Here is a 141,997-nt window from a genome sequence, read left to right as displayed (position 1 = left end):
GACAGTGGCAATGGCTGCTATTTCCATCACACCATTTTCCGTGATGTAGCTGATAGTCTTCAGCACTCTTCTTCTTGTGGCCAGTTTCACCTCTTTTAAATAAACCCACAAGTTTTGTGTTAGTAGCACCATAAACTTTTCACACCAGAAACATATCACCTAGTGCTATCGGGGGAATATTTGTATTATGACGTTTGTCAAATGCTCTCTTCATCCCTCCCTTGTGCTTCTTTTGCTGTTCAGACATTTTCTTTGTTTCCTTCAAGTCAAGCTTCTCTGATATGCCAAGTATGCCGTCTGCAGGTAAACAAGCAGGCTTGCCGAAGGCGGCGTATTGAAGGCTGCACTCAAGGGTGGTTGTATGTGGCCTGTTGTGGTGTGACACAGCTGTTTGGAGGCAACACTTCCACCCTCCTGGAAATCATGGGTGATTATTGATTGTTTTACCTCTCAGATGACAAACTCTGCTAGTCTGTTACCTGATGGTTGATAAGGGGCTGTAAACTTCAGGGTAATGTTTCTTTCTTTTGCCCACTTTGCAAATGCCTGGTTCTTGAGTGCGGGTACATTGTCGGACACAACACACTTCAGCCCTTTAAAAATATCTCTGCTCAATAGAGATATGGCAGCAGCATATTTTTTTTCCTGGCAGCTAGCATTCTCAAGCATTCATCAATGCACACAAAAAAGCATTGCGTTTCCTGCACTCCTTCACTTTTCTCTTTCAATTCAGCAAAATCAACATGTACGGTTTTAAACAAGACATTTGAATTATGTGGAAATATCATGCTGTCTGTGTTTTGCTCATATTTTGCTTTGTTCAGTTGACATTTTGCAGAAGAGCCAATGTAACTGTTAATATATTTCTTCATGCCTGGCCACACAAATCTTCTTATTTTATAGTATGTTTGCCAGAAGCAATCATGCCCTCCTGACTCTGGACTGTTGTGATAAAGGTCAAAAAGTCATTTTCTCAGAGTATCTGGTACATGAAGCTTTCCGTCTACGTGCATCAGCTTCTCAGTGCCTTCCCTTATTGAAGTGAGTTCACCCTCTCATCGCCCGTGCAGTTACTGACAATGTGAAGTCTAGAAAAGGCATCAGCGTCTAACAAATATTGTCCGCTTCTATGTGCCATCTCAAAATCGAACTGTTGAATTTCACTTATTCATCTACGAACTCAGCCTTTCAATTGAGAACCATTTAGCAAATAGGTAAGCGGTTGATGGACAGTGAACAGATTGAATTTCATACCTATGTACAGCTGGGTACGATTGAAATTACTTACTCCCTAGCACAACAGCCTTTTCACTCGTGCTGTAATTTTATTCTGATTTTGTGAAAGTATGGAAGTAATATCCTACCATTTGTGTTCCTTTTTCACTTCCACTTGTGCCTCACCATTGGTACAGTACAGCACTGGCACCGTAGTTCAATGCACTCATTGTAAGTTCTGATCGAACAGTGAAGTGCGGTAGTGTGAGTACTGGGTCTGATGATACGAATAATACAAAATCTTTGTACGCCCCAGTAATGTTACGTGCTACGTCGAAGGATTCCCATTCAAAGCCATGAAAATTCCGTATTTCAGGGATTTTTCCCAGCAAACGTTCATGAAATTCCCAGCATATTTCACTGCACAACAGTACTGATTTCTGCTCCCTTCTATGCACACACATACTATAATAACACGTGTCTCATGTAGTGGTGACTTTTGAAATAATGACTAGCCCCTCCACTACCACACAACAAAAGCATGACTTTCAAATCAAATCAAATCAAAACAAGTTTATTAGGTCATGTATACAAAAGGTGCATACATAATAGTTGGACCAATAAATACGTGGTTAGTAGCTGTTGCAATACAAAAAATACATAGAAGTTAGCAATGCACATGATTGGTCATGAATATGATTGATTTTGCAAATTTCAACAATGTACAATTTGCGTATAAGAGGTGATTACAATTCACTAGACAAGAAAAAGCGTTTGCAAGGAAGGTTGAAGTTATGCATAGTTCTTAATTCTAGAGGCACAGTGTTCCAGGTTTGAGCTACAAAGAATTCTAACAGTCATTCACCATAAACATTGTTGTAGTGAGGAAGATTTAAATTTAACTGACTTGTTTGCCTGGTGTTTGCACGCAGAAAGTTGAATATGGTGTTGGGTAGTGGAAAGTTTGTGTACAGTATTTTGTGAACAAAGTAAACTACCTTATAATTTCTCAGCGTCGTAAATGAGAGAATATGAAGATCATTGAATAGGATGCTACTGGGGTAATGAACTGGAGAGTATGTTATTATTCTTAAAGCACATTTTTGTAACCGCAGCATAGGTCCTAAATAGGTTTTGTATGTTAGGCCCCAAGCCTCACAGCAATAGCCGAGGTGTGAATGAAACAGGGAAAAATATATGCAACGAAGTAAAGAACGAGGAATTAATTCATATACTGTTAGTACACTGCACATTATTGGCTTCAAGTCTAACACCACAAGTGAACTAGAAATCACTCCGCTTAAATATCAGAAACAAATCTCAAAGGCCATGCTTGCGTGGTGCATGCGTCAGAACAGATTACAGCAGATGAAGGCGCACTGTGACAGCTAATTATCGGTCGTCAAAAGACAGTTTAACCATTCCTAAAACTCCCTGCAAAATCAGGAAGATTCTCTTTTCCCATTTGGCTCGATGTGGCAGGCAAAAATTCCCCGAAACAAGGAAAATTTTCTGCACGAACATCACTGGTACGCCCTCTCACATTCTTCAGTCCAGATGACACCTGTGTCTTTTGGAGCAAGTTTTTCAGTGGCTTCACTCGTGCTGCAAAATCTTTTATGTAACTTCTAAAATGTTCCTCGAGGCTAAGAAACACTTTGACTGCGTGTACATTGTCTGGCTTCATCAGTCATACAAGTTCTATGGACTCCTCTTTCATGCTCTTTGTGAATCCGTCCCAAATGCGTCCAAGAAATATTATCCTGTGTTTAAAAAATTCACTTTTCTCAAAGTTCACTTTCTGTTTGGCATCACATAATGCCATCAAAACAGATGTCAAATGTTCTGCGGGTGTAGTTTCATCCTTGAAATAGGCTATGATGTCGTCCACATATACAGTGCAGAATAATTCAGCGAATCGCTTGAGTACACTATTCATCATCTTTTAGAACCATGGTGCACTGTTTTTCCATCCACACTGTTTCCGTCTAATTATTCTGCTTCTTCGTCTTCCACCCGTTCCCGCCAAATCTGTCCTTCATTGTATCAGCCCCTAAATGTATTGTTTCATCCAGGTGGCACGCTCAATGGACTAGGCTGCTTGAAGTAAGAGTGAAGTTAGATGTTGCCTCGTGAATGTAATCTGATGCTGTTATCTTTATGTTGACAGCTGGCTGTATATGTTCACATGCAGTTAATCTGGAATGGCCACAGTGAGCAGATGTTGGTTTAGTCTGCTATTAATTCTACGTAAATAAGAATGTCTTTAAAATTGCTGCTGCTTTTGCAGGCAAACTTTTGAACTTCAGCATAAAATGTTTTTGTTTGTAGTGATAATGAGGTATTACCTTTACGTTTTTAGTGCTAGTATTAAAAATTTGGTAGTTAGAGCAGGCATCATAGCTATTGCATCTTTAGGGCTTGATTTGAGTGGCTCAGTACAGTCAATTTTTAATGCATTTTTATAGGCTTTATGAAGCAACCTGTTAGGATGGCTTCTGTTTGATTGTAGTATTTCTTTTATGTTAGCAAGTCTGCTTATGTAATCACCATTGTTAGTGCTTATATATGGCATGGACTTGCTGCTTGAATGTTAAAGGTGCTTAATTTGCATTGTTTCGGGTCAAACAAAGGCAAAGAAAGGCAGACAAGAGAAACAACATCAAACAAAGGCAGCCAGCAGCTCTCAAGAGAGTAGGCACAGACTTCTGTATGAAAGAGCTGGCCTGAGAAAATCGCAACCTCGTGTTGCAGTTTTAAAGTTTTCTTGTCACATGCAGCTGCAAGATTTGACTGAGCTTTTCGTAGCAGTGTTCACGTTCCGCAGGATATGTTTACTCAGCAAGCCCAAGGGGTGGTTCACGACTACTTTAATGTGCCATTCATTTTCAACTATATTTAGTTAATTTTATTTCAATTAGTCAGTTACAAATTATAGGGTTCTGTATACTGATCACACCTGTAAGGTAAGAGGGCAGGGTTGGCAAAATATAGTTGTACCCCGATAGTTTTTGTGCTCCTTCAAAGACTTGGATGCGACTCTTATTGTTGGATAAAATGGGTTTGAGATCTTATTGTAATGAGTTAAAGAATGCAATAAATTTAGCTAGATTGTCCCAACTAGGTCTCTACATTATAATTATATGATCTATGTATGTATTTCTGGCACGTGTAGGGTCTGTCTAAACAAACAGAAGAAATTAGTTGCAGAATTACAATGAACATACAAGCATATATAGGTTTGCACAAAAAGGGTACCTGTAATTGTCCTTGTTCTTCAAGGTAGTAATTTTCTCCGAATTCGAAGTAGTTTTGCTAGAGTACACTTGAGAACATATAAATATACTTCGATGGAATGTTGTACATTTTATTGGGATAGAGTCACCTTAATTGAAGATAAACAAGCTTTCAGGCACTGGAATGTTCATATGAAGCAATATATGTGTAGTGTGGCGAGAATGGCATTATATGGTAGTGTGCTGCTGTTGTTTATGTCTTTTATTATTCTTAGTGAGTTATATTGGACAAATGATGGGAATGTTTTTGGCATGTCACCAAGAAAGTGGTTGAGGAATGTAGAGATATGAACTGCAACACTTATTGTGGGTGAGCCAGTTGGTTCATACTAGTGTTGCGGAATGGGCACCTCCATTCCATTCCAATTACATTCCAGGAAATTATGATTTGCAGCAATTCTATTCCTTCTTAATTCCTTGGAATGAAAAAAATTGGCCCATTGCCACTCGAGGAATGGCGGGGCCGTTCAATTCCATTACTTCAATTCTTCAATGTAAGAAATGCATCATGATAGTTTTATTTAAGAATGAACGACACCATAAACATAGTGTCAAGAAATGCATTAAGGACTGCAAAAGTACGTAAAGCACGCTACCAAAGGTTGAGGGTTAGTAGCTTGGTGGCATATTACGTGCAGTAAAACCACCGTATACTAATTCTCATAGGAGCACTTCTTCCGCTACATATAGTATTTGCATGGTCAGCATGCTTTAACGAATTGTGATATTTTAATTGTTTAAGCTTAAATTTGCTAATGCTAAACTGATGACATAGCATATTTTCATGTTGACAAAAGTAGTGTTCAAGAAGACTAAGCAGTTTTGCCCTGCATCTCGAGCGGTCGTGGATATGAAGAAAACTAAAATTTGGATAATGGGTTACAAAATGCTCAAGATGTGCTGGTATTAGATGGAACAGTGCACCAGCGCTTGGGCACCTTGTGCCTTTGCATCCAATATGGAATACAGGGCCGCACTTCTCGCTATAGCACTCACACTTGTCAAGTGCGCCTCGCAAGCATGGATGGGGTGAGGAGAACTTTTGTTTGCTTGTGCGCAGGGGTATGCAATGTCTTTCTTGTTGCAAACATTATTTACGAGTGTCAGATACTAAACTGCTCGTGAGATATAGATCAGGCCATGGGTAAAGTATTCGTCCCTTTCATGCGGGCCATCAATGAGAACCAACGTGCGAGGATAATTTGATTCTCTCTTCAGTATCTGTTGGGATAATGCATTTGTTTGTACGCCAACTTATGCTGCAATTTCTCTTTTACAGATTGTTCAAAATTGAACATCACGCCTAACCTTGGCTTTAGCTAACTAAAAATGGACCTAGAGAAAGCGTTGTGGCCTTTGACTTCTATAGAACATGTAATCAGGCCTACAGGACTGATTTGGGCATGATATTATTAACGAAGTAGCGAAATATGCCCCCCCCCCCCCCCTCTAATGCCCTCAATTGCCTGGCGATGCAAACACGGATATGTTCCGAGTCGTAGAAACCAAGCGAAGTTTCAAAAAGTAAAAAAGGATAATGATAATGATAATAATGAAATGATTTCACCCCAGAGCAGTGGGAGTGCGGGATGACCAGCTCTCAGCTCGAGACTCAAGAACGGCTGATCTCCTGGCCTTGTACTTCCGAACGCCCGGTCTTCTGAGCACAATCAGTCACTAGTTCTTTGGTCACTAGGTTGACGTCTTAAAAAGTGCTTAAGGGTCCTTGAGATTTTTAAATGCTGCAATCAAGGTCGCAAGCACTACAAGGTGCAAAATAGTAACTTTATTTTGATTTTATTAACGAAAATTTTGCATCGAAACATTATGAGCGATTCGCCGTTTAGTTTTAAAACTCGAATTGTTACTGAACGGCTCCTTGAGAGGTTGGTTCTAAAAAAAAAAAAGTGAGATAAGACACTTGACATCTACCTATTCTCAAACATGAGCTGCTCAAGCATGAACCGCTGAGCGCAGCAGCCTGTGCGGTAGTGCATTATAGTAGTGCTTCTGTAGCTGCCAATAAGCGAGGTGGCAGCGGCGCCCCCACCCAATCCTCCCCTTCCCCTAAAACAGAGGGAATGTGGCTTTTATTCGGTGCGAGGGTTTCTTCGGAAAATCGGGGAGGCGCTATCGTGGCTGTGGTTACCTGGGCTTTCCTGCTTCAGGCAGCTTCTAGGACCAATGCTTTCTAAAGTTTATTTTCTCTCTCTGTCTGTATACAGAGAGCGAGTGTACACAGTTTATCGTGTACGACTGAGTGCTGTGCTGAAAGACCTGCGACGACAGAGTTTTGGGTGAAGGTGCTCATGTGTCTAGACAGTAGGGCAAAACGGGGGGGGGGGGGGGGCATGAGGGGAGATTGCAGCAAACAAAAGTATTGTGTCAGTGTTAATATGCAGTTCAAAACTTATAGACACGTTTTTTTCGAACATACGTGAGTCGGCCAACGGTGACAGAAGCTAGCACAGAGACGTGAAGGCTATAAAAACAGTAGACGGCTGGGGACTGTACCTGGGGTGCCCCAGGAGGCAAAAAAAAAAAAAAAATCTCAAGGTATAAAAGAGGGGGAGGGGAGATGCTGCTGCCGTAGTTCTGCTCGACCACGGTCACGTGAAAGATAGATCAGCTTCAGAGGAGCTACTGCCATAGTATTTTTACAATAAGATTAAAAAAAAAAGATTGTTACACCATACATGGTGAGGTGTTTTAAGAGTGTTACGACACCACATAAATTTCAGTGCATGAAAGGTTCACACTTCCTTAAATGTGGTTTGGCCGAAAAAATGGCAATTGCGTAGAATAAATCTTAAGATTATGTCATAGTTTTCGTGTACTTCACCTTGCATTTGTGATTGCTCGCTTATTTAGCATCAAGAAAAACATGCAATTTATCAAGTTGTTTCTTCAAACTTCCCAACCTCTCCGAGTTTCACTGTTCAACCTTGGATACTGCTTCACATCGTCAAGCTATTGATTAGCATATATCGTGATGTCTATAACAAAAAACGTACCTTTCACACTACTGTAGTGTGGAGTGAATGACTGTGATAAAAAAACTATTGCAATCTAAGATCTTTTGATGGTGTCTTGGTTCTCCAAAAAGTCACCAGTCTGAATGCGCTTCCACTTCATATCATGTTTACATTTGCATTGAGTAGCACTTTTCTACCTGGAAAACAAGAAGTAGTGCAGCCACTTTTAGTTGCCCATGCATCATGTGATCAGCATACAAATAAAATTATGCATCATTTGGTCGTTCGCTCTCTTGTAGCAACATAACATCAACTGCAGTTAACTCGGGCTAATTTTTTGTCCAGATTTCTTATGGCCTTGGCAATGCTTCCAATTTATATCTCACCTTACTGTGCAACCTAGGTGTTAAAAGAGTACTGACCCAAATTATTGAGGTGTGCTAGCTTACGGAATAGTTTTGTATGGACACACGTGCATTGACTACAAAATATCAACTGCTAATATGTGTGGCCTCAAATAAAATTTTTAACTATGTGCCGTGCAACTGCATGCAAAGCACACCACCTTAAAACAGCGATAACAAATTAGTTCTAATGCAAACAACCACCAACCACGTGCTCTATGAGTTTTTGTTAGCTGCCATGCTCCTTGCGAGCACCCTCTCATAGGCAGGCCTGGGCAGTGTGGGAGATACATGTATGTTAGATACTACCCAGATAACAGTCTACATCTTATGCTCGTCCACAAAAGGTACAAACGTCCTCGTCCACTTGGCAGCATCCTGATAATGTTCTCTAAACATCGTTTGCAGGATTATCTTCAAAATGTTTTCTTGCGGATGGGTTTAGGACAGCAACTAGCTTGGCTGTTCATCAAGGAAATTACAAGATTTGTGCAATGAATGCCATTTGACTGCAGATTTATTATAAAGAACGTTACCGATGCACACATTTTGCCTTATTTCGAATTAATACATATGTTAATCGTCGACATAACTATGGTACACAATGCTTATAGGGTTAATAAATGATGATTTGTGAGGTGCTTGTACTATGGGGAGTGTGCAGCCACAAAGGTGTTCATTAGTCAGCATTATTGAGTTCAATCTGGTGTGGACTCTTGAAGAGTTCTGGCTTGCCTCCACTTACACCAGAGGTCACTTTTCGTGGACATAATTGGCGACTTCCTTTAATGTTGAAAATTATTAGCTTGGCTGAATTGGTGGTTATTGCTATTTGATAACAATCGTGCCTCTTGCGTTGCATCATCTTTCAACTTATCTCCCCGTACAGGGGGTAATTGCAGTTTACGAAGTGCGCACCTTTGTGTTTGGCCTCTTTTCCTCTTTACATCAACTTCGCCATACACTGTAGCCTCAGCAACTGCTGTAGCTGAGGCTAGAGTGGCATGAGCTGAAAAAAATTTATCTTTCACATATTTCTAATATGAATTCAAAATAAAAGTTTAATAACTGAACGTAATTTACCAAGCCGAATGTTAAAGCGATAAGTTTTGCAAAAACTGACATTTTTCGAGTAGCATCTCCTCTTAGTGATGTAGCATATAGGTTTTAACTGCAGTGCTTGTAATGATGACATAAAGTAAAGGAACGATATTTGATCAAAAATCAACTCGCTGCTGGTAAGGGCCAAAGCTAGAATCATGGGATAATGCATTCAATATTTGCCAACTCATATATATATGAATCATAACATATATCCGGGTCAAAAGAGCAAGTTAAGAAGATATGAAATCTGAAAAAAAAAAAGAGTTGCCTTAATCTGTAGCTCAGGTCAATAGAATTTTAGTTGTATATATATACTTTTATGCTGATTTGAAATATATTATCAGTTTTATAGTAAGTTAAGTGGCCTTAATCTGTAGCCTAGGTCAATACTAAAACTTTAGTTGTACACACGCTTTTATGCTGATTTAAAATATATAATCGGTTTCATAGTAAGTGGCACAGTTTTCATTTTATGCCATGACGATGTGTAAAGTATAACTCTTGTTGTACAAACTCGTTCTGCCACTAAGCTTTTATGGTTTTGAGCCGTTAATGACTCGTATTGCACTAGATTAAGTATATAATGCAAATAATTATGAAAAAAAAGTCGGTATAACACATATTAATAGACAAAAACAGAAATAATGCAAAAAAATTTTTAAGCCTCAGCCCATACTAACAGCTTACTTTAGGTTTGTAACAATTGTACAGGTGACATAAAGTTCTAAAGTTGATTCCTTTCATCATGAAAGAGTCTTTTAAGATGATTTTAGAGTGTAGAGTTTTCAAGATGATTCCTTCCATTATGACAGCTTGGCAATCGGGGTTATTTTGAGCACATGGCTTTAGTGAACTCCTCATATGAAATGCAATGGCAAGCAGCCAGGTGACTATTTTCGCGGAGATCCAATAAATGAGCTTTTCTTTATTTTACAGTAGCCAGCTTGTGCTTTTTAAAAGCAATGTTTACCTACTTTGAGTTCAATTACAATTTTTCGTGCTTTGTCGAAAAAAAAGAGTATTGTTTCTTGTTTTAACAAGAAAATTGGTTTACATATAAAGCAAAGGAATATGCAAAAGCTGTTCACACCTCAATTACTTTACTGCAATTTTACTGCCTTATTTATATGTCTTGAATAATCACTGGAACGTTCTGTTAGCATTCTCTTTTGCAGTATTACACTCTTTATAAATATCAGAGTAATAATTACTTCACAAAAGGTATATTTTATATTAAAAAGCACTGAAATGTTTATATTTTACAAGAAAAATTATTCAAAAAAAGCATTTTGGTCCTAATTGAGACTCGTTTTGCACAGCGTGGTGCTCCAATTAAAAATCAGTGTTAACCTCAATTGAAATCAAATACAGTTCTTATAATGCAGGTTTTATCGTTACATTTTTTAAGAGATAAAATAATTCTGGAGTTCTTCATTCAAGGCAATAGGTAACTTCAATGAGGAAGCTACCAAATGGGAAAATGGCAGTTAGTGGTGCAAAACCAGTTCTTCCAATTAATGAACAAGCACTTGAATATTATGCATTCCAATGCTGTACTTCAAGTATTCTTTACATTGATGACCTTTAAAATTAATCACAGATTTAGTGAAAAGTCTGTAAATACTCTGCTGCAATTTTTCAAGACAGCAGTACTCACAAATAAAGGTGACATCACCCCGTGAGGTTTTCATACTTGAACTGACGAAGTAGATGGACTGCAATGGTCGCACTTGAGATTTTCCATTACATCATATTGGAGAGCAGAAATGTTCTAACTAAAGAAAAGGCCCAGCAAGATGTTCAGAATAAAGATTTCAGATAGAAACAATTAGTATTTGCTTAGCCCATGAATATAAAGCCCTTTATTGAGGTTTATTAAGGCTCGGTTGTAGCTTCTCCATAAGCCTTCGAGCAAGGGTGTGCACATCACTTGCCCCTGGTGCTGGTGGGGCACTCTGGTCTTCTGTACTGCCGAAGGGTGGTTGGTCAAGGCCCACGCAGCCCCCAAATTACCAGTTGGGTAGATGACCTCAACGCCACAGGGATGGCCGACCCGAGCCTTGTCCCAGGTGCCATGATGCTCGCATCTCACGACCTACTAATGAGAGTGAGGATCAATATTGCATGCTGGGCTCAACACAGCTCGCTTTACCTCATTGTTAGCTGGGAAAAGACAGCTAAAAACAGGTTAAGGACACAGAAACATATACACATATGAGTGCTGAATGTGTACTGTTTCTCTGTGTTCTCGTGCTTTTTGGGATGTTTTTTTTCCCAGCTAACAATGTACCAACTCGCTCGAATCAAAGTCCCGCTTACCTCAGCTTGGACAGCCAGCAGAGGCTTCTTCTGATAATCAATGAGGGGCTGGGAGGCCTGCGAAGCAGATGGTTCGCCAGCTTTGGTGCTCCTTGGACAGCCGCTATGGTCAAGGAAAACCTGGCCGGCACAGCTCTGGCTAGCCTGGTTGGACTGCTCACAAGCGGCCAGAGCCTGGGCACCAGAGGGTTGGCTGGCTTTGGCAGCCTGTGGGGCAACCAACAGGCTCTTGTAGGCCAGAGTCTCCTGGACACTGCAGGGATGGCTCTGGGCTTGAGGGGCCTGTTGGCTGTGATATGCTGCTCTATCTGGATAGGATGGAAGTCTGGTTGCCATACTGCCTTAGATTTGCGAGCCTGATCTCAGCAATGTTCCTCTTCACCACAGTTCGCCTTTCCAAGGCCATGCATAGCTCTAGGGGGCTGCAGGCACAGTTGGCGGCTGCGGGTACCTGCCAGGAACGAACACCACCGGGAAACCGTTGGCACTCAATGACTGGTAATACCTTTTATATTACTTTATGGTAATACCACCACTGCTCGGCAGGTTTGAGGCCAGTGACTGCACGGAATATGATCGAGTGGTACAGCCGGTTTGACTTGGCAGAAAGGTTGTGTACCTCTTGGCGCTGGGATCTCGTATGGAGGGTCGTCCCCATGTTCTCCGTGCCCAGCAACTTTGTTGTTCTGTCTGGGCAGGTAGCCAGGTGCTGGCGATATCCATCAGGTTCAGCGGGAGCGTCATGGTCATGAGGGTTGAAGGGGCATGACTTAGTCGGCGCCGGCGACCGTCTCGTCGACACTTTGATATGTGTATACACGGCCACTTCACCTTGTGGTGCTGGCTTTACGGACAGTTTACCAGATAACCAGGTCGTCCTCCAGACTGTCGTCATTGTTGAGCATACGGGCTAGATATATAGAGGTTGTCTAAGCCACGATTATGGCCAATGGCGGCTGAGGCCACATCTGCTGACTCAGCTGAGCCCAGCGCTTTGCCTAATAAGGTCACAAACCGCAATCGTCCAATCAAAGAGAAACTCCACGCATCCAATGAAATGCAGCCGCGACAGAGCAACATAGCGCATGCATGTTGATGCTGATGCTGATGTCCTGAGATGAATGGCGCTCACCCACAGAGGGTGATGGGCCAAGAACCGGGTGGCAGCAATCTTAAATGAAACTAAAATGAAATTAAAGCCAATCTTAAAAATCAGTTTAGAGATAATGCTACCAATAAGCAAAAATGTTTGCTGAGTAAGCAGTCAAACCATCTCTTGTTTTTGCCAGACATCGCTACGAATTATAAACTATAGATCTGAAAAGATTAGGATTCACTAGCACGGCATGCTCAACAACGCCGGCTCAGGACCTCCTCACTCACCAATGTGATCTCTGAATAAATAAAAAAAAATCTCCGCACCTGCACGAAATGAAATATGGTGGCTAGAATTAGAAGGCGGCTAAGCTATGTCCAAAGGTTCACTTGTCTACGTTAAAGTGGCCTACTAGTATGAAGAGTTTGTGCTTATACGTACATACTTCGTCACAATTGTTGTTCGTCTGGTGTAAACTTTTTTTATTTTATTCATATACAACATATGTTTCGACTATAGCGTCTGTTTTAACGCGATATAGCGTTAAAGAGCTAGTTCGCAGAAATTCCGCAGTTGGCGTCCGTATCGGCGTCATTGGTTGTGAGCGAAAAATTGTCAACTTTGCGGGACCGGAAAATTGAGAAAGATGCAAATAAAATAAATAAGAGAAGCCCAGGTCAGAAGGCGTATTGAGCACGGGTGTTTGCGGGGCAAGCGGGTGTTCTACCCACAGCCACGTACGCCTCTGCTTAATTGTGAATACAGCTAAAATAACGGCCTCTATAAATGTATTTGCAGTGAAAGTAACTTTCTTGCTTTACAAACACACGCATCCTATCTAAATGCTTCACAATACAACATAACATATTGCCGTAAAAATGCGTCGGTAGTCACAACAATGGATTATCATAAGCCAGTCATCACCGGAGTTGGCCTTTAAGGCCACGTAATGGGTGCATAGCAAGTTCGAAAGGATTGCATCAAGTGTTTGAAGCACGCGAGTACTAGGAACAGAATATCGCTAAAGGGGACCGAAGCTTGAGCATCCCTCAATTTTTCAATACATCATGCATGACAGCGGACAGTGGGTGTCGACAACAAGCCCCATAATGTACCGTACGTTGATCGAAGTCACCGATTAGCATTAAGGGGTGATTTGTGCTTTTAGGTGTTTTATATTGTTCTGTCACAATTATGAATAGCATTTGTCTGTTGTTAAGCCTTTTTTGGTGTCTCACATCTACGCACTTCCACGTGACAGTCCGCGGACGTGAACGGACAAGTATGGACGTGTTCGTTCGTTAACAAAGCCCAAGGAGTAGACGTTTGCAGCCCAACAGACTCGAGGGCGGCGATGGTGGCCTTGTATTAGAATAATACTTATTTTGAGAAAGGAAATTATAACCGCCTCGGTCCTGCAAGAGCGAGTCCAATACGAGAGGCACCACAATAAAGGTACTCAGCTGCTGACCCGCAGGTCGCGGGTTCGAAACCCGGCTGCGGTGGCTGCATTTCCGATGAAGATGGAAATGTTGTAGGCCCCTCTGCTCAGATTTGGGTGCACGTTAAAGAACCTGGTCAAAATTTCCAGAGCCCTCCACTACAGCGTCTCTCATAATCATATGGTGGTTTTGGGACGTCGAACCCCACATATCAATACAATTTTAACGTCCCAAAACCACCATATGATTATAAGAGACGCTGTAGTGGAGGGCTCCGGAAATTATATATATATATATATATATATATATATATATAATTTAAATACTCTCTATGCCATTTGCGGCGTTACATAGAGGAGTGGTCTCTTGGGAGTGGTGTTACAAGTCAGAAATTGCAGTCTTGAATGATGCATGATGAGGGTTGCTGGCGATATAGGCAGGAAGGTGGTTCCATTCAGATGAAGTCTAGGGCACATAGGAGTGGATGTAGATGTTGGTATGGCAGAATGGTACATCAACGTTGAAGTTGTGGTCGATGCGAGATGAAACGTAAGAAGGTGGTGAGAACAATTTGTGTTTTATTTCAGGATTCATGAAAAAAAAAATTGTGGAAGAGGCATAGGCAGGCCTGCTTCTTTCTAGAGAGAAGTTTTTATTGAAGAGATACTAGCAGTGCAAGAGTAATTGGCGACAATAAAACGAGTTGAACGATTCTGAATGGGCGTTCACAAGTGTACAAGAATGAGGATCCCAGATTGATGAGGTGTACTCGAGTTGAGATCTAACTAGTGTTTTATAAAGAAGTTTTAATGAAACAGCCGCTAATGAAAAGTTACGGCGTAAGAAGCCGAGAGTGCGATTTGCATTCTTAATCACATAAGTAGTGACAGATATTTGTTAGTAGTGACTAGATATATGTAAGTAATGACAGATGATAACTGAAAATTAGTGATTGAATAAACCCGGCTAATGTAGTCAGTACTTCCTCGAGAGATACTCATCATTTTACACTTGATAGTATCCAGTTTCATGGACCAGAGTGAACACCAGGAGGTAATGCTGTCAAGATCGGATTGAAGTTGTGATGAATCATGCGGGTTAGTTATTATGCGATAGATGACACAATCATCGGCAATTGAACAGCCTGATTGTCTATGTAATGCAGGATGAAAGATCATTTGTAAAAGTTAGAAAGAGCAAGGATCCAAGGACAGAACCTTGTGGCACACCAAATGTTACGGAACAAGTGAGTGAGTTATGACCTTTAGCTGTTACATGTTGAGTTCTGTTAGGCAAGAAGCATTCAATCCACCACAATACGTTTGAGTCAATATTTAGCATGCTTACTTTTAGTAGGAGTAAAAGGTGAGAAACTGTGTCAAAAGCTTTGTGAAAATCAAGAAAAATGCAGTCGATAATGCAGTCAGTGGCAGATGCTGAAAATAAGTCACTGGTGAAGATAAGTAGCTGGATTTCGCATGCATCAGCAGTGTTTCCTAAGACCATGCTGACTGTTGTGAACGAAGTTATTTTCTTCAAGAAATACAATTAGGTTAGAATAGATTATATGTTCTAGAAACTTACATGCAATACTAGTCAAAGTGATGGGCCTGTAATTAGAAGGATCAGATGAGTCACCTGGTTTAGGCACAGGAACCACCTTCCCGGCCTTCCAGTCACTGGGCAATGGGGCATGTTGCAATGACTGTGAAAAGAGCTGTGAAAAAATGACTGAACAATAAATGGCCGTCTGATAGAGAAATTGGAGAGCGATTCCACCTATGCCAGGTGCTCATGCTTTCATTTTAAGGATGAGGTGAAAAAGACCTAATTGATCAATTATTATTGGTTTCATTTGGTGATATCCTGGATCAGCTTGAATTGGTAAATGATTAAAGTTGTCAGCAGAAAATGCATTTTTAAATACATCTTGCAGAGATTCACAGCTCCTGCCACTGCAATAGCCAAACCCAATTCGTTAGAAAGGTCGATGTTCTTATTTTTCGGACCATTTGCAATACACCAAAACTTAGGAGTGTTAAACTGTACAAGATAAACATGTATATCGCTAAAAAACTATGTTTAGCAATTCCATAAGCTTTTTTTTATATTATATTGTTGCACTGTGATAAGCCGCCAATCTCTCCGTGGTATCAGATGATGAAACGCTGAGGTAAAGTCGTTTTTTTTTTATTTCGTAAGCGGAGAAGGGCTAAGGTGAACCATATTGGAAAGCGGAATGCCACTCGAACACTTCGCAAAAGAACATAGCAATCTATAAGTGAATTAAACTTATTTTTAAACGATACCCAGTTCTCTACAGTGTTATCAGCAGCAGATGCAATGTATTTTTCAGTGAAAATTTCTAACTCGGTACATATGCATGCATAATCAGCTTTTGCATAATCTTTTGTAACTTTATTACATACATAGGACGCTGTGGTTGAATCAAAGCGCAGGTGAAGTGTACAACGCGATGGTCACTAAGTTCAGGCAAGCAATGAATCAATGAAATGACCGAAGGATTAGTTGCGAAAACCAAGTGAAGTATTTTTGGAAGAAAATGCTGTTCTGCGCGTACGTGGGTTCAAGGATTACTTCGGAAAAATTGAAATCTTTGCATATATTTAAAAAGCGATTACATTCCGCTGAAAGACAGCTAGCCGTCTCATCCTCACTGCTCATAGTAATTTCTGGTAAATGAAAATTAAGCCATGACAAATATTTGTGAATTTGGGTATCTGACAGAAATAGGGAGCAAACAGTCGTGGAAGTTATTGCGAAAATTGGAGGAGCAGTTAGGCGGACGGTAGCAAGCTCACAAAATCACTTCTTGATACGCAAAGCGAACGCATGCGCATACTAGTTCAAGTGGCGAACATGTAGGATTAATACGAGAGGAAAATTGATCTGATATCGCGATGAACACCACCTCCTGTCCTTCTTATTCGATATCTGTAAAAATTGGAGGCGCTCTTGCAATGTTGCTGACCAAGTTTTTGTTAGCACTACTATGTCTGCAGGACAGTCATCAATTAAAGAGGATAACTTTTTAGCGCGCGTGAGAACTCAAAATTTCGAGGAGGAGGTTTTATATGACCTTCTTGATCTCTTTGCTTCAATATACATCATTTTTTGTTCATTACGTCGTTAATTATTGAAGAGGCCAAGAAATTAACTATTTTCCTCACCTTGGTAAACCACTCTTTCACGATACCAAAAGCACAACTCTTACTGTAACAAGACGCTTTGTAAGCGAGAAAACATGCCAGAAGAAAATACTTGTGGTAAAGCCAATCACCATGACGTCATAGATTTGGGCGGCGTCCACTGAGGCCTACGTGATTCTCAGTGCGTAAGAATGAAAGAGATCGTTTTCTAAAGGGGCCATGGATTTCGTATGTTAAGTTCTTGGAAATTTGTTTGAGCCCATGTAGCCAAAATACGAAATACAAATCATTGGCATCACGTACGAAGACTTCGGCTCCGGCGCGCGAAACTTTAACATTGTCGTACGAAGACTTCGGCTCCGGCGCGCGAAACTTTAACATTGTCTTTATCCTCCATTAATCAACCTATGCTGGTAAAATTAATGCCATTAAGTTCCCAGAGTACACGTTATTGATCTACACTAATTTGTAGCACAAAGCGCGTAGGAAATCCATAAAGATTTTGTGGAAAGAAACACGTCCCAGTAGAGAAGTTCACCCAAGAAAAGACAAGCACATACCCACATAGGCCAAGAGACATACGGTAGCTTTTTGCTTTATTTCTTCCCATGAGCTATAAGATCTTGCCCACTATCAAGTCTGAGAAATCGCTGTAGTGGTATACCTTGTCTAAGGAAATCAGGAAAGACACTTTAATTTCTACAAACCGTAACAAAGTGCCGCTAATCGTCATTGGGGGGTACGGGAAAAGAAGTGACAAAAATTCTATTCCCGTTGTTTAAAATGCCCTATAGTAAGGGGGAAAATAACCCTCGCAAAGTTAAAATTCACCGTCATATTATAAAATTCCTCAGATTTCTGACTGCTGAAACGCAAACGCTCCATGAAAACGCGCATTTCATGAAGCGGCTTTGGCTGAAAACACTGCGACTCAAGTGGTCGAAAAAAGAAGTGTCCTTCTGGTGGCTTTAGCAATCTCCACCAGTGGTGCTCAGTTGCCACTCCAGAATCTGAATTAATCTGGAATGATTTTAGATTGTCGCGACCCCGAAAAGGAGTGGGAATGGAATGGCAACAAAGCTTGGCAGAATGGAATGGGAATGAAATTAAGCGCATTTTCCACGGAATGGATTGGGAATGGAATTACATCTTTTTCCGAAAACAGAGCGCATTTTCGTTGACGTGCTGTTTTTCAAACTTCAAACATTAGTTAAGTCCGACCTCGAATTTAATAATAAAGCAGCGACTTGAAAAGGCTGGCTTGATTACAAGTAGATGAGACATTTTAAGCAACACACCTACTATAATTTTGTCCTGACCGTGTTGCTCCAAAGATTCTCTCTATTCTTCGCGTAACCACGGCTCTACGCCATGGTATCCGTCTTGCGGAACTACACGGTGGCAGCACGTCCCCCTTACACCCTACATGTGATGTTTTCCCTCTCCGTGTCTGCCCAGCCGCGTGCTCTATCCCCATCTTCTCCACTTTGTTTTTGCTTCTGCCACCATCGGGTACTTGCATGCATATTCAAAAAAGTGCTTCTCCAAGTTGAGATGCGTATTGACGCCGATGCGATGCCTGTGTTTACTGCAAGCTTTCGTATACCAGCTTGCGCGCAGTGTCGCCACATAGTACCCCCCCCCCCCTTTTTTTTTCAATACTCTTCCCCCCTGCCTACACACCTTTGCCTGAAACTCTATCGCAAAGGTCTGTAGGTCAGCGCAGCACGCATTTGTACACGATGAACTGTCTGCTGCGTCAACTGTGTGCGATGAACTCTTGTACAAGATGAACCAACAGAGAGAGATACAATAGACTGTTGAAAGCATTGGTTTGGGTAGCCAGCCAAAATATAGCGATACCACGTAACCAAGGCGGTGCCTCCCCGAATCTCTACGCGGCAATTCGACAAGTCATTTTAGCATTAACGCATTTAAGCTTAAATAATATTAAAACGTCATTTGTTTAAACATGCTCTCTTCAAAACAAAAAAAGGCCTCCTTATTCACTAACTAAATACTAAGCATTTACTTGTCACAAAAACACTAACCTCCTAGTTAGCGAAGGTATAGTAAAATGCTTATTAGTGAAACTAGCTAGTTTGCAAGTGGCTCGTGAATAATGCTGTTTTTAATAATTAATACTTTACTGAGTTCTTGGTTAACTGGCATTAATATGTGCATGTACAGTGCCACACGAAGATAATTCAATTACAAAGTGTATATAGGATAGATAATAAGCGAAGTGCAATGGTCCACGTAGAATGATTGGTGGCGACAAATTACTTGCAATTACCATGACAAGTATGCATCACAGCAGCATAGAGGCATGAACAAATAACAGACGAGGAGATACACGCAAACGCGCACATATAATATCAAGACATAACCGGCATCGTATACTGTACCCGTTTGAAGGCTATTTGTGCTCCTTCTTTGTAATAGCGCACTGTGTACTAAATAGTAGCCATAGAATTCAGAAATATAATGGATGTTTTGTACATGTTATTGTCTGCCCTTCTATATATGTGTGTCCTCACTTTGCACGAAATTTTTCACTCCAAAGTAATAGACAAAATTAATATTGGTCTAAATGTTTCTTAAGAGTGTCACAATTACTTCAAGATATACATACGGTAGTGTTTACGAAAGATCTGGCTACGTAAGTGGCTTAGTTACCTAGTTAAAACGACCAAGAAAGCATTCCTGGTTAGCAACGGCAAAAGTATCAAGCTTCACTAGCTGATGGCTATAGTAAAAAAATGCCGTGGAGGTAGTAAAATACACTAAAAACAAGTAAATGCATGCGTTGCCGACTATTTACTAACTTTTTTAGTGATTGTGCTGACCATTAAAATATCACAAGTAGCGGGAGAACTGGCCCTACGGGGACTAGCTGTGTAGTTGTAATGTACGAGATAAGTCACCCAGCTACTATCCCCCGACTGTGGTAACAAGTCTGGCGTATAAAAGAGTTGCTTGTTGGGCAGTTTGGTACATACTTAGTAACCTACAAAAGTCAAAAAATGTCGAAATAGGAAGAAGAATTTTCTCTGTATCTGTTTCTACTGATCTGCTTTTGTTGATTTCGACGTTTTGTGGCTTCTGTAGTTTACAGAGTTAGGCATAGTTTTGCCGTTCTTATGCATCTGATGACATCAGGTTCATGTTGTACATTTACGTGGCTTATTGACGCCATCGTCTTTCTTTCACTACACTAAAATGATTATTGGCTCAATAAAGCTATCAGGATATACGTTACTTTCTTACGTTGAGGAATTGTAGGAATGGAACCGACCTGTCTGACCATTCCTGAAGTGGGAATGGGCTAAGTTTTTTTTAATTTCGAGGAATTGAAAATAATGGAATTACGGCTAGTCGCGATTCCCCGGAATGGAATTGGAATGGAATGAAGGTGCCCATATCGCAACACTGGTTTCCACGCTCTTTTTTCTGCTTCGTTTCTGCACTTCGATGGCGGCATGCGGAGCGGCTGCCCGTGTGATGGCGCATCCAGGCATGGACATTGGTGAGTTCCGTCCAGTTGTTGTTTTGTGTATTCGTGACGACAGAAAGCGACGAATGACTATTTTGGTGCGAGCGAAAATGCCGCGTCAATGTGCGTACGTGTTCAGCTTGTGTGTGTAAACAAATAACGACCTCGTAGAGCCGGCGTGTAGCGCTCAAAGTCTGACCGAGTCAGAGTGTACTAGAATCATCGTGCACACTGACGCACGAGCGGGTTTGTCACGTGTACTCTTTTTGTAATTCGCGGGCATTCGTAATTAGGAGAATTGATTTGATTTGATTAATATGTGGGGTTTAACGTCCCAAAACCACCCTATATGATTAGGAGAGACGCCGTAGTGGAGGGCTCCGGAAATTTCGACCACATGGGGTTCTTTAACGTGCACCCAAATCTAAGCACACGGGCCTACAACATTTCCGCCTCCATCGGAAATGCAGCCGCCGCAGCCGGGATTCGATCCCGCGACCTGCGGGTCAGCAGCCGAGTACCTTAGCAACTTAACCATCGCGGCGGGGCTGTAATTAGGAGAAAACCACTAATACTTAAGACAGATATAAAATTCTAACCTATCTATTTTGACGTTTTGCAAACCAATCTACAACTTTCTCATTGAAAATTTTCATCCATCTTCGTTCTTTTAAAATTTAATTAATTAAACAGATCTAATTAAACAATATTTGTGAACACAAAAAATAGTCTAACTCCAGGCAACGGTGAGCAACATGCATTTGGTCGCGTCGTAATTACGTGTTCTGGCATATTTTTAAACTCTGGCTAAAGTTACGTGGGACACCTTTTATATGTCACCTAACTTCACACAAGGACGTACACTATCATTACGGTGGAAGGATATAAGGTAGGAAGCATCCTCGTTTGGTCAATGTACTAGTACAAGCTACCTAGCACAAGGCTTACAGACAGCAATCCTGAGCACTACTACAAACCAGGCAAACAATTCACTCGTGCAATACACCCTAAAAATTGCCATTTGACTAAAATTCTCCTAATAGAATCTTCATCAATCACTGAATAATACACTACCTATGTTTTAGGGCACCCAAGAGTATAAAACAATACAGCTGCAACTTAGTCTGAAAACCTGCTCATAACCCTCAGTATGAACTAGTATACGGGGCTGCCACTCTGGAATCGGAATGATTCTGGAATTTTCGCGACCCCGGAATCGAATGGGAACGAAATGGGGACAGTGCTTGGAGGATTCGAATAGGAATGGAATGAAGCACGTGCCTCTTGCTAGGAATAGAATGGGAATATAATTACCTCTTTTACCAAAAATAGAGCGACTATGTGCTGTTTTCCAAACTTCCAAACATTAGTAAATGAGTCTCGAATTTAACAATAAATCAAAGCAGCATTTTTAAATTGGCTTGGCTGATTACAAGCACAACAGATTTATAAGCAACGCCCTACTACGACTTTGTCCTTATATTGACTGCGCTCACTGTCCTTGACTGGTTGCTATCCTCGTGGATAATTATGCAAAGTATGTCAATCTAGCTGGTATTAGCTGTGCAACAGCTCCAGTAGGCCGATCGTTATGTTGCTTGCCACATGTTGCAGTATAACAGCTGAACCCACTGTAGCTGGTGATGTGCATGTGACATGGGTAGCGATAATTTGCTCAGGTGAACGTATTGTGGGCAAGAACTGCGACACATCATAGGGTGAAGTGACCATCTGCAACAGATACATCCCACGTTCTCTTTCTTCAATTCACCACAAACTGCCGTTCAGTATTTATATACAATTACATTAGGTGCCTTGCACTCTAATGTACTAAAGAAAGGCAAAATGGACCGGTAACATTATTCATTGACTCAAATACGACTACATTGACTCAAGTATACTCTGACATACTTGCTGTTCTGACTGACTGTAAAGATGTGCACACATCACAATGCCTTCAATTTCACATTACCCCTGTTCCTGAACCAAGAACTTGTCCGGATACATGAATGATACATTTCCTTGCGGCATTCGTGAGCCAAATTCCAGGCCTTTGATGTTGCTGCATATGAAAGTTCAGAGAAGTCTTGAACCAGGGCTGGCCAGCGACGATACTCAGAAAAGCAGTCTGAAATACAGAAATTAAAATACACGCGCTAGACAGAGAGAGATTTGGTATGAAGAAAGGCAGGGAAGTTAACCAGAAAGCAAGTATCTTGTTTGCTACCCTGCACAGGGGAAGAGGGAATGGGAAACAGGAAAGTAAGGAAAATGAAATGAGAAAGAGAGCGGGAGGGAAGTGGAAACACACACTAGAATGCCACAATTGTTCAACGAGGCAGGTCGATCGCAGAAACTCCAGTAAGGCATTCGTTGCTTTTCATATTGAAGCTTGATCTTTTTGTCATTATACACGTGCTAGATGCCTAAAATAAAGATACCGAGATACATTTGTCCTTCATAAATTGTTAGTTCTAATTTTTTATTGTCTCTAATAAATCAAGAAAAATTAACCCTTGAAAAAATTCCCCTTCATTTGTCTTTGGTGTAACAGTATATTTCAGAGATACTTTTGGAAAAAAAAAAGTGTACCCCAGAATACATATGCAATAATACAATAACTCAGATACTTCTTTAGTTTTGGGGATGCTGATGCTTTGCAAAGGAATTTTCAGCGTAATATTGTGAATAATGTTGCAACACGTTACTTGCAAGTCAAGCCCGTTACTCAACTCACTAAAAAACACCACTGAATTAAGATAAAGTATACCTTTTACAAATACAATCTATTTTGCCAAGACATTATTTTGTTAATTGAACTTAAGCAACAGTAGCTTCTTACCATTAGGCTCTTTTACAAAGAGCCTGTTCAATCTAAACACAACACTTGTAAACTAGCATGACGACTGGCCGGCTGAAAAAAAATTAGATGGAGTGCTGAACTGGCCTTGAGAGACAGTAACTTTCAGTGGCAGAAGCTGACAATACTGCCCCCATAATTCTGCCGTAAGCAGCATTGTATGCTTTAAAACATAGACCATTCTGTGCATGGGGGGAACACTTTGCCGTCTTCCCGTTCAACCAGCCGGCAAAGCGGAAAAGATGGCAAAGCGCAATTAACACATCAACCATCTCAGCAAAGTAGACCACATTTGTATAATAAATGTATACGTTTTCTTAATTAGTTGTGCTTGGAGTGATTTGGGTAATATGCTTGACATGCAAGTAATGTGCACAAATAATGTGAAACATTTGCTTGGCTTTAAACAAAAGATCTTCCTTTTCCCCTTGAATACACACCAGCTCATTTTAGAAATAAAAAAAAAAGGCAACAAGATATTTATGCTTTGCACAGTATTTCAACATAATTGATAAATTGCAAAAATGTTGGCACTATCAAGATACAAATATATTTTCCAAATGCATCTAAATTCATAAATACAGATACCCAAAAGTATCTCTAAGGTATTGCAATAATCTTGTATCGTGATACTGCCCAGCCCTGTCTTGGACTAAACATAAGACAGAGGTCTCAAACATGCAGCCCAGCAACCCTTCGCTAGCTACCTGCGGCTCCCACATGACACTCTTCATCCCTTCTTTTTTTAAAAATTACTTTGGAACTGTTTGAGACAATGCTAAACGATGCTTGCATTTTTTTCGCCTATCATAACTAATGACACTTTGTTGGCCTATGATGCACAGACGTGATTGGTCTTTAGCATTTTTTTTTTAAAGCACCCTATGCGGACACTTTGTATTGAAACAGTACCATGAAACAAAAACTCAAATAGCCCAGAATCGGCATCCAAATTTTAGTCATTTCGGAGATTAGCATCAATATGTTTCTAGAATCCTGTCACCAAATCCCTTCCTAAAACGAGTCGTATATGAGAAATGGGAAAGGCCTTCTTTGAAATGGCAATGTTAGCAGACATGTTGTTTGAACCACCACCAAACTACATCCTCCCCTCTATCCACTTCTCTCTTCTTCACTGTCCCGGCCCTTTGCGGGACTAAATTTAGTGACTGTGGCCCAATAGCTGATGAAAGTTTGAGACCCCGGATATCAAAGGACACTAGGGTCTCTGATGTTGTTCTGCTCCATGTTGTGCAATCAAATCGTAAGACTACATTTCTTTACCACACCTAGTTATACTTACATTACAGCCAGATTGTGCTTTATAAAATGGTTACAGTAGAGCTGGTCAGCTGATCAACAATGATGCATAACAAACATTTACAAAATAACGCATGTCCTACTGTAGTTATCTTCGATAAGTCAAAACTGCAGTGGACTGTGTGATTGTAGATCAAGGTGAATTAAAAAAAAATCTGGCAACAAATTTATACAATAATAAGAGTGTTCTTATTTTAAGCACTTTGGTTACAATAGAACTGGTCAGCTGATCAACAATGATGCATAACAAACATTTACAAAATAACGCATGTCCTACTGTAGTTATCTTCGATAAGTCAAAACTGCAGTGGACTGTGTGGTTGTAGATCAAGGTGAATTAAAAAAAAATCTGGCATCACATTTATACAATATTAAGAGTGTTCTTAATTTGTGCACCAGCATTATTTTCTATATTCTTTCAAATATAACACCCTATAAAGATAAACGACTTCATTTGCACATGGATTCACCATCATGGTTGAATGTGCCGATAGACAAATGAAATACATATCTACCAATGCCTGTGGTAAACATCCAGTGAATTTACCTAAGCAATCCTGCAAGATTAGAACAACAATATATACGAGTGTGGGCAGCAGGACACAAACAAGGAACCTGTACCCCTACCTACTTACCTCTTTCAAGCCACACCAGCGCTCACTGCTCTCCTTGGCATGATCCAGTACAAGTTTGCAACCCCCCCCCCCCCCCCCCTCAAAAAAGCCAAACTCCTGGCAATGTCGAGGTATAGTGGTGCAATGATTTGGTCAGTGTGGAGAAAGAATTCAAGAATAACCAACCTGTATTGCAACAAGATTTTATTAGAAACTCAACAGGCAACTGCATAAAATACTTCTTGCTATTTAATAAAGGCACATGGTTAGAAAAAAAGCCTGCAGTATGCTGTCATTGTCACCTGTACCAAGATGGCAGTATGCTGCATCAAACAAAGAAGCAGTACAGAGAGTATATAATAAATGAAGGTGCATATAATCCTACAAGAAAAGATATTTTCTTCCAGCACATCGTCAGCTACTGCAAGACAGACATTTTGCTCTATGCACTGCTTACTATAGTATTAAACTCTAAAATGGCCAACACTAATACCGGTAGTTCGATGCCGTTTGATTTCTTGCTGAACATGTAAATGCAGCCTTGTACTATGGTTCCTGAAAGACATGAACCTATGCTAAAGGCTATAACATTCACTAAGACTGTTTATAAACAAGATCGTGTAATTCAGGCAAAACTTGATCACTGCTCTTTTTGACAATTCTCTGCCAATATTAATTTCTGATACAAGGGTACATATATATCTATACATATATACACATATAAAAATATGCATAGAACCTCTGAAGATGCAACAAACAATACACATAATTGTGCCAAAAGGTTTTGCATACTGATGTGCAGCCTGTAGCCGCATATGTTTAAGGGTCAGAGAAAAGCAAATGCAATAACCAGAAGAGTTAAATGTGCACGACGGCATTTTAATCTGCAACTCTGCATCTTAATCTGCAACTAGTCGATCCCACGGACCAGAAGTGCATGCATAACATGTCTACAAGAACAACTAGGTGGAAGACATGAATGTACAGGCCCAGCTTCGTTCTTTTACCATCAGTGAGCTTATTAACTGCAATTTGGGTACAAATGCAATTATCCTAACCCACACATCAACACCTTAAAGTGGACTCATTATTGCTGTTGTGCCACTGTCTGTCTTTCCTGGACTTTGAAGCTGGATGCTGTAGAACACTTAACAAATACAGAGCACTGCTTCTTAGCTTTAACAGTGCGCACACGCTGCGGTCAACAGCAGTGTTCGACTATATTTCCACTTTGACTAGATTTTGGTGGGCATACTACCTAATGACACATTTGAACAAGAAATAGACAACACAACATGATGGTCTCACAAGTCCACAATACCACCACTTCCGAGGCAAGACAGCTTACAGCAAGACCTCCTTTTTTTTTCTCTGCTACTAACTAGCCACACCAAAATTAACGCTTCTGGCACAGTCGTAATGAGTGCCTCGAGGGACATGGGGCAGATGCAAAGTCCCCAGTATTCTCCAGCATTTAACTAATAAAAATAACAATGTTACTGCTACAAACAAGGAAGCTAATTCAACAATCTAGGTATGATGTGAACTTCTGCCAGCACCAAAGAATTATTGTGAAGCTGGTGAAGAAAAGCAAAGCTGCTGAGTGAAGAACATGTTGCCAGGCACGCTTATTCAGATGGCTCACGCACCACACGATCATTCAGAGCCTGTGGAGGTCGAAAGTTCTTGAGGATTGGGCCATCAGTGGGCACCTGGGGCCCTCCTCCTTCTTTGTAAGACAACAGCTGGCGGAATGCTTCAAACTAGATGGAAAGGAAGAAGAAAGATACGTGAGAGGAAGAGAAGACTGGAAAGTTCAGAGACGGCTTGGACTTAGCATATGCAAGCCACAAGCAAGAAAAATATGTCTTTCTTTAAAACAGGGTTAGGCAACATTTTCGGTCAGAGGACCAAGTTGGATGAATATAAAACACTGAGGGGGAGGGCAGATGGTGAGTTGGGGGGGGGGGGGGAGATTTGAAGACAAAGCTTAACAGTTAAAAAAAAAATCGATAATAATTTGCAGAACTGGATTAGAAATTCTGTTCATTTTTAGCATGCAAAGTTGCAGTCAAATTAGTCATTTACAAGTGATATCCCTATTCTTGGCCAAAACTGCCATGCTTGCCTTCGAATCGGGTGGGAAGTAACAAGAGAGGGTGGAGTGAAGTGTCGTACCGAGGGCAGCAAGCGGCCCTCGGGCCACAGGCTGCCGACCCCTGGTTCAAAACATCAGAAGCTACGTAAAAAAAAACGCTTACATAGCTCTTGCACTGCATGAACACACAGGAAAAAAACAAGGAGAAACAGGATACAGTTCAGTCTCTTTTTGCTTCTTTGGTTAATATGTATTCCAACAAAGTAGGTAAAAAAAATTATGTAGAGCTCGTTCAGCACCAACATTATTTCAAGCAATAAAGGCTTTGCAGTCCTCGCACACAAATATGTTCAAACATGTAACTCAGAAGCAATATCACAGCATATGAAAAAGATCATTTACAGAGATGCTATCGAGGTCTTCCGATTTGGAGCACCTGGGAGGAGCAAAATTTTTCATTTTGGAGCACTTTGGAGCAGCGAAATTTCGCATTTGGGAGCACTCTGGAGTAGCTAACTTCACACCCTGGATTGAAAACACTATAGAAGCAAGTTGCACTTACAATCAAGGATGTGAATTACTTTCAAGCTCTTGTGAAGAGCTTGAAATATTTAGATTTATTGGAAATCTTATTGAGCCAATCATCATAGGAGCACTCCCTACTTCAATAGATGATGCAAAAATAATGACGTCATACTGGAACAACCTGTCCACCAATTATTTTCGTAGCAAATAAACAAACTACTGGTTCAATAAAATTGTACTTCATAAAATAACATTCTCATACACCTATGTGGTTATCAGCAGACATGGTAGACAAATGCAGTGATGAACAACGCTAGAGAGACACTGTCCCAACTGCATTTCCCTAAGCTGACTCCAAGAAGAAAGAGGTTCTTTTTCTTCGTGATCGATTATATTGCTTGGTAAAAGATGGCATCACTTAGCTATAAAGCCGACCTCCTCAGGCACTAACATCTCTCCGAGGCTTCTCTGTGCTGGGACTACATGATTTAACAAACTTCGTTTTCATTTTGCAGTAAAGTTTTATACAGCTAGAGCGTTCTGTCTGTACACCCAAAAACACCTAGTGTCCTCAACAAAGCTGCAAAAGAAAAAAAAACACCTCACAAGGTACCTCATGCATACGCCTAAGATGACTCAAAGGCAAAAGCCATTGTGTTTTTATTGCGATAGCAATTATATGGACATTCGCGACTGGTTTTTGCCATTGCCGTCATGTTGTGTGTAACGTCCAAATCGACAACACCATACCCCTTGCATCATGTTTTATACGTGGGTAAAAGCCCATGAGCGGGGGCAACAAGTACGGCTCAAGCAGACATAAAAAAAGCCAACCTATCTTCATTGCAAAGAGGGCACATGCGATAACATCACCCCGCATGTTAGGCCTGCCATTCAAGGAATGGGGGAGGCTGGCCCTAGAGCAGCAGCTGTAAACTTAAAGGGGGCACGATCAGTGGTGCGCACACTATTTCGGCAGACATGATTGATTGATTTGTGGGGTTTAACGTCCCAAAACCACCATATGATTATGAGAGACGCCGTAGTGGAGGGCTCCGGAAATTTCGACCACCTGGGGTTCTTTAACGTGCACCCAAATCTGAGCACACGGGCCTACAACATTTCCGCCTCCATCGGAAATGCAGCCGCCGCAGCCGGGATTCGAACCCGCGACTTGCTATTTCGGCAGACATCACGGACTGCTTGTATACCCTTTCACATATTGTATTCTCAATGTGAACAGCCTGTATGAAAAGTGCTTTGTTTTCTAGAGCAGCCATATATATAGGGGGTATGCACTGACCCTTGATTGCAAGGCAGCCACGCCATCATGCCAGCATTTTGGAGGTCCTTTCACACGTGCCGTTTGTGCGGTGCATGCATCTACGTGCAACAGGTGTTCCGGGGGTCTCTAGTCATTCAAGTTGCCGTGCGGATCTCGAGCACAGTGCAAACAGCAAGCCTTTCGCGCATGCCAAAGACTTGCTGCATGCGCTGCATTTTGAAGGTCCGAGTGTACGGACCTTCAAAATGGCAACCCAGCCACTAGTGCTCCTCGAAGATAACGCCAAGCCTTACTTAGTATAACATAAAACTTGTTGGTATTGCATACACTGCTAATGGCTTATGTGAAACTAACAAATTGTGTCTTTTAGATAATGTGTAACTCAACAGAAAGCCGGTTACAGAATTTATGACCACTTCAGGTGCTAAACCGGTTTTCGTGCTGTCAGTTATCTCAACGTGAAGCACGCATTAATAGCACAGAACGTTTCTGAACAGTCTAATGATGCCTCGAGATAGCACGTGCCAGCGACTATGCCCTTGGAGGGACACAGCTGCCCCCCCCCCCCCCCAAACAAACAAAGCAATGAACACTATACTGTGTTTTTTTTTTTTAATCACCAGACGTGTTTCAAATTAATTAATCGCCAGACGTGTTTCAAATCGCCAGACAGCAGTTTCAAATTGGGTGTTCCGACATGGCAGGGTTGTCAGCGATGGGCCCCCTATTAAAAGATGCATGTATTGAAACCGAATTGCAGCTGCTCCGACCAAGAGACATGCTTTTAGCAACGAGATGACTTAAAAAGCACGCGAAAATTTTGAATTCGGACACTAGCACTCACGAGCTCGAAAGGGTACGGTCTTTTAGGGGCATCTACTGCAACAGCGATTACAAACGCAGATGTGTGGTGGAAGGAATTAAGGAAAAGCTCTTCTGCATGAAGACCTATTATGGATAAAGTATATTTGAGAAAAAGTGTCAACGCGTTCTCACCGTTCACATGTTATTTTGTGGATGTGAAGCACAAAAAGTTGGATCGCGATGTCCACAAGTAGATGCTACAGACATCCCTGCGGCACGTGTTCAGTTATTAGTGAAAATTACTTTAAATTGCATGCAGTGCACCTCTCCAAGCGAGCTATCAGCAGTGCACCTAAAATGGACAATCTCGGCCAATGAATTGCTGCCACAGTTACACACTACCAATTGGAATAAATGTCACGAGCCCCTAGCTGTGGAGAGCTGGTTTTACCGTTGAGCTGACTTGCGCAACAGAAGTTGCGTCTGGACCAAGCCTATAGCAGCGTGGATTACTTGGGACGCAAGCGTGACCGCACTTTAGTTAGAGGAGCAATTCTAGGTCCATGGTTGTGACGTCTTGGTTGTGACATTAGTGGCCCCAAGAACAAGTTGCACATGTTTCAACGCGCTGGCGTGGCTATTGCCAGTGATAGACTCTTCAAAATCCGACTATGGCGCAGTTTGGTGTAATTTGCATTGATATTGTCAGGATGGTGCAGTAAATCCGATTTGGCACACTTTGGTGCAGTTGGTGCTAGAATGGAACCACTGCATTCATGAAGAAGCTTGAATCTAACCTCGGCACATTTTTGAATACTTTCTATGATCATGCGAAAGCAACTGCTTGTATTCTAGTAAATGATATAAAAATAATATCACTATAATTAATGGTATGCACTGCAGCAGTGTGTTTTCTTAATTCCTGAATTCTTTCTTCATGAAAAAAGTTAACATAAATTATGTACTTCCATCATTCAGAATTTGTGTTCAGGCAATGTTGTCATATGCTGGCAAGCCATTGGTAAAAACAATTTCGTGCGTTGCTACTACGAAACATTGAAATTTATTGATACTATATTAACTTACAATACATATTTATAAATCAATGGCTAAAAGTTTTCTAGTGTAGTATTAAATTATATAACAATTCAATCTATATTGATTTGAGCACCTGTTTAAATAGCTGTCGACATGCAGTACTGTTTGCAAACTAGATTTTTTTATGCATGTTTGTTAGTAGAAAATGCACAATTAGCACTGCTTGAAAAGTATTTAACGAATGCCTCACCAATGGCCATCAGCACTGCTTGCAAAGGTCATCATTTGATGCCAGCTATGAGGATTGATAATTAAACTTGGTAGGCTTTGAAGTTCTATACCTTTTCTAGGTGCACTATTCAATTGCAATGTTGGTCATTTATTTTACTTTCAGTTACAAAACAAACCAAAATCACAAAACCACCAGTTTTTTTTTTTTCTCTCTTTTACATGCAAGCTAGACTTTTTGGTTTCTAGAGCTCTGTAAATGGTAAGCTATGTGTACATCACGGTACAGGGACCCTGCTTGACATTACTAGTGTCGGCACATTAGTGAAAAATTGCTTTTTTTTGTTGTTTTTTTCGCATACACACATAGGACCCTAAAATTTCCTTCCATTAGTTAGGAACACAGCACTGATTCTGAAATTTCTTCAGAAAAAAAATCTTGTACCTGAATACACAAACCTTAAAACTTGCTCAGTAGGGTTGAGAGCTGGGCTAGTTGGTGAGATATCATTGGTGCTACTACACCATATGTTAAAATGTTAAACCTTGCTGTTTTCAAAAGGAATATCGGTAACTTACTGAAGCAGTGAAAGAAGTTTCAGTAAACTCAGAAATGAGCCTCAATTTTTTTCCATTGCGGCAGGCCCACTTTGCAGGCTTTCTAATTTCAGCCTGAAGAGAAAGTGTTGGCATAAGAAACTTGCCTGCTCCCGTGATACTTCAATGGGTTCCTTGAAGACAATCCAAGTGACACTTTCATAACAAGGTGGTGTAGTCAAGGAGCCTTCATACGTCCAGTATGAGCTGTTGGCTGTAAACAAAGTTGATTAAATTCAGATGGATTCAAATGAGAAATCAAATTTTTTAGTATAACGATTGTTATTCCCAACTGCTTGAGCAAACCACGTCATGTTACGACAAATTTGGTCTCTAAAGATAATGGTCGCTCTGGTCTACGTGCTTGAAACAAAATTACACCAACATTAACTGAACTAGATTTTCACCATTAACTGAATGGTGGAAATGAAAGTATGCATGCTAGTTAGCTCTAAGTTACTCAGTTTCAATCCATGAATACTGCACACAAACAACACACTAGTATACTGTTATGGCCATGATGAGCAAGCTGTAGCTATAAGTACTAGTTTGTGCATTTTTACTCAGAACTCAACAATAACTGAAGTAATGCTACAATTTTAAAATTCATGCTTTGCCTTGCACAATATGTCACAAGAACGAAATTTGTGCTCACATTCAAGTGTTGCACCTGACGTAATAAGAAAAATAAAGCACAAACAGCTCCTTCACTTTTTACAATATTTAGATTCCTTCATGATTGATTGATTGATATGTGGGGTTTAACATCCCAAAACCACCATATGACTATGAGAGACGCCGTAGTGGAGGGCTCCGGAAATTTTGACCGCCTGGGGTTCTTTAACGTGCGGCCAAATCTGAGCACACGGGCCTGGAATGAAATGTAGCAATGCTGCCAGTGATGCTGGCCCCATTGTGCTTTTAGTTGTTTTGTTGCCTGTGTACATGCCCGGTACGAAAGTTCTTATGCTTCCTTGCCTCGTGAGCGCACATTTTGTGTTCTTCAGCCATGAGTGACAGGGCGGACGATGTGAGAACATGGTACGATATTGCGCTGGTAATGACGTTGATCGGCTGGCGCTGGCCGGCCCGACTCGCGAGGCACGGTGTGTATGGAGGGCATCGATGTTGAGAGTAAGTGAACTCTAGCGGGCGTAAATATATGTAAACAAACACGTGTTATGAATTCGTACTACAAGGAAAGAACGTTTAATATTGCCAGAATGTATAATTCTTTCACTGCGGCCACTTAGTGCTCGAAATTTTTCTCTGACCTCTAGACTGCTGGGGACGAGAGTACCTCGTTTCGCTGCAAAGGGAGATTGTTGAACGTCGTTTGCGAAATGCTCCGTTTACCTTCGTTTGCGTAAGGGTGGCCGTGCGACACGGACCACATCTTCATTGTCGTAAGGACGAGGGAGTTAAACAGTCTTCAGGGGTGCCCGTGTGACAAGGGTATTAGCCACTAGACTACCGATTAGAGTAGACTCTCGGTAAACAGAACATGAAGGAACTAGAAAAATGTGTTCTATTTAACAGGAGTTACGTTTATTAAGAGGTGAACATAGGTGCATAATACAAGCCCAAAACCAAGCATTGCAGAGGCCATAGTTCCGTTTAACAGATTTCCATTTACTGAGAGTTTACTGTAGATTCCTTCATGCTTACATCGTACAAGCCCCAAGTATGCATAATCGTGTGATAGCTGTATAAGGGAACATCACCAGTTTAAACCAAGCATGAAAAGTAGTGCAATAACCTGGCCCAGCGCCTTTTCCATTTTTCAGTGCCCGGGCGAACGCTCTCTTCAGGCCGTCGAGCGCGTGCTCCGCCTCCGCTCGCTACTACCGCATGATGGCGCTGCGCAAGTAGACTACGGGATGCTGGCGCTGAACGAACGCGTGTATTAGGAAGCTTGCAAATTCCCGTTTTCATGCGAGTTAATTTGCAGTCATGCTTCTTGACGGCTTTCACGGATGCAGGGAGGATGAAAAGTAACACAAACATAGCGGCGCGCTGTTTTCCCCTGTCTCTGTCAGGCCGTGCTACCCGTTCGATATATGCATTCCGAGTTTTATAGCATTCGCCTTTTATTTTATTTTTCAAGCTTTTGCAACCTTATTATTTGCATGCCTCAGTATATAATACTGCTGTGTACCACTCAGCATAACTGACAGGAAAAAATCAGATTTTCTTTTTTTAACTTCTCGTAAGTCAAAAAAAAAAAAACAAAAAAAAAAAACTTGCTAGTCCCCTTATCAACTCACCCGAGACGACTTAAAGGCAAAAACTATCCTTGTTTTCTTCCGATTCAATGCACTGAATGTTTCCTACTTTCCTCTGGGATATTTCTACACGCAACATGGTTTTCTTACTGCCTCAAGGATTGGTGACAAAGCTAGCTTTCTGCCCCTCGGCTGGTTATGCACTGCCTTCATGATCGGCCAATATCAACCAAGCGAAGATGTTATATGATGCTGTCAAGTTATGTGACCTGCCGATACATCACAAACATTTATATTATGTGACATCGTATGATGAAGTTTTCAGGTAATGATGATTTCTTGCATCACTCGTGTTCATGCCACCGACTCGAAAAGAGGCCGAACGCCACCGGCGATTAGTTTTCACTTTTGATGAGGTATTTAAATCTATTGCCTTAACACACTGCACTGCTGTATATGAGTGAAATTTTAGCTTCCGCCGTTGTTCGGGGAGAGCGTGCTTGCAGTAATCGGGCACAACGATTGGTCTCCAAATAAATATTCATACCACACTCTACATTTAGCTGCCATTTACAACCAAAGTATTTAATAGCTTACGAGTAGTGGTGGCTGAAGACTACCTTTCACGTTTGGCAACACGGCAATTGGTATCACTAAACGGGAGTGCGCTGCATCTGAACAGTCAACAATTTAGTCTATCAGTAACAACACTGCCTCGCGATCACTGCCGTGTGCAACGCTAACATTACGCCCGAAGCTGAATGGGAGCCCATGGGCACCACACAGGCATTCGGCTCTATTCTTCTCGCTGCCAAATTAGGAGGCCAGAGATAAAAAGAAAGAAACAAAGCTGAGCAGCCGGATATTAAGGCCACGACAGTCCATCCACAAATACACAGACAAGCTCAAGCAACTGACCACAGGCCGCATTTTTCAAGCCTGTCACTTTGGCTCAAGTTGAGAGTCTGCATTATAATTCAGACTTAAAAAGCGCTTGTTCAAAACATAGGCAATGATCTCATAAATCGTGCTGCATATGGAGCTGTTCTAGTTTATTTCACGATACTACATTGTTTAAGCTCTAAAATGATAAAATCACCTATAATATAGTTCCTCGTTTTCTGACACTTGCTTTTTCTCGATGGCAACACATGTAATGCTTTGCGAAGGGAACGGATGACGACCCATATCCCTGGAAGCAGTCTAATGGCATTTTGTGCTATTTAACGCATGAACTCCAGGCTTGCGCATAATGTGCTTTGCCACTAGAGAGTAGCAAGCAAAAATAGAGGAGGCGCTGCCTGGCCTAATCATTGTCTTCTACCTGAACTACTGTCAGTCATCAAACATAGCCATATTCTATTCCATATCTGTGTAAACTTGCATCTATTCCTTGTTTTCAAATATTTGACAACTCAAAAATCATGTTCTTGGAAAATGTTCGCTAAATTTTGTACACAATGTTTTGTTCCAGAATTGTATTGCAACTTTTTTTAGAACTATCCAAATGACGTTCCCTTATATAGTGTTCAATTATGTTTTCTTTTCTGACAAGCTGTTCTTTTAATTTTGTACATTTTAATTTTTTTAGCTTATGGGCAGTGTGATCTGTTAACAAGGGGTTGCACTCAAACCTTATTATATACTGTATTTACTTGCGTAATGATCGCACTCGCGTAATGATCGCACGCCTAAATTTTGTCGTCTAAATTCAACTTTTTTTTTTCCCCACGTAATGATCGCACCCTGAACTTGCCGCATCGACACGTCATGTGCCAGGTCTAGCTGAACGCGCCTATCATTGTTTCTGTGATCTAACAACTTTGTATGAGCCTCATGCTTTTCATACACATATATACGATTTCGGTACAAGCCCTGTAGCAAAATTAGCGATTGCAAGTTGACATTTTATTGCATTCAATTATATTAGAATTAAGCAGTTACTTTACGAAGCCAAGAAACTGAAAATACTAAAAGAAGTGCTTACCAACCACAATAATTAAAGCACCATTTGGTCTTTTATACTTCAGCACTTGATCTGGTGTTCAAATTATCAGGATATTCTTAAATCCCTACACAAGTAACTAACACGATATGTTTAGCTACATATGAAACGCGCATTAGAAACTGGTGGTTGTTTCATACAACTTATGTTATCTCAATGGATAAACTGAATAATTCTAGACTTGAACTTGATACTACTACTGTTATACTGCTTTTCTGCACTTAAACCTTATATATTTTATTCACCTTGAAGACAAGCATCGTTGATGCTATATACAGTATAGGCTTGTTAATTAAATTTTTGGGGGGTTTGGAAGAAATGTCCAAATTAATCAAATACCAAAATATCAACACTATCCAGAAAACAAACGAATGTCTGTTAAATCAAGAAGCTTTCATTTTCTCAATGAATACATAAGCCCTGTACCTTTTTTGCATAAAAGCAGTGTAAAAGCCGTAATTTTCATCATCCTGTGACTGTGTTTTCAACGGCCATGGCACCAGACTGCCCGAAACGTTCTCTGCACCCCTCCCTTATTACATACTCTCATGCGCACGTGGTGATAGTTCTTTCGAAGGTAAAGGGACTGCCAACTGCTGCTAATGAATTTTATGCCAGCCTAGCGGCCGCAGCTGAAAGTTCTTCAATAGATTCCGCTGCGTTTGAGTTTTGTGAGATTACTCATGCGTTGCATCACGTTCAAATCAAGCTGCACAGTGCTGGATTTTCATGTGGACAACATCATGGTCACTAACTGATTAAGATAGAAATGCCAACAGAACCACATTCTTGCGGTTCTCTGTGAATGCTGTTTTCGCTCTTTTGTGTACCTTCGTGTTCAGCGCACTGCAAGAATTGTCCGAATTAACAGGGTTATGGCCAAATGAGACCTAAATATTGTGTGTTTGATGTCATCAAACAATGCATATGGTGGCTGGAATTAAGGAGTACACTTGAATTAACCAATTTCCTGAATTAAAAGAAGTCAAATTAACTAGCTTTTACTGTAGTAGTAAGTTGTCACTGCATGCAATATTTTCTTACCAGGAATCAATGAGTTGATATCAATATCTTGTTCCAGTGGGCACTTCATCCCCTTGTAAATTACTTTTGACATACAATCAGTGAGCTTTTTCAACTCCTCATGTGGCTTTCCTTCCTGCAAAGAGTTAGCAAACAATTACAGTAATAATTATGCATGTATATACTGTCACAAAAAAATTGCAGTTCAAATGCACTTGACCATAGGCTGTAGGGAAATATAATAAACATCATAGCAGCAGAGCTATCCATGCCAAGTATATATACACCTAGCTATTTTATAGCGAGAGCTACATTGGCCATATTCTCCCCGTTTCACTGTGGCTGGTGGCCGCACCGCTCAGCGCGTCATCTGACATGACGTCGGAGAAGGTGCCAGAGGAACCTCTACAACTAACTAACCATTCCCAGTGCATTCTATTTTCCTCTCTTTGACTATGTACAACTTTTGCCAGCCCTATGCAGTGCAGCAAAAGGTACTAGACAATTGAATGGAAGCTTCATGTGGTGCATAATGAGTGAGCACTGAGTCATTTTTGAAACACATTTGGCTCATCGTATTGGCACTGTCATCCTTGTAGACCAACCATTGGCCGCTTTTGCACTTGCGATTTCGCCTGGAGCACCTTGCTGACATCATGATGTCCAAAAAATCACCGAGAAAATGAGAACAGCACACATTCGCTTTTTTATTTGAGGTGCCTTCGCAGCGTGTGTTGAGCCAGCGACATTGATTGATATGTGGGGTTTAACATCCCAAAATCACCATACGCTTACAAGAGACACCATAGTAGAGGGCTCCAGAAATTCAGACCGCCTGGGGTTCTTTAACATGCACCCAAATACGAGCACACAAGCCTACAGCATTTTCTCCTCCATTGAAAACACAGCCGCCGCAGCTGGAATTCGATCCCGTGACCTACGGGTCAGCAGCCGAGTACCTTAGCCACTAGACCACCGTGGTGGGGCGAGCCAATGACATTTGACAAAGTGAATGCTTCAGCATTTTGTACACATTGAATGTGTTTAGAAGTGATATGTGCAAAACAATGTGAAAGGTGGTGTAAGAGATTGTAGCAAAGAAAGCTTGCTGTCAATTTAAATTCATAGCTCAACCACTGCCAAAATGAAAGGAAAAGTATGCCTGAAGAACAGACCATACCATCTTCGACCACCCCGAGCCCATCAACACAACCAAAGCAAAGCTCAACACTCCTAACACTCTCGCCATGAAGGTCCATCTTTCCCTGTCTTCCTCACATTGACTGCGAAAGAACTTATACCTTGCACCTCGACATCACTGTTTCTGCTTGCCCTAAAGAAGGAATTGAGTTGGCTCTGAAATGCCAGGATGCAAACTCATTACGCAAACTTTACATTCTGTATGCAATATGTTGTAATGATTGAGCTAGCTGGTGATTTTTTTGGTGACCCCCCCCCCCCCCCCAAAAAAAAAAGATAAGGAAAAGGAGATAGAGATCTATTTATTTGTGAGCATGTAAGAGTGCACAATATCCCCAATGCTATTTACCGCGTGCTTACAGGTTTTCAGAAGCCTAGAATGGGAATAACTAGGGATAAGAGTTAATGGAGAGTACCTTAGTAACCTGTGCTTCACCGATGACATTGCATTGCTGAGTAACTCAGGGGACGAATTGCAACTCATGATTATGGAGTTAGACAAGGAGAGCAGAAGGGTGGGTCTTAAAATTAATCTGCAGAAAACGAAAGTAATGTACAACAACCTCGGAAAAGAGCAGCGATTCGAGATAGGTAATAGTGAACTTCAAGTTGTCAAAGACTATGTTTACTTAGGGCAGGTAATAACCGCGGAGCCGAACCACGAGATTGAAGTAACTAGAAGAATTAGAATGGGGTGGAGCACATTTGGCAAGCACTCTCAAATTATGACAGGAAGATTGCCACTATCCCTCAAAAGGAAGGTATATAACAGCTGTATCTTGCCGGTACTTAGCTACGAAGCAGAAACCTGGAGACTTACAAAGAGGGTTCAGCTTAAATTGAGGACGACGCAGCGAGGAATGGAAAGAAAAATGGTAGGTGTAACCTTAAGAGACAAGAAGAGAGCAGAGTGGATTAGGGAACAAACTAGGGTTAAGGATATCATAGTTGAAATAAAGAGAAAATGGACATGGGCCGGGCATGTAGCACGTAGACAGGATAACTGCTGGTCATTAAGGGTAACTAACTGGATTCCCAGAGAAGGCAAGCGGGTTAGGGGGAGACAAAAAGTTAGGTGGCAGATGAGATTAAGAAGTTTGAGGGTATAAATTGGCAGCAGAAAGCACAGGACCGGGTTAATTGGCGGAACATGGGAGAGGCCTTTGTCCTGCAGTGGACGTAGTCGGGCTGATGATGATGATGAAGAGTGCATACACTAAATCTGGCCTTGGAGTTATAAGCCCGGGTCACTTGTGGCTGTGGGAACAGATATGGCATAGCCTTTCTAATCAACATCACCATATAGTGCAAAGAGGTTTGTAACAGACAGCTGGCCAATAAACTCTCACATGCGACATTAAAGCACCTCCACCATGCATAGAATAAGGAGAACAAAGTAGCTAAAGATTTTGTTCATGACAGCCATATGACACCAACAGGCACTAAAATACTAAAAATAATAAAAAATTGGGGGATTCTTAAGCTTCACCTTCAAGAGTTGAACACAATAGCGATATCCCACAAAAAACTTGCATTGCACCCACTAGTAGTCTTGGCCTTAAGGAAATAGGCGCAGTAACGCCTTTTGTAATGGGTGACTGGCTTTGAACCATAATGTCATTATGATCCCATGATCTGATGCCCAATGACAATGTACGCTTGTACTATGCATTATTACAGCAATATTTCATGTTGCATTGCAAAACATCTATACAGGACATGTGTGTTTATAAAGCATATAAAAGTTACTTTCACAGCATTTACAAGCAGAGGAAGTTATTTTCACTGTATTCACAAGCAGATGTGTGGCTGTGCAGTATAACACGCGCAATTGTCACGAAAACATCCCGGGTTCGATCTCCACTTGGAATCGGAGTTTTTTTATCATTTATTTTATTTGTTTCTTTCTGCATTTTCTATCACGCAAAAAAATGATTTTTCGCCCACAACCAACAACGCTGACACTGACGCCGGAATTTCTGCGAAACAAGCTCTTTAATGCTATTGCGTTAATATGTGGAATTTCACGTGCCAAATCCACGATATGTAAATGAGGTACACCGTAATGAAGGCCTCCAGAAATTTCAACCACCTGGTGTTTTCTAACGCTCACAGTACAAGAGCCTCCGGAATTTCGCCTGTATCAAAATGTAAGCGCAGTGGCCAGGATTGAACCCGTGACCTCCAAGTCACCAGCCGAGCACTACACCATGGCAGCTGAAGCAATTTGTAGGAGAGATAGGTGGCGTTGAATTATACATAAAAATATTAGGCAAAAAGAAAAAAAAAGAAAGTTAATAAAAAATATTATTGAGGTAGGTTGGACACTTGTGTGGTAGCCAGCTACCGAACTCGCAAAAAACAATTTCAAGACTATGATTAGTGCATGACCATGGTATCCAGTTTTCATACTTATAAAATGAAATGAAGTGGCACTCAGCACCAAAATATTCTCATTGAGTCTACAAAAATAGGACAACTACAAAGATAGCTCCTCTCATCTAAACGTCGGCCAGCTTGTCTGAGGCACTTTCACTGTTCACCCCGATTATCTCCCTACACGTTTCTATCTGTCGGCTCCCATTTTGATTTTGGAGTCTCACCGAGTCCCGTTTTTCACCAGGGAACCTTTTTCAAATTTGTTGTGAACAACATAACTTGATTTCTATTTTTAAGAGCAAACATCTGTCAAAATGCTTACCTTGAAGAAAACAGCCAACACACTTAACCCCTTGTCAGAGCAGGCAGCTTCTGATGCTCTGCTGTACATGTCCACATTGTAGTGCACCAAATGCAGCTGTGCAGAAAAACAAAACAAAAAAACAAAGGGCCATACAGTAAGAAACATTTTGCCTATAGGTGCTTATGCTATACAACTGGAAATATATTTCACTGATAAAACTTAGTGTTTAGAGTGTCCCTTTGCTCAAGGGAGGCATTATCAGCCCATCTACACTGGACTTTCAGTAAATGAAAAAAAAATTTTTTTTTACGGAACCTTAACTCTTTCGTTACCATGCCTATTCAAATCAATCACCAATGATCAACACTTCCAATTGTCGATTTTGACATGTCAAATTTGTTTCTCGTGCACCCAGCACTTTGTAGTAGTTAGCCTAGCCACTCAACTTTCAGAATCAATTTTAATTTGCCCATTTTGGCAACATAGTACTTTTGGGCGAACCAATGTGTGTGCATTGTCAGAAAAGTGCGCTAGGCTGGCAAACTTGACCAAGGTGCATGCCCCTCATGATTATGCTACAGTAACATTATTGTTCTGTAATAAAAAAAAACCTTTGCAAGCCAAATATCAAATATAGGTGTCTGCTTTGCAATTTGACTATCTTGAGCAGTAATGATTGTCAGAAGTTTACGCCAGATATTCAATAAAGAGCTGTTGCTAGAAGTCAGGGAAAACTTATTCCACAAAAATATTTCCGAAGGTCTGCCGTATGTTCAAAGTATCGAGGTGGCCTTCTCAGCCCTGTTTCCAGCAGCTTTGATTTTCCTTGTACCGTTATATCAGACACAGGGTCGCATCTAGTGTCACTAGTCGCGACCTTATGACGGCGGCGTCACGTGCGCATGGGTGAGCACCAGCACTGCAAAACATGTGCGATGCTCCAAACTGCCTAGCAATCGCACCTGACTTGAGGGAGGACGACCTTAGAGTTTCAGAATGACAGCACCTCAGCTTCAAGTTTTATGCCGACGATGTTTTGCGTCAGCCTGAGACATCCGCAGCTGTTTATGGGTTTGTTTTGTTAATGGCCTCAAGTTATCTTTTTCGTTGCAATTGGGCAGCTACTCACCTTTTTGCAGACTCTTATAGCTACTCTGGTTACGTGCGAAGTCCACACGTCACAGGGGCGCGGTGGGCTAGCATTGACTGCGGAGCTTCTCTTCATAAGAAGGCCACAAGAGCACATCTTGGCACTGACTACGGAGCAGCGCAAAATGGTTTAGAACTGCGCGCAATATTTTTTTTTCGATGTGCAGAATGCTAGAAAATATGCTTGGATGCATATATTGGAATGCCAACCTAAACGGAGTAAGCTAGGTGGCTCATGGAAAGAGGCGACGGTAGACGAAGTAGCGAAGTTCATTGGACATCTTATTTATAGAGGGATCATTCACATCATGGGCATTCATCTATATTGCAACACCTGCAGGCTCTTATCACAAGAAAACGAAAATTTGCTGAGAAAGGAAAGTGTACGAGTTCACTTGTGTCTCACGAAAAATCAGGCAGTGCTTCACCGCATTGGACGAGCTATCAAGCAGCACCTCGGTTCCGATTCTCTTTGTCTATGTAGATATAAACATATTGTACAGGATCTATTTTTTATACTGTTCCTGGGCCATTTATCTTTAAATTTACATTTTGAATTTTTTGTTTTGAATATTTCAGGGGCCAAGCTCCTTAAGCCATGGGTCATGCGTCCTCGATGTATGTACTAGTAGTAGTAGGTAGCCACCGCTCTTTTAGTCCTTGGAATGTCTGTTGGATGACGGTACTTGTATATGATGAATATATGATGAAAAGATGCGAGATGGCGGTACTTAGAGTGTTCACTAGATAGATGGACAGCTGGACAGACAGACAGACAGACACAGTCAGGGAACGGACGATTCACAGTTTACCAATAAAACCCTCTGAAGCTTCACCCCACTCGTCATTCACTCTGTGGATATGCTGTGATTTATTTGCACATATGGTGTTTTTTATTGCACTGTTTACCAGCTGGCAACCAAAAATTTCACACTTTTCACAGTTTTATTCATTCCTAAATATTGTTGTAGCTCTAGAACATATATATTTTGGAAAGAGCATTTCATTGTACAAAATTTGGTATGCTGCGCATGCTGGAGTACTTTTCAAACTGGCAAAAACGATTTTCTCGAGACATATGAAAAACAACCATTTTCGTGCGGTAACAAAAGAGTTAAAAGGAAGAACTGCCTGAAGTATGGTTGCTTTTATACTATGAAATTCTGCACCTCTCTTCACCCGCCAGTAAAAAGTACACCTGTTAAATGGAACATATTTACCTGCTTCCTCCAGGTTCTGTTTAACGAGAGTGTTCTGCACATCATGGGTGCCTTGCTTACTTATGTATTGGGGAAGGCTGCACACATACTGTTGATCACCAGGCAAGGGGGTGACCACCATCCTCCCTTAGTTTTTGTAAAGGGCCCTAGCACATCCCTGCTCCTCTCTGAGCCTCTTCATGTATTGGGGAAGGCTGCACACATACTGTTGATCACCAGGCAAGGGGGTGACCACCATCCCCCTTAGTTTTTGTGGAGGGCCCTAGCACATCCCTGCTCCTCTCTGAGCCTCTTCCCGAGAGCCCTGAAATACTCTTCTCCCTTAATTTGTCAAGAAAATCTGGTGAGAAAACATCCTGACAATTTACTACATTGAAACTTTTCAGTATTGAAATTGGAGTGAGGACTACAACTGAGGGCATTGCATTTCTTTTAGCCACAAGAGATCTAGTGCAATATAATAGAGTAAAATATTTAAAAAAATAGATATTGGATGTCGATTTGCTGCAAATGATCACAGCCAAACGCTCACCTCGCCTGCATAGTGTTCTCCATCAATGGTGTGCTCACTGCCAGTCTCGCTGCAGGTGCCCCAGTGACTGTGGAACTGCACCATCTGATAGTTGTGATGAAGAGGTCCTCCACGGATGTCTGAAATTTAAAGCTTTAGTATAAGAAATGGAAGACATTTTACAGGCTTACACATAAAATATCTTCAAAGAAAAGCACACCAATACATACTAACAAAGTAGACTGAATTGAAAGACTGCTCTTTGGGCAGAAGCTACACAACAAAAGCATTAACAAAAACAAGACCTTGCATGTACTTAGTAAACTAACTGGTTTATGATTTCCTGAAGTAAAAATATTCAGTGTATGAAAGAGATGCAGTTAGGTGTGTGTTGATCAGAATTGCATGAAATGTGTTGTACTGCTGCAATAAGGACACCTGTCAGCAGCATTATATTTTCTATGTTTAGGTGATGCTTACACTAGTAAAGGATGAAAATTTCCATCATATTCATATATGCATATATAAATCTTCAGCACAACATTACAACTGAAAAATCCAAAGAATCTACATTTCCCAAAGGCATGGGATGCAGCCTTGCATTGGTAGACAAGTTGAGGTCTTCAAACAGTACTGAAAGCACCTGACCAAGTCTTATTAAAAATTATTTTGATGAAATGGAAGTTATAAAGTGTACCAAGTGAGTGATTTAACGTGGGAGATTGTCAAGCAGATGTGCTAATAGCAGAGAATGAGAGAAATGACACAATGAGAACCACTGGCATGCGATTGCATGATCTTTATCAAAAAGGAATCTTGTCGAAGAAATCATAGCAACTCATCTTTCTTTACTTTCTCCCACAGAGGGTCGAAAAGCTCATATCATTTAAATACCTTAAAGGGAAACTAAAGAGGTTAAAAATTTTTCACGTATTAGTAAAGTACGGTTTTGCGATCCACAAAACACCACTCTTACTATGATGCAATGCATAGGAAAATAGAAAAGGCGCGGAAAGAAAATACAGGTGGAGATGCCACCTTAAGGTTCCCACAGAGAAAACCCGATTTCAAAAATTTTGAAGGAATCTACCGAGTCTTACCTAGCTTCTAATCAATAAAAAGGAAGTACACTGTCACCTGTGGGTGCCACAGACCTAGCATACGAAGTTTCAAAAAATTTCTATAATAATAATATTAGTAATTATTAGGGTTTAACATCCCAAAACTATCATATCGATATGAGACACCGTAGTTGAAGACTGGAAATTTCGACCACCTGGAATTCTTTTATCGTGCATTTAATTCCAAGCACACAGGCCTCGAAGCATTTTTGCCTCCATTGAAAATGCGGCCGCCACGGCCGGGATTTGATTCCGTGACTTGTGGGTCAGAAGCCGAGTGCCTTAGCCACTAGATCACCGTGATGAATCTTGAAAAAGTTTCATCGAGCCGATGTCGTGAAATTCGAAAAATAAATTTTGGTATTTCTGATGTCACGCGCGGAGATTTTGGAGTGAAATTTAAAGATGGAACTTCAACCTTGATTTTCTCTGCTGATAATGAACTTATAATGAAACATATGGCATTAGAGCTTTCAGAGAGCACTTTGTTAATTGAAACAAGGTCATTGTTTCCCTTTATTGTCCCTTTAAGTTCAACATTATCATAAAAACTCTGTGTGGTGGATTTCTGACGACACATTTGCACGTTTCTCATTTCATCGAAATACCCATGTTTTTTGTGTTGGTGATCACTATGAGTGTCCTACATTATGTCCTGATCCCCGATGCTGCAGGGGGACCTGCAACATGACAGTGGAGATATGCTAGACACCATGCAGTGCTGGTGCTGACTCCCGTAAGATTAAAAAAAATGGTGCGTGAACATTCAATTGCAAACTATATATTGTTTCTACAGCTTACAAAGGGGAAATTTTTTGCAGACATGCTTGGTCTATGCAATGAATGTATTAGGTATGATTGTTTAGAGTGATAAAACTTTAAGAAGAGCACTTTAACCCTTTTTGAACTCTGGTGGCCTCTAAACATTTTTTTTTCTTAACAGTCTGGAGTGCACTAGTATACATTCACACATGTCAAATGTACATTCTATGTTAGGAAAAGGTGGAAGAGGTGGATGTGTAAAGTGCAGGGCTAATTCTATAAATATAAAGTATACCTGACTCTAGATAATGCTTTTACTCTCTTTAAAGTCAATGAAGGCTTTTAGAAGTTTAACAGTCTCATAAAAATACTAATGTAAAACTTAATGTTGGCCCATAAAAGTAGACAGATGGCAGAATATCTCTTCCTAGACACTATATTACAAACAATAGCACACTATATACAAGTGATAGTATAGCTAGTAGCAAACAAAGAGCCACTTTTCGACATCAGTGGGAGAAATTACTACTCAGTTTTCCTTTCGTGTTATTTCTCTAGTACTGCTCATTTACGACACCAGAAGATTTATTGTCGAATTGCAATTCTAGCTCACATGACACTGTATCAAGACTGAATGCACAATGATAACATTGTGGCCAAAGCCCACATCATAACTGGTTATGATTAAGAGTGTCACAAACGAGCTCTCAAGAAAGCGCACGCCTCCAAATTTTGGTGACGGCAACAATACCAGGCGCCACATTGTCGCCCTCCGAAGCCAGTGTTTAAGAAAAAAAAAAAAAAAAAAAACAAAGGACTCCTCAGGCGCGCAGACTCCCACCCTCAGACGCGCCGCTATACTGACCAACCTCTTCGCATGGGTCGGCAAGAGATCGCTGGAAACCCCTTCGAAGAAAAGGGGCGTGGCGATACAGAGTTGCGTCACGTGTCGCGTATTGTTCTCGTAAAGGCTCACCCTTTCCCCAGCCTTGGCTGTGCAGCGCGCCGACGAAACGATTAGAAACTTCTAGAACCTAGCGCGAAGGTATTTAAGCGAGCAGCAGAGAGCGGTGATCAGGAGAAGAAGAAAGAAGAAAGGAGCGCGTGAGCGGCTGACGTATTACCGGCGAAGAAGTTTGGTGCTTAGAGTGCGAGCATTCGAAGATGCGAGGTTTCCTAAAAGAGAAGCTTTGGGAGCAGTGCAGCGACAACTGCGCTGGACTTGGAGCGAGTCTTTCTTAGGAAAGAAACATTCAAGCTTTATTCCAAGAACTTTGGACTGATTAAGTTTAATGAACTTTTAGTCTAAGTGTCTTGGTTGTTTAATGCATCTGACTGCATTGTAGCGAGTGTCCTTGTTTGTGTCCGTTGTTCTGAGTGTAGCCGATTGTATTGTGTAGCCCGTTGTTTGAGTGGCGACATGTTGTACTGGACAACCGAATGTGCATAATTGTGTATTGTCTGATCTGCCGTACTTGAGAGCATATTTTTTGTTTTGTTTACCAACTCTCGGCTCTGACTCGTTCTTTAGACCACAGCCGGCGTCCGCTGATGCACCAAATCGAACTACATCAAAATAGTCTGTGCTTTCGTGGTGCAGTTCGGGGGACTGACACGTCGGCCCTTGGAATTAGCTTGGCGATTGCCTCCCTAATTAACAGGAACAGTGACAAAAAGTGTTGTTCCAAATGCAATGTGAAAAATGATATACAATGTTTCCTGCTGATATGCTTGTAATGTGATGTGATGCATTAGTGCACTTTCTAATAATTAAAGCTTAGCATTGCTAGCTCAAGTAAAGTTGCACAGAGCACCAAGCAAGTGAAGGCCGCACTGTCTTGTTCAAAGTAGAAAATAGAAACAATATTCACAATCTAGCTGCTTTAAATTATGCAAAAAATGTAATATATACTGTTGGAAAATGAAATCTTTTTTTCTGATCTTGTTTCAACTTTATCACACCTACACTAAAAACTGTACAGCTTCAGTGCCTTCTTTCTCTCTAGCTCAAGTCTCATGCCAGAAGAAAAAAAAAAGCTATAGCTAATATTTATTAGGCCCATGCTCAATATATACTGACTTGCTAATGAAGACTAGTGAGGTAATCACACGCTGGCAAAAACTTGCTTAGACTATGCATGAGTGTTGTTAATCAGTACGGCTGTGCTTGCGAAAATATTGAATTTATTCTATAGTATAGTGAATAATAATAATAATAATAATAATAATAATAATAATAATAATATTAGTAATAATCATATGTGGGTGTTTTATGTCCCAAAACCACGATATGATTATGAGAGATGCTGTACTGGAGGGCTCCGGAAATTTTGACCATCTGGTGTCCTTTCACGTGCATTGACAACGCGCAGGCCTTTATCATTTAACCTCTATTGAAATGTGATCGCTGCGGCCAGGATGACCTTCGGGTGAGCAGCCAAGCATCCTAACCACTGATCCACCAAGGCGGACCATAGTATAATGTAGAACAACTAACTAGGTCCAGGTGAAGAAACGTCCACACGCCATCCAGAACCAGTGTTGAGCAGGCTAGTGCACTGGAGGCCAGAGTAGGTCCATCGCAATGGGTTCTCCGTCAGGAATGGATCTTGCTGCACCTCGCAACGCACAATGTCAATGGGCGACTGCTTCTCTCCAGCTGCCTTGGGAAATTTCTTGGCCCAATTTGAGGGACCTGCACGTAAGAGATAGAGCCATCAGTGACAGATAAATATTTGCTAAATGAACAAAAGCCCGATGTAAAATTTCTCCCGATGGCACCAGGTCATTGGCCACTACAAATGTGTCAAAAGTTTTCAAGTGATATATATATATATATATATATATATATATATATATATATATATATATATATATATATTTATATATATATATGTGCGCACAAGTGTCAAGAGGATCATAGAAGCATCACTTGGACAAGCAAAATATCGATTCTGTAAATAAATGAAAAAATCACATTTGGCATCAGTAACACAACTAAAGCATTTGACTGGGCTTTAGTTTTTTTTTTATTTCAGATGTGATGCATGTGCTGCAAACGAGGAGTAAAGATCCACAACTACTATGTAATAAAAATGAAAGGAACAAAATGGCACATGAAAACAATAAATCACGATCAGGTGCAAGATTGCCGACGACAAAATAAAAAGAACGGCACTCCTAAACCATCAGTGAAGAGCAGTGTTGAAGACAGTGCGAGACATTGTGAACCGGCTGCACAATTCCGCTAGGGAGAAGTCACCGTTAAGTAGACAAAAGTTCCTCTGGACCCACACGCCTGCACCTGACGCCGCCCTTGTGATGTGCTCCTTGCATCACTGTTTTCAGCGCTCTAGATAACACCCAACAACAGGTTTTTAGCAAGAAAACATGTGGTCCTTTGTGTGAGCACTATGTTTCATTATTGGGCATAGGTTCATGAATATATTTATTATTCTTCTACCCATGAACTCCTGTATTCAGCTCAGCAATGTGCCCATCAGTCTGTCCATAAGCTCATTTTTTGAGCATATGAAATAAAAATGTCCCATGAAAACAGTTTATTAAGTGAATTTTTCATTTTTTATACTACCAGCAGTAAACTGCCAGCTTTTATTTTAGATATATATTATGCATAAGGAAATCTCTGTAGGCTAGTTGTTTTCCACTTTAACAATGAATTGATATCTGGGGTTTAACATCCCAAAACCACCTTATGATTATGATAGACGCCGTAGTGGAGGGCTCCGGAAATTTTGGCCACCTGGGGTTCTTTGACGAGCACCCAAATCTGAGTACACGGGCCTACAGCGTTTCCGCCACCATCGGAAATGCAGCCGCCTCAGCCGGGATTCGATCCTGCAACCTGCAGGTCCGCAGCCGAGTACCTTAACCACTAGACCTTCACAGCGGGACCACTTTAACAATGCTGCTAAATGAAAATGTGCTATTTATTTTTGGCCCCACGTAGACTCCTAGGGTGCTGCAATGTTTCAGCTCTACCTTGCTGTTAATCAGATCATTCAATAGGTATAGAAAGTTTATGAAAAACAAAACAAAACAAAAAAGGAGTTGCAGTTTCACTGCAAGGGGCAGCAATGAATGCAAAAGCAACAAATTCGAATGTCACATGATGAATGGGAAGAAACTCTATACGTGTGGAGCATTGCAGAAGTGCAAAGGACACACACAGACAGGAAGAGCTATCAACTCACAGCTCGACACTTACACCAGGCGGCTGGAACACAAAGAAGGACACTCGAAAGGAATGCACAGGCATACAGAAGATGAACACGAACAACTGTAACAGTAGTTACTTCTCCGTGTTTGATCACTGCACTGCAAGTGTCTGCTATGCCAGCACCTCCTTGTTGAATGAACATTGTGGTGCGTGGGGCGACCCCTCTGTGCCTGCTGCGGCAAGTGGAATTCGAAGCATTGCTCCCCTCTGTGCCTGCTGTGGCAAGTGGAATTCGAAGCATTGCTTGCCCAGTGTTTCACAATGTGAATGGGTACAGAAATAAGGCACTTTTAAGCGTGCATCTCAAGAGCAGTTGAAACAAAATGTTGAAAAATTGCTATAAATAAAGCGCGCCCTTTGCACCATCTTGCGGGTGGTACTGTGTACTAGATCTGTGTACCACCTGTGCTAATTATTCAACGTTAGAATTCAGACGAACAAGTGGCATGTGGCAAGCTGCAGAGCGAGAGGCAAGAGGTTTGAATCTCGGTGGTGCACTTGGAAATTTTTTCGATTAATTTTTCTGTGCGACTTTTATTTCTATATACATACATATACATATCCGGGACATGACGGCGACGGCAAGAATTCGCCGCAAGCGTTCATATATGGTAATTGCCATAGAAAAAATTAATTTCCACATTTTCTTTGTGCATACCTATATAAGTGTGTGGGTGCACGCACGCTCACACTACTTCGATATAACGAACTTTATCGTAACGAAATTCTCAATACAATGCCCACAGAGCACCATGCATTGAAAATCTAAATAACAAATCGTAATTCTTCATATCCGCGATTTCCATATATAACCAAGCTTCCCAGTAACCACACTGGAAAACCCAGGCAATAGATTTAAACTTGCACTGATGGTGGTCTGAATGCATTTTTTCAAGTCGCCTGCCGCGCGACGGACAGCCGCTGCGGGGAAGTGCGCATTGTTCTTTTCGCCTTCGGAACAGCACGTGCGGTTGATGCGAGGTGCTTGCAGGAATCCTGGCGTATCGTATATCTTATACTTCAACTGCCGCCTCTGCGTAGTGTATTTCGTGCCGCGCGCGCTGTGTGTCGGCGCCCGGGTAGGGTTTTCGTTATCGCTGCGCCTCAAATGACAAGAATGCGTTGCCGTATATATACGCGGCAGCAGCGAACGCGACGTGCTCTCAATTACGTTGCAAGCGATCACGATCATCCGGGAAATCGATGCACGTCATCGCAAGACTGATATCTTGCAAGCGATCTCGATCGGTGAGAGAAAGATATTGTGCTTCGTATATAGAATCGACCGGCGAGAAAACGACGTCGATCAACGCTTGTCTTGGTGATATCGCAAAGCTCACCCGCAGTACCCAATTGAAAAGAAGCTATGCTTTTGCTGGCTGCACCGTATGTGAGAAATAGAACAAATTCCCAGTGTACGTATATCGAAGCTAACAGTCTCAATTACAGCAAATAAACTTTTTTTTTTCGGCAAGCGCACGAGGTGCGTAGCCAGAGGTACACCGCCGTGACACCGCTGTGACAGCGTAACGCATGCCTTTCGCGCACGGGCACGAGAGAGTGGGTTGACCTGCGAGGCCTGGCAGAAGCAGACATGCATGCGCTGGTCGAAGAGACACTGCGTGTGGAACGCTCCAGGACACTTCGATTTTGCAACTATTTTTCCGAGCACAAGTTCGCCCATAATAAATGAACTTCAGAGCTCAGCTGTTTTGCGTTGAGCGGCGCAGGCGCTGCACAGCGAAGGATGAAAGACGGCGATAATGGCGATAACGAGGAGGGCACGAGGAGGAGGGAACAACGGTGGCGAGACGACACGTGCCGCGGCGCCACAGTAGCAGAACCCAAGTGTGCGCCATCGAGCGGTTGCCGATGACGTCGTCACTAAGACATGAGGCGAGAGCGAGGGCGTCCCGGAATCATGTATAGAATAATACAAATAAAGCGCAGCAGAGGCCTGTCTGCGGCGGCTGTTGCGGAACGCGCCCTCACGCTGCCTTCCGCGGTCTGCCGGCTATGCAGATCTTGTCTGAAATTATCGCAATATTAGAACACCTGAACCGCCACGCACACAATTCGCATCAGGCAGTGTCGCAAACTCGCCGGTGAATTTTTTCGTTGAGCCGATGCATATAGCGAAGAAAAATTCGCGATGCCGTAACGCATCTTGCGCGACTGTTGAAATTCGGAGGGCGGTGATGTCGCAAAACCTGGCCACCGTAAACGAAGACGCCGTAATTCAAGTTAACTATGCCTTCAAGCGTTCTCAGATCGCTGCTTTTTGTCTGTGGCGTGCCATGGTTATGATACTACTGCAGGGGTTCATCGAATGTGGAGCGCCACTGTGGCGCACTTCGATGACGGCATCGGTGTCGCACCACCAAACAGTACACAATATCTTGGCGACAAACCTCGGCAGAATCGACGCGAACAGGCCCAGCGAGGAGAGAAACCCTAGCCCCTTCCCCCTCCCTCCCTCCCTCACTGCCGAAATTTGGTTGAAAAGGGGAGGGGGCGGGAGGATTTAGCGAGGATAAGTAATAATATTAATGGGTATTTTTCAAGATTTCCGATAAGTGCGTCCACTCCACCAGTCCTCCCCCCCCCCCCAGAAAAACAAAAACAATTGCTTCTTTTTACAAGCCTGGGTGGGCGCGCTAGTTTCGCTTATCTCTTAGTATTAGATAAGTGCGATCGACTTAAATTCTGCCTTCTTGCGCAACACGGCCACTGAACGTGAAGAAAACTTAGCTGGCTTGGCATCAAATCGTGGTCGGTGCCACGCGGTCAACGAAATTTACATTTCTTTTACTCCGTTCAAATTAGTGTTGCTGTAGTATTCGTACATTCTTGCGGAACTTTCCGCATGAAAATGAATCCTTCCGCTTCTATTATACCTTGCATAAATGGCTGAATTCTCATTTAACGAAGTGCCAATTTACCCACTTTGTTATCATTGAGAACTAAAATTATACACGCACGGTCGTGTATGCTCGGAGTCCCATGCACAGTGAGATAATCCAACGAGTTAATACAATTGTGTCCTTCGCCGGCAGCCATAATGGATGCATACAATAAAGCCCACGCAGCATTTAATTTTGTTCTTCACGAACGGTGCAGTCAAATAACTATACCGCTGTTTTCACTGCGCACCGCTTCGGCGCACCACCAGACGACAGTGTGGACATTAGCGGAAGGTCCTTGCCGAAGACGTAAACCCACCCACTTAATTGTCTTATTGATTGATTGATATGTGGGGTTTAACGTCCCAAAACCACCATATGATTATGAGAGACGCCGTAGTAGAGGGCTCCGGAAATTTCGACCACCTGGGGTTCTTTAACGTGCACCCCACTTAATTGTCTTACAATGACAGGACCGCGAAATGAGAAAGGCCAGCGAGGAACATTAAGTTCGATCGATTCAAGGCAGCTACAGAAAGAACGACCCAATAAGAGCGGTGTATATATAGCGTGCAGACAAGCACTCTTAGTTTTAATTTAAGAGTGCGTGCCTAAAATTTCATGGTAATTATCGAGGCTACACACAGCAACAAGTCGACTTCTCCACGGAAAAACAACTACATAAATGAGACTATTTAAGCGCACTCTCGAAATTACGGTTACGGCTGGAAAAGCGGAGCTGTATACGCTGTTGAGAGCGCACTATCATTTAAATATCACGCTTAGTTCAATTCTTGTATGAGACGCAGAAAGAAGACGGTTGTGGTTTAAAAATCACTTCAAACTATACAAAAAAAAAATAAGAGCTTACGCAGCAGCGCGCGCGCACACACGCAAATGATACAATCATGTATGCGCACGTTTTTAACGAAACAACAAAATTCGTCTCCAGAAAAAAAAAAAAGAGTCCATGAAATGGGCAAACGCAGTCAACTGCTATAGCGCGACGAACAGTGGGACGAGCAATATTTTAGAGCTTCACGACTTGCACAGTCCTTTATGCCTGAGCAGTAATATTGATAAACGCTTCATTACTGTGAAGAGTTGGAAGTCGGCCTGTACAAAACTGCTCGATCGATAAGTGCACGCCCGGCTTTCACGGTGTCAGAAGATTTGCAACGAACAAGAAATATGCGCATCTCATACGTATTTTCTAAACCAGGAACAGTTAAATAAAAAAAAAAAGCTGAATACGAAATAAACGGCAAGATTCAGGCAGAAATTGCGATTAAGAAAAGCAAGCGTTACACAACTCAAGAGTGTCAAGAGAAAGCGTAAAATATATAGGCAATTTCCGGAAAGAACAAAAAAAAAAGCATCCCCGCCCCATCCCGCTTTGTGAGGGGCACACGAATAAAAATGGCTGACATCCCCCCCCCCCCCCCCCACTAACTTCCATTTCTTCCTCTCTCCTTGTTTTCGAGAAAAAAAAAAAAGTACCAGGCCTGGCTACCAAGAAACACCGGGGACAGATTGGTGAAAAGGTGATTGGGGTTTCCGATCAAATCTTTGACAATTCTTTTCAAATATATTTTTTTTTCACCTTGTCGCCGCATATTCATATCCCGGTTTCGGCTCGCACATACTCGTTTCCAAGGCAACAGTCACTACGCGCTGTCAATCGCGCGGCGTTGCAATCACATGTTCGAATCGCGTACACTCATTTGCCTTCGCTATACGTTTAATGTTTTTTTTTCGTAAGTATAAAATTTGCCACTGTCTCCACTAGGCCATTTTATAGCGCACAGGCTACTACAAATTTATGAATAATAGTAGTAATTGTTGAGGTGTTACGTCCTCAAACCACGACGCAATTCCGCAAATTTCGACCACCCGAGTTTCCTTGACGCACGCTTAAACCAAAGAGTACAAGGTCTCCAGAAATTTTGCCTCCATTAAAATGCGGCCGCCACGATCGGGCTCAAGCATCAAACAGTTATGCACTCATAACAAGTAGACCACCACGACGGGTGCCACAAATTTTAAGGTCCCAAAAGACAAACTTTAGTAGAGCGGGCCCCGAATAATAGCGGCAGTGCTAACGCAACGCCGTACAAGTACTGCGCCACAACTACTGTCGCTAGTAAAAGTAACAAAAAAAAAATGCGGTGTCTGGCACACCTCAAAGCCAAAGAACGAGAATGCGAAGTGGCGTGCGTACAGGGCCGATTCTCACCACCTTGAAGCGCACCGAAACCCTGACATTTCATGACAAAGTACACTGCCAGTATAAACCAGATGCCATCGAGGAAAATTCCGCAACTCGAACTACAGCACTTTCGCTTTTACGAAGACAGCGTCAGACAATCCATCAGCGTACTTCTCACGGCATAAAGGCCTCAGCACGTATACGTTTGTCTACATACAGCCCCCGTGTGGTGCGCGAAGCGAGGCAATAAGTTCGCAATGACAGATTACTTGCTATATAGCAGCAGCAGCTACGCAGACAAGGGAGTCATGTGTGGCGTGTACGCCTGGGTATCTTGAACTTCGCAATAATAATAATAATAATAATAATAATAATAATAATAATAATAATAATAATAATAATATCTGGGGTTTCACGTCCCAAACACAACGATATGATTATGAGAGACGCCGTAGTTGAGGGCTCCGGAAATTTCGACCACCAGGGGTTCCTTAACGTGCACAGTACACGTCCATCGAAATGCGGCGGCCGGGATCGAACCGGCGACCATCGCGTCAGCAGCCGAGCACCCTATACAGCCACTGTTCACACAGCATGCCCTCCTTACACTGCGACGCAGCTCGCGGCCACTATCAATATGAAACTCTGCGTGACGTCTTCAATTGCAACATCGAAAGAACTACACCCAAGTCTTGCATGCGCATACAATAACGTGCAGCTATACGAATACACTTCATGAACTACTGTTAAAAAAGGAACAGCCCGCAAATTAGTGTGTGTATGCGCACACACACACGTATATATATATATATATATATATATATATATATATATATATATATATATATATATATATATATATATATATATATATATATATATATATATAAGGGAGAGAAGTGTATACCTAAGGGCTCGTATTTCCGTGGTTTAACACAATATTAATGAGATATAACAGACAGTAATGCCAAGGAATGTACAGGGGAAGTTATTAGAGCCAATGGAATGTAAATAAGAAGAAAGAAGAAAGAAAAGTGGATGAAAAAATTACCAGCTGTGAGCTGGTAATTTATATATATATATATATATATATATATATATATATATATATATATATATATATATATATATATATATATATATATATATATACATACATATAGACTCCTGATAATTTTGACATCGCACAGTACAGTACACATGTCTCCAGCATTTTGTTAACATCGAAATGCGACCTCTGAAGCCGGGATCAAATTAATCGCGAGTATTTCGGGTACTAACCTTCGGGCTCCATCTATATTAGTAACATATACTAGTGAACAAAAGAAGGGAATAGGCGTTTGAAATTTGCGAGCGGTGCTCGCGCTTCACAGCTTCAGGGCGATCGCCTTTGACCGCAGAGGTATGTAAACTGATAAAGGTACAATAGAAATTTTTTCTATTGTACCTTCATCAGTTTACAGCATACGAAGCTTGCAGCATACGTCGGACGTATGCTGCAAGCTTCTGACGTGTTACAATCTTTTTTTTTTGTTTGTTTGACGGTACATACAAGGCCCGAATGCAGTAGTCTTTTGTATCTTTGTAAGCCTTCCTGTGCAGCTCACCCACGTATTTCGTCGAGTTCTCATGGGAAAAAATGACTTTAGGTTGACTTAGTTTCAGCCATTTCAGGCTAATTTTGCGCTCCTGAACTAAATCGGCCCCGAAGAGTGCCGCAATGCAAAAACGCGTATTGGCCACGAGGACCTCCACTAGAGAGGCCAGCGCTGCGATCGTTTTCACGTCTAGAATGCGTAGTTCTGGAATACGGCAGCTTTGCTTTCGCGACACCACTTGCATCGTCCCCCATGGCAGCACCGGTTCTTAGTCGCGATTTTACGATGCAAATTATACACGAGAGTGCCAACGGGGGGGGGGGGGGGGGCGATCTGTAGTTTGCTTGTCCGTGTTATCAGGCCTTACCGCTTCTTTAAGCACTGAGCTTCAAAACAAAGAGAAGCAAGCACGGTGTCCAAAGGAAATGCGGTGTTCCAGCAGACAAAGTCAACCAGAGATCCTATGAGTGACGTCATCCCGTAGGTGGCGCCACGGTATGTCCTCGAGGCCAATAGTTACACTGACTTCGTCTAAACTAAGAAAAGTTTTCAGCTTTCGTGGCTTATCTCCGAACAATAACAATAATTTATCTAGCGCGCATTTCCTTTAGTTAACGCTTCCAAATCTCCGATCACATGCGCATGACAGCGCAACATGCATTGTTGGTAGGACTGTAGCGAGCGCAAATACAATACGCCCCAAATGACGTTACCATTTTTATTAAACAATTAACAGCTAGATGACGACCGTTACGTTGCCGGCGTACAAAAAACGACACCCATTTCGTATTTATGGTGGTCGTAAAACAGCCAGGCATGCACCGCTCGGAAATGTGGTACTATAAGCCCAACACACTGCAAAATGCTGCCCAAGTGCGATATTTAAGCGCGAATGAGCCAGCCGTTTATCTGCAGCAGTTGACATATATGCGAGCAGGAGTTACAGCAGTGGTCCGCTACTGTGAATTCCAAACGCCGATGCATCAACCTTCCCCTCGGTTTAAAACAGACGGCACAGATTAACCGGCACCGGCTGCAGTTAGCGACGTCTTTACCAGGAAATTGAAGGCAGTTTTAATGAACCAAAGAAGCACTAAAGAGGCACTGCGAAACAGAACTTGCTCGAGCAGGGCAACGGTGCAAACATTAAGCAGCAACAGCGAACTGGCATTGCACAAGGTGTATGCACGGCCACTGTGCAATGCAATTCACAGGGTCGTCCACATCCAATGTGAACGCCTTATTGGTATTAAATAGCTGATGTTCATTACATAATTCGGAAAGTTATTACTCTCTTTATCGACACCATGCATGATTAGACGTCACATAGCCGATATGTTCCCTCGAAAGTGACAATAAACGTTCGAATTGCACCGGCTTGAATGCCTAGATGACGTGTTCACCGCAGATGTGGTCAACCCTGTATCCCTTTCAGTCACGGCGCGTACAAATGTACACGCCAACTTGAATGAAATGTCACCTGCCACGTGTTTCATCAAATGGCTTGAAACTTACTGGGAAAATTCGTGCAGGTCTCTTGAGTGCGAACAACTGGCGATCATCTAAGTTCGTTATGCTGCGTATTGCTGCAGAAGATCACTTTGCTATAGATACGCTACCGTGCTCGACGATTGTTTGACGCGAAGCGTTCCATAGCCAACGTGAAAATACTTTTCACGTTGGCTATTGAAATACAAATACAACAAAAAAAAAACAACCTGTGCATGCATTTTGGGAATAACAATCTATTCTTTTTATGCAAGCACCGAAGCTGACTGGTGGCTGAATAATTAAATAATTAGTTACACAATCATTGACATTAATTACTATGACTCACACAAAATGACGCTTTTCTTGATTTTTCTTACTTGGAATGTAATACTCAGTGCCTTGGAATTGCGCCACGCGAATTTGAAAAATAAAAAATGACGCGCTTCTGACGTAATTTGTGACTGAAGAGGATGTATACACTCGTGAACACGCTTGCCGTAAACAAGGGAGCGCGCGTATACCGCACTGTGCTGCGCCATCGACTCCGACCTACACAAAAATAACACGAGGCTCGGCACATGTAGTGTGTTAGCAGTGTGGTTATTTTTTCTATCGCGCATATACCGTCTTCGAGGTAGGTATACGCTTGGGTGTTGTAGTTTGCGCGACGGTGAAATAGTGTGACGATAGTTATAGCGCGAGAACCAAACGACGACACAGAGACAAGAAGGACACGAAAGACACTTGTCTCTGTGTCGTCGTTTTGTTCTCGTGCTATAACTATCGTCATGCCATACCAACTAGCCCAAGCTGCCACACTTCTAAGGTGAAATAGTGTCGCCGCTAATACAACCCGCATATTCCTAGCCAGGTTAGCTAGGCGTCGAGCACAGCGCGGCACACACTCCCGTGTTTACGCTAAGCGTGCGTTGCGTAGTAGAATGCCATTTGAAACACTTCACTCGTTTGTAGGATATCTCACTCTCGCGCAGCCAGGCGAAGGCGGGTCAGATAGAAACGCGCGCATGAGCTGAGGCTCATGTCGGAAACATCAAACGCTTCTCGCGCGAGAAGCAGGCGAACCTAGAGAGTCCTCTTCCGCCGAACCGCTGCGGGTCTCACGGTCGCCGTAGACGGTGTAGTTCTCCGGGAAAGCCGCCGAGCCAACGAGCAGGACGGCCTGGTCGGTCGAGCAGGCTGTGCCCATCGTCGGTGGACGGCGCAGCAGGTCGCCCCAGAGGCAAAGCACCGGCGAGCAGAAGCAAAGCACCGGCGAGAGGAGCGGTGCGAGTTGGACGTCACGGACTACCGGTGTTCGGAGACACCCAACTTTGAAGAGAATTAAGAATGCCGCCACAGGATGCGTCAACGAGAACCTTGCGAGATCGCTTGGTGCAATATCTCGGTAGCACACGAACGAAATGTTCAGTAGAAATTGAAGTTAAATGTCAGGGATTTCCTTAACTGTTGAATTGGAAGACAGTAACTTTTTTTTTCTTTGCTTCTTTTCTCGGCGCATCGGGAAACTGCACTGAACGGTGACAAATATGCGAACACGAGCCTCGTAGTTTCCTTGCAGTTGTGCAGTAAAGAAGCTTACAGGGAGAAAGTGAGCCAGCGATATAAATTAAGAAACGCCAATGACAAACAAGCTTTTCAACTGCAGAAAAAGAAATGTTCAGATCCAGTTCCGAGATTATTAGTCAAGCTTAAAGCATTGCGTTCTATTTCCAGGACACAAAAATATTTATTTCTTCTTTTACATTCAGGACTTGCTCATCCGCTAAACGATAATCACATTTTCATAGCGGTCTGCCTGCTACGTTAAGTTGCGATGGCTTTGTACCGCTATAATATATTTAAGCACGAAATGCGGGTTATCGCCTTGAGGAAACAACCTCCGCCTGCAAGGTTTCGCTGAACCTCATTTGTTAATTGCGCATGAAATTGCAACAAGGACGCCCCGGCGCATTTATCGTACACATTCATTACACATAACCACGGCTCCAAATGCGTCATTTTTTTTTGTTGCGAAGCGTGGCCGCTTCGTCTGCCTGCCTTTTTGTTTCATCGTTTTTTTCGTCTCACAGTTCCTGCAGTGCCCAGGCTTGTTAGCCATGTCGATAGACTTCACCTAGCGTTACAGTTCAAAGAATCACATCCTCACCCGTCAAACGAATGTTTCGATGACGTCCAGACAAGCTACTAACCTTCACAAAAGAAACACAAAAAAGCATACTTAGAGAATTAGTTTAAAACCGATCCACTGGGCAAAGACACCCAAACGTTTTTGTCAGCTAAGCATGTAATAAACTATCCCTATAGTGCCGTGTAACCACGGTTTCAAGAGAGAAACTCTCGCAGAATCAAAATGACGCAACGCAACAGGTGCGCGCAGCTCGTTAGGGAAACAACGACTGCTACCACTCGAACCTTCACGAACGCGCGCTACAACAAATGCCAGGGTATTCGCGAACAATGAAAGCAGCAAAACACTCACCGGAAAGGCGTTCCGACTGAAACGGAGCAACCAAGAAGAACAAAATTAAAAATCATAAGACTTAAAAAAAAGAGGCAAGAATAGAAAAGACGGCAGAAAAGGATGCGTCTCCTTTCGGGGCGCTGCGAAGAATTCGGAGGAACAGCGCAGCACTCAAATAGCGCTCGGCGACGATATTCTCAGTCGTCGGCCGACGGCCCTTCACATTTCGCGGTGCTGCTTCGGCATTGCGCGCTCAAGCTTGACGAGGCGGGATTTAATAGCCGCCCTCCTCGCCGACCCTTTCCTACCCCGGCAGCCCCCGTGTCCGAATCCCGGCGCATGTTCGGAGCACGCGATAAGGCGGGTCGAAGCCGCCGCTTCGAGCGCAAACAAAGCGAAAAGAGAACGGGCGGACCAGGTAACGATTTTCGCGCACGAAACCTTTTACAAAATGTTTATCGTATACGCGCTTCAGCAAGTGCGACGGCCAGTACAGTGGAACACACACGTACGATAATAAAAAAAAATGTGGACACCAAACAACAATAGATGCGAAAACTACCCATGCATGATGCAGAAGTCGAAGCGCGACACAAGGAAGGACTCGAGGCGGAATAACCGTTCCCTTGGACAAACAGTACATAGCCGCACACAGCGCAGGTGACTGGCGTGTGTTCAGTACAGTCCCCTCCCTAGGCGGAAATGATCAGATAAAAAAAAACACAAAAACATCGCAACAGTGAGAAGGAAAGCTATAGCTCTTGGACGCAGGTTGTTCGCGGAGCAAACAACTATTCCGCACAATGCGCAGGGTTTTGGATATCTTTATTAAACGCACTGCGAAAGCCTGTAAGCGCATTGGAACAGCGAAATGTGCGAACTGAATGCATTCACTTTTTTATTCACACATTACTCAATAAAAGCACACTTAAAACTGAATAAAGGAAACACGGTCTACAGTTTACATCTATAAACATCCGCGATGCCAATCAAAACAAAATGAGTGCTAAACTGATCTGTCTGTCAATAATAAACAAGCGAGGCATTCATGAAAAGACAGTGAAATAAACTAACCCATACTATATAGATCAGCGAAAGAACCAGACCAAACACCGTTCATCGTTTCCAACTTCTACTGCAGTGCTTGCCTGCACGCCTTTATTCTTTTTCTTTTTCTACACCCCTTTGAATAGAGTTTTGTTCGATATTACATATCAATGCAATAGCGAGAACGTTTATTAACAGAGGCCCCGCAATGGGGCCGAGTATGCAATGCTATCTGATGTCACCCAAGCGAAGCAGAGTCTAAATGCGCAGAGCAAACAAGATCTTTCAGCCAAATCAGTTCAACAATAGTCTGCAGGCAGGCTAAAAACGAGGTGCCCACTTGTCTAACTGCCCCATATACGACTGCTCACTGAAGGCGGTGAAGCAATGCAGTCGACTAATTCTGAAAGGCGTTCACAGCAGGCACTCGCATAAATGTTTCAGCCTAAAACATTCAAAACACCTCTTTCAATACTCGACCATTTTGAACACCCAGTTGTCAAAACGAACACGAAGCAAATCACGAATACTAGAACAATTGATATTTGAATAACGTACGGGGACGAAAATATAACCTATTTATCCGCATATATGTGCGCGCGTGTCTTGGTGCCCGTTAGCAGATGGCCAATCATGATGTATCGAGACTGTTTGCTGGCCTATAGTTGGTACTTGCTTAAATGGCATACTTTAGCCGCGAAATAAGGCAAACACATGAGTAACGAAACACAGAAAACTATAAGGAAAACCGACACTTCGAACTAAATTATAGTGAGCGCTAACCCTAATATACAACATACAGACATGTGCAGTCTTCACACAGCCTTACGCTATCCAACTATCAAACAATCTCTTTTCCGATACGTATACGTTACCGACGTGTCGCTGATACATGTGCACCATTCTTTTTTATGTGGTCGCTTTTTTTAGCGCAAAAATTACCATATTACACAGCACAAACACCCTTCGGTTTGCATTTCAACACAGTTTTCGCAGAACGGCCCCGGTTTAACGATGTCTTCATCTACGAGCGCTCAACTGTATATGCAAGCCCCCACCCCCACCCCCATTCCATTTCTTAGATCGCTCCTACGCAGTAATGCGTCTAAAACATCACCATCATCAGCCTGACTACGCCCACTGCACGACCAAGGCATGTTCCAAGTTTCGCCAATCAACCCGGACCTGTGCTTTCTGCTGCCACGTTATACCGGCAAACTTCTTAATTTTACCGGCCCACCTAACTTTCTGTCTCCCCATCATGCGTTCGCCTTCTCTTGAAATCCAGTCAGTTACCCTTAATGGCCAGGGGTTATCCTGCTATACGCGCTACCCGCCCAGCCCGGGTCCATTATTTCTTCTCGATTCCAACTATGTCCCTAACCCCCGTTTGTTACCTGGCCCACTCTGCTCTATTCTTATTTCTTTGAGACTGCACTTATCATTTTCATTTCCATCGCTCGCTGCGTCGTGCTCAATTTATGCTGAACCCTCTTTTCAAGCCTCCAGGTTTCTGCTCCGTATAGGTAAGTACCGACAAGATGCAGCTGTTATGTACCTTCCTCTTGAGGTATAGTGGTATACTACCATTTGAATTGATATCATGATTTGAAAATTCTGGCCGCATGTGCTCCTTCTCATCGTTATTATTTTAGTTATTTCATTCTCATGGTTCCGCAACGCGTTTACTACCTGTCCTAAGTAAACATATTTCTTTGCGAATTCCAGTGTCGCGCTACCTATCGCAAATCGCTGTTCTCTACCTATAGACTGTAGCACGTTACTTCAGCTTTATGCAGATTCATTTTCAGACCTATACTTTTCCGCTTTATGCGCCCACTTCAGTAATCATAAGTTGCAATTCATCCCCTGATTATCTCAGCAACGCGCTGCAATGTCATCAGTCATTCGCACGTTGCATTTGTAGTGGTGAAGGAGCAAGGCGATCGCCAGTGGGACCGTCTCTTGGTGCGAAGTGGAGAGCTGCGCACGTGCTGTGGACGCCGAGTCAGTTCTGCTGTTTCTGCCTGTATCGATTGATTGATTTGTAGGGTTTAACGTCCCAAAACAACCATATGATTATAGGAGACGCCGTAGAAGAGGGCTCCGGAAATTTCGACCACCTGGGGTTCTCTAACGTGCACCCAAATCTGAGCACACGGGCCTACAACATTTCCGCCTCCATCGGAAATGCAGCCGCCGCAGCCGGGATTCAATTCCGCGACCTGCGGGTCAGCAGCCGAGTACCTTAGCCACTAGACCACCGCGGTGGGGCTTCTATCTGTATCAGCTTTCTGCCTGCTACTATAAGGCGTCATTAAAAAACCTCCCTTGCAAAGTGGTGGAATGTGCTGGGTAGTTAAATCTGGAAGTTCCAAGCCGGAAGCTGCCTCCTGCGCCGACAATGCCTGATCAGAGCACCGAGCACGGCCCAATCTCCACTGGTCATCGTGCATACCACCCTGCAACAACGCAATCCCCTCTTCTTCAGCGGACCCGAGGACACGGTGGGGTTCGAGACCGGGTCCGCTGCGCGCCAGCCCGGTATTCCACCACTGAGCCACGCCGGTAGTCGATTTACTCTTATCCCTAACTCTTCCCAATCCAGGGACCTGAAAATCTCCAGTAAACACGCGGTGAATAACTGATGTTTTACAGCGGGTATGCGTCAGCATGCCACTTTTAAGCTACAGACACTCCATGCCATTAAATCTGATTTACCGTTAGTATTTTGTGGTCAGCGAGAACGAGAAGTGGCCGTTGTTATGTTTCAATCAATCAATCAATCCATCAATCAATCAATCAACGTGCCGAGGAACAACTATAAGGTCTTGGCACTGGGGCACACACAAAAAAAATATTGCTAAAAGAACACAGTAAAGACAGTCTATACAGGAAAAAAAATCACCACAATGTGCAAGGTACGCTGAAATACCAAGAAGAAAACGACTTTCAGAATGTACGACACTATAATATTATAAAAGTAATCATAATAATAATAATAATAATAATAAACTTCCCACAATACTTAAGCAGTTATCAGTGCTACAATTCTGGGTACCCTAAGAATATATATGGTATATCGACATCCCTAGAAGAAACTTCATTACCAGCACTTGTACACTCGATGAAACGGCGCTCCGCGACGGCATTACCATATCGCCCACCCACATCTCTCCCGAAACGACTCGTGGCGACGGTTATATATATATATATATATATATATATATATATATATATATATATATATATATATATATATATATATATATATATATATAATGAGATCTAACAGACAATAATGCCAAGGAACGTATAGGGGAAGCTATTAGAACCAATGTAATGTAAATAAGAAAACAGAAAATTGGGTGAAAAAATAACTTGCCGTGAGCAGGATTCGAACCTACAACCTTCGAATCATCGCGTTCGATGCTCTACCACTGAGCTATCACGGCGGCTATCCCTTCAACCACTTTATTGGGTTTATATGTGAATTTAAACGTGGGAGTGTCAGTCAGCGCCAGCTGTAGCCCTGGCGGCGAGTGTGGCACACTTTTTTTATGAGCCTGTATGGCGTCACGTAGCACGTGAACTTATTACGAGCTGGCAGCTGACCAACAGTCTCTCGTATACAACCTAACGGCACCAAGTCTGCCAGTACGAGACCCTCGTTAAAGAGTAAGGGAAAGCAGTGTATACCTAAGCTAAGGGCTGGTTTTTCCGTGTTTTGACACAATATTAATGAGATCTAACAGACAATAATGCCCAGGAATGTATGGGGGGAAGTTATTAGAACCAGTGTAATGTAAATAAGAAGAAAGAAAAATGGATGAAAAAATAACTTGCTGTGAGCAAGAATCGAACCTACGATCTTCGAATAACGCGCTCGATGCTCTCGTTAACGAATAACGCTAACGTTAACGAATAACGCATTATCGAACGTTAACGAATAACTGCATCGAACGCGTTATTCGAAGGTCGTAGGTTTGAGTCCGTGTTAGTGAGTGTGTGTGTTTGGGGGGAGGAGGGGGGGCGTCCTGCGAATTCTTCCTAGCGCCACAAGAAAATTCCGTGCTAAGTAACGAATTACGCTCTGCCAACGTCCCCTAGCGCTTCTAATGATTGATATATGTGTTTTAACGTCCCAAAACCACCATTCGATAATGAGAGACGCCGCAGTGGAGGGCTCCGGAAATTTCGACCCCCTGGTGTTTTTTAACGTGCGCCCAAATCTCAGCACACGGGCCTAGAACTAGGCTCAGCAGCCGAGTACCTTAGCCACTAGACCACCGCGGCGGAGCCTGAGAGTTTCTATATTTCCTGATCACTAAAGCTTTCTTTACATACCCCTCTCTTCACGGATATGAGCTGCATACAACACCTGCTCAATGCATTCCAAGCATTCAATTCGCATTGATCACTTTTAGGCAGCTGGAACACAATATCTTGTCTCGATTCAGGCACAACAATTTATTACTTATACAACGCAGCTATACCACATGGCAGACATCTCTCTTTAATGAACACAGCACATTACAAGGACCTCATGATGTGATGCTTTCGCGCCTTATGTTTCTGTACACTTAAGGGTGCACCAGACAAATGTAGGTCATTTTAAATTTCTTCGAATTATCATTATCAAGCTCCTCTGACTCACCACACGAGAGGACCCAGATAACACACACATTTAAAAAGCAATTTGAATAAGGCTCATCATTTTACAAAACGAACTACGCGAAAATTTTCTTCAATTTTCTTAACACTGAAGAAGAACCAGAATTCGTCAAGGATGTTTCAATGTTTTCTCTCTCGAATACACGTCAGAGTCGCAAATTGCGCTATTCGAAGCGTCTATAACCACGTCGGGTTTTAACATGATTTGATGATTGATTTGTGGGGTTTAACGTCCCAAAACCACCATATGATTATGAGAGACGCCGTAGTGGAGGGCTCCAGAAATTTTGACCACCAGGGGTTCTTTAACGTGCGTCGGGTTTTAACAAAGCGCAGCACTGTTTTCGCTGAGTACAACGCTTTAGCAGCAGCTCAACGGCGATGCAACCTCCATATATATATATATATATATATATATATATATATATATATATATATATATATATATATATATATATATATATATATCGCAAGCGTCTTGAGACGAAAGAAAAAAACTATACGCATAATGTCTGAGGTTGGACATCGGTGAGGCTGCTCGATCTGAAACCCCGCTTTTTCATTCTTTTTTTTTTAAAGATTTCTCGCAGGTTATTTTAATTTTATCGCCCTAGTTATGTTTTTTATCTGCGGCAACTGTCTCTGGTGAGTTTCCTCCACTTTACCAAATCAGCCCCAGTTGGCTTCTTTTCGACCCCTCGACACAGTGTTGCTGCCTGCTCTTCGACTATGATTCCATTTGTTCACGGAATTGTCACAGCCTAATCCTCATTCGTCGCTCCCGTCACTGATTAGTCGAACCAACCAGTATATAGGCTCGCCTCTTGAACCTTTCGAGCATGGTGCATGCGCGACTTTATGCATTTTTCGGATGTTCCGAAGCCCAATTAGAAATTTCTTTACTATCTGCTATACGCAGGCGGCCACTCGAACCTTTATCTTCGAGAGCATATGTAGCTGAAAAGCATTAGCCGACAAGCCTCCATGTTGCGCTCACAAAAGTACCCCACTTTTGTGAAATACCAATTCGACTCCTGCTTCACAGACGTCTTTTTCGGTGTCGCGAACAGCGTCCAAGCGCATTGAAGGGCCAAGCTTGCAATGCCACCCTCACTGATACGAATCACTATCAAAACTGGAGAATTTCGCGATACCCGCGCGCCGTCAAAAGTACGCAACATGCTCCAACTATAGTATCGTGCTACATCGACGGAACTACCATCGATGTGACACGACGTAAAACTGCTTTAAACTAATATTATAAAAAAAAACTGAAAGAAAACTGTTGCGGCCCAATCCGGATATCAGCAGGTCGTCGGATCGAATCTCGGCTCTGGCGGCCGCACTTTCGATGGAGACGTAAACGCCTGAGGCCCGTGTGCTTACATTTAGGTGCACGTCAAAGAACCCCATGCGGTCGAAATTTCCGGAGCCTTCCACAACTGAGTCTCTCATAATCATATCGCGTTTTTGGGATGCTAAACCCCAACGATTCTGCAGACATGTCGTGCATCAAAGTTTAGGGTTTCCTACACGCACCATCACAGCCACAGCGTCTTGCTACCCAGTGTTGCATGTAGTTATGCATGTTGCATGAAGTCGCGTGCAGCTACTCGAGGACTTACGAACATCTCGAAAGAACGTAGGTGGAAGGCCACCAAAGAGCAACGTCATGCCCTTTCCAGCTATATATTTACTTGGTATCCCCCGTCACCCAGCCTTATCGACGAAGCGGGAAAAACTTATCACTATGAAACACGATAAATAGCGTCCAAGCTAGTCGACAGGGGCACACGGCCAAAAAACATTTTGCCCACGACGCTTTTATTTTTATTTCTTTGTCGGCACACCAATCGCAATGGCTCAACTAGAAGCCTCCGTCTCGACTTCGTCAAAACATGACTCTCGAACCGAGAGCAAAGGGTGACACGGTCGCCTCTTACTCACGTCTGACCGAGATAACATTGTGCCTACATATGTGAGCAAATACAGCGCGTCGTTTTTTTTTTTTTTTTTTTGCTGCTTAGCCAACACAGAATACACATACGGTCACAAAGTTTTCTATATATATACAGAGGCAACTCCGCCGCTAGTGAGCTGCGATACATACACTAAAGGAAAATTCCGGCGCCGCGATCATTGTCAAACGTGCGTTTTGGTGGTCGCACGTCACGCCACCCAACGCCGATTCAAACAATAAACAAGTTCGTAGGTTTGTCGAAAACTCTGTGTGCCATCTGTGTCGACAATCGTGCGCTCAACAACTTCGCAGCGAGGTCATTCACCTCCACAGAGTGGAAAAGCTGGTTTTCTTTTTTTTTTATATCGCCTTTCTGTCATGGTGTGAACAAAACTATGCGCATCTTGTGACACACTCTTCCCTTTGATTAATTACTGTGACTTTTACGGCGCGCCAGACGTAAATAAACAGCTGCACATGAAACCTCAGATTTCTTCTCTAAAGGCGGTTCAATGGATCAGAACTTCAAGTGGGAACATTAGTCAAGGTATCAAAAAAAAAAAAAAGATCAAGCCTGCATTTCTACAGGAAACAGACACCATGCGAACTGTGGTGTCCATTGTTGAGAAGTGTGAACGTTAAGTATTTTTCTCGAGTGCTCACATACGGACACTGTTCAAAAGTGCCACATTAGATATTTTTGGGAGGGTTCTTTATATCCTCGAATGCGCACATACGGAAATTCTACTGCTTTACAACGCAGTAAAATTCACTGTATCAGCCTATACCGCCGTTACGCCACGGTTCGGCATGTGAGAACGTTTTAACAAAAAAGCGAATAAAATAAAAGGCTTGCGCAAAAAAGAAAAAGAACTGCTTTTCGATGGCGTATACGCACAGCTCCCTGTACAGTCATTAAAAAAAAAAAAAAAACATTCGGCGTGTAACGTAAGCTTAGTGCGCCGCGCCGCCAGAACTTCGAAACGCGGAAGCGCTCGCGTACAGTCTTCAGCATGAAAAAAAAAAAAAAAAAAGAAACTCTAGGAAAAGTCACCGAGTCGTCTTTGCCCACAGACTTCACGCCACTTGTTTGCTAAAAAGGGAAGTGATGCGCATTTCGCACACATGTTAAACAGTATATTGCGTTTACATTGGGAGTGTCAGGTTGTGCGGAACAGCACGACTATATAGAGCACACAAACAGCAGCGAGATGACGCGATTTTTTGTCGGGTACACGGCACATCATTCTAAGGAGTCTGTTAAACTACTATACAGATGACACATAATCGCCGAGTTCGAGCTAGCCAGGAAAAATCTGATTTTGTATGATGTTACACTGTTGCATTGCAGAACCTTTAAGCAGACTTTCATGTGTGGTTACACACAGAAAAAGATTACGCGCTTTCGTTGATGACCGAAAGCGCGTAATCCAGCTGACAAAAGGAATCGCAAGAAGTGAATGAAATGAACCACCGAATTTGCAGACGCAGAGATCGATGAGGAACGTTAACAAATAATGAAAGCACTTGGGAGATGGAAAATTAAAGAATGCCGGGAACAGCTCAGCAGGCCTCAGAGTCATGTAACTGCGGTACAGCTTATTTAATTCGTGGGGGAAAACTGGGAGCGCATAGCAATGCGCTCCGAGTTTTCCCCAACGTGCGAGGCAGCCTGTACAGGTTGATGCGGCGGCGTAAGTTACAGAAGAAACAACAGCAACAAAAAAAAAAAAACACGAACAAAGTTCACGCGATAAAGCTTGGCTGAATGCCAAAAGCACACTTCCCCTGACAGTGCCAAATGGCACTGTCAGGGGAAGGCAACCACGTGCTTGAGCCGCTTCAACAACACGTGCAATACGAGCCACAGTAATGCGGCGATAGTTACGGCAGCTGTCTAGTGAACAGCGCATAGAGGGTACCCTATCTGATGAACAATAACTGAACAAGAAAGTGCATCGTGCACAGCGCTGCGCGATCAAGCGATATCTGCGCTCACAGGCGCAACCCCCTCAGCGCGCACTCACCGCAGATCACAACCTTCCTGTGACGAAGGTGCCGGAGGCTGTCACCCTTGGCCGGAGCCGAGCACGAGAGGAAGCGCTTGACGGCGTGAACTGTCAGAGCGCGGTTCGAACACAACGTCCACAGACGACACGACGCAGGCTGCATTGTGGGCTCTCCCCTGCGAACGGCAAAACGGTCTCTGCTCACCTGCGAACGCCTCGCCGCCGGCGCAGCCGCGCTTTTCGGCAAGTCACGTAATTCTTGCGCGAGGAAATGACGCCTCGCAGGCAACGTTCAGTGGCTGTCGCCATTTACCGGCTGCTGTCGATGGCACGCAGTGTCGCGGGCGGCGGCGCCTGCCGCTGCGCGGAGCACCACGGCTTCTCGACGACGACGCTCGATCCACAAGGCGACCGCTCCCTCTGTTTCGTCCACGCGCGTTGACGATAAAAGGAAATATACCGTGACGTATTTTTTCTCTCTCTTTGGCTGCGAGTGTTTGACGATGCGGTGACGCAATGCAACCGGGCGCAAAAAAACGTGTTCTCTCCACGGCCACGCGCGGCCTTGAGCAGGCGGAAGCGCCAACATCTGCCGTGGGGTACAAACCATGGGATCGAGAGTTGCGGAATGGCGTAGCGCGCGCAGTTCGAATTTATTCCTCGTACAGACGACACCGCTACAGTGAGCGTAACAGTGCTAACCGCATGGTCGGCGCTTGTCAGCTGAAACATTTACGCATTCGATGTTTATCTCCGTTCTGTATCGGCTTTGTTTCTCATGCGGCCGTGTCCACAATTTCGCTCTTTCTTTCCATCTCAGGTGTAACAGCTGGTTTGTTTCCTTTCCGTGCCGTCAGGAGCACAGCCATTAATTATCGCTACGAAAAGAAAGTGAGCGCTGGATGTGGCTGTTATCTTCAAACAGAACAGAAAGCGTGTGACATATCGCTGTCGCGACATCCCATTGGCGCAGTGTAGTTGAATCGATTGGAAGTACCGTGGTATTCAGCCAATTTGTGCTACAACTTAAACAAAGAAGAAAAGCGGCGTTACATGAACTGCAGCGGCACAGTAGTCGTGTTCACTGTTGCTTTGAGCAATTAAGTCTATTCTTACGAACGATTAGATGGAATGACACATAAATGAAGACTCATTATTCTTTTATATAAGCTCGAAACATTATATGCAATGCAGAAGACATGTATTGAACCAAAACAAAAATAACAGTCTGTTTGTTTCTACAAAACTATTTGGTGTTTAATTTTTTGAGATACAAGAAAAAGCATTAGAAAAAAAAAAGATAGTGTTGAACGACACGAAAAATGTATGGTATTACGCGACACTATCCCGCTGCCAACATAATGAGTTCCCAGTGAATGAAGCTTTTGGAAGTGCTCGGTGAGTACACCACAGTATGCACCATAAGGTAAATAATACAGAAATGAATTTGAGAGGCTTCGTTGATTAGCGCAGTATTCACTTCGATTGCTCAGCGAAAACAGCGCCCACATCTGAGAGTAATCTGGCTCTAGTACTACTGTCGCTATACACGTCATAAATAATTCCAATTAATTTTATTCATGATGACAAAAAGCAGTAATAATTGTAGGCTGTGCTATTCAGCACGATTTAAAGATGAATATCACTAGTTGCTGTTAATGTTCCGTCTCTTGTATGCGTATAGGATGTATCTACAAGGAAAGAGATGATTATGCGTGGCTGCTCTCTAAACCTGCGTACGAGAGTAAGATGATCTGGTCGTAAACAAGACCGAATCACGTTTATGATATCGTACATGCATGCACGCAAACCTACGTGACACACGATACCCGTTTTTGAACATCCAAGACCAGTGGCGTAACCGGTAGAACGTTCACCCCCCCCCCCCCCACTCCTTTTAGAAAATTTTCAGTTTTGGGTGTGCATATAAACAATAAACAAGCACACATACAAACGAATGTCTGAACATATATTAAGTATGGTTGTGCCCCCCCCCCCCTCCCTATGGTACTTCCCCTCTCGAAAAAGAAATTGTGGCAACGCTACTGGCCGAGACAATCAGCTGATAGACTGTGTTCCCCAGTCAAACTCGAGGAGAACTCGACATGCATTGTTGCCGGTACAACATTTAAGACAACCGCGCGAAGTGACGTTGTCGCCGCCATGCAGCTGTGCCAGACATGATGCAACTTAATTTTCGAACAGAATAATGACTGCCAGGATACAGCACTACGCATCTAGCACGAATGAGACATCTGGTAACAAGCCAAGCTTAACTGCATTGCACACAAAGCTCGCGAGAGAAAGCTCAGGGCATCGCAGCCCACGGTTCAGTCTGCGACATTATTACGAGCACAAGGTAAAGCGGCAACAAAACCTAGCTTTTTGTGAGCGTGCACCATCCACTGGCGTTTAGAAGTGGTAGCAGACTGTAGACCCATCAGCGGCGATCTCGCTTACCGACTGTGAGATCGGCTCCGGCTATACACGGCTTGTGGTCCGCCGGCAAAGTCACTCACGTGTACGATTCCGTCCATTGTGGAGCAGGAAATATCGTGCCTTCTCGAGCTTTCCCAGCGTTCATGGCGGCCCGAGCGTCGTGCAGCGATACATCATTCTGCTAACGTGGACGTACTTGTTCTTGTTCACCTATTGATCGTGACGCATACCCACTATGGGGGATTGGCCAAGAATCGAGTGGTTTTAAAAATTGTTGTTCAAATTTAGAATAATGGAGATATAGTAGAAAGACGTACTTTTAACGCATAGCTGCTGCTGATGTTATTGCTCTGCTATAGCTGCTGTGGATCACACCCACTGTGGGGGATCGGCCGAGAATCGGGCGCTTTCATAAATTTTTAGCTTCATTTACAACCGATACCGCCGTTTTGACTCCCCGACAGAACTAATGCAGATGAATAAAATCCCTACTTTGGAATCTCGACGCAAAATGAATAGGCTAAAATTTCTTTTCCAATTATCACACGGGAATATCAGACTCGAAACATCGGCCTTCCTGACTCCGTTATCATCGCGTCCCACCAGGAATTACCATTCTGCAAAGTTCTCGCCTATAACAGCGCGCACTAACAATTTTAAGTATTCTTTTTTTCCCCGCACTATAACCGACTGGAATAACCTCCCGCATGAAATTCTTTCATCTGACAATGTGCTGAAATCTATTGATCAAATGTTTGACTTGTAAAATTTTGTATTAATATTTTACAGCGTTTTCAAAATATTTTGTATTGTCCTGTTTATTGTTTTTACCTCGCCAAAGATTGTATAATTGTTCTAACGGCTCTGTAACACCCCCACTCCTGCTTGGGCCCATTTGTGGCCTGCAGTATTGTATAAATAAATAAATAAATAAATAAATGGACGGATGAATGGAACGGCTTTTTAAATGCGAAGCATTTCTCAGCAAACTGCAGGCATTATGAGTATTTTTATGTAAGTATACGTATCTATCTAGCCACCTACGTCTGCATCGGTGCTCTCGTGATCACCCCCTTCAATGACGGTAGACCAAAATTATTATGAAAGGCTTACAAGGTTTGACAAATATATGTCTGGCTAGTCATGACATGAGTAACGTGAAACTCCAGTCACGCACATCGTGATAACTTTCCCTTCAGACACCACGGGCAGCGGTGGGGGCAGCGCCACATGTGATTGACAGTTTCTATCTACCCACGAACGAAGAGAACAACGCGAGAACGTTAAAAAAAAGTAACTTCCATCGGCAGCGTTGACGCGAAGAATGGAAAGAATAAATAATATGGTCCTAGTAGGAATCGAACCCAATGATTCTGCGTGGAAATCAAGTATTCTACCACAAAGCCTGGTCCCGAAAATGCTTTGAAAAGAGACCCTTTGAAGGCGTGATGTTGGTGAAACGCCAGTTGTGGCTGCTGTACTGGCTAATTTTATTACGATTACGTGTGTACTCCTGTGATAAAGGTGTCACGTCGATATAACGTCAATTGTATACTTAAGTGCCATTCACTGAAGTTAGTCTGCATACGAAGCAGTGACGTAACCCGGACGCGGCACACCGAACCCATGTTCGCGGTACCCGAGTTCACGGCGGGTGTTTGATTTGAGCATCGTGAGGCGCATAGTTGCCGAGGTCGCCATGTGCCCGCGCGGGCGCCACGATCACACTGAGAGCAGACGCACGTTCTAAAAAGAAAAAGTGCTCAAGGTCATGACGCGCGCGTGACGTAACTTGTTTCCTCCATGCCATTTCTCCCTGATAGGCTTCCAGGGCGTTCTTCGGGACGAGAGAAGAAAGAAAGCAATTACAGCGTGGGACAAATCTCCACTCGTACATGAAGGATTCTATTTTTTTTTTCGTGGCGGTCGATTTGTGAGGCAATAAGCTCCTCTAATGAAGCCATTCGATGTTTACCTTGTAAAGTGCTGCAGGACTTCTTATATATCGGCTGTCGATTTGAAGGGTCGTCAGCCTGAAATGGCTCTATAGCGTTCGCAAATGCAGATTGTGCGGGCTTATCACGAGGTTGAAGACAGCTAATGAGTTACACTGAGCTGCTGAAAACGGCTAAGAAATTTATGGAAGCTAAATTTTTCTTTAGCAATCTTGGACATACTTGTGCGGAAGGTAGTTCGTCCATCAGCTTTTCATTGCTGATAACTGGATGTTTGTAGCCTGCCTTCGTATACAGCCGCTGTGCTGCAAGCGCACGGACTCAAAGGACGTGAGCAAAGTTATTATTCTAAAACTCTGACCGATTGAGTCACCCAGAGCCATCGCAGGGAAAGCACTCTGAGATCCTAGAGATTTACTGCCCCTATTTTAAGGCTCTCTATTATATAGCGCAAATGTAACATATTTGGCTGAGTCTATAACAAAGAAACAAGCCCGTTGAAAAGAAAATCTCCCATATAGTCTCCTTTGGGAGTTGAAGTGATGCGTAAGCATTGAATTTTATTGTAGGTTGCAGCAGCTGACCCTGCGCGTTATTTCCGGGTGGCATCGGCGTGGCGTCTCTCATCATCTCTCTAGCACTTGTGCCCCCCCCCCCCCCCCAGACAGCGCCTCGAGCACTGTTCTCTGGAACACGCATCCCACTGGAACGCGTATTTGGCATCGGAATTTTTCAAAGGTTGAATTTTTCGTGATGAGTCGTCCCTTCTCAGCTGTACGTCTTGTCCTCCACAGAGGAAAGTTATTCCACTAGCACGACAATTAGCGAAGCCTTCATAGGAAGCCTTATATTAATACATTTGTCTATAGCACCGAGCGTACAACGCGTTCGGGTCGGTCACATGTTCATACTTCGCAAGCATAGATGCGCGTGTTTCTCTATGTGACATTGTTGTGTTGGTGTGCATGTGCAGCATATATGCTGCACATGCACACGTCAGGTCAGCTTCAGGTCAGAACGGTAGTACATAAGGCTGACCTGAAGCTTGTTCCGCTATAGGGCAAGGGTCTCAAACTCACATAAGCTATCGGGCCGCAGTCAAAAAGTTTATAGTCCCTGAGAGGGTCCGGACAATGTACAAATGAAAAGCGGGGAAGGTGGGGAGGTGAGTGTGAACAGAAACGTTGCCATTTGAAAGAAAGCGTTTCCCACATCTCGTATAGACAAATTCCACCGGACTTACGTCACGAAAATGTGCATGGTGGCGCTGTCTTGGTAGGCAAAAGACGCTCTGCCTACCGCAGTTTCTGCTGGTTTTTCAATGGTGCATGTGGTGTTTTCAGTCAAGCAACGAGAAAAAAAATGGTATGCCAACGAGTTGCGTCGCGGTTGGATGTGAGTCGCGTCTCACAACATAGTTTTGTTTGTTGGCGCACATTGCAGCCCTCAGTGCTTATATAGCTTTCACAACGCTTATGGCGTCTCACAACGTCGTTTTGTTGGGTTGGCGCACATCGCAACCCTTAGCGCTTATGGTGGTAGTTACGTGCGGACGTCGCTATAATTTTACCCATAAATTCGACGTTGTCCTACCTGTGTTTACAAACATGGAATGGGGGTATATGTGTCTTTCGGAAGCACATAGACACCGACTCACACAATGACTAAAATCAGGAGGCAAAACCTGAAGTATACAGAGTTCCAGGGCTGCGTTTCAACACAAGGTGACTGCATCGGGTGCTTCACGAATAAAAAAAGTGCTTCTAAGATCAGTCTCGTATGTGTAGCTTACCCACGCAAAGAGTTAATAATCACGATAGACGAGAAAATGATGCGAGAACCATTTGGCAGCGTCACCGACAGTCACAAAGTGATGAAAGAAGCACGGAAAGACGGTCCTGCGCGGGTCGCAAGCGAGAGTTCGGCGGGCCGCGCGTTTGACACCCGTATACTTCATCGAATCGTTTGCGAGACAACATGTGAAGGCAGGCGTCGGGAGTATATATCAATCCAAGTTGCCGCTGAGAAGTGAGCCCTGCTAACACGTCATTCCTTTTGTACGAACTCTTATTTGTCTTTCATTTATTTATTTTTTACTCTCTCTTTCTCTTTCAACCCCCTATTCCCCAACCCCAGTGTAGGGTAGCCTACCGGATACTAGCATCTGGTTAACCTCCCTGCCTTCCTTATTTCTCGTTTCTCTCCCTCTTTATTTGTCCGGAAATAAAAAATTTGACCTCACCTTTTCATTTACTATTCTACCCCATTGTCCTAACTCTTTCAATACTATTCTACGGGATTAGGCCAGCCGTATATATATATATATACTTATTAGCACGTAGATCCAGCTCCTGAACGGTGACCGATATATTTACTGCTGTTTGTTTGCCGGAGCTTTTAGTAGGAGTTATTTTTGAGGAGTTACTACAACAACAACAACAACAACAACAACAACAACAACAACAACTACTACTACTACTACTACTACTACTACTACTACTACTACTACTACTAATAATAATAATAATAATAATAATAATAATAATAATAATAATTGGGGTTTAACGCCAAAAAACCACCACATGCATGATTATGAGAGACGCCGTAGTGGAGGGCTCCGATTTCGACCACCTGAGGTTCTTTAACGTGCGTTAAATCTAAGAACACGAGCCTCAAGCATTTTCGCCTCCATCGAAATGGCAGCCGCCCCGGCCGGCATTCGATCCCGCGACCTGCGCGTCTGCAGCCGAGTGCCTTAGCCAGACCACCGTGGCAGTTGTGTGCTTCACATAGGCGGGCTCGATCGAATGTGTAAGTTGCTTGCAAAGAGCGCGGCCAAGCGATTGTACCGAACAGCCCCTCACCTGTCACAGGCACTCGTGAGCATAGACATTGCGCCTATACGGTAAGTCAGTTTGACGTTCATATCGAGCGAAACGCAAAAGCCGGCCAGATTCTCTCTGTTCCCCGCGATATGGATCAAACTGACAAAACATAACGCCTTAATTTGCGTAAAGGTTGATTACTGTGATTAGTATTGTGGTGAATCTGAATTTAGACCGGTGGAAAATGGCGCAAGTTTTATCACAAGCCGGACTGCGGTGACAAATGTTGCTTTAGGTGGTGGTGGTGAGCACAAATTGTAATATGAGTGAACAATATCCGCGAATAACGAGCAAAAAAAAGCAAGACGTTTGAATACAAAAGCGCATTACCGCATCATGTCATTACCTAGCACCACGTGAAAACAACGTGGAGCTGCTTATTCACGAAGATTAGGCAGTTTTAAAATAGGACACGCAAAGATACGCGTTTCTTGCGTGCGACGTATACGCTATTTTCGTCGTACAACGTGAGAAGATAGCACCCGACGCATGCGCACAGGTGACGAATAACAACGCACAGCTTGTTGAAAAGTCTATGTTTTTTTTTTCGTAAGTATATATATTCATCATCTCCCAGCTGCGTTTACTAATGATATTACAATGGCATGCATGATGCGTGCGAAATGCCCATGCTGCATGCTTAACCGTGTTCCCACAAGGGCTGCAGATGATTGTTGCATCTCTCCACTTCCCAATTAACCACATCTCTCAGCCACTGGCTTGCTCGTTGTACTGTGATTCCGACGTGCTCCGTGCGTGATTGCTGCGATGTATAGCATGACTCAAAATCAACTGGCTATACACCATTGTGCTGTTTTCGAATGCAATAATAATAGGAAGCGAAGAATGCACACAATCGAACAATCCGACGTAGTATACATACATCTCTGCAGCCTTGGCAATTATGTGTACGCAAGCTGTTCGGTCTGTTCAATTATCAAAGCAGTGCAGCTCGAAGTGTCGAAACACAAAGCACAAGGAAGGAAATGGGACAACGAACGTCGCGCTTTCTTCCTCGTTCTTTGCGTTTCGTCACTCTGAGCTGCCGCATCGGGCCATTTGATCAACCCCACCCGAATTTCCATTCTTCCCAGCGTATATGAAGTCGAGCGTCTTTATCCATTGTAACTCAACGGAAAAAAATATATGCGGCTCCTTGTCAAGGCAGATTTTGCGCAGTGACCTTGCGGAGACTGCGCGTTCAGTCGGAAATGTCGCTTTGATTTCGCACGACACAAGTTCGCGCGACCCACCAGATGGCACCCTCGAGTACTGGTTCATTAAGTGCTGCTAAAGCGAAGACACGAAATTGCTTCGCCGCTCTCTCTTTGCGGTCGGGGCGCATATATATATATATATATATATATATATATATATATATATATATATATATATATATATATATATATATATATATATATATATATACATTCCTTGGAATTACTGTCTGTTAGATCTCATTAATATTGTGTCAAAACACGGAAAAACGAGCCCTTAAGTACACACTTCTTTCCATTATATATATATATATATATATATATATATATATATATATATATATATATATATATATATATATATATATATATATATATACTCACATTTACCTTACCATTCGGTCTAATAACCTCCCCTATACTTTCCTTGGCATTATTCTCTGTTAGATTTCATTAACATTGTGTCGAAACACAGAAAAACGAGCCCTTAGGTATACACTTCTTTCCCTTATTCATAAACGAGGGTCTCGTACTGGCAGACTTGGTGCCGTAGGTTGTATACGAGGAACTATTCGTCAGCTGCCAGCTCGTGATAAGTTCACGTGCTACGTGACGCCACGCAGGCTCATAAAAGAGTGTGCCACACTCGCCGCCATGGCTACAGGTGGCGCTGACTGACACTCCCACGTTTAAATTCGCATATATGCCCAATAAAGTGGCTGAGAGAATAGCCGCCATGGTAACTCAGTGGTAGATCATCGAACGCGTTATTCGAAGGTCGCAGGTTCGGTTCCTGTTAGATTTCGTTATTATTGTGTCAAAACACGGAAGAACGAGCCCTTAGGTATAACCTCTGTCCCTTATATATATATATATATATATATATATATATATATATATATATATATATATATATATATATATATATATATATATATATGTGTGTGTGTGTGTGTGTGTGTGTGTGTGTGTGTGTGTGTGTGTGTGTGTGTAGCTTCGGTGAGCACCGGCACGTTGGCGGATGCAGGACATGCGCATGCGTCAGCCTACATTACAGAAAGCTCTTGGAGACAACGATCACTATTGAGACTTCCTTAGCTTTTTTTTTTGCAAATATTAATAAAATTGGCTGCTAAATGAGCTGAATTTTAATTTCAATGTAGCCAGAAAGCGGCCATGCATCTAGGAGAAATTTTTAATTGCTAGATGGGGCCGTAATGACAGCCAATTTTTGCTACCAATGGCAACCCTGGTGGCGACAGCAGGGAGAATGACAAATGCATGGCCAGTGATAAATAGTTGTGGTAATTAATCCACTAAGAAAATCTCTCGCAGGGCTTCAATTCACGCACCCGCCTATCGGCAGGCCGTACATATTACGCTTTATACGTTAAGCGATGAACACAGGTGAACAAACATGAATGCGACTGGCACGGCCCCGAAAGTGCGAAGCCGGAAGTGTGCTGGGCGTCACTCGGGAGAAAAGCAAATGACAGTTTTACGTATCGAACGGAAGCAGCGGATACGGTGTTCACTGATTGCTTTCACAAACGTGCTCAGTGGGCGGGTACGGAGAACTGGGAGAAGGAGCATGCAGACACGTCAACTGTGTTCGCAATGCTGGCTATTTTTGTTTCTATTTTATGAAAGTGGGCCGTCACAAAGTAAACGTATACGGAGCGAAAAGTCACCGCACTCTTTGCTCTGTTGGACTCTTTGCCGTGAAAGCGGCACGGGGCATCCGGCTTTCCAGCCCGGAGTTGTATACGCCCACCGCAGCATTTAAATAATGTACGTATCGAACGCGAGCGTGCGCTTTCATGAAAAGAAGCCGAGATTGAATTGTTGGATCGCGTAGCTACGTCGGCAGCGCCCGATTCGAACACGCGTGGCGACGCTTTGTTTCGCGATATATCATGTGCCAGTCGAAGCGAACAAATGCACACACATACGCCGCACATATAAGTGTTTATATTAGAAGAAAAGAAGAAAAAAAGTGCCGACCCGTAACTGTCTCTCCTTACGAGGACACCTCAACAGGTCGGTACAGGATTGGGGTATGGTGAATAAAAGATATAGGGAGCGTAGGATTGGAGAAAAGAGAGGTGGGGGTCATTCGATCTGCTTCCCGCAACGGTGTCACAAGCCCCCACGTGCATGCGCAGCCGAAAAAAAATTGCCCGCAGCTTACCTCGGGGGAACACTGAGGAGGATGCGGAGCATATAATTGGTTAACGGGGTGTTAAAGTGCGACTTACTTGGGTCGATGGCTAAATTGGTTAACGTGGTTGTGAAATGGGGTGTTAAATTGCGACTTACTTGGGTCGCTGGCTAAATTGGTTAACGTGGTTGTAGGAGGGGTGTTAAATGAGTGAACACGTACGACACGTATGCGAAAGGGCGGTGTTTATTTATTGCGACGAACTGAGCACGATGGTTTTTTGGTCGGTAAAGTGAAGAGTGAGTGGATCGGGTTGCAGCGGTCGTAGGTTGAAATTTACAAAGACGTGGTCGATGCAGGTTCCGCGAATGGTGGTCGGCTGGTGGTGTTTGCAGTCGTCGTGCGTTGCGCGTTTCAGCGAGTGTCGCGACGCCATGTATTCGACCATCCAATCGACCTCGGACGTCGACGCGCCGTACAAACCAACCGACGAGCGGCAACTGAGCGAGCGAGCACCGACCTTGAGTATATATACAGCGCGACGGCGCATGCACTGTCAGCTGTCGAATGTTCGAGAAGGGGGAGAAGCGCAACGGCGTATGCGCGCGCGTCTGCTGCCGATGTTCTCGAAGCGCGACGGCGCGTGCGTGCTACATTATACAGCTAGCGAATGTTCGTGAAGAGGAGAAGCGCACGCGGTGTGTAGAGGAGGAAGGGTGCACAGATGGTGGAGGAGTGAAGCGCGCGCGGTGTGTAGAGGAGGAAGGGATGCACAGATGGTGGAAGAAGGAGGAGGAAGCTTGCGGACGGCGCCGCACTACAAGCCTCGAGTATTAGATGCTCCGCATCTAAAAACCCACACTGGGCGCTAGCCCCGTGTTTCTTCAATTGTCTTGTCTCTTTTGGACTTTTTTACCATTTATCACGTTCTGAATATTTCTGCACTTCATGAATTTTCCTAAGTCATGCAGTAGCAACTGCAGCACAAACATCGGCGCTTAAAACCGGGCCTGGAGTTCACGAAGGTTTTAGTTCATCTGTTTCCCATTAGTCGGCCGCCTAAGCAAAGTGTGTATTCTCCATGTCCCAGTCGGCTTGCGCCCCCGTGTCTCACAACATCCGCTGTGCCCCTATATAGGTTCTCAGCCAACTCTCGTTACATTTCCTTTTTCTTCAACTGAAGCTCGCCTATTCGCGCTACGCGCCGCAGCGCCCGTGGCACCGAGGGCTTGAAGAGCGGGAACTGTGAGAGTCTTTTGTTTTAGCGTCACCGGCATGCCCGGAAGAGAGGTATATACCGAATGGGGTGTGGGTCCCAGCAGCAACAGTAGGCACGTGTTATACGGGACTCATCGATCGGGCTTCCTATATACAGCGACTGGGAAGAACGAGGCGCGAGAAACAAAAGAGTCCAACGGCGTTCGTGTCAAGAAGCGGAACTTGAATTCGATCTCGCCCGCGAGCAGCTCTAAAGCGCGCGGTCCCTGCCGACTCAAGCGAGCCGCGGGCTCTTCGGAGTCCGGGGACGCCGTCAGGATCGATGGGCGTGTGCCGCCCCGAGCGAAATACCGCCTCCCATCACGCTGCTCCTGTATATGTGCACTTTTCGGGCACCGCGGGCTTCGACGGGCGGCCCTCTTTGTATTCGGGCGATTTCGCTGCGCGCTTTACTTTGGCAGCGTTTGGCCTACTTACTTTTCAATCAGAACTCAGAATAAATTAAAAAAAAAAACCCTACATCGTTTCTACATAGAATTTCAGCAGTATAGTATTTTATGTGTTTCTTTACTTTCATGCTCTGTTGGCGTCATATTGTTGTGATCGATGGAAATCAAATTGTTCTTACATCTTTTCGATTTCTCTACAACTATATATATCTCTCTCTCTTTCTCTCTCTCTATATAAATAAATGAATAAATAAATAAATAAATATATATATATATATATATATATATAAATAAATAAATAAATAAATATATATATAAATATATATATATATATATATATATATATATATATATATATATATATATATATATATATATATATATATATATATATATATATATATATATATACTGCGCAATGTTCAGAGTTATGCCCGCGAGCACCAGCAGCAGCCAATAAAGAAATAAAGAGACGCGCGGCTAGCTAAAGTAGTTAAGGAGCCTTCAAAAAAGGGGATTCAAAATTAGGAGGCGCTATCGGCCCGCGAGAGAATGCGAATATTAAATGCAAAATAACGTACAAAAATGCTTGCGGGAAAAAGAGATAGATGGAGGAGGGGGGAGAACTCAATTTCTAAGGCCTCCAAATGTGAATGTCGCTCGTAATCATTCGGCATTCCTGTCACACGCACGTGCGCCTCTTCGGATAGAGCCGACCGACCGTCGCTAAATACAAAGACCTAGTTTTCAGCGGCGCGCGGTAGGAGAAAATAAACAAAATAAAAAAAAAACGGAGAAAAAGAGGGAGGGCAAGAGTCATTTAAAAGTAGATTCGATTGAATTTTGTTCTTTTTTTTTCCTTTCCTGGAGGAGCGTGGCTCGATTTACTTTTCATAGCCTGATACAAGGACGGAAACTCTCTCTCTGGAGGTCGTAGCATATAGAGCTTTAATGTTCGTAGGATGCGTTCCAGAGCAACGATAGCGAGACACGAGTCGCGTTTAGAGGGATCGAGCGGCTCTGCGCGGCTCGGAGGTACGGCTGTCACGCGCCGGCGATTATAACCGCCGTCCAAGAGGTCTTACCCACTTAACCATGACCTGGAAACGTGCCTCGCGATTCGTAGAGGGAATAAAGAAAGAAAGTGAAGTAAAATTAAACGAGAATAAACTTCCACAAAGTAAGCGCAGCAGTTGCTAGTGGAAACAGAAAAGCAGTGTGGCAAAATACTGTCACAGCGGCAAAAAAAAAAAAAAAACACATCTCTGCGCATGCGATAGCCGTTTTAAGTAACCGTGCACCCTGCATCAATTAAAAGACGCGCACCGTATTGAGAAACGACACCCCGATGCTAAAGATATCGGGAATTTCACGTCGCGAAACCACGATGCGATTAGGAGAGATGCCGTGAGGGAGTTCTCCGGATAACTTCGACCATCTGTAACGTGCAATGACATCGTCACACTACACGAGCCTTCACCATTTCACCTTCATCAAAATGTGATCACCACGTCCGGGACCAAACCCATGACATTAATTTCCTCAGCCGAGTGATATATAGCCACTGTTCCACCGAGGTGGACGATACCTCGGAGGTGTTTTGTGATGAGTGCATACACCATAACGGAAAATGCGTGATGCACGCGCACCGGTCGTTTACGCCGGTCGTGCATGCGACAAAGCAGAGCTGACGAGAACAACTTATTACGTGCATTTGCCAGCGGCAAAAAGTGAATATCATAAAGGAGACGCTCGTGGCGAGCACATTTGGAGGGCAGATGCCATTTGCTCGAGAAGAAACGGCGTGCATCGGAACTGCAGAGCGTGAGAATGTGCGACCCATCAACGGCGTCGTGACATGGTCGCTCTGAACATTTCACGGTCTTTAGCGGAAAAGAGAGAGAACTGAGCACTCTGCCAAACGAGACGTTGAACGTATAGTGCGCTGTAAACATACTGTCCAGCGCGTAAAGTCCAAAATGTTTTACCAATGTGCTCCCTCAAATCCAAGAGTATCTCGTATAGACGGCGCGCCCCCTCGATGCACGGTACGAAAAGTGGCGCCCCTAATGGCGGTTGTGAGACGCACGGGATTCTTGAGAAATGTCGAGCGCGTGGCACGGTAAGCGTTTTTCTGCCGCACTTTTGGATTGATTGTATGGTGGTGGTGGAAAAACTTTATTTATTGTCCGGCAAATTAGTGGAAGGCCTTCCCTGTCGGGACGTCAAGGCCTCGCCTCCCCGCCGCTTCACGGGCCTGCTGGACTGCCCAAATTTGGTCGGCGAGCTTGGAGCTCCGCAGGGCGGCTTCCCACCTCGCCGAAAGAACATCGGGAATTATATTTCACCAAAACATTTCTTGCGCTTTTAATAAATCAAAGAGAGAGATAGGCATAAGGAAAGAGGAACGCTGCAGTCTTCGAAATTGATGACGTCATCATGTGATAAAAAGCGTGAAAAAAAACAATAGTCTCAATAGAAAAGTTGAGGCAGATTTGTGTGTCCAATATAAGCCAAATTGCGTGTATGTAAGCCACACTTGGATGGCTTACCCCCGTATTCTAGAACATCCCTTCACTTAACGCCGCACCTTCACTTGAGAAAGCCGATGGGAGCGCCGTCTCTAGGCACGGCAAGTCGCTGCATATCAGCGATAATCTTCTGCGATTCTTCAGTAGCGCAGCGTCATTTTCAGCCGAGCGGTGGCGCAGTGCTCAACTCTGTCAAGTGAAGGGTGGAAGCCGAATCGAGGAGCGTTTGTGAATACTGGGGTTACTCTCGGTGCAATCTCGGACAACTATTTATAAATGTCTCGCCAGTTTCGGCACATTACTGGCTCATTGTGTTGCACTCACATTGCTAATTCTGGCTATACTCTACTACGATTACAACATTTTTTTTTTTAAATTCAGAAGTTTATCTTATGTCTTGGGACGTATAACGCAAGGATATGTTTTTAAAGGCATCTGACGCGCGAAGCATGGAATTATTTCGTACATCAATAAATGAATCGACAGCTGTATGCAAGAAGAGGTGCCATTGTAAATAGCTTGTATCACAAGTTGTACACCGCGATCTGTACTAAATGCTTCCTCGCCAAGATGTCTTGATGGTGGCAAACGATGATGTCAGCAGTGTGTCGACTTCGGGAGTAAATATGACCTCGCAGCACACGAAATATGACTGAGTCGTTAGAGCGTTCCTTTCCTTCAGACAACTAGAAATAAATAAACGACAGATTATACGACTTTCTAAAGCTATTATTTCGAATCTCATAGCTAATCAGCACTGAAAATAAAATCCCGACATTACATTTCCCATACCCAACACCTACTTCTGGAGACAAGATTTAGCTTCCTAATCAAAATCTGCCCAATGCATCACCTTTCAGTCGATTTTACTTAAAAAGTTCGCTAGTACCATTAATAGGCGTCCACACACAGGGGGGGGGGGGGGGGGGGGGGAGTGGCAGTGAGGCAGATTTGTGTGTCCCATATAAGCCGGATTGATGTATGTAAGCCACACTTGGACGACTTACCGTCCTAAAGCACCTAACGGGGAGGGGGGGGGGTCACAAAGTCAGCCCCATACATTGACATAATAGGAAGGTGGGGAGGGCGCTGTGACGAATCTCGCCCCCCCCTCCTGAAGGGGTGGCGGCGCACGTACGTCTATGTACCGTTGTACGTTCTGTGTTTTACACGAGATGAGAAATGAAAGAGACAAGCCATTTCCGTTAAAGCATATTTCTCTTGTTTTCCTAAACGCATTTTTTAAAAATTTGGACGTCACCAGAGCGCATGTTACGTTACACACAGTGAAGCTTTGTAGCTTCGTTAAGTACAGTAATTGTACCAGAATATGGTTGCACGGGAGTTCTTGCGCGTGACATGTATGTGCCTAAAGAAAGAGACAGAAATTTTTAGCACTCCCGCAACATTGTCGAGCTCTAGAGATTTTCCGCGACGGTGAGCCTATGGTCACCTGCAACAAGCGCTTACGCAACGCTGCTCATACAAGGTTCCTTCAGAAGAAGCCGTACAACCCCCGCATTCACAAACGCTCCTGGACTCGACTTTCCCCCTTCACTTGACAGAGTTGAGCACTGCGCCGCCGCTCGGCTGAAAATAGCGCTGCGCTATACTCAAGAATCGCAGCAGATTATCGATATGCAGTGACTTGTCGTTCATGAGAGGGCGCTCCCATCGGCTTTCTCAAGTGAATGTAGAGCGTTGAGTGAAGGGACGTTCCAGAATACGGGGGTAAGACCAACACCACCTAAATGAGTTCCTTATCTATGTGGTGTTGGTAAGACGCTCTGCCGGTCCAATAAAAATGAAAAACAAAAAAAATTTCCTTGTGCCAGTTCACAGATCCCACGCCAGTCCGAATCACTATAGGCTTATCAGCGCCAATGACATGAAGCCTGTGAACGAAATAATGTGAAGACGAAAAACAAACAATTAAACAAGGTCGGATCTTCGAATAAAAACCGTGACGTCCAGCGAAACAACAAAATGCTAAGGCGCCTGACAAAGACAACGTTGGAGCTCGGTGACCTGCAGGCGGCTCCCGCTTTCGCGTCGCGTGTACTTTTTATTCCTTCCCTCGCTTTCAAACAAAGAGACACTCTTCGATGCGTTTAGATGCGCGACTCCAATTAATCATGACCTTCGCGTTACTCGTTCCATTTTAATCAAGCTTGAATCATGGCTCCAAAGGGCGTCTGCAAGGTCATATATACTTATCCGTATAATTTACTCGCACGTCTGGCGTTGTTTGTGAGCGTTGTAAAGGGCTCGAGGTCGATGGCAGGTACGGCAGGTATTTTTAGGGTAGTAGGCTCCCCGCTGTCGTCCGCATAGCTGGCACTCGCCAGTGAGGAGACGCGTTCTTAGAGAGGGAACGAAGGTTTATTTACATGATGTAATGAGATGGAACTGTCAGGGATTCAGCGGAGATTCAGCGGTTATTTAGAAAATGTCTTCGGCTTTTACAGCCCGTCGTCTCCTTACACGGAAGTACGATCCTCCCCACTGCAAGATAAAGGCGCGCGATTGAGCGTACACCCCTTTATTCTCTATGCGGGTCAAAGTACGCGTGAAAGATGAGAGCCGCCGCGCGCTCATTGCGCCATCTTGCTGATAATGCTGAAAACACAATAGTTACCCCTCCCCCGAGATGCCCGCCAACAGCGGTAAGTGGTAGATATGAATAGCTTGTCGTTTGAACGTCGAATGAGGTACCTTTTGGTGGCTCAGTGGTTAACACCTCGCATTTACGACGCGCAGGTCCCACGTTCGATTCCGCGTGCCGGAGTCTTTTGTCTTTTTCTAGATTTTTTTTCTCTCTTGCGTTTATATATATATATATATATATATATATATATATATATATATATATATATATATATATATATATATATATATATATATACGTATACATATACGGTTCATGACGTTGACGCTGGTGGCGAAATCCAGCCGAGAGTGTCCATATAATTGCTAACTCAATAAAAAACGAACGTACGTATACACAGCGCCGCCACATTAACGCAACTATCGAAGGAATAATGGTTGCACCAAGCCAGAAGGCTGCAAGCATAGTGTTTCTCACAAATACCTAGAGGGAAGTGTGGCGCCACCGTCTATGCAAATTTCTTACGGGGCGATGTTGGAGCGCTGGGAATGACGGTATATGTGTCTGCGAGGCTTGTGTTGGCTGGGATTGAGCGAGGCTTCGGCTCAAAAGCGAATACGACTGCGTAAATAAAGCTTCTCTACAACAAAACGTTTATACGCGGATCTCCTTCAAGCATATTATATTCTAAAATAAAAGTCCACTCACCTTGACGGCACAGCCAAACGGCGAAGGAAAGAAACAGACGACATAAACGTGGCGAAAAGAACGCTCGATTTGTCGTCTGCCTACCAAATTTAGCGGCTGTTGGTTACTTCTTACACTTCGTAAAATTTTACATCAACGTAGAAGGTTCTAGTGTTAAATACACCATGTTTCTGTGTAATGACAAAAATAATTAGCTTATTACGTGCACATTTAGTAAGAAATCAATTACTTTAACGTGAAGCCATACGCGTCTTTGAGGTATACAAATGAGTCAAGTTCGAAGCTCACGTATCCCATCATTCTCTTGCATCTAGCAGGTCACTAGCGCCAGATTTCCCTCTTGGTATAATTGTGAGAAACTGTACGACTGCAACAACGAACACCGCTGAAACGCTCCAAACCTTATCCGCATAGCACGAACGTGCTGTGGGAGAGAACCCCCCCGAAATATGCTTCACAACTTCTTATGCGTATATTTTCAGATTTGGGTGCACGTTAAAGAACCCCAGGTGGTCGAAATTTCCGGAGTCCTCCACTACGGCGTCTCTCATAATCATATGGTGGTTTTGGGACGTTAAACCCCACATATCAATCAATTCTTATGCGTATATTTAAAGTGTTATTGTTTATTGAAACCATCTGAACACACACGCACACACACACACACACACACACACACACACACACACACACACACACACACACACACACACACACACACACATTGCGTATGATAAACATGTTATGGTTTAGAGACTAAAAATGTTGGCATTTCACTTTTTTCAAGCTCGCTATATTTCAATTTTTGTGAAGGTCGTCGTTATTACCGCCCTATATGCAAGCTGCAGTACGCATTGCTTGTATATACAAGAACTCATAAAGTCTTACTCTACAGTATATTAATGCGCTCACATACCCAAGCGAGCAAATATTCTGCGCTGAATTCGAATTGCGATGTAAATTTAACAATTCTTTATCTCTTTTTTTCTTTGTCGGCGCTATTTTGGTGGTCAGGACTGTAAGACGGCCACGTGTTTGCTCACTTAGGCAGGCTTTCTCGCGATGCGGCTTAAAACGATAAAAAAGGAAAAAAAAGGAGTTAAAGGTGGTTCCGGGAATTTTATTCGTTATCTCCTGAAATGTTCTGTTTCGAAAGGAGCTGCTCTCTATATAATTTTTGCTTTCGCGCCGAGTCCGAGTGCAAGTAAAATTTGTTTCCATCTTAATCCGAAAAAAAAAAAGAAAAGAAACAGACTGCAGCGAAACGAAGTGCTTATGGTTCGTGCGCCGTCGACGTCCTATATTTGCTCTGGGTTTTCGCAGTGCAGCGTGGAAGTGCCGCAAGAACTTTGCAAGCAGAATTCTACAATCTGAAATAGGGAAGTGCGGACCGGGGGGGCGAAACGCAAATGAAGTAATTGAGCGGATGTTCGTTGAACGGGAGTAATATATATAATAAGAGGCAACGCGTGTATAACGAAGCTTCATTGCAGCAGCTTAATAATATTAAAAAAATGAAAGAGAAACAAAATTGTCTTTTTATTTTTTTTCCCTACATGTACAGCTTAGAAATGAAAGGAGCGGCGCGAAATGCTCTTGTCGTTGTGGGCATGATTTGGACCACGGGCCAGATTAATGTTTGCCCATCTCTCGAATCGGGGCATCGTTCCGGTTGCGCCGCGGCTATGCCACACCAGTGAAGACCCTTGGCGCCTAATATTTGTTTGCTTAGCGAACAGCAAACGTTACGGTATATACTGCCATCGGGCCAACGCTCCACTGCCGCAGGTTTCTAGTCCCCACTCTTTATGAGGCCCCGCCGCTAAGAGCGAGCAGGCAGACGAAGCTATAGCACACTTCGTAGCGTATAAACCTAAAGCTTTCGTACAGTAAGTAAATACAGCAACTGACAACGAAACGAAAGAAATGGAACAGGACACAGTTATTTGGAGCACGACAAGCGGTTTGTGAGAATTTTATTCCTTCTTTCTACCCGCGGTAAACTGTGCAGGGAACGAATGTTTCGATCGCTCTCTGCAAAGTTTACCGCCGGCGGTATGCACGCTCCGTCCGCTCCATAGTTCACTGCGGCCGACTAACATCTCTGTTGTATAGGTTTGGCGTGTTTTTGCGGCTCGGTGAGTCCGTTATGTACAGAGTCGAGCCGCCCAGCATTCCTCCAAAGTGTGTATGGCTCATGTGAAAGTCGCCTGTGCGGGATGTCCAACGAACGCAAGCGCATTTCACGGTGAGGAACAGCATGCGGCGAAAACATAGGCCCCCCTTTCTTATTGGGTAGGTGGAGGAGTATGCGGAAAAGGGGGAGAGGGAGGAGATAGGTTTGAGCCTCACTTCGCGCGCGCATCCATCCAACTTAATGCAGCCGGCCCATTGCTGTCGTCGGCCACTATTGCCAGCGCCGAGTGGAGCGAGTCGAATGCCGTTCCGGCGAAGAAAAGTGCACAAGCCTCAATCAAGATGGTAGTCCCTCTGGAGCGCCCTCTTCATTTGATCCCAGTCGGTGGCCCTCTCGTAAACGCACCCGAAATCGCGAGCCCCTTCTCGACGCCGTTATTTTGTGGCTAAGAAACAAACAAACGAGAAACCTCTAATGGTAAGACAAAAAATATCGATAAGCAAGAGAAACGAACGACAAGGAGACATCTTTTATTGGTGCGGCACGGTATGTGGGCAGAAAGGAGGAGGCCCAATTCCCGAGCGTACGCGAGCGCTCGAAATCTGCCCACGAACGACGCGAACGAAGTTATACTGATGACATTGGTCGCTTCGCCGCTTATGAAAAAAATTGGAGCCGAAGAGTGTCACTACGTTCGACGAGGAATCGGTGCAGTATCGTATAATGTTTACGAAGCTTTTAGCCTGTGAGTGCTCCTTGTTGTTGGCTGCTCACCCGCCAATAACTAGCTTAAATTTTGGCCATAGCTTTGCTTATTATGTAAAGAACGATCCTATAAAAGAAAATCCTGTATTGTTGTTGCTGTAAATTCGGGTCACGATGCACAGTTCACGCAACTGTGAAAGCGACTTGGCATTTCATGACCTAAACGTGCAATGAGTGAAAATGCGAGACTAATTGAACACAGCTTGTGCATCCCCGATTTCGATAGTGAAATTATAAAGATAATGCGCAGGCAATACATCTGCAATGGAAATATGCAACGTATGCAGGAATAAGCAAGCTTAAAAACAACATTAATAACGGAGACAATGGTTATAGCACGGAAATGTTGGTTAATAAAGAAATATGACAACGGCTAAATGTTAGAAGTGTCAAAAATAAATACAAAATTAATAAGTATAAGAATACAAATACCCACCCCCTTCGCGGCATCTGTATAGTTCTTGCATGATTTATTTTTCGTATTTTACACTGCCAGATGTGTTAATCATGCGATGAAATAACGCAGCGTGTCTCACGTTTCTATTTTTTTTTCGCTCATGCCATTTTATATAGTACGCCGTAGAGGCTAAACTTTAGACTACTGTTGCAGGCGTATGTTCTAGCGCACAGACGTAAATTGCGCAAACAAAGGTTCTGCGGTGCGCCATGTCACACTATCTAGCGCTATCGGTATGAAACATTTGTAGCAGTGAAAAAATAGTGTACTCTTAAAACTGAGGCAGTGAGAGGCTCACTTTCGCGTCAAACCATGTGCCGGGCACACATTTCGACCTCGAAGAGACGTCACAGTGCCGCCCGCTGTCATAGGCGGCCAGCCGAGACGTCGCAGATTCATGTTTGCCGACGTGCGCGAGGTTTCTGTTTAGATTCCAGCGGCGAACAAAAGGACCCGCCTGTCGAAGCTGCGGAGCCGCCAGCGACGTCAAACGCGACAAACCGGAGTTCCTTTTCAGACATCCACAACTGCGCTTCAAAAGTCAACAGGAGCCAGCCGCTTTAAACAATGGAAACGAATGTGTGTCATGCTGCCAATAAGTGGCACGCGGTTATGTCCTTGACAAGGGAGTCTACAGACGACGCGGCTCTGAAGCGTCGAAAACGAAATGTGTCGTGTTTGAGCCACTGCTTCTCCGCTTTCAAAGGGAAAGAAAAAAAAAAAGCCACCGCGTTCTTGCCGTTTTTTTTTTGCAGATTTCGTTTGTGCTGGACGAACTTCTGTGTGGGGGATCAAAAGTGCGTGCATTTTGCGGTCTCTTCCGGAGGCTGCGGAAGCTGTGTGCGGCCGCTTCCCAACAATTTCAATGTATAGGCTGAAATTGCAGCCCCTCCCTCCTCTTAGGTAACTAGGAGGGCGGCAGCTCCCCCCCCCCCCCTATGTGCGCACGTCTATGTGTCGATGCATGAAACCCTTGGGATTACGCCGCTATATATATATATATATATATATATATATATATATATATATATATATATATATATATATATATATATATATATATATATATATATATATATATATATATATATATATATATATACAAATATGAAAGTAGATGCGCTTTTGCATAACAACTGTTTATTGTGCCGACGTTTCGACAGGAACCCTGTCTTTTTCAAGGCATAATTATTAGGCATAAGTATTATGCCTTGAAAAAGACAGGGTTCCTGTCGAAACGTCGGCACAATAAACAGTTGTTATGTGAAAGCGCATCTACTTTCATATTTATAACCTTGCGGCAACCGAAGTTATTCTTCTGCATATATATATATATATATATATATATATATATATATATATATATATATATATATATATATATATATATATATATATATATATATATATATATATATATATATATATATATATATATCTATAGTGGCGCCAAGTCATGCTCGTGTGTCCTGATATAGTAACATTAACCGACTCAAGAATACCATAACATCGCCGTGCAATGAAAAAGTGCGTGTATATAAAATTTGCACGAGGGTATAGTCAGAACTTTTTTTTTTGGGGGGGGGGGGGTTTAACTATACTTTATGTATGTTCATGCGTCCGTTTGTAAGTACTCATTTGTATATTATACGCAAGCTGAAAAGAATCGGGAAGGGTGAGGGTTGAACTCCCCTCTCGCTACGCCCTTGAAATATTTGTACGAGACGCTGCGAAAACAATAACATCAGGTGTGTTCTCATACTTCAGTAGAATAGTCTTTAAGGTGTATATAAATGATGAAAATGGTCTGTGCACAAAGAAATGAGTCAAACAATGACTAGTGAAGCTTCGCATTTGGGCTTGCTCTCGGAGGCTCGCAGGTGACAACGCGTGCTTTGTACGTCAGCAGCATTGTACAACACGAATAAGTGGCTTTAGCAGTATGCATGCACACGCGAAATCCCATGTTTCAAAGCAAGCTCCACGCTTTTCTCCGACGGCACTCACCGTAGGCGGGCCAGCACTGAGAAAGCAGCTGCGTCAAACACATTGGTAATTCAGACGCAACGCCGGTATACACTCAAAGGAAAGTTGATCCACGGTGCACCCCGATGAAACGACCTCGCGGCTCGGCTCCCGCGACGCTTTGCACGCACGTCAGGTGGCGACCCCAGCAGACGCTTCGGGCGAGAATTCTAAGGCCCAGCATGTATACCAGCCATCAGATGGCCACCATCGCCACGGTCACGTCTTCCACAAGCGAGCTGGGCTATATACGCACTCTATACCCGGTAGAAAAAAATGAGGCTCGTTTGTCGGAATGATCGACCACAACGATCGACCGCAGTCATCGATCATCTGCAAAGTTGGCTGGCTCAGAGAAAAAGTGGCGATAGCCGTACGGCCCTCAACTGACGGTATAACTTAGCAAGACGCTTCGTTTTCAGGCACGCTGCAAGCAACGGTACTCGCTTAATAAATGCAAGGTCCCTGCGAGTTCGATCGTCTCTGCTCTTGCATGCAGCGTTCAAGGCTGAGTGGCGGCGTACTGTGTTGCAACTCAGGCGTAGCATCTATTTTAGCATCTGCAACAGCAGCCGCATCTCGCACGATTGAAAAATTGTAGTGTAAAAAAAATTAAAAAAAGATCGAGCACTACTGGGTGGGCCGAGCCCTGACAAACTGACTCGATGTGCCCGTCATGATATCACGCATAGAGTTGTCTTTCCTCGAGACAACCTTTTGCTTTTGTGAACCTTCACAAGGGCTTCAAGTTCATGCTTATCTTGCAAGCCTCAGCACATTTGCAACAAGAAGTGCGTACGCGGTCCCTCGACAAACATGCCCCCAACCCCCAAAAGTTTGCAGAGCTTGAAAAATCCGAGAAAGCTATACATTCCTGCTTTGTCTGAGAACATAGCCTCCAAATTGATGTTCCAGCTTGTCGTATAGTCCTTGCCATCTACACAGGTAGCTGCTAGATCAGAAGCGTCGCGCACTAAAAGAACACACATCCGCATTTGCAATAAAGCCCACGCTCAGTAAACTTTTGGGTGCCGTTGTACGTGTTCCTGCACTGAGACAATTCTTTAACATTCGCATACACTCAACGATTAGATAACTCGGGCGAAGGGTGTAAGGCCCACTGTAGAATACGTATACATACATAGTGTACGGAGGGACGGAGGGAGACAGTTGACGGCTCTCTTAAAATTCAAACTTAGGTATGTGGAGCAGGCTATAGTTCTCTAAGCTTTGCACATAGATGTCTCTGCCTCATGTCTTCGTGCTCCACTGTAGGTGTACACCATGAGCCCGAACTTCACTTTTTTTTATGTCCCCAATAAGCGCGCAGTGAGATGTCAACCAGGACGCTGTATAACTTAGCTGTCATAAAAACAAATGGTGCACGTGATCCTTCCAGCTGTAGCGCACTTGCAATGACAACAACAAAAAAGATAAAACAGCAACGACGGGCGCCACACGCTAGGCCTGAAAAGTCCGACGTTGCGCCTGCCATACAGAGGCAAACGCGACGCAATTAGCTGCACAGATTCGAACAATACACCTTGTACGTAAGACCAAAATTGCGCCATCGCATGCGAAAATTGCACGCCAACCACGGTCGCAGAAAGAAGGGGTAGTCCGGTAACTGTGGGAACTCCCGGCAAGGATATACTGGCGGGTTGCCAAGATTCAAGTAGTATAACGAAATGGAAGATGTCCACAATAAGGAAACCATCGAGTCCAGCGAATAGCACACCATCTCGACTGACTTTTGCTTCGTTCAATGCACCCCAGTGCATGGAAACCTCGAGGTGCAGCAATCACCTCGCATGCAGGAGGTACACGGTGAAGTACAATTCCTATCGGAGGTGCAGCTGTTTTTCTGATGCATAGAGATGTACGCCATTCCGGTGTTCGGCTACTTGCAGGGGTTATCTCATGTTGAAATGGGGCCCCGCGGGGACTGCGAGGTTTCTGCACACCTTTTTTGTTTCTCTACACGACCTCTTTTTCTCCATTCATTCCGGAGCAGGCACGTTTGAGAAAACCACTTGAAGTGAGACACAAACGACGGACTCCCTTCTCCTGCCGCCTTTTCGCTCGTCTTCAAGGACAACAACTGTGTGACGCTTCCAGAACGATACAGAAAGTCTCGATCCGAAAAAAAAGGAAGAAAGTAAAGAAGGAAGAAAAAAAAAAACAAAATAGAAGACAGGAAGGTTTACCAGGCTCATTCCAGCGGAACGCGAGACTCGCTATTTGGATTGTACTCATTGACAAGATTGAATGCACAGATCGTTTCACCATAAAACCTACAAATTTTGCCCAAATAAAACTTACACGGGTAATTTTAAAACCATTTTACACTACGCCTAAGCAGAGACTTTCGAGAAACAAGAAAGGTTGGGGGGAAGGAGCTTTTAGCTGGAGATCACTTGGCATAAGATGATACATCAATTGTGAGGCACAGCCCGATTATATAACCTCATGAACAATGTAAACACAAAGGGTTTTTCCATCTTCTGAGCATGCTTCATAAATAAAACCCAAGCTGGAGTGTCTTCTGGATTCGTTGCAGAAGATTAGGAAACGTCAATGCCTTCGGCAAGAAAGTGAAATGTTTAATATATATACTGTTACTAGCTGATGTAAGCACCAAAATCTGGTGCTTCGCCCGCTCTCTTTCATTCACATTCACATCGAAGGAAATGGAGCGTTCTCCTCGTCCAGCCACACGCAGGTACGAACGACAAGAGTGCTCCATTAGCGCACGGCGAGATTAAGATGGATTCCAGGATCGCGTGCCGCAGGCAAGTTCCATTGGCTTGTCCCCGCATGCCGTCGTCATTTTCAGCCTCACATGTCATTGACTAATCCATGTGCTTCGGCAGAACTCTCTTCAGCGAGGTCGTCTACGTCGAATGCTGTCTTGCGAAATGAAGAAAAAAATTATTGGAGGAGAGAGAGAGAGAGAGAGAGAGAGAGAGAGTAGCGGAATGCAAATAATATATCTAACATAGCAAAAGCCAGTCCGATCACATGAGATGTCAGAAGCACACACCCACGCGAATTCGGCAGATGGCAGCAGCTTATGTATGACAGTCTTGCGTGCACTCCAGTCAGCGGCAAGATAGTGTGTACCCTCCTCTTCCGTAACATGCATGCAATTACGATGAATACACATCTCGAACGAAGAGCCATCGGCGCCGTGAACAAACCATCGGCAGGCCTCGCCACGATGAAACGACTGCTTGATAAGCTTCAGCCATGCTTCTTACGGATAGGACGGGTAGCAAAGAACACCCGTGTACTTATATTAAGGTGCGTGTAAAGGAACCACGGGTCGTCGAATTTAGCTCGGAGTCTCCAGCTATACAGCGCCTCATAATTACATACCGTGCGTATATGCCTACGTAAACCCCCAGCAATTATTATTATTATTATTATTATTATTATTATTATTATTATTATTATTATTATTATTATTATTATTATTGTTGTTGTTATATTAAAATACAAGAAAAAACTCAGCCAATTCCACCCCAAGTGAAAGCTGTACGAACTGTGAACTATATTGATTCATCCAAGTCACTTGTGTTTGCTTCGTGTTTATCTGCTCTTTTCATGGGCTATTTCTTTATTTTTTCCTGTTCTATTCTTGTGATTATCAAGTTCTCTTTCACTGCCACGGTGATTTAGTAGCTAAGATACTCGGGCATCTGACCCGCAGGTTGCGGGGTCGAATCCCGGCTGCTGCGGCTGCACTTCCGATGGAGGCGAAAATGTTGCAGGCCCGTGTGCTCAGGTTTGGGTGCACGTTAAAGAACCTCAGGTGGTCAATATTTCCGGAGTACTTCACTACGGCGTCTCTCATAATGATATGGTGGTTTTGGGGCGTTGAACCCTGCATATCAATCAATCAATTTTTTTGCGGTTATTTATTTTCCGTGCTGTGGTCTCCTTTCTACTGTTTTTCAGCTGTTTGCTGTTGTGAGCGTGGTGCGTCCAAGTCTCGGCAAGGGCGACTCACTTCCGCTTCTCTCTTCCGTAGATCCGTGTCCAATTCTAGAAGCCGGCTCGTATAGACGAGTTAGCCTTTCCGCGACGCTGGCGTTCACGGGCAAGCAAGTGCCAGGATGCCAAGCGTGCAGCCTTTTCGGCTTATGTCAATCAAACGTGGAACCTGCGTGACGCCAACGCGAAATACAAGGTGACGACAGGGTGGTCCTTTAAATCATGCAGTATAAAAATAGATAAATAAATAAATAAATAAAGAGAGAAAGAAAGAACGCCAGGACGTGGACGTAGAGGCACACCTAATACGTGCTTTTTATATCACCCATCAGAAAGCTTTTCTACCCTGTTTGCGCTTCGAGCGATCGAAAAGCGCGGTACCGTTAAAGCTGTTTATTTTTTGCACTGTTGACGCCGGGAAAACATGCATGAACGTTTTCTTTCGAGAATAACATGGCGCAAAAAGAAAGAGAAAAAAAAAGAACACAAGAAAAAAAATTCAAAACAACAAACACGCACCGCATTGACGACTGAACAATATGCTCATTTTATCGCACCTACTGCTGCACACAGGATACACAAACCCTGGGGCCCAATCCACGAAGCTCTTTTGTTCGCGGGTGCCGTCTACTATTGGCCGGTCGCTTTCGCTTACAATAAGCCCAACGTAACGATAGGTCGGCACCTGCTCTTGGTAACAGCGCAAGAACATTCTTTTAGTATACGCGGGCACTAATGTTTCTGCTAATATTTGCGCGCAACGACGAATAAAGGCGGTACGTATACGTATACAGAAGACATGCGCTACGTCGGCATTTGGCACATGTTTGGCACTTCCGAGTACAGGAGCCGCCCGGAATGCGTCACTGAATCGTAGCATTGTCAAGTGAATGCAACACGCTTCGCCGATATCGGAGAGTATCGGCGTCCATCGCGCCACGCGAATACGGGCTTGTTCGACGACCGATGGGCGTGGCGCAGCAGAGCACACAGAGTAGGCGCGGTGCTCTCTTGCGTGGGCCGATTTTCCATCGAACGACGCACCTTTCCTGTGGCGTGCCTACATAGACGCGCACGGCAAGCTACTTCGGAGGTTTAAAACGATTGCGCACAGGCGTGCCATCCGCATGCACGCGAGAGCAGAAGCGCATCGGAACACACACAGCTGCTTCAGCGACGTCAGCTGTCCTTCGAGCTGACGGCATTCAATAGGCACTGAAATGCCGATCGTTACGCTGATGTCGTTAAGCGCGGCTGCACAAGGGTGATATCGCGCCCGCGCCCTCTCCGAAGAGCCACAAAGACCTCCCGTTCAACACCCGTGCTCCCTTCGCCGCGCATATTCAGTTTGAGGGCCTGCAAGAAACATCTCGTTTCCCAAATACCGAAGGCCGCTCTTATACGATGTCCTTCACGAGGAGCACACTGCCTGCTCACAAGCTCTCGCAGTGACCGACTATTGATCCTCACGCAAGCGAGGATTTCATTAATTATAACACGCTGATATCTTCGGAGGAAAAAATGTTCAGTGGTATATAGTGAGTCAGAAGGTCCACGGTTGCGTTTCTGATGCCTACGATGAGACGCGATCAGACAGGGATATGATTTCTAACACTGGAGAATCAATCGTCACAACGGCAATTACCAATTAGTATTTGTACACAAAATGGTTGTTCAGACGTTTGGAACAAAGACGTCAACGGAAGAGGTCTTTCCTCCTTGCTGACCATCATGGGCCTAGCCAGGAGGAGGGAGGGAGGGTGGATTGCGGTTGGGGGGGGGGTAGAGTCATTCTCCCCCCTCCCAAAATTTTTAATTTGTGTTAATGCCCGCACACATACAAACGCACGCACTAAATATATACATATAAAGAGTAGTTGAACTGCCCCCCCCCCCCCCCTCCCACAAAATGCCTAGCTACGCCCCTGCTCACCAGTGTTTCTTTGACCACTGCACATCCTGGTCTGTATTTACGAGTCGTCAGAAACTGCCCAACTCCCCGATTTTTTTTTTTTTTTTTGGTGAAGAAAGACTCACAGGTTGACGTCAACTTCTGAGCTACCTCCCCAGCGCACATTCGCCTACCTCAACCGCAGAAGTGGACCTTAAAAAGTCGAGAAACGTCTGGCTCCGGAAATTAAACTACCCGTCGATTTCAAGGTTGCCTTAAGCTGATAAGTTCCTATAGCTTGCCAGCGGCCTAGCTGCTTGAGCTGTCATATATGGAGAGCCTGTGAGGCTCCAATATCGGAGGGCAGGTGCTGTTGTACAGACGGTGAGACAATACCAATGAAAACACTGTTCCATTTCGTTGTTTCAGACGGAACACTCTTACTTTTTCCTTCGCACTTCAATACTTCGCAAGTTTGGTCTTTTCCATTCGCTGTATGAGTCACCTCCGTTCACCTCAGCTTTCGGTGCTCCTTGGAACGTCGGCTTTCTGCGCACTGCACTCTGCGCCCTGCAAGATTGGACCACCCGAGACGAGTCGTTCGGAGGTGAAATATGACGCTTAGCCAAGCAGGCGCGACGCATTGCACCGAGGGTCACCGGTTTGTTCACCGAATGTCGCAAGGGAAAAAAAAAGAGAAAAGAAACTAGCGTGGACTTTGCGGGCAGAGAGAACAGTCTTCGAAGGGACGGAAATAAGGAGTGACCCGTGGCTTGGAGTTTAATAAAGAGAAAGAGAAATGACTGCCGGTCCCTTTACGACCGCATGCCGTGTCCCCCGGGCAGCACGGTTGACTGCGGAAACCCGAGTTCTGTCGCACCGTCGGCCGGCATTTTATTCCGGCCTTTTGGGCCCCGGCCAAGCGGCAGCCGGCGCTTTAGCGCCGAGCCTCTGTTTACATTTTCTCCGCTGGGGCCCGTCTCTCGGCGCCCTTTATTGCCGTGAATCAAAATGTCACCGTTTCTCTGACGCGTGCGAAAGTAAGAACGCCGCTCTAGAACAATCGCGCGCGCCGCTACGTAAGGCCTGTCGCTTTACATAGCGGGTGGAATTTGTCTCCGAGAGGGCGGGCGTTAAAGACGCCACGACGGATGCAACCACACTGAATGTACTTTTGTGATGCTGACAATATATTTTTCTACCCTCTTTAAGAAAAAAAAAAGTGCGTTTGTTAGCAGCAGCTTTCCCTTGTCTCACCCCCGCTGCCCTTAATATAAAATTTCTTCCTTCTAATTTGCGTATGACTACTGCTTTTGTTTCGAAGAGCTAGCCTTCTCAGAGGTTCCTTTTCGAGAATATAGTATATCTTATACATATTACGTCCCACGGTTAATAAGTTATAACCACACCGGCCTACACAATTGGCACAGGTACTGCTTGTATCTGCGGAAGATCTCGCATAGGAATAGTATTACCATTCGCAACGAAGCAAGACCGCGCATTTAAATTAAACTCGCACACGAAGTCCATAGAAGTACTTCGCAAGCGCATGCAGATGCGACCACGTAACACATAGAATCCCTCCCTATGTCGTCCACTCGAAAGAGCCCGGTGAATACGATCACTCTGTTGCGAATCTCTCATATGTAATGGATCGAGGCAGTCATAGACGCAAAGCGGGCCACGCATGGCGTGCTTTGAGGCTTTTATTGAGTTGCGGACCCAAAACAATGGAGCTTCCTCGAATGCATCACGTGCGTATAGACAAATCACCGCGTGCTCTTTAGAGCGAGGGTCTATATAGGTGAGGTTATATTCAAGCCTTTTAAATCCAGTTGACACTGACTGGATTTAATGCGCCACACTGTATGCAATATCGTGAAATGCTGCCAATATCAGAATACATGACTTGCTTTGGGATTTCACGTCTAGTACTACATCCAAATCACCCGCCACGGGGGTGTTTTCGGCGCCTTTAGTTAGACTCAGAACTCCGTGACCTTGTTGTTATAGAACGATGACGTCACGAGAGCTGTGCGCAACTAAAACATTACCATACTATAGCCACATTACTAGTTGTTGCAGTGGTGACCTCGTTGTCTTCGTTTGGCTTTATTTGAGTGCAGCAACGCCTTTGCTAACTACAAGGTAACACCAAACTTCGTTTGCGTTAAGTTAAGTAAGCTCGAGGAAATGCAACTTCAGCTCTCTAACTGTGCGAGCGAAACGCTAAAAGCGCCAGGCAGTACGTGGCAGATCTTCACTGGCGCGCTCCCGACGTGCGCCGCCGGCCGGCGCGCGCTTTTGTATTCAGGAGTTGCGCGGCCTCTCATATTCCGGAAAGAATTAGGAGAGCCCGCCGGCAGCGGCCCCTGCCGAGAAACCAAGTCGCAATTTCCGGGAACCAGATGCGCATCTGCGGAGAGAAGAAGCCTTGTCGATGCCCGATGTGCGCAGCCGAGCTCGTCTGTCGCTCGTCCATGGCTTCGTTCTCCTCCGCGGCACACTTATAGAATCACACACGGGCTCGCTATGTGCGCCCGCCATCACAATGGGAGAAACTCTACACGCGTAAGAAAAGAAATGATTTATAACAGGGACGATAAGGTAATGCGGCAAGAAAAGAAAAAAAAAAACGTTTTCCGGTGACGACCGCGACGGCTACGAGCGCAAACCACAGCGAGTTTTGTGTATATATGTACCGGCATTATACAGAATTTCTCCATCGCCGAATCGACGAAGTTGATTATTCGTAAATTGCGTTATGACATTGGTCAGCTACGTTTGTAAATGAATGATATGTCCAGCTTTCCAATTGGCTGGAATTCGCTGTAGCGAAAAATAGTCACGAGTACCTTTTTCTGTTCTTTTTGTTTGAGGGGGGGGGGGGGTGATTGCGAATATTGTCCGGGATCAGAATTTACAAAGCCTTTCTTTCATAGTGACTCTTCGTCGTTGTCCCGTAACAACCACTATTTATGCGTCCAGAACTTTTGTTAGGTGAAATTTACTCTCACGAACGATTCTAGCGCGAGACGTTTTTTTCTGAATACGGGACCTGCTGCACATCTTGGAAGCGCGTTACGTCAAGCAGCTTCAATGAAAGCTGTTAACGCTTCCCAGCCAAATAATGCGTGCAGTACTCAAACAGAGCCCGTCAATGTGAAATCTTTCATGTGGAATGCACATAATCTCTTTAAAAAAGCCATTTCAGTATTTCATATTAAGAGTGAGATTGAGGAAAATGGAGAAACACAGTGTTCAAGACTGCATAATCTGTGGCGTCCACTTCCGGAATCTTTTTGCTTGGTGTAATAGAAACGACCACTAAACAGTGCAGCAGGCTCCTATAAAGAGGCTAAAGAAAGCATAGAGCGCCTTCTTTGACACTGTAATTATTACTATGTTTTTCGTAAAAAAAAAACTTTTAGTAAAACTGAATATATTGGATAGACGGCCACTATCGCTAGCAAAAGTTAGGGTTCCTAAATTTTTGCTGGTTTTCGAAGCATCGCGGCGCATGCATTAGTAAACCTTTTGAAGAAATATTAGGAAGGTGCTAAATCAGAAAAAATTGTTCTTTCACTGCCAATTTTTAATGGGCATTTATTTTGACACATTTCTCGTGCTTTCGTAGCGATGCGGCATTTGTTTTTTGCGATCATCGCAGTAGTAGTTAGTGTGTGGCAAGTGGGAGACAATTTGCAACTGCCCAGTGTTTCCTGTGTGAACATCTTGATGAACTAAATTTGCAACGAGTGACTATCCCGTGTGTATGAGCGCTTCTAAACATTGGTACCGTATATAGTATTGGGAACGAGTATTTGAATGTCTCTTCATGTGAAAATTTACATAGTGTCACGAGTGATGACAAATTTACCATGGCGGCTATCATGTGGGAGACGAGTAGGTTGAGCCACGGATAAACACCAACCTCTTCTAAATACATTCATTAAAAATTATTGTTAAGAAACAGTCGTTTCGGAAGCAAATAAGGACGCCGACACGGTCCCGTAACATTAAAAACAAACAAAAAGACAAACAAACAAACAAACAGACAGACAGACAGACAGACAGACAGACAGATAGATAGATAGATAGATAGATAGATAGATAGATAGATAGATAGATAGATAGATAGATAGATAGATAGATAGATAGATAGATAGATAGATAGACAGATAGATAGATAGATAGATAGACTCGTTTTATTTGGTAGATGCTTCTCGAGGAAAGTAGCTACAACGTCCACATTTTTCTGAACCGAGAATTCAAACTATCTATTAAATAAATGCAAGTATACTGTTTAGAACTGGATAAATGCACGGGAATGAAAGTAAAGCATTTCCGTGATAGCTTGCACAGCCAAACTATAATCATACTATAGTGCGCGCCGAGTGAGTGTCGCAAAAAAGCGGACAGACGAAAAGCCAACAGCGCAGTGACACCGACCGTTATGAACGGCTAACCAAAGCCCCGATCCGCGCGCTCTGGTTTACAGCGGCCGTGCCAGGAACAGCAACACTGATGCGGCGAAGCTCAGGAGTATAGTCTACTTCCGATGTGCGTCATCAAAGCAATATTTACGACCACCGCGTAAAGGGTTTAGGACTGTCAACAGGGAACGGGATCAACGTGTGACCTCGGCGGACACAGCAGCGCACTTAGCCACCGCCGTCACTGTATTGTCCCGGACCACTGCAGTATAACACGGCATACAGACAGACCGTATAGAGTATCGTTAAGGGCTCCTCTCCGATCAAAGGGCTGGTTTGCGCCGCTATAGCGAATAACTTTCTAGCGGCTATAGTTTTATCCCGTAATGGAGTTGCGCGAGAAAGGCCAGAAAGTATACGCGAAAAAGAGGAAACGCTGTCACGTGACAGGATAAATAGAGATATATGGCTTTTCGATCGATTTTCAGTGGACGTGACGAGCGGGAAGAGTTTTTTTACCAAGATTGATGGAGGTGCCGCGTCATCGCGTCTTTCATGGGAGTCACGGCGCCGGACCAGAGAGGATGGCGGGCGGGAAATGGCCCGGGAGCGCTTGTGTGTGTATCCATGGGCTCGAAAAACCCGTCCGCGCATGCGCACGAAGCGAGAACGGCCCTTTCTCGGGCCCCGGGAGCGATAAGAGTCGCCAAAACAGTGGCATAACCCGGCACCATCGCTGATGGAACCAATTACTGCTTTCTGTTTGCGTCCTTTGACTGGATTTTTCTGTTGCGCCTTAATGCGCGCGTTTTCGTTAAAATACATAACGCCCTCTAAACGTTGCACTAGTTCATTGCCGAAAAAGAAATAAAACAGGTAAAAAAGTGAAATTACAGCTGTTTTCAAAGCAATATAGTGTAACCAAATTCCAGCTCCTTTTGAACTACATTATAAATTCCGAAAATATCATTAAATTGAATGGACATGTTCGCATGCATTCTATACCGATGGTAATAAATTCTCTGCAGTAATCGTAGTTCGTTATGCCACTATGCACAACTCGCCTCCTTTCGACAAGCAAATGTTATAGACGTGAGCGGCATAGTTAGAGACGCTATAGCTTGAATAGAAGGAGCTCGGTTGCCGATGCATTTGTCCTTGTAGCGAGACTTGCTAGCAATGCCCCAGAGCAGTCACTTAGTGTATTCAGTAAAATCTACGACATACAGGGTCTGTCATTGAAATCATTGTCGAAAAAAAAAAAAAAAACCCAGTGCCCAGTCGTGACGCATGCAAAAAAGAAAAAAAAAAGAGAAAGGAAGGATACTCCCACAGCGATGATAAAACCTTTTTTGCCCGCGTGCAGGTTGTGCGCTGCATGATTTTTCGACAATCTTCCACGAACGAGCGAGAATTTTACGCATGTCGAGGGCACATTAAAAAAAAAAAAAACATTTCTCCTTTTATTTTGTGTGTATCGGTACCACGTGTCAAGCAGTGGTTACACTTTTCCTTCCAGCTACGTGCCCTATAGTTCACAGCCGTTAGAAGAAGCGCCTTATGCCCAGTTTATGTTGTCTGTCCATACGGCTCAAGTGTCTTTGCGCAATTACTAGAGTAGTGGAGAATTCGCAAGGCAGTGAAGACATCTACACTTTGCAAGGGAGTTTAATAGCGACACCAGGTAGTAGGCAGACAACCTGTACAGCGTCTACAGCTCGTGCACCCGCTCGCGCTTCGCACTCAGAGATGGCCCCACTGGTCATTGCCTTGCGAATTCCCCACTACACTAGTAGCTTTCCTCCTTCTCATTTTTTCTCTCTTTTTTTGTGAATACTATTGTGATTTCGGCTGCTTCAAATGTGTCTTATACACTTTGTCATTACATAGTCTCTCAGACTTTTCGCCAAGGTTGTTCCACCATGTTTCTGGCACTGCCTGTGACCAAATAAAACATTAAATAAATAAATAAATAAATAAATAAATAAATAAATAAATAAATAAATAAATAAATAAATAAATAAGCGAGCTGGGCGGACACGTCAACAACATTGGCACGTACAAAAACGCAATATGACAGCTTCGAAATATGACAGAAGGACGACCGGGAGACGAACGCCTTGGATGGAGGGGAGCGGTCAGGCCGAAGTAGCTGTGAAGGGCCGCGTATTTTCAAAGCGGGGACCTCCAAACATGGCCACGGGTTGTTGTCAGCAGAACTCTATCCTAAAGACACGTTTCCGGGCAACACATTGGAACGAAAAGCCAATTAGCAGCGGAGAAACAGAAGCGTATTGTCAGGTGGATGTATTCTGAATGTTTGCAATACAACGTATATTCTTCATTAGGTCCTGGTTAAATGCTGGTTATATCCAGGAAACTTGACATAAATGCCCGCTTGTCTGGCTGTATCTAGTAGCGCTTTAAGCAGGACCAGGTTAAGAGTGATGTACATAGTCGTATCATGCTCTGGGGCATTGATACTTAGAAGCCGGCGTCTCTCACTTGCTGGGACAGATTTATGACAGCGTATTAAATACCACGTAAGCATATCACCTGCTGATTGATGAATGATTGATTCATTTATTTATTGATTGATATATGGGGATAAACGTTTAAAAACAGCCCCGCCACGGCGGTCTAGTGGCTAAGGCACTCGGCTGACCCGCAGGTCGCGGGATCGAATCACGGCTGCGGCGGCTGCATTTTCGATGGAGGCGAAAATGCTGTAGGCCCGTGTGCTCAGATTTGGGCGCACGTTAAAGAACCCCCAGGTGGTCGAAATTTCCGGAGCCCTCCACTACGGCGTCTCTTATAATCATATGGTGGTTTGCGGCGTTAAACCAAGCATATCAATCAATCCACGTCCGAAAGCCACCATATAGTTATGACAGACGCTGTAGTGGAGGGCTCCGGAAATTTTGACCACCTGGGGGTTCTTTAACGTGCGCCCAAATCCCAAATTTGAGCACACGGGCCTACAAGCATATCACCTGCTGCGACTCGTCTTGAAAGAAGGAAACTGGTGAATCTCTTTTTTTTTCTCTTTTTTTTGTGAACTGCTTCGCGAAAAAAAAGACAACAACCCGACCGCCGACAAGTACCCGATAAAAATGTTCACGAATGAACAACAACAACAACAACAACAACAACAACAACAACAACAACAACAACAACAACAACAACAACAACAACAACAACAATGACGACGACGACGACAACAACAACAACAACAACAACAACAACAACAACAACAACAACAACAACAACAACAACAACAACAACTACGACGACGACACCGCAGAAGTACGCACACTGATAAAAATAAAACTGCAAAATGGAAGTTCGGAACAGTATGCCGCAATACGAGAGCAACCTGCCGGTGTGGGGCACGCCATTGAAGAGACGCGAAGCCCTGCAGATGCCGGCTGCCTTTATTATTATTTCTTCTTTTCTTTATTCCCCCACGTAGAGCACGCCTGAGGCCACGTCTAAGCGCGCCTCACAGATTAGGATTGCGAACGCGGCCTGTCGGACTTGACCCACTAATCTCTGAGGCGCGCGCTGCCAGCGCAAACTACACGGTCGACGAGCGAATTACGAAGCGCGGAAGGGAAAACCGCCCAGCGCCATTGGGCGCGTGCATTTACTCATGCCTCGATGAAAGCTCGGCTGTAGAAGGCTAAACAAGTTCGTGATTGTAGTGCTTAAAGATCACATTACCCGCGGCGAACAGCGATCAAATCTGCACGCAGCGCTGCGTTGCTGCGTGTATATTCCGTTTTTAACGTCTTTGTGTTGTCCTTGTAAAGCTGTTTGTACACTCAGTCTTTATTCCGTCACTGCAGCACCAGAAAGAAGCTTTAGGAGGTACTGTCATGAAACCTGAGCTCATTTTTAATTACGACAGGAAAACCCGTTTCACTTTGCGCCCCTGGGATCCGGAGATTTATTCTTTTTTTTTTTCTAACGTGACCCGTATCTCCGAAGCCCCTTAGAACAGACTACAGAAGTTATCTTGGATCGACATCTATGCACTGACCAAAAACCGCATTTTTTTTTCCAAAGGCTCTTTCTAGAAACCCGATCCATCGTTCGCCTTACCATACTCACCGACGGGTATACATTATAACGTATCAATTCGTGTTTCATTTTTTCCTATCGGCTGTCCGTGGAACTATATAATAAGACGCCTTGGGCTTTCTCTGAGTGATTGGGCTCCTTTTCGTGGAGTGCACATTTAGGCCTTTCCTGTAGATGACCCCGCAAAAGCCCCAATAGTACAACAAAATGACAACGAGAACTAGGTGTCGAAATGTTCAGAGATCGGGGATGGCATGAATACAGGTTTTTGTCCGCAAGTGATTTTTCTGCTGTTGACCACGCAGCTTCTCTACTAGTATGTGTAGCATCGCTATTCGCTAAAATATTCTCGTACGAACGATTAACGATTGTAGCATTATATATATATATATATATATATATATATATATATATATATATATATATATATATATATATATATATATATATATATATATATATATATATATTTTGAGAATAGTGCAGTATAGGAAACAAAACAATAAAATATTTATTTAATCCTAACAGTTTCGGCTGGTGGACCAGCCTTCTTCGGAGGATGTAAGTGAAATGATACAAGTTCCCGTAGCAGAGGGTCACCCTCACAGTTTAAAGACCCTCCAAAAAAAGAGAGAGAGAAAAAGACAAGCGGGCGAACGAGGTAGCAACAGACAACAAGAAGCAGAAGAAGGAGAGGAACTAGAAAGGAGCGACGGAGAGCCGCCGGAAACGAGCGGGTAATTCTGGCATTGTTGCTGCGTATAGGTAAGACGCGCCGCCAGCGGAGGCGACCAAGAAAAACGGAAAAATGTGGAACATGTTGCCGCTTACTCGCATCTCACACATGGATCGAGTTTAAGTTCACGTGGTTCGGCGGCTGGCCCGTGGCATCAGGCCACACACACACACACACACAAGAAGCATACGACCCGCTCCAGCTTTCGGAATATAATGGCCACGTTGGAAAGCTAATGTGCCCTCTCCCCCTCCCTCCACCTGCCCTCTCTTGCAGAAAAATGTACAACCAGTCATACTGAAAATAAATAAATGGGTATTCTTGTAAAGGATGAAAATATATAAAAATAAATAATACTAAAAAGTACTCAGAAATGAAAATAAAGTTTAATTATACTAACACAATCCGTTCGGTTTACGTAGCATCGAATTCGTTTAGTTTCGCTATATTGACTAACTTGCGTGTGCGACTTCACGTATGTATAAATAAATTAATTGAGTAATTCAATTTCTGTGTTTCACGAAACGTCGCGGAGACACGTCAGTCGCCCAGGGCTCTCGTTGATTCCATGGGTAAGTGATCTGAATTTCTTTATAAAGTATGACTCCCGCTGTTCGCGCTCCCGTGTGTTCTGGAAGCCGGATTGTAGGAGTATGACACTTACGCGTTCGAAAGAGTGACCAGGAAGATTGATATATCAATCTTCCTATCAAACATATCAATCTTCCTGGTCACTCTTTCGAACGCGTAAGTGTCATACTCCTACAATCCGGCTTCCAGAACACACGGGAGCGCGAACAGCGGGAGTCATACTTTATAAAGAAATTCAGATCACTTACCCATGGAATCAACGAGAGCCCTGGGCGACTGACGTGTCTCCGCGACGTTTCGTGAAACACAGAAATTGAATTACTCAATTAATTTATTTATACATACGTGAAGTCGCACACGCAAGTTAGTCAATATAGCGAAACTAAACGAATTCGATGCTACGTAAACCGAACGGATTGTGTTAGTATAATTAAACTTTATTTTCATTTCTGAGTACTTTTTAGTATTATTTATTTTTATATATTTTCATCCTTTACAAGAATACCCATTTATTTATTTTCAGTATGACTGGTTGTACATTTTTCTGCAAGAGAGGGCAGGTGGAGGGAGGGGGAGAGGGCACATTAGCTTTCCAACGTGGCCATTATATTCCGAAAGCTGGAGCGGGTCGTATGCTTCTTGTGTGTGTGTGTGTGTGTGGCCTGATGCCACGGGCCAGCCGCCGAACCACGTGAACTTAAACTCGATCCATGTGTGAGATGCGAGTAAGCGGCAACATGTTCCACATTTTTCCGTTTTTCTTGGTCGCCTCCGCTGGCGGCGCGTCTTACCTATACGCAGCAACAATGCCAGAATTACCCGCTCGTTTCCGGCGGCTCTCCGTCGCTCCTTTCTAGTTCCTCTCCTTCTTCTGCTTCTTGTTGTCTGTTGCTACCTCGTTCGCCCGCTTGTCTTTTTCTCTCTCTCTTTTTTTGGAGGGTCTTTAAACTGTGAGGGTGACCCTCTGCTACGGGAACTTGTATCATTTCACTTACATCCTCCGAAGAAGGCTGGTCCACCAGCCGAAACTGTTAGGATTAAATAAATATTTTATTGTTTTGTTTCCTATACTGCACTATTCTCGAAGTTTATAACTTTTATTACGGTAGCCGGAAGAAACTCTGATCATCTATTTCATCTATATATATATATATATATATATATATATATATATATATATATATATATATATAAAGGAAAGAAGTGTATACCTAAGGGCCCGTTTTTCCGTGTTTTGACACAATATTAACGAGATCTAAGAGACAATAATGCCAAGGAATGTATAGGGGAAGGTATTAGAACCAATGTAATGTAAATAAGAAGAAAGAAAACCGGGTGAAAAAATAACTTGCCGTAAGCAGGAATCGAACCTACGACCTTCAAATAACGCGTTCAATGCTCTACCACTGAGCTGTCACAGCGGCTACCCCCCCAGCCACTTTGTTGGGTTTATATGGGAATTTAAACGTGGGAGTGTCAGTCAGCGCCACCTTCAGCCATGGCGGCGAGTGTGGCACACTCTTTTATGAGCCTGAATGGCGTCACTTATTACGAGCTGGCAGCTGACCAACAGTCTCTCGTATACAACCTAACGGCACCAAGTCTGCCAGTACGAGACCCTCGTTTATGAATAAGGGAAAGAAGCGTATACCTAAGGGCTTGTTTTTTGTGTTTCGACACAATGTTAATGAAATCTAACAGAGAATAATGCCAGGGAAAGTATAGGGGAGGTTATTAGACCGAATTGTAAGGTAAATGTGAATATATATATATATATATATATATATATATATATGTATATATATATCGCATGGAGGGAGCTTCAATTGTTAGGCACAGACTGTGTCACGCTAAATAATTTATATATTATTACTGGTTTGAGTAATTACTACGAAACAACTTTTTTCTTATCTCAAGGCGCTAATCTTTCATGAATATAATAGTTTATTCATTTTCGTTTTAATTTTCTTCCGTTTTCGCTTTGGTGAAAAATTCCAATATGCTTCATGTTCAGACTTTTTTTTAATAAAATGCACATAATTTTTCGGCAGTAGTATATTTACATTTCTTATTTTTGATATGTTCCTATATTAAACGATTAAAGTACTTGGGGATAGTCTTGTGACAAAATTGGGAAAAATTATATATTGATCCATAATACGGCCAAATTTTCGCGATTTAGCAGTATAAGTAAAAATAAGCCTTACGTATCGTTGAATAGTATAGTATGGTTTGTTAGTATATCATACAGGGAGTATCAGACAAGTAGTTTTGGTTTTAAGGGATAAACAAATTTTCCATCTGAACAACTACAGGGTAGTACGAAGCTTGCCTTTGCCTCGCCTTCACTGCAAAGCACGTCAGCACGAGGTTACAGTGGGGGGGCCTTTCGGCAGCAAATAATGCATGCCACACAACGGCTTGTCAATTGTCACAGTAATAGTGCTGTATAGAATGCCAGAAATGGCTATAGTGTCAATTTCATAGAATAGTACCTTTACCCGTGGACTTTGAAAAGGCCGTTTATATTCAACTGCGTAATATTTCCAAGGGGCAGATTTATAATGCAGTCGATGGCCTGGAACACGGTATTGGGGCATTGTGTTTGCCTTCTGATAGTCAATACACATGATAATAATAGTAAGCGCCATATCTTAAGTGTAGTTTACCTAAGCTGTTTGGATGATGTTCAAGGTATATGCCGGTGCGTGATCGCTTACCATTGGTGTGCATGATGAAGTGATGTATCCTAGGTGTACACGTTGGAGATGATTCGATATCATGCCCGCATATGACACTTCAGTCCCCGTTTTCGAAGGAATTTCAGCGCTTTTTATCTCCCTCTTTCTCAATGGTCCGAATGCGCTGAACATGTTTTAGTTGTACAATCATCCAGTGAACATGATTTGGAACACCAAACCGGGGTTTCGATTTGTTACCCTGCATATATAGAGCGTAGATGAACAGCTTCTTGACGCACGGCGGACACAAAAGGCCGCCAACTCGGACAACGCGTTTTCGAACCGGGCCCAAGCACACCGAGCACTAACGAAGCTGCGGTGCAAGCACCTCGGAGAGAAAGAGCGCGCAGCTGTGCAGCGTGTCATGCCTCTCTCGCGCCAGCGATCACGCAAATCGAGTGCGACGCACCTATGCTAGCACGAAGCAGCAGCTGTGGACGCGCCACAAGCGGGCAGGGCAATTCAGGCCCCGTCGCTTTTCATGCGCAAACGGCGATCACTCTTAGCACGTAAACATTGGCGACGCAGACTGCGGTGCCGAAGGGCACCTTCGAAGCGTGTAATAGCACAGTTCGACCAGAGACTACGACAAAAGCCCGCGCTTGTGCCGGGGGGGCAATTAACTTTGTAAAGTTGATCGGTACAGATACGGCTGTGAAGTACAGCGACGGTCAACTGTCTTATAGGCGTGGCTCATAAGCCAGCCATCGCAGGAACAGGTCCACAACGAGAATAGATTTTACGAATCCCTGCTGCTCACAGAACATCGCCCCCTACTAATTATTCTTCGTATTGATCCCTTTTCTTGCACAATTTTTTTTTCGGCATCGTAGCTGGAAAGTCAATGGAATTCGTGGGCTACAGAGAGAGAGAGAGAGAGAGAGAGAGAGAGAGAGAGAGAGAGAAACAGACACTTTCTGTGAGCACTTACGCCAAGGCAACAAATCAGAAGCTGCTATTTTCCATTTTGCAAGATATTGCGTTTCTTGTGGTGAACTCAATAATTCGAAATGGGATTAGCAGAGGCTTCCCAACAATGGAAGGTATAAGATGTTGCTCTCAAGACTACATTTTCTGTTGAAAAACGTGTTTGCAACTCGAAACTGCAGCTCAATAAAACTCTTGAAATGTATTTTGCCGTCCGGATGCAGTCTTCGAATTCACGAAGGTTTTCGTTCGAAAAGAACTCTTTGATATTGGCATGCCACCTCCGATTATAATATTCCACATTTGTCAACGCAGTCGGCCTGCGCCTGTTCTTGTGAAACCCTCTGCGCGGAAACAACTATATGAAAACACACCTTCGATGACGATAACAAATTCACATAAAAAAAATGGCCGGCCAATGACCGACAGTTCTTACGAACGAGAAGCTTTGCGACAGCATTTCGTCAGTATAAACCCGCCACGGTAGTCAATAGTGCCTAAGGCACTCGGCTGCTGACCCCGCAGGTCGAGGGATCGAATCCCGACAGCGACGGCCGCATTCGCGGTGGAGGCGAAAATGCTAGAGGCCTGTGTGCTTAGATTCACGTTAAAGAACCCCATGTGGTCGACATTTCCAGAGCCCTTCACTACGGCGTCTCTCCTCATCATGCACAAAAAAACATACAAAAACGACCAAGGTTGTTTACTATGAATTGAGAGCACAACGTTGCCAATGCATGCGCGTATAGCGTGACGTCATGGTTGTACACGAGCGTCGCTCAGGTGTTGTTTCGGGGAACCCTGACTGTCGCCGTAATTGAAATGCCACGGCAAACGAACGTAGACCTTGCATGATCGCGTGTTCTGTCAAACACAAATCGTGCAGCGTCACTTATGCACGTGTGTATTAAAATATGGAATGTCTGAAGAGCTTTTAAGCATTTCATATTCTTGTTAGCCCAGGCAGAGAGGAGTAAAAAAAAAGCCTTACAAGCAAGGAGCGAGATTAGAGTTTAATTCGGGAGCGGCAGGTACGAGAAACAGAAACATATATTCCCAATATACGAGAACACAGGCCTGCGTTACGGATGGCATACGCAAGGTGTATAAAGAACACAGCTTTATAAATAGCCTTGTCATTTAACACAGTGAACCCTAAGCCTGCATGAGCAACCATGGAAGTTAAAAGGAAAGAGAAAGGGGAAGATAACAACAACAAATAAACACTGACATGAGCGTGCGATCATATAATAAGAGAATATGATAGAGAGAAACGAGAGACCACCGTTCTGCATGGTCAATGCATTTTTCAAAGGCTAATAGTATGAACTGTAGGAGTAGATCAAAGCAGCGTGGAAATTGGCCAAGCCGAAGTTCAAGCTTAAAATGGAAGCGCACTTGCATGCACAATAAGTCATGTCGATTGAGCGATGTCTGATTGAGATATCGCTATTTCCTGTCTCGGTATTTCTCGATGAACGAAGCAGGGGCTGCGTGATATCGTCGCAAAATTCATTCTTGTATTTAGTCGCGATTCGCGGCTTGCACGTGCTTCACGGCTATTTCGAATCTGCATCGCTTTCGAAAATATGCAAAGCATAAATCGCGAGGCCCCGAGGCCTCTCTAATGACCGGGCCGCTGCATATTTCATTCGGCCAACGCGTGCAGCAATTCCAGGGAGAAGCACGAGGGCCGCGTGATCACTCACCGTCACGAGAAAACGTTGGAGAGCAGCAACGGGCGTACGTGCGCGTGTGCCGAGAAGGGGGAGAGAGGGAGGGTAACAAGAAATGCGGGCCACTTGTCAGCACGCAATGCATGCCCCTTTCCCCCTCCCCATTCTCATTACCTTGCCTGCAATCTCATCGTCAGTTTTATTAGACTCTTTTCACCCCTTTATCCCACAGCGTTGCTTACTTCTTTTTCTGCCCAGCCTTACGCGTATATACGCAACGGAAGCTGCGGCGATTTCTAAACCACTCTCGCGTTCACCCGCTGTTGCGGCGTGGCCAGAGCCCCGAGCAGCCACCCGATGCAACGAGGCGCGCCGTCAAAGCTGCGTGCCCGAGCTGCACGCAGCGCACCCCCCACTGTCTCCACCTCATCGCGCTCTGATAAACTTCGCGGCGGCGCCTGGCTTGGGATGCGTGGAATTCGCGCAGCTCCTGTAGGCCGGCCGCGTCAAAGGGCTTTCAAGGAGCCGCGTCGCTTTGGCGCGCGCGCAGGCAAGGGGTGCGAGGGAGAGTGGCAGCACATGCATGACCCGGTCTGCCTTTTATACCACTTGAAGTTCCAAAAGGGTGCTAGAGATAAACAAAATATAAATAAATGGGGCGACGATGGGAGCTGTTTCTCGTGACATGGTCTTAATTTTTTTTTATTCATCGTGTTCGTACTCTCGCACTTTTTCACATACGTCGGAGTTACGTGAGAGCGAATTTGCAGGAATATGTTCGGAGGCATTTTTTAAAGACTATAGTCTTTCATGGGGACCTTAGACGCAAAAATCTTGGTCTGTCTGTCTATACATTTGACTTTTATTTTAGAAAAAAGTGTGTAGAGTACTAGGTACTCTACAATGGGAGAGCGTAAAGCCGTCCCGTGAGGAGCAGATATTAATGACCAGACATTGTGTTTGAAGAAAGTGCTTAACAATTTAGAGTACTTGGTACTCTACTATGGGAGAGCTGAAAGCCGTCCCTTGGCCGTGCTCAATGGGAACACCCTACATTGTGCTCAACCAACATTCACCCTTATTGTTACCAAAGATACCAAACGAGACGCCAAATGGCCAACTGCATCCGCAGCGCCCACCAATACTGCTCAAGTTTCAGCGTTCATACTTGTGCGATTGTCAATTATAAAAAGCAATTGTTGTTCATATCTGAGGCATCAAAACAACACGTCAATATTACGTACGTGTACTTTTTACTAGAAAAGGCATACATAAGTAATTTTAAGGATCGTAGCCTTTATAACACTGCGCTGGAAATGCAACGCTTGCACGAAACGGCAGGCGTTTCTAACGCTTTGCTAAGACGATCTTTCGCATTTTAGATGCTCATAATGCTTTGCTAAGACAATCTTTCGCATTTTAGATGCTCATAAGCGTATTACCTTGTTAAGAAAGATACAAAAGAAAGAAAAAAGAAAGAAAGAAGGAAAGAAAGAAAGAAAAGAAGAAAGAGAGAGAAATAAGCCTTTTCAGTTATATGCAGAGTACGAATAATGTTGCTGGCGTGTACGAAGGTGCCTCGCAGTGTGTTATTAATATCAGCATAAAGAAAAGAACACGGGAGCTATGACTCTAAGCAGCATTCATACATTGGTTATCATCAAAGGGCAGATGTTGTGTTTAGCATAATTAGTTAAAATAAGAATATTGAATCGAGGAGCGAATATTACACGAAAAGTCCTGCATGCTTGTGCGACTTGTTGCTATAGGCGCGCATTTTAACAATATACTTTTTTGCTAAAGGCGGCCCAGTGAAACGAAATACAGATGCCTTATCCACAAAGGTGTTCCTTTGTGAGCAGTCTTATTGACCAGCTACCTTCGCTAATATATATCCAGTGTCATGGTTGCTTGAAACAATGGATTTTTTTAAAGTACAAGCCGTGCACATTAAAAACATTTGCTACGGATTTTCACAGCATCAGGATGGACTGAAAGTTCCTGTTTCGAAATTCTCGCGAATTATTAGTTTTATTTTGTGTGTGAATACGGGCTGCTGAGTTCGCAGTGCATTCTCTTTCGTAAGACATCATAATTGGCTTACGTTTTCTCTTACGAACAAGTACTCTAAGAAGCGAGTACAGACATCTTTACTCTTATGACAGGTTGACCACGCATGCAGCTTAGGGACGATGCTATGCAGCGTGCTAGCAGTGGCAACAGCCGCACTTATGGGGAACCTAAAAAAAAAAAAAACGAACAAACAGACATGCGTGCCCCTAGTGCGGATTGCTCGGGTCACCGGATGTGTATTCACTGCTCAGCAGTCAGGGACACGACGCGCCGTCCTCCGCGATCTGAGGCGACCGAGAGAGGGCGCTGTCTCTCGGGTGGCGCTCTTCGTTGAGGTAAGGTCCCTAGTTGAGGCCCGCTAAAGGGTGCCTTGATGCTCGCGCGCTCCGCTGGAGGCGCGCGCATCGAGGCAGGCACGCGCGAAACAACATGCGCGAAGGGCGGGCGCTCATAGAGGTTCTTGAGATGGAAAAGTGTAGAAAAAAGCGCGCAGCTGTTACTGTCTGTTTCAATACGAATGCACCTCCACGGCTCCACGCGGGGGATGGGGGAGGGGGAGTGAAAGAGGGAGGAGAAAAGAATGGGAGAACGTTTAAATATTATTATTCAGTAATTATTTGTTTTGAAATCTATCCCTAGCATATACGAGTAGTATTGCGAAGAAACCAAAAAAATTCACCTAACGCTCGGCCAATCCCTTGCATTGGGTAAGAGCCATGAGATGAGATGAGCAGAAGAAGAAGAAGAAGAACTACTAGTACTCGGAAGTACGCAGCATTTTGCGAAAATCTACTACGAATAGCTGTTCGCCGGAGCAAATACTAGTCAGTCTTAGTGCATGGGCATATATATTAGCGTAAGCGGCAGGGCAATGAGAGAGTGCACTTCGGCCCCTAGGTGGGGCCCAAATCTTAAAGATTTTCGTTCGCCAGCACCTTATCAGAGTGGTCGGCGGCCTTCGACAATAAAGTGTTCACAATACGTTATGTGGGGCTAGTTGGTACATATTAGGCTGAAATACGTGGCGCAAGGTTGCCAAAGAGAAGAACGAGAAGAGACACGAGAAGAGAAGAACGAGAAGAGAAATACGTGGTGCAACCTTACGCCACGTATTTCAGAATGAAGTGTTCCTTGCCGCTATTGGACTGTTGTGGTTGTTACTAACATCACTAGCATGAGAACATTATTTTTTTTTTAATACGGACCTTTATCCTTTACAGGGATTGTTACAAAGAGAATGCTCATAACAAATGTTTTTTTTTTTTTTGGGAATGAACAGTATTTGCCGCCGAAAAAAATTATTGCGCGAGAACTGTTCATAAGGTCAGATGCCAGCAACGATATAATGTTGGCATATGCATTAGTCAAGGCGGCCAGGCAATCGCAAGCAGCGGAAGCTCACAAACAAAGTTCGCTGATAATTGGGCTTCCGTCCGACGAGAAAGCCTCGCAACACCCGATTTAAGTGATTTGGGATTAATTGTATACGCTTTCGCGCCTTCCTTTCAGTATTTACAAAAACAAAAAAAACCATGCTAGGTTTCGCCTTTATTCGTAAAAGGAAACGAAAAAAAAACAACTATCATAGATGTCATCATCCGAATTTCAGCATGCACGACTAGATCTGGGCAGAGCTTGCGAAACGCGTCCTCGATCTTTGCTCGGTTCTTTTCCGGTTTCATTGATGCATAACGTCGCCCGCATCCTGTAAACACGGTCGCGTGAAGTTGCATGGCGGAGACTTGCCCATGGATTCCCAGTATAGTGATGCGCTGCCTCTATGCCGGCTACACCGGCATGCCGGCTGACTAGACATCTTACGGCCTGCATTCACAAAACTGAAGCCAGAGCGCTTCCTCATTGGCTAACGCTATGACTCTAGCTAAAGTCGTATCAAGGTGATGACGAGCTGATAGCAAAAAAAGCTTTTACGCAAAAGAGCCTGCATCCACAAAATGCACTTACGATAGTACAATTCGTGACACAGACTTTCACCAATCCAGGCACTGCATCATTGAGTGTATCCAGCTGGCAATCACAAATATGATTTGCGAAAGAGACGCTTTGTAAAATCGCTCGAAATCCCGAAAGTTGTTACGCTTTCTAAAGAGGGGCTATAGCTGTCAGGCATTCGTGTCGCTCAGCGTGTTATTATCGAAGTGGACCGGGTCAGTGGCAAACAACACTTGCACACGAAAAGCTTCGTGAATACAGAATTGTCTTGCGAATAGGAGCCACGTGCACTATGTTTGGGGGAGGATCTATAACAAGGACGTCGCTTGCAGCAGGAGCTCGGCCCTATCAAAGGCACTGCGCCGTGCTCCCGACCGGGCTGCAGAAATTAGGCGCCTTTCTCCTCTTCTAACCACTACCACCACCCCCCTATCAAAGGAGCGACGGCCAGGTGTTCCGTCTCAAGCGAACTGGCCCCGGCATATCGCTGCCCGCTGTCTCCCGAGCGCGTCAAGGCAGTAAAGGATGAGCCTTGAAGCTCTATCGCGCATACGCAGCGCCCGGCAAGGCGCAGGATTGGCATCAGGGCTGCTCGGCAGCGCGGGCAGGGAACCTCTGTTTAGAAAGCCTGGCAGTGACTGCGGTTGGCACTCAGACAACATGTCGGGAGCACGCTCTACAAAGGCTTTTCTCGGCGCTGCGGGGTTATTCGCGGGCGCTTTAGCGCGACAGCGTGCGACATCCGACGTCCCGCTGTCCTCAAACGAGAGGGCGAGCGTCGTAGTGGTCCGGAGCCGCTCAGGTGAATGCAAGAGTAATCGATGGAGGTGCTTTTTTGACGCACGCCCCTAGCAGCGAAAAAAAAAACAAAGAAAAAGAAAGACTGTGACAAGAAGGACCGCGTTGTCTTGCGAAAGTACCTCTGCACTCTCCGAGACAAAGCAGTCTTTTTTATTTCCTTGTGTTTAACTTTGTAACTTATCGTTTCTAAACAGCGTATAGTTCGCCTCGATAACTATTTATCTGTCATTTCCTAATTACTTGAGGCCAGAGCATTTTTGAATGAGAAGGGACCACAAAGGCCAAGGAAGAGATGCTTTGCTCAAATCGCTGAGCAAACATTAATGGCCTCGAACTACGTGGCAGCGGTCATGGAGATATAGAGAGAAAGAGATACGTAAAGGTTAGGCAGAAGACAGGAAGCACGCAATACAAAGCATAAGAACGAAAATCAGACGTTGCCTCGTACTTGCTTCTCGCGGTTTGCTCACTCGTTATAGTCCTTCGCGACTTAGTCGTATCAGAGAGACTCGGATGCCTAACTTTCTTTCTGAAGAGATAAAGGTTGTAATGTCCGCTTAACATGCTAACCAATCGAAAGAAGCATCTCAACCTTCACCACTTCGCCCGATTCATCGATTTTTTACTGATAATTCCTATTTTTAGTCTATAAAGTTAGCCTCCTCCCATTCCGTTCTTTTTTTTTTCTTTTTTATCCTGCGGCATATGCGCTTACAAACATACACCTCTTGCCGAGGTTCTTGCAGCAGAACTTTAGCTTGAGAGGTTCATTTTTGGCGACACCGAGCTTTATTACTGTCGCCACGGGAAAGACCTAAGCGGGCTTGTTCCCGTAATTTGGGAACAAGAGTGGAAGCATAAATCGAAGTTTGCTGTTTTCTCATCTATTCTACCTCATCTCATCTATTGCAGACTCAGGCCGTGTTCACTGCCTGCATCTGCGCAAGTATATTCTCTGGAACATTTTCAGCCATACTGCTAAATCAGACGCGAAATTTATGTCAATAATAGAAACATAATCTTATGCACTTCCATCCTCTCTTTAAAGGAAGAACCCGGCGCCACGGTGGTCTGGTGGCTAAGCTACTCGGCTGCTGACACGCAGGTCGCTGGATCGAATCCTGGCCTTGGAGGCCGCATTTTTGTTGGAGGCGCAAGTGCGTGAGGCCCGTGTGCTCAGATCTGGGCGCACGTTAAAGAACCACAGGTGGTCGAAATTTCCGGAGCATTCTGCTACGGCATCTCTCATAATCACGTGGTCTTTGGACGTTAAACACCATAAATTATATTATTATACCTTTTAAAGAAAAAAGAAACGAAAAGAAAAAAGATTTCGAGTGGACCGCCAACGGAAAGGCTGAGGAAATAATTGACTACAAACCACGTGACAAATGTGCTATTAGATGCACTTGAAAGAAAGAGGCTCCGCCACTTTATCTTTCTCTGTTTATCCACAGTATGGCCCAGTTATATCTGCTCTGGCGTTCCGAGTCGAGTGATCCAGTCTCAGTCGTGGAGTCCCATTTAAGGCGAAAGCGGGCCGCAATAGTCGCACGTGCGCTCAGTTTTCATAAGTCTAATAAAAAGCCAGACTACTTAAAATGCTGAGAGTCGCCTAATGCGTTCCCTCACAGCCCCCGAGTACAATTAAAATCAGACCCTATTATTATGATTACCACCAATATATCGCTGCCTTCTATATTTAGGTCTATACATTCTGCCGCAATCGCGTGTTGCTCTAATATGGAGACGTGCACGCCGCAGTTGCGCGACGTTTTCGTTCGCCCCGTCAGTAGCAAGGTGTCATAGACAGGACCACTTGGTCTGCAGCCGGCTGCACTAATAGTGATAACAATAATGAAAGAAGAAAACGAGAACAACAGAGTGTCCTGCTTCAACGTCAACAATGCGGTGCAGAGCAAGTGGTCGAAACGATTCGATAGGAGGTGCTCAGCACGCGAGCAAGCCTACACGAGGCCAGTGCAAGGCTACATAGCGTGCCGCTCGGAAAGAAGTTTCATAGCCGAGAAGCCGGAGTCGCAGTTATTATTATAGTACGCTCGCTGGTGCGACGGGGCTGATAATGCGAGGCCAACGAGGTTATCGCTTCACAGGGGCGCTACGCTCAGCCGCGCCCCAAAGATGTCAGTCGGGCAGATCGCAGCAGTCGGGTATGCAGGGCGTGCTGCAGCGCGCTTAACTATTGAAGCGCTAGCAGGCCGGAGGTCCCGTCACTCCATAAAATCCTTAGCAGCAGCTATAAACTTCCTATCGGGGTCATCCGCGTCACACAAGGTTTACGTCGCTTTCTCGGCTGACAGCGAATCCTGCGGAGACCTGAAACGTGCGTCTATATCAGAGTGGAGTACAGAGGCGCACAAGTTACGGAGGGCAAACAGCGCGAACGTGGCTCACCCTGTGCGCGAACAACGGGGCAGCGTTAACGAGGAACATGAATATCGAACACACAGTCCACCGCGGTGCAGCAGCGCAGGTTATGGTGCTCGGCTGCTGAGTCCGAAGGTCGTGGTTCGAATACAGCGGCTACTGCGTTAGCATTTCGACGGAGAAGAAATTTTAGAGGCCCGTGCGCTGTCAGTGCACGTCAAAAGAACAAAAGATGGTCGAAATTTCCGGAGCCCTCCATTACGGCGTCTCGCATGATCATATTATGGTTTCGGGAGGTAAAATGCCAGATATTATTTTTATAATATCGAACACACACACAATTAGTGCTGGTCCTGGGGGCATAGGTCGGCAAACTCACTAATGAGCCGACTCACTCAGACTCAGATCGAGCCGTGAGTCCGAGTGATTCCGGTTGAAAAAAATTTCGTGAGTGTGAGTCCGAGTGAGTTCGGCTCAGTTTCGAAAACTTTGGTCCGAGGAAGTCTAAAGTGCAAAATCTTGAGCGAGTCTGAGTGAGTTCCACTTTCTTTTGCCGACCTAAGGTCTCATCTAGTCATCTTCAGCATTACTATCAGCCTTACTTGATTCACGTTTATACTCACGCGTGCTCACAGGTATTCCAAACAGTGTCGTTTATGCACCGTTTAAATATTTATTAATTAGAGGCGTGAATTACGTTTGATGGAAAGTGGTCTTGAACTGCCCCCCCCCCTCCCACCAATTCGTCCAGGAAATTTTTTGATTATTATGTCTTATGCTGTCATCTATTAAAACAAAATACCTTTCCGGTTTGGTAGCACCCATGACTCGTTTTTGAAGATAGTATGTTGAACGGCACTAGAAAGATAACCGATTACGTAAGATATAGGTGTAAAAAAGCAATGACACCAAGGTTGAAGAGAAGCAGATTCTAGACTGATGGACTCATGAGTCGACTTACTCGGACTCCAAAGGTTAATTCTAGCGCGAACACACGACACGATCACTCACGCACACACACATCCAGACATCAAACACACACACAGCGCCTGTGTGTGTGTGTGTGTGTGTGTGTGTGTGTGTGTGTGTGATTGTATTGTGCGTCCGCGCTAGAATTAACCTTTAGAAATGTTGTACCAATTAGCCCTACAAGAAGTTTTTCTACGTTACTCGGACTCACCCAGACTCAGATCAAGCTGTGAGCCTGAGTGAGTCCGAGTGAGTTATGTTTTGGTGAGTTTGATTCAGAGTGAGTCCGGCTAAAGAAAACTTTCGTGAGTGTGAGTTCGAGTAAGCCCGGCTCAATAAAATTTTTCTAAGTCTCAGTCCGAGTGAGTACAAAGCTAGAAATACATTTCATGTGTGAGTCTCTGTGAGCTCCACAAGTTTGGCCGACCTATGCCTGAGTGTGCGAGTTTTCTTGTGTCATCGTCTTTCGTGCTTTCTAGCAGCCTTGCTGATGTGACACCAACTTGAAGCACTCCCAACGGAACATCGAACGCTCATTCGCGTGTCAGAATTCGGGTCAACCAGTGGCAAAACGAATCAGGCGGTGCTTCAGTGTTCATGAGATTGATTGATATGTGGGGTTTAACGTCCCAAAACCACTATATGATTATGAGAGACGCCGTAGTGGAGGGCTCCGGTAATTTCGACCACCAGGGGTTGTTTAATATGCACCCAAATCTGAGCACGGGCCTGCAACATTTCCGCCTCCATCGGAAATGCAGCCACCGCAGCCGGGATTCGAACCCGCGACGTGCGGGTCAGCAGCCGAGTACCTTAGCCACTAGACCACCGCGGCGGGGCTCAGTGTTCATGAGGGAGACATAAGACACACAGCGACGGGCCAAATTGTGACGAGCAAAGAAAAAAATAAATAAAGGAATAGAAAGCATGGCCTTTGGTTACATGTCCACATACAAGCCTTTCGGTTTAGACCGGTCACGCATAGTACGCTTATTTAACATGCCCCCCCCCCCCAAACAGACACACAAAAAACTAATAAGAAAAAAAAATGGAGTGTAACGCAATCAGGACGATCCCCGAGGATGAGCCCGAATCTTCTCAATAACCTCTCCAGCAGAGACAATCTTATCAGCCGCGCGAGGTGCTGTTTTATTACCTTAAAGAATTCATGCACTTTTTCACTATTATTTTATAAGAAATTGAGCGCGTGAACGTGCTAATGCAACGGCATAAAACATATCAGTTTTCTCTAATAGACGCTCGCATGGAATGAGGACAACAATATGGAAAGTGATATTCGAGGCTGCCAGCGAATACATGGGTGGTAGACAACGCGAAGACGGCATACATAGATTACATGCAGGAGATGGTACCCGGTACGGCGTTTCGCGTCCCTCAGTCGCGCTGCATCGCTTCGTTACAGCAGTAGCTATGTGACAACAATACTGCGCCTGCACTCGACTGGATAACGACCGCGTTTGAATGCACACATGTATACTGCATGCTTGATGATTGATTGGTATGTGGGGTTTAACGTCCAAAAACCACCATGTGATCATGAGAGACGCCGTAGTGGAGGGCTCCGGAAATTTCGACCACCTGGGGTTTTTTAACGTGCGCCCAAATGTGAGCACACGGGCCTACAACATTTCCGCCTCCATCGGAAATGCAGCCGCCGCAGCTGGGATTCGATCCCGCGACCTGCAAACGTTAGCCACGACCTCCGTGGCGGGGCTATACTGCATGCTATATATATATATATATATATATATATATATATATATATATAGAGAGAGAGAGAGAGAAAGAGAGAGAGAGAGAGAGAGAGAGAGAGAGAGAGAGAGAGAGAGAGAGAGAGAGAGAGAGAGAGAGAGAGAGAGAGAGAGAGAGAGAGAGAGAGAGAATCACATCGCGTGTTCGTTCGCTTTAATTGCCGCCATTCCCTCGGCGTTCAGTAAGGTCGAGAAGGAGGAATTTGCACTCTTCGCGGAGCGTTTTATTCGTAACCGTCATTAATGGTTCGATAATGTCGAGCGTTTCGGGCTGTTGACGCCGAAATGATTGCCAAGTATTCGACAGCGCCTAGCAACCATAACACACATGTTTTCTAGCGTCATTCCAGTCCCAACCCGCATACTCTCCGCTCAAGACGAGGTTCGTCGTATTATATATCTACACATTTACGCCGCTTAGTGGTGCCTCTTCCGATATTTTTTTTTTACGACCGAATGTGGAGAATCCTTGCTTCGCGGTGAAGGTCGTGCTGCGATCGACGGCCGCGCTGCGAGCTCATTCCGCGGGGGATGAGCCTTTCTCCGAGAGGGACGATTTATGCGGCGTGACGGCCGTTTCCAACGGCCCGCATATAAGCGGTATTATATAGGGCCCGATGATTCCGCGCTCCCATCTAACGTTCGCTCTGATTTCTTCCGTCTTTCGCGGAAAAAAAAAAAACTTCGGACGCGGCTGTTGCGGGCTGTCGATGAACATCCCGGCGCATCTATGTGGCGCTCGAGGCATTTCCCCGCTCTTTCGAGCGCAGAAAAGACATCTATAATCACGTTATATATTCTCGTGCTGGATTTATTATCTTCTTTTTAATACAAGCCTTGTACGCAAGCTGAGAAAAAACAGAAAAAAACAGCAAGAAAGAGAGTGAGAGAGGAAAAAAGTAACTGTTGCTTTCGGAGAAACTATAGTCGTTCATCCATTAATTTGATCACTTGCTACGTCGAATGGATCAAAAAAAAAAAAACCTGCACGGATGTTTTTATGTACTCTCGCCTTTTGTAAGGCCGGGCGTGGCAAATTAACTTAAATGTGAAAGGTGGCGGGCAGTGATTCGCTCGGTCGGCTTTTTTTTAGCCCTCTATTTTTTTTCTCAGCCGGGTCCACATCTGATCGCGGTGTCGAAGGCCACCACGGCTGCAGAAACCGGAGACAGTCGGGACGTGCTCCCGACTAAGTTGGCGCAGTGCGAGGATCCGGCCGACGTGAGCGGAATCGGCCTCCGTCCGGCACATCGAGGCGGTGTACACGTGTTGCACTCAGGTGCTGCGCACGGCAACGCAGTCCGAGAACATGCGAGCACCCCGAGGAGACGGTCCGTATAAAAATGAAAACGCATATGCCCCGGCCGAGGGAAGAAAAAGCGCACGCAAGCAGCCGTGCAATTCTCGCCGCAGAGCGCTGTCACGCATGATGAAGGCTCGCTGCGTTTGGCGCGTGGTTCTCGGGAAACGCGTTTGCAATCTCGTCGCGCTGTTCTTCGCGCACTGCTGTTACTGGTTTACAGGAGAATGTGTTAGGCACGCTGTCCACGTTCGCAACCACTTGATTTATTCGTACGTGGACCGTGGCCTGCACAACATCTCGAGCAAAAGGCAAACATCTTCCCGAAGGACTTCTTAGTGGAAATTTTTTAACTAGATACGCATTTGTGACACGCAACCATAAACACTCACATGTGAAGTGATGCATTTGTTCGGTGCACTCTATCATACAACTCGTGCGAAAATGTGAGCGTGTGAACCCTCCTATGGCAACGTGAACTATTCAAGCGAGCTGTTCTTTGTCGTAGAACGGAATGTAAAAACTTCATTTTTGTCCTGCAGGACGCGCTTAGCGCGTAGCGGGTGTCTCTCACGTACATACCGACAGGGAATACCTGGCGGCCGCTTCGTGTGCCTGCTGGACGGTGGTTGGCGAGAAGTGAGCTTCTGAGGGACCTCTCCCACTTGTTTGAGCTATGAGCGTTTCTACCCTCTCAGAGCATGTGAACGAGTGTCGCCGTATGGTCGCACGAGGGGCAGATGTCACTGGGGTACGCATTGGGATAGAAAACGTGAAGCTTGATAACGTTTGGGTACGTGTGCATTTGTAATAAGCGTATACGGTTAACGCCACGTGCTTTGCCATGTAATCCTTTATTATTGCGATATCAATTACATGGGCACTCTCAACGGGTTTTCGCCGGCAGCCTCACCATTGCCGTCCCGTATAAAGTCCAATTAACAACGTTCCACCACGTCTTGAATGTTCTACCCGCTGGTGAAAGCACGTGAGCGGGGGCGACGAATGCGAAGGGAGCAGATATGAAACGAGCCGACCACCTCCATAGCATGGATACCGCATACGATAACATGTGCCGTAGACTGCTAATCCATCAGAAAGGATACGCCTGCCCATCTTTAAGGAACATGAAAAAACGCAGGGGAGGGGGGGGGGAGTGATTTGTCGCTCGAGCAGCAAGTGTGAACTTTGATCATAAGGGCGTGGTCACGATAGCTGGCACGTGCGCTAACTTGCCGTGACAGGCAAACAGCCCCTGTACTCTTCAACCTTATATACCCTTTTACGTGCTGTAGAAGGGTACACGTGCCGTCGAACTCAACGCGTAGACTGCGCAAATCGCAGCTCTCCCTAGAGCGGCCGAATTCTCTTACACACTAGCATTTTGTATAGAGTTACGTGAGATCGGATCCAAAAGAGTTAGCTGCAGGCCTTACGTATAACATTTAAATTTGTTGCGATCGCATTCACTGTTTCACCCTTGCAGTGAAACTGTGTTTTTATTTGTATTAGCTTGCTATTTTATTTTATTTTTGTTATTTTTTATAAGGAAAGCCACAGTTTTTTTTTTGTGCGGCAGAAAGTAGACAATTGAAGCAGCTTATAGGTGCCATATCAACCCTCTACGCAGTTCGAACAGAAGTTAAAACAGAACAACAGAACAGAGTCCACAAGCGCGCTGTGAATTACGACTTCATGGTCGCGTCAAGAATTCCCGAAGCGTCGAATTCCTGAAGCTTTGCTTTCTCGGGCTCTACATAGTGACGGCTTGCTATATAGTCAGTGCGTATCTATATATAAAGGGAACAGCGTGCACCATCGAATGACGAAGAAGGTGGACTAGCAACGGCGCTTTTTTTTTGTCCACCTTCTTTATTCTCCATCTTGACGCGCTTTTTCGTCTCGTAAGCGCTCATTGTTCCATGACGATATTTTCAGCATCAAGTCTGGCTGGAAATTTACGTTACGAACAATGCTAGCATAGCAGATGTTTTTGTGAATCAAGGTCCAAGTGAACGAGTGAGTGAAGTGAGTGAGTGAGTGAAAGGACTTGATTCGGTCCACAACAGACGCCACTACTCACAACGTCACCTGGCTCACTTTGTTTTCTATTCTTTTTGTTGAGCAGAATAATTCTCCCGAATGAAACGTCTCTATATGACACAAATATAGGGAATCACAATATGCTTATAAACTAGCAACAGTACATGAATATAGGATGCAACAGACAATATAGAGTGTATAGAGTGTATATATATAGGATGCAACAGGCAAGTGTATAGAGTGGGCTAATGGTGCATTCAGACGACGGATCGAATCCCGATGTGGCGAGACGGACGGCGCGTCACGTGACCTCACATCAGCGATTCCCCTCGTCCGCGACTCGTCCGCGCGGCTCGCGGACGGATGAACCCAACCTGTTTCTCACATCGGGATTCTGGCGGGGGAGAGCCGGTACTTCAGCGGATAAGCTCGGGGTTTCTGGCAACCAGTACACTTTTCGTCTGCTCGTGGCATGTCCTCCATGGCTCGCGGACAGCTAGCTGCAGGACTGGTCGGCATCATCTACGCTTGAGCATTGTTTGCTTAGTTTCCGGAGACTGTTCTCAGGTGATTAAATATGCAGAAATCGCTTTTGGTGGTTCGGGAAATGTCGCCGCCGTCGCTTGACACGCGAGATTCTTAGCCGTCATGGTGGTGAAATATTCCAACTTCTGCAACCGGCGACGTGCCGCTTCTAAAAAAAAAAAAAAAAAGGCGGGAGACACGTTTAGAAGTTCTACAAGTGGGGAATAATGTAGTTGAAAGAATATCCTGCTAGCAACTCCCTTTTTTCCTGAAAGAATAACACTACTCGTTCATTTGTCACAGCACGACAGACATCGCAGCCAAGCTTCGCTTCTTGCGGGCATCCATGTTGAATACTCTCAAACCGGTCTGCTGCCAGCGGGCGCAGGTGAGCGCCGAATCTGCTGTCGAGGGTAATCCAGCTGTTTTCTCCTAGAACACCGTCCGTCGTGTGGATGCGCCTGCAGGCGGACCATCCGCGGATTAGCTGTCCGCGTCCACGACAAATCCGGATTCGGTCCGTCGTCTGAATGCACCATAAGTAACACAAATAAAAGCAAGCGTTTCCCCAGCACAAGGTATACCTTTTTTTTTATTTAGGTGGCTAATGACTTAGTATCTTGAGAGCGCCACTAAACACGACAAACAGGAAGAGACAGACGTGTTTAGTTGCACTCTCACGATTGTTTCTGTGTCAAAGCACCCAGTCACCCAACGGTCCACTCTGTTGAGGCTCAGTACCTCTTTACGGACGTCGACTTTCCCGGACGACCATCAAAGATACACCCTCAACATTCGTATCAACCTTCCCGCCTTTGACAAACGCGCGTATTTCAACAAAGCCACGCACGCTACTTCGAATGCTTTTAGCCTCTTCCTGAACCGAAAGTGGTCAGTCGCACATAAACAGGATAGGTTTTTCCGCAGCATTTCCCGCGGAACGCGGCTGCACGGTGTAGCCCCAAGTGGCGATGGAGACCTGTCCGAGGCCAGCAAACTGGTTGTTTCGTTGCTTCTTTGTTATTAGATAAATATATACTGTACCGGTACTAATCATGGACGTATAACAGCCAACCAGGATGAGGGTGAATGAGAGGGCGCTGCGCAACCAGAAACACACCGCACGCAACCACAGTGCTGCAGAGTTCGCATATGGCGTCCGTGTATCAACGTATACTCCACATCATGACGATGCGCCGAATGTACATACGTACGTCAAATCGTGTAGAGTTAATGCCGATAAACTAGACGAATAGCGGGAGCGTACGATATCTGTCGACAACTTTCAAGACATACCATCTCATCAATGATAAGCATTTGTGTAATAATAATAATGTATGTTATTACACGCGCTTATCAAGGGTTGGTGACTGTCACTTTCCGGCAATTTTTGTTCAGACAGTAGTTGTTATTTAGGGACCAACGCTAACCTTGCGAGAGACTGCAAAAAAACGCGGGTCCTCATGATGGAGATCGCATCACAACGTTCAATGCGACTGCCTGCTGTAGAAAAAGGAGCTCTTCAAGACTGCGCTAGCACCAAGTACGACAAGGTTGAACGCAATACCCGAAACACCAAATTGAAAGTCCGATTGAAAAAGTTTTGTATTGTTATGCGCATTTATTACTACTAAAGCCTGTGCTGCTGCACACATGTATACAGGTGCCATTCGGTTACAAAGGGAGGCTAACCTCCCCGACACTTTTTGGGTATATACATTCTCGAGGTTTGAATTTGGAGTGGATGTTTATGAAGGTAACACTTGTATGGATACGATTGAACATCCGGTGTTGTGATCTTGGCTAGGTAGGAGTGAGGAAAAAGTACGTTAAGAAAAAAAGGCCGGGCTTCTTCTATGACCAATCTGTCTGTCTATTATGGCCCTTCTGGTCAAATAAATTGCCAGAATATTTTTTGATAGATTGGCCACTAGCGCCCCAAAGATTACTCTTCTACGGACAAAGCCTGGATAAGTTATACAATATACTGATGCCTATAATGCACTTTTCAGCACATGTTTGCGGTTAAATGAGTATCTCGTGTGTTATCAGTAGATAGACAATACATTCGTAATGTTTGAATCACCCGCATTTGTCGATAAAGGGAAACGTCTGCACTCTATCGATTAAAGGAACTACGCTCACGCCCTAACTTTCAACTTGTTCGCTAAGTTCACACTCAGAATGTAATTGCAAAAGAAAGCAGCGATGAAGTCTCAGGGAGGAAACACACACACACACACACACACACACACACACACACACACACACACACACACACACACACACACACACCACCACCACCCCAACCACCACCACCACTGAGGACCCTAGATTGCCAGCGCCCCACCAAGTGTTCCGTTGTAATTTGTGTGCGCGCAGCGGAAAACAACCACACGAACTGTATTCGTTCCTACTACACGTGCAGCCATTTATTTTGTCACCAGCCCAAACAGTTGCACTCTTGCGTCGTTGAGCGTTGATTCAGAAATATTAGCGCACCTTCTTTCTTTCTCTTCTTGTCAATCCCGCACTCCACCGTTCTTCTCATTCGAGCCGAAGCGAACCAAGGACGCGGCAACCAGTTCTTCGTTTTTGGTTCTCCGAGTCTAAATTGTCCGCGGTGCGCCCGCGGCAACTGCCCTGCGCCGTGTGACGCGCTTCGAGAGCAGCATGGCATGGCACGCATTACGGTAAAACTGCGGGAGAAAAAGAGAAGGAAACGCAGTGGCCAATATACGGAGCCGTGCCTGCCGGGCGAGACTGCCCTCCAGGAACGAACTGCGGCTGACTGACACCTGCGATAGCGTTAATGGCCGCGAATCCGCATGCATGAGCTGGTCTATAGCACTCGGAGGAGTGGCTGTGTGTGTCTGTTCAGGATGAGGTTGGAAGGCGGGGAGGCACGGAGAGGGACAGGCTGCTGCCACGACAGTCACCGCGCGAGGTCGGGTGACGAGCTCACGCGGCCCCTCAGGTGGTGCTCTCCGAAAAGCGGCGGCACCCATGTCGGTTTCGACTTCGCTTGGCGTGAACCGCGCAACGGCTCGTATGCAAAACGATCGCGCGTCTCCGTCCAATTGTTTATTTATTTTTCTTTTTTATCCTCCCACCGCCTAGTCACGCCCACGCATGCAAATGCAAAAAAAAAAAAAATAAAGACTTACCTTGCAGGAAAACACACGCCCCTGCTTTACTACGCGAAAGCAACTGTCGCGGTAAGTTGACGATAATGCGAGAAGACAAATATTGTCTTCTTTCTGCGAGCTGATTCCTCCCCGGATATTGAACGGAATGTTCAAGGAGATTTCGTTCCAGTTTCTATCGAAACTGCGCAATGGACTCACACAACATTCGGAGACGTGTTCTTGATTGCGATGAGAAAACGCCGATACAGCGGAGGGACCTTCGATGGCCGTGATGGGACGAAGACGAAAAAAAAAAAAAAAAACTCACGCACGCTGTTTTGACAAAATTTCTGGTCAAATTATTTGTTTGCAGCAAGAAGCCATGGAAATTCAATGTTGTTATGTTGCTCGCTTCGCTGAAAGAGCCTGATCGACGTGCTACTTATTATGGAATCGCCGTTTAATATCGCCGCACGCTGGCGGCTCTTCTGACGAAAAAGAACGAAATCAGTTTTTCTTTTTAGAATTTGCTACTGTTAAAGAAAAATGAGATGCTGTTGCTATATAGGATTTCCGCGTATCGCGAGGATCGACGGAAGTTGCCGCTACCGGTGCAACGGCCGTGGAAAGCGGCTGCACCCAAGCCGTGCGGCCCCGGAAGCCAGCAGTCGAAAGCAGCTCCCACAAATGAGCAAGCGTACTGCAAATACTCGCGCACGACTGGAAGGCCATACACATACGATAAGAATATGCATCAGGCAGCTGTTGTTCACTAATACCTCGTAAGCTGCTGTTGTTCACTAGCTCTGTATACATATATAATTTCAGCAACTCCCAATGCAATAGTACTTTCGAACCAAAGCCTCGTGAATTCGTTCGGAGCTTTTCTATAGACAAGTAACAACTAAAGCTTTAACGTACAAATCGTTCGTATGCTCAAATTCTGCAAATAGTGATATTGAGCGTATTATTAGTGGACGCTGCCAGCAAATGCTACTTGTGAATAAAAGGCTCGGTGAATTCAACTTAAGCAGTTAAATCGAGAATAAATTGATTGACTTTTTTTTGTCATTTGGCGGCCGTATACGTGACAGTACTCTGCTCAACAGTGCGGCTTTCTCGCGGCTGCTCGCGGCCCCGCCGCGGTGGTCTAGTGGCTGTAGGTACTCGGCTGCTGACCCGCAGGTCGCGGGATCGAATCACGGCTGTGGCGGCTGTATTTCCGATAGAGGCGGAAATGTTGTAGGCCCGTGTGCTCAGATTTGGGCGCACGTTAAAGAACCCCATACGGCGTCTCTCATAATCATATCATGGTTTGGGCCGTTAAACCATGTATATCAATCAATCAATCAATCAATCAATCAATCAATCAATCAATCAATCAATCAATCAATCGCCACTGCTCGCGCAGAATTGTTGTAACGTAAGAACAGCTTACGAGCCTAGACTTATTAATTGTAGGGTCCTCTTCCATTTCTGTCCACGCGTTATAACACACAGAAGCGAGCGGCCGATAAGGGCGATAAGGAAGACGTGATGTCATCTACCAACCAATGACGCAGGGCAAGAATAATGAAAAATGAAAAGGATCGCTACATAGTTTGGCGTGCATTTAAAAAAAAAAAAAACTCTGACGCTACAGTGTAGCTATATGCAATGCATAATAAGAACAGGTACCATACGTTTGTAAATGTTGGCCTAAGTTAGTGCGGCCATGGCCAATGAGAAAGGAGACTGAACGGACGAAAAGCTTTGCGAATGTGGCCGAATCCGCAAAGATAATCGTTCCTGAAAGCCTTTTGTCACCAGACATTCGGCTTAGATACTGCGGTATGTTCACTTCTGCTGTTGGCCGAAGTCCCCCCCCCCCCCCCCCCCTCAACGATAGATCAAGCTCACGCAAGATCTGCTTCGCGAATGTGGGCCCTGATTAGCAATATCCATGAAGCATCACCATTTCAGCCAAGTATTCCACCATGGTCAGCCCAAATTATCGTCTATGCACGCTAGAGCAGACATAATACAAGATAGGACGGACGTCTTTTATCGTGGAGGTACTTACGTACTGTTCATTTTTAGGCAGCGTTGAAGAGATGCAAAAGGCGGACGGAAAATATCAATAACTGTCCTCCCACGCAACGCGCAGAAGGAGGCGGTGCGAGAATTTCGTTATAATGTTATCATTTTCCCGCACGTTGCATATACTGGCTGCACTGCCCGGCAGCAATCTTAGCGGAGGGAATCGCATTTGGAATGCGGGAAAAGCCACCCGGTCCCAATCTGCGTCCCACTTTTTTTTTTTCCTCTTCAACCAAAGCTATATACACACTGATGACAATGACATCGAACAACATATGAATCCTGAAACTGTGTTGAAGTGGCGCTACGTGGGCGCAGTGGTAAGGTTGAAGGCGGACACTTATGCGGCGGCGGTTATACTCTCAGTCAGACATTTCTGTCTCGGCCATTAATAGATATGTTATCGGCCAGAGAGGTCGCACCGTCGCTTCTGTCCGCCACGTTATCGAGAAGCGCTCGGGGCCTAGCGGCAGCGTTTGCGTGCCTTTTGCAGCAAATATTACGCGATTCTGATATATTTGTTACCTTCTTGGAGAGATAAGCGCAGAATGAAAGCGCCCGCTCGGTACTTGCTGCAATTGTACACCCTAGACGCGGTCGCGTTATCTGACCTGCCTACTACGAGTGACCTTGTCGGCACACGGCACTAGCACAGGGCTAGGAGTGCGGAGAACTCCCCAAAGGAAATGAGCATGCAGTTCGAAAGACTAGGGAGACACGTTGCGGTTCCATAATGTATGGGGTGGCTTGTTGACTTCAGAAAGACAAAAAAAAAGTGCATTCATCTAAGCAGAGCAACTAAGGCAGAGAGAATGAAAAGGAATAACAAATACGCTTAACCTGTTGTGAAGCTCCGTGGCAGCCCGAATCACAAGTTTTTTGAGCCCGAAATGACGTGATACAACAGCCAAGCTGTGCGGTATGAGGCATACGCGACAGCGGGTGAAAAGCAGTGGGACATCAAATTAAATTAGGGCGAAATACACGCGACGAGAAACTAAAGAAGTGAGTTGACTGCACTAAAGTAATTTAAAGAAACAGTACACTGAGACGAGAAAAACTGCAAAAACATGTTTGATTCATAAAATAGCAGAGATGTGAAAAAAAAGATAGATACCACTCGCTTTTATGGATAAACTCATCTAATATGCAGGAGGCGCCACAGACCAAAGGTAAACGCAAGCACATGTTTGAAAAGTCACATTACATAATTATCTGGAAGTTCTTGAGCGATTTCCTTTAGACGTCTTTCGAAATTGTCACAATTTTTTCCCCCAAAACACATACCGATGTTCAAATGCGCCCCGTTTCATTCCACCCTAGTAGACAAAACAGTAAATTGTGAAAGTTTCCTGATAATGCGAAACTCGGATAGTACGAGCCCCGCGCAGCGAAATAGCATTTCTCATCGTTCTAGAAGTACCTTAGCGCGATTGCCATTGAGACAGAATGGCTCAATTTAGAGATGCTACATTATTAATCCCCGCGCAGAGTAAATATTGGCGACGATGAAAGGAGGAGAGGGAAAGCACGTGAGCATGGTCCGGCCGTTCGAAAGGCGCAGCTAAGTCGGTCGCGGGCCTATCGAACGCACCGGGCCATCAACATCCGGAGCGCATCCGCACGGGCCGCGAGTTGGCAAAGTTGGCGCGCGCGCGGAAAGTAGCACGCGCGCGAACACCCACCGTCGGCGTCCGAGTATCCCCAGGCGGGCTGTTCCTGCTGCTGAGACATCGGGGCTTCCTAAGGCACGGGTCGCAGGGGCTCCGCGTGTAACTGATCCGGGAGCGCGGGGCCGCTTGCGACGTTGGCGGCGGTGGAGCTGCTCTCGTGCGGGCGCCGATCGTTGTTGTCAAAGCTGCTGCTGCGACCTGCTGCTCTGGCGATGAAGTGCCGACGCTGTGGAAGCAGCAACTCGCCGGCTGAGCCAACAACTTTGAGCTTTCATACTTTTCCAGCCTCCTGGGCACCTCCTCCTCTCACTCACTCTCGACTGTTCCGATTCGCTTCCCTATTACATCTATTCGGATGTGTGTACTACGCGCGCGGGAGGAGGAGAGCGGACTCTCGTGATGCGCGCCGCCTCGCAGTGATGCGGAGGAGGCGCACGGCGCGTGCGCGGGCCCCTCTCCCGCCGGGCATGCGCGCTGCGCGGCCGTCCTCGCCGTCCGCCAAGGGCGAGCATCCCGCCGCAGTCCGCGGAGCCATGCGGCAGTGTGTGCGGGCCCAAGAAGCTGCTTCTTCTTCGCGGTCAACGATCCGATTCATTCCGGCCCTTCGAAGGAAGAGCCCAACCATCGCGGCGAGGTCATCAATACAGCCAAGCATCAACCGCAGTTGGCTATTTTATAGCTTGTAACGCCTCTTTAAGAAGCGAGGAAGAAAAAGAAATCACAGCAACAGCAGAAGTAGTGAACGCCGAGGGAAGTGCACTGCGGAAACGACACGTGCTGACGTCAATCGCAGCGCCTTCATTCCAGCGTTGCTCGTTAGTAGCAGCGAATTCAGTAGATCCGTAAAGCTATTGACACGTGAGAGTCGCGCAGGAAATATTCTGCATGTTTATCTATGCTTACACAGCCACTGCTAATATTTTCTTTAATTTGTTATAGGGCTTGTTCAGCTGCATTTGCGATGGCACAGTATTGGCGATGCCACGTCGTAGACCAAGACGTCGTAGAGCAGCTACTCAAAGTAACGACCCTATTCATATCGCTCTCCTGACAAGGTATGATGTTTGCAAAGATAATACCACAGTTCGCCTATTTTCGAACGTGGAATCTTATCTTTCACCATACAACAGTGCATTTAAGGTCGCCAATGTTCAGTCTTCTTGTAAGAAGAGAACTTTCAATATGAAATGCTATGAGGTCTGAGAGCACAGCAACGATCCTAAAAACATGCATAGCTAAGCGTTCCTGCAGGCATGAATGCAGCGGACGAAAAGAAGAAATATCTCACGAGGCGGGTGTAGCGGTGCGCATTACGATGCACGCGACAACGGTAAACTTCCAGTGTGTTAAAGAAAGACAAAAAAAAAACAAAGCTTAGAAAAGCCGACGGTAAGAAGTGAAGCTCAGGCTAGGAACGTGGGGAATGGCAAAATGCCGAGGTTCTCGAAAGCAGATTTTCCTCCACGTCGCCGCAAGTGCTCTCTTATGCGGCCGTCTTTCTGCATGAAAAACGACAACGTGAACAGAAAAAGTTGCCCCGCAAGTCTTACTGATCCTAGCGTACGTGGTGTATTCATATTTGCAAAACGAAAAAAAAAAATCAAAGCGGTTTTTTCACTGTCTCTCTCTCTCTTTTTTTTCTCCTCAGGAATCTGGTTGAGTAAAGCAGTTGTGTCCCTTAATATACTGCACGAAAATAAGCGATGAGCAGCGTCAGCCGCAACGAATTACGACAATCTAAGAACACGACTGCAATAGATTTTTAGCTGTTGAGTTTTTTATGCGACCATTCTCACTAATACGGGAAACAATTACTTCGTTTAACAAATGTAATATTTTTTACGGGTGCCTTCTTGGTGATTTCTTTTTTTACAATTCCAACGTGAACGACAAGCTGGCGTCTTTTGACGTTCCTAGTTTCTCTTCGTCACAAAACAAAATACAAACAAATTGCCAAGTGGCGCACGAAACACAGAATACAGTAAAAAAGAGAGAACGCCTAGCTCGAACAGGGTAACGCAGACCTCGTCATAATCAGCAATGTGTAAACTTCGTAGAGAGGTGTCACCAGTTGTCACCAAGCTGAATCATTCGCTTTTTCTGTTGGCCACTTGATGGCGCGAACAGAAATACGTATATTTCACTGCATACTTGAGCTAATTTACTGTGAAAGGAGTACGGGGTCCCCTGTTTTCTCGAGGAAAATGTTGTGGTTGCAAAAAAAAAAGGGGGGGGGGATGTGAGGGAGAATGGGGTGGTGTGTAAATGGTCATCATCAAACGTCGGTCAGGTCACCTGAACAACAAGTTTCAAGGAACAGGAAGGAGTATTAAAGTAAAAATAAAAAGTAAGCATGCCAATTGACATTGAGGAAGTACTATGCAATGAGATAGAGTATATATATATATATATATATATATATATATATATATATATATATATATATATATATATATATATATATATATATATATATATATATATATATATATTGTGGTGAAGCCTTCGAACAGTGGGTCGTCCTCTCCAGCGCCTTCTAGTGGGTTGCCCTTTTTAGCAAGAAGAAGAGCAGCTCGTGCAGAGAGTCGGTACCCCGCATTGACTGTCACTGTCAAGCATCGTCGACAACCGTCCGCCAATAAACGTCTCAACAATTTGGTGGAGAGTGCTGTGCCCTTCTAACACCTTCGGTTAGCATTTGATGCCCCTGGAGCTACGATCCCGCACCGTGCCTTCTACCATGCACCAAGACGCCGCACAGCAAACGCTTCCTCCTGCGCCGACGCCATGTTCCGGTGTTCCCCGCATCCGGGACCCTCCTGTCTTCACCGGCGCGGATGGCACCGACGTCGAGGACTGGCTTGCTATGTACGAACGCGTCAGCGTCCCCAATCATTGGGACGAGGCAGGTAAACTCGGCAACCTGGTTTTCTACCTCGCGGGTGTGGCCGGCATGTGGTACAACAACCACGCATCCGATTTCCCCACTTGGTCCGCTTTTAAAACCGCCGTCGTCGACGTGTTCGGCCGTCCTGCCGTTCGTAAGCTCCAAGCCGAACAGCGGTTACGTGAACGAGCACAGCATACCGGTGAGTCCTTCACAAGCTACATAGAGGACATCCTTGACTTGTGCAAAAAAGTGGACGCGAGCATGTCAGAGGCCGACAGAATTACCCATGTTCTAAAAGGCATCGCCGACGATGCCTTCACCATGCTCCTGGCCAAGAACCCTCGCACTGTAGCAGAGATCATTACACTTTGCCAAAGTTACGAGGAGCTGCGACGGCAGCGCTCGATGACCCGTCGACCACCCTCACGTGACGCTGATCTCTCGGCCTTGTCAACACTTCCGGACCACACCGCCTTGCTTGCTGAAATCAAGACATTCGTGCGTGAAGAAGTTGCCCGCCAGGTCTCTTTACTGGCCTTTGCTTCCCCGCAACGTGCTGAACAGTCGTCAAGCACACTTCTGCCTCCCCTCCGCCGAGCCATTCAGCAGGAAATCGCGGAGGTCGTTCCAGAGTATCACCAGCCGCCTCCAGTATCTACACCACTCAGTTACGCCCAAGTTGTCGCCAGGCCACCCCCACCGATTCCTGTGACTGGCCCTCTTGGTTACACCGAAACCATCGCCAGACCCCAGGCCTTCGGAGAAACTGTGCCGCCTACATATACCGACGTCATCCACGTGCCCCGTGTGCCGCCCACTATGCAGTTATATCAGCAGCCGGCTCGCCCATCGCGTTCTTCGACATGGATGGGACCCACGAACCGATGGCGCACTGCGGACAATCGCCCCATCTGCTTTGCTTGTGGTTGCGTCGGGCACGTAGCACGCTACTGCAATCGTGTGCAGCGACCGCAAGTCGCCTCCAATTTTCCCAGCCAATCGAGCCGCTTCTATGACCAACCGCCACCTACGTCACCGTCGTCCCGCCCCACTCCATCTACCCGCCGCTCACATTCTCCGCGACGTCGCTCACTGTCGCCGATGCGGCCACGTCCACTAGAGGGTGACCAGGAAAACTAGTCGTCGCAGTCCACGAGGCAAGGGCTGCGACGCTGTCGAACTGTGGAAGCCCTCAGGAAAGACCTTCGAACGTGATAGACGTGTTTGTGGATGGTGTTCATGCATCTGCCCTTGTAGATACTGGAGCCGCCGTATCCGTGATGGACGCAAAGCTTAGCCGAATACTGCGCAAAGTGACCACGCCACTTTCCGGGCTCTCCCTCCGTACAGCCAGCGCCCAAAGCATTCACCCTACAGTGATGTGTACAGCCCGCCTCATGATTCAGGACGTGATGTATGCCGTTGAATTCATCATAATTCCTTCATGCTCTCACGACGTCATCCTAGGATGGGATTTTCTCTCCCGCCACGACGCCGTCATTCATTGCGCACCAGCAGAAATAGAGCTAACACCATTCTCTTCTTTGACGCCGGCCGACAGTCCATCTACTGCAAGCAAATTACTCGTCAGGGATGACACGCAAGTGCCTGCAAACTCGTCCGCGGCGGTGTCGGTGCACTGTGCAAGTCTTTCAGACACCGCTGCACTCCTCTCACCATTTCATCGTGTTTTCACCAGAAAAGGTTTGCTGGTTCCTTTCGCGACCATGCAAGTAACTCGCGGCAGCACCACTATTTTTGTTCTGAACTCATCCCCGTACAGTGTTACGTTGGTGCGAGGGGAATGTCTCGGCAGCGTGGAACCCATAGAAGACGCACAAGTCATGGATCAACCTGATGACACGCACTGCCGAAGTTCCAATACGCTTAGTGCTGTTTCTACATCTGTTTCATCATCCGCTGATGTATTTGGTCCTTCCATTGCCGACAACCTTACGCCGGTCCAGCGCTCCCAGCTTCTGGCCCTGTTGGAAGAATTCCGCTCTTCTTTCGATGTCTCTCAACCTTCTCTCGGCCGCACATCGACTGTTACGCATCGCATTGACACAGGCGCACAACCACCACTACGGCAACGTCCATATCGCGTATCTCCCACAGAACGCCGTGTAATCAACGAGCAAGTGGACGACATGCTACGCCGCGATGTTATTCGACCCTCTAACAGCCCCTGGGCATCTCCTGTCGTTCTCGTCGCGAAGAAGGACGGTTCTGTGCGGTTCTGTGTGGACTACCGACGTCTCAACAAGATCACTCGTAAGGACGTGTACCCACTACCGCGTGTGGATGACGCGATTGACAGCCTGCAAGGAGCCGAATTTTTTTCATCTCTAGATTTGCGCTCAGGGTACTGGCAAGTACCTATGGCTGAAGACGCTCGACCGAAGACCACTTTCGTCACTCCCGACGGCTTGTACGAATTCAACGTCATGCCGTTTGGGCTGTGCAATGCGCCTGCCACCTTTGAGCGCATGATGGATACCATCCTGCGTGACCTGAAATGGCACACGTGCCTATGCTACCTCGATGACGTCGTCGTTTTCGCTCCGGACTTCTCAACGCATCTTCAACGCCTGCGGCATGTTTTAACGCGTCTGAGTGACGCCAGTCTGCAACTAAACCTGAAGAAGTGCCGATTTGCAGCTCGGCAGTTGACAATACTCGGCTACGTCGTGTCCAAGGACGGAATTCTCCCCGATCCAGCCAAGCTTCGGGCCGTGACCGAGTTCCCCAAGCCGACATCCATCAAGGAACTGCGCAGTTTCTTAGGACTGTGTACCTACTTTCGGCGCTTCATCCGAAACTTCGCGTCTATCGCATCGCCGCTGACAAAACTCCTCGGTAGTAACGGGCCTCTCCATTCGTGGTCATCACAGTGTGACGACGCATTCACAACGCTTCGTCGTTTACTGACGTCGCCTCCTATACTCCGCCACTACGACCCTACTGCCCCTATAGAGGTACACACGGACGCCAGTGGTGTCGGTCTCGGCGCTGTCCTTGCGCAGCGCAAACCAGGGTTCCCGGAATATGTCGTGGCGTATGCAAGCCGTACGCTTACAAAAGCCGAGACTAATTACACCGTCACTGAGAAAGAATGTCTGGCAATCGTGTGGGCCCTTACCAAGTTCCGACCTTATTTATATGGTCGCCCATTTGATGTAGTCACCGACCATCACGCACTATGCTGGTTGTCCTCATTGAAAGATCCCTCAGGCCGTCTCGCCCGGTGGGCACTTCGCCTGCAAGACTACGACATCCGCGTGCTGTACCGCAACGGAAGGCAACATGCTGACGCCGACGCCCTGTCGCGCTCTCCCTTGCCTGACGACAATGCCCACGACTCAGCGTCTCA

At 44.6% G+C, this 141,997-nt stretch overlaps 2 protein-coding genes across 5 annotated transcripts; both read right to left on the bottom strand.

The window, feature by feature from the left end:
- Positions 1-10,828: 10,828 nt before the first annotated feature.
- LOC142776915 (uncharacterized) lies at positions 10,829-13,972 on the bottom strand. The gene is made up of 2 exons (XM_075881240.1): positions 11,314-13,972; positions 10,829-11,092 (listed from the first exon to the last, which is right to left on the bottom strand). Exons 1-2 carry the CDS (start codon positions 11,647-11,649, stop codon positions 11,090-11,092), a joined length of 339 nt encoding a protein of 112 aa, XP_075737355.1. The 5' UTR covers positions 11,650-13,972; the 3' UTR covers positions 10,829-11,089.
- Positions 13,973-25,498: 11,526 nt separating this feature from the next.
- LOC119176243 (carbonic anhydrase 1) lies at positions 25,499-136,069 on the bottom strand. Of its 4 annotated transcripts, none has more exons than XM_075877306.1 (8): positions 72,859-72,950; positions 70,417-70,574; positions 48,283-48,480; positions 43,924-44,042; positions 41,041-41,136; positions 37,161-37,275; positions 31,994-32,100; positions 25,499-27,074 (listed from the first exon to the last, which is right to left on the bottom strand). In XM_075877306.1, the coding sequence occupies exons 1-8, from the start codon at positions 72,933-72,935 to the stop codon at positions 26,940-26,942; spliced, it is 1,005 nt and encodes a 334-aa protein (XP_075733421.1). In that variant the 5' UTR covers positions 72,936-72,950; the 3' UTR covers positions 25,499-26,939. The 4 variants fall into 4 exon arrangements, with proteins under 4 accessions (XP_075733421.1, XP_037283323.1, XP_037283324.2 ...); XM_037427426.2 differs by lacking the exon at positions 72,859-72,950 and adding an exon at positions 70,712-70,881; XM_037427427.2 differs by lacking the exons at positions 70,417-70,574; positions 72,859-72,950 and adding an exon at positions 135,747-136,069.
- Positions 136,070-141,997: the final 5,928 nt, after the last annotated feature.

This window comes from Rhipicephalus microplus, chromosome X, assembly GCF_043290135.1.
Source record: "Rhipicephalus microplus isolate Deutch F79 chromosome X, USDA_Rmic, whole genome shotgun sequence".
NCBI lineage: Eukaryota > Metazoa > Arthropoda > Arachnida > Ixodida > Ixodidae > Rhipicephalus > Rhipicephalus microplus.
The sequence above is the reverse complement of the archived record's forward strand: the minus strand, read 5'-3'. Positions and strand labels throughout refer to the sequence as shown.

What these genes read in the sequence shown, in the direction of transcription:
- LOC142776915 (XM_075881240.1), bottom strand. Translation starts at nt 11,649, where the DNA reads ATGGCAACCAGACTTCCATCCTATCCAGATAGAGCAGCATATCACAGC.
- LOC119176243 (XM_075877306.1), bottom strand. Translation starts at nt 72,935, where the DNA reads ATGGACGGAATCGTACACGTGAGTGACTTTGCCGGCGGACCACAAGCC. An exon ending in CAGGAAGGTTGTGATCTGCG is followed by an intron (nt 48,481 to 70,416) that starts GTGAGTGCGCGC and finishes TCTTACGTGCAG; the next exon opens with GTCCCTCAAATTGGGCCAAG. An exon ending in GAGAACACTATGCAGGCGAG is followed by an intron (nt 41,137 to 43,923) that starts GTGAGCGTTTGG and finishes TTTTCTGCACAG; the next exon opens with CTGCATTTGGTGCACTACAA.